This window comes from Rattus rattus, chromosome 2 (assembly GCF_011064425.1).
Source record: "Rattus rattus isolate New Zealand chromosome 2, Rrattus_CSIRO_v1, whole genome shotgun sequence".
NCBI classification, from domain to species: domain Eukaryota; kingdom Metazoa; phylum Chordata; class Mammalia; order Rodentia; family Muridae; genus Rattus; species Rattus rattus.
Genome location: NC_046155.1, coordinates 153,310,147 through 153,430,396, shown reverse-complemented (window position 1 = coordinate 153,430,396; position 120,250 = coordinate 153,310,147). Strand labels below are relative to the sequence as shown.

The window sequence follows — 120,250 nt, the reverse complement described above, 5'->3', positions numbered from 1 at the left end:
ATTAGAGGAGGGAGCTGCTCGCTTTGAGGCCACTATCCTGCTGGCCACAGCCAGAGCTGGTACCCACTTTCCATCATTCTTTCCCCCTCCGCCTTATGGCACTCTAGATGCAGTCCTTGAGTCACCCCCTGTCTCAGATGCTTGTCGCCAGCTGATCAATGATGTAGCATTGCTGAGACACCTGGTAGAGACTAGAACAGGTACAGTTACTTAAAGCCCTTCAAGATTTAGAGGCAGCATTGACAGAGCTGACACCCTCACATCGTCCCCGGCTTAAAGCCAACAGATCAGGGTAAAAATCAAGAAAAGAAGCATAAAGTTTTAGCCTTTCCTCTCTCACTACAGAGTGGGGCTAAAGTCCTTAGAGACCCCTCCACCCCAGGTACCCTGGAGGAATAGGAGGGTCGAGCTACAGACGATGATTCTAAGGAAGAGGCGGAATGTCACCCCGACTCACAGGAGCTGGGAGTCGCCCCCGCAGCAGCTAGCTCTGGGTCCTGCGCAGTTCGTGCTGTGTCAAATCCTTCACACTATCACTACCAGCCCCTAGATTTCAAAATATTAGAAAAACTCAAAGCAGCGGTATCAAATTATGGCCCTGTAGCTCCCTTTACGTTGGCACTCTTAGAATCCTCTACTGAGGGATGGCTCGCGCCAAGACAGTTTTCGTAGTTCGCCTAAGCTGTGCTCTCAGGTGGTGACTTTGTGCTTTGGAAGTCAGAAATGGCTGTGGCCGCAAAAGAAATTGAAACGAAAAATCATGCATGTCCCGATACCAGGTCATGGACAGCAAAAAAGATCCTTGGTGAACCGCTGGATTAATACTCAGATGCTATTTTCTCCTGATCTTTTGACTCAAGTCTGACAGGCATGCCTAGCAGCCTGGAAAAGACTGCCTCCCAAGTCTGGCTTCTCTTCCGAGATCACTAAGGTACTCGAGCGAGCTGACAAACCATTCATATCTTTTGTCAGCCGTTTGACCAAGACAGCAGAGCATTTATTTGGTGTCCAAGAGCATGAAAATACCTTTATTAAACAGCTAGCATTTGAAAATGCCAATTCCGCTTGCCAGGATATTCTCAAACACCACCGGTCAAAGCCTCTGGTGGAGTATGTATGCCTCTGTGCAGGGGCAGGAACAAGCCATGCGATTGGTTTAGCTATCGGAGCTGCTTTTCAAAGAGCGGGCTTAAATAATTCTCAAAAAAACCTGCTTTAGCTGCAAACAAGTTGGTCATTTCCTGTGAGAATGCCCCCACCCTCGCCAAAATAGAAGACCTCCAACTGAGGGACCACCGATTACTCCCCATCTGCTGCCTTAATTACAAAAGGAAGAAAAATGTCTAGACAATATTTTGGAAAAGACCCTGACATTATCATTGTCCCCTATACTTCAGAGCAGGTTGACTGGCGACTTCAGTCCAATGACGATTGGGCCATAGCTTGTGCCTCCTTTGCAGGGACCATAGATAATCATTATCCAAATGACACCCTTATACAACCCATAAAAATACACTTATTGACCTTTCCTAACGTTACCTCCCAAACCCCGTTATATGAAGGTACCTTGGTATTCACAGATGGTTCCTCAACCAAAGCAAAGGCGGGTAGAGCAAAAACTACAGGAATAGCAATGCACTAGGCATCTCAGAGGTCTTAAGGTCCAACGGGCTGTGTTGTGAATTAGAGAGAGCAAACTTCCTTACGTAGCCATGAAATGATTTGAAAACATGCATGGATATAACTGTAGGAAGAGCAGTGATAAAGGCACCTTGTTCCAGGTGTCGGATAATAATAAGCAGGCCTATAATAATAATAATAATAATAATAATAATAATAATAATAATAATAATAAAAATTATAACAATAACAATAACAATAATAATAATAACAATAATGCCTATCTCATGCAGCAGGAATTTAGGCCTTGAGAATTAAATAGAGGGAGAGCCTGGAAATAGGCTCATCCAGTAAGTGGACAGAGATATTAAATAAGTCACTGAGGCCTTGATCTGATGGAAGGTCGGGACAGGGGACAGTAGTAGCACCATCTTAACAAATAATATTTGTTCCTCGTGTCTTCTTCTCCCTGGTGCTAAGGTTAGAGGCCTGCATCACCTCACCTCACAGGGCACTGCTCACTAAGCAAGCACTGCCAACTGAGCTCAGTCCTCCTCGAGGTGCACAGTGCAGAGAAGGCACAGGAGTATGACGTCCAATCTTTTCCCTGAAGGCCTAAAGCTAATTCCTCATCAGACACCTTCAGAGTCCCCATCTCAAATGACAAACGACAGAGGCACATGTCCAAGCCTGCTCACATGTCTCTTCAAAGTGTCTCTTGTCTTTCTGTTTAATAAATTCATTGACTGCTTCTGAACTTGTTTTCTGTGACAGATTTCGAGGTCCAGGCGCATCTCTGTGTGACCCACCGTGCTCTAAGATGACCTCCACAGCTGCCCTGCTCAACCGGTGGAACTGCGTATCCAGCTGCTCATAACAAGATGGCTTCACAGAGCTGCCAGAGGGGCCCGGAGAATGCACACATGCACCCCAAGGGGCCATGTTGTTCTGCTCTCTGCTTTTTCTCGGAGGGCTCACGAGTGGCAGAGTGGCCCGATGGCTTGCTGAGTTTACTGTTGCTTCTGTGGTGCCTGCTGCCCTCAGCAGGTAGGATGCAGATGGAATGGGAAGGAAGAAGGACAGGCTGCTGTAGCTTCTGCCGTCCCTGGTGGGCTCTGCTGGGTTCCCACTTACTGTGGTTGTGGCTCCGTCACCCAGCCTGCACTATGAGGGCTTTTGTGCATAGAGCAGAAGACTGAGTGATGGCTCAGTCAGGCTTTGAAGACCTACTGTATGCCTTTTGCCTTGACTGTAGACCTTTCAGTGCTTTGCTTCTTCACCCATGATGTGGGAACCAGGGGGAAAGTTAGAGAAAAACTATGTCACCCAGGCATTTGTACTAATGTTTTTGCAGAGGTGGGAGGGAAGGTTTTCGTCTCATGGGAACATTCTAAGGGAATTAGTTTTGTCGCCTGGGAATCTAAGTTAAGGGTCTGTCTGTTTTAGCTCTAGGATAGTTTTCTGTTCTGTCATCATGGCAGACAGAGCTCTCTTGTAGCTTACACTCTAGTTGATGTCTCTAATCCCAGTCAGAGGGCTCCAACCTCATGCCATCATCATCCCCCAGAGTCCTCACTTCTAAACACTGACTCAGTTGGGGTTCAGCATTAACCTATGAATTTGGGAAGGATAGAACTCTATCCTCAGCACATCCCCAAACATGTTCATGGACTGAAAATGTAACAAGCTTATAATATCCCTAAATTGGTCTACAGACTCATAGGTGAGAACCTAGCAGACTTCTTTGTAGAAATTGATCATTTGGGGCTGCTGAGGTGACTTGACAAATTAAACCTAATGACCTGAGATTGATCACTGAAGCCCTAATGGTTTAAGGAAAGATCTTATTTCCACAAGTGTCCCCTGCCTCTACAGAGATGCCACAGGCCCATGTGTGTTCTCTCTCTTTCTCTCTCTCTCTCTCTCTCTCTCTCTCTCTCTCTCTCTCTCTCCTCTTTCTCTCCTTCACTCCCTCGGTCCCTCCCTCCCTCATTAATATACTCAATACATATAAATTTTTGTTAAAATTTTTATGTTATTTTAAAATGCACATAGACCCCTAACAGCTAAAGGAATTGTGTAAAGAAAAGATAGGTCTAGGGGATCTATCTGGGATAACACGGTAAGAGCTTTTCTGAGCTGTTCAAGGCTGTATAACAAGGGCTATTCATTACATTCCCAAGCCTGAGTACCATGAGCCTCCTATAACTGAGTTCTCATATTGCCATAGGTGGACTGGAATTGGAGATGGCAGGGACCACTCAGATAGTATTCCTACATGAAGATGTCACCATACCCTGCAAAATCCTTGGCTCTCCGCACCTCGACCTCAGTATTGTGGGAGTCATCTGGTCTTTGAAGAAGGACGGGGATGAATCCGAGGTCCACGTGTTTAAGTTTTATGGAGATCACTTAGAGGTAGTCCGGCCTGGAGCCAGCGTGTCCTTGTTGGGGCTAGAACATGGAGATGCCTCACTCTACCTACCCAGGTTTGAGCTATGGGAAGCAGGAGAATACCAATGCAAGGTCGTGGTGACCCCTGAAAAGAAAGAGGGGACAACCAGGCTAGAAGTCGTTGGTGAGTTCTTCATGGAAGTGCCCTGTGGTTCTGATGCTGCTGGAGTAGTGGTGGGTGTGTGGATGGACAAGCGGAGTAGAGGGTCAGAACATGGGTGACGGAATCAGGGGACACGGCTTTCAGTTTTGCCTCTTGCAACCCAAGTCCATAGGCAAATGCTGAAGAGGACGAGGCAGGGGGATCTTGAATTTAAGGCCACCTTGGGTTATACCGTTTAGGCAGGGATGTATACAGCTTAATCGTAAAGGGTTTGCCAGGCTCTGACTTCAACCCCCAGGTCTGTTCAGATTCAACGAAACTAAAACCGCTTGACAACCTTTAGCAACTTCCCTGTTTGTCTGAACTGAAGAGGGCTTTTCTGTCCACAGAGGTAAGAGTAATCTACTTAAAGACTTAGAGGAAAGAGTCTGGGAACAGCCTGCTGTAAACAAACTTAGGAATTCTCTACCCCAGCCGTCTCCACTGAAGGGGACGCGGGAAGATGTCCGGAAGAGGAGCTCAGTGTGGGCTGGGGCACCACGACCTCAACTCAGATCCATCTTTGTCTCTTCTGACCTGGGAGAGCAGACCGAACATGCTGTATCTTGGAGTGAAGTCTTCCATGTGTCGCCCAGGCCAGGGTCTCACTGAGTTGCTGAGAAGGGATTGGGCATGAGCTGAACTCTTAGCTTATTCTTCTGCTCACACCAACCTCACTGCAGTGCTGGTCTCACTTCCTTCTGCCTTCAATCCCATTGCACCTCCCTCGGGGTCCTTGGACATTCTCTGTGTAGGTTGTCATGCACTTGGTATTCGCTGGCACTCCCTGTGCTCTTTGGGGTTCCTGAACCTCTCAATTGCTGCACTTTTTTAACGTGAGTATCCTTCCCCCCTACGACTGTGTTCTTCAAGTCTTGGCTTATCTTTTTTTTTTTTTTTTCTTTTTCTTTTTTCCGGAGCTGGGGATCGAACCCAGGGCCTTGCACTTGCTAGGCAAGCGCTCTACCACTGAGCTAAATCCCCAACGCCTTGGCTTATCTTTTTACTGCGCCACTTCTACACAGAAGTGTTGATTTTTAAATTGTTTTAGCAATCCCAATGTACTGTTCTTTCCTTAATAGTTCATGGTCTTACGTTATTTCCTTATTAGGCTTTTTGGAAAATGGTTTCAGGTAGCCTAGGCTGGTTAGCACATGCTGTGTAGCTGCCGCTAGCCGCAGCGCTCTTCCTCCTGTCTCCATCTCCCGAGTGATGGTGTTGCAGTTTGTGCCTCCACAGCAGGCCTTTTGTTTTGTGTGTTGTGTCATTAGTGTCACAGCAGTTTTCCTGAAGGTTGCTTCCCGAAGGTGCTCCTGACACTTCTGAATCGACCTGGGATGGCCGCGCCTCCCTACAACATCTCTCTACAACGAACATGCTAAGCACCATATAATGGTGTCCGCTAGCGCTGTGCTCGCTCACTGCCTTTTCGGATTCTCAAAACTGCTTGATGATAATTTCATGAAGTTTGCTTGGCAAGATTGCTGTGCAGATGGGGGCCACTGCGTGTCAGCAGTCTGCTGGTGCTGCCAACATGTCCCACGCATGTTAATTAAGCCGTGTCCCAATGTGTTCACTCACCTCTCCTCAACTCTCCTCAGGGGTTAAACATGTTGAAGAGAGCTCCTTTGTCTCCTCCAGGGAGCCCCCGGTTTCCTGTGGTAAAGTAAGAGGTCTGCAAGGCTGTCGCTGAGGTAGACGCCTCTGTGCTGTGAGGAGAGAAACAGGTAGTTGGCTCTGGCTGACCTGTAGTTTTCCTTTCTGACAGCTCACCCTAACATGAGTTTGTCCGAGAAACCAGCTACAGCGAGAGATGGTAAAGAGAAACTCATCATTTGCCAGCTGGATGGATTCTACCCAGAAGCCCTTGACATAAAGTGGATGGGGTGTGCCCTGAAGGATTCCCACTTCCAAGAGATTACTGAGGGTGTAGTCACCGGTCCCACTGTGAAGAATGATGATGGCACCTTCAGTGTAACCAGCTCCTTGGCCCTGAAGCCAGCTCTGGAAGACCATATGTACCAGTGTGTGGCGTGGCACAGATCCTGGCTCATGCCCCAGAGTCTCAATGTCACCGTTTTTGAGAACAGTGAGTTTCCTCCCAGGCTCACCCTACTTGCAAACACGTGGCTGGAACGTGGGATTTTGAGAGGTTTAGGAACTTTGCTAGGGAAGGAGAGGAAATTGGGGGCTGAAGGCAAACAAGCCGGGTTCTTGTTCAGCTCACACCAGAGCCACCTCATGGCCCAGAGGCAAATGCATGTGGCGGTGTATAGGATCGTCATGGCTGTTTATCTGCTCAGAATAGCTTCAGAATGTGGAAGTTTCTGAGGCAGGGAGTAGGGAGCTTGCCAGCTCCTTGGAGCCCCAGGACTAGTACCATCCTCTGAGGATAAGAGACTGTCAGCCAGGGGCCAGCTCTGCCAGGTGAGCCAGTGCCCTTTCCAGTCAGGCAATAGCTCCTTTCAGATGGTGTTTGATGTTTAAATCCAATCAGTAGTCCTGTCTTATGGGGGTGTGGAAGCCATAGAGTGTGGTCCCAGTGTTTGTTCTGTGTGTGTGTGTGTGTGTGTGTGTGTCTGTGTGTGTATGTGTATGTATGTATGTGTGTGTGTGTGTGTGTGTCTTTATGTGTATGTGTGTGTGTATGTGTGTGTATTTTGTGTTGTGTGTGTGTGTTTGTGTGGTGTGTGTGTGTGTGTGTGTTTGTGTGTGTGTGTGTATGTGTGTGTGTATGTGTGTGTGTGTGTGTGTATGTGTGTGTGTTGTGTGTGTATTTGTGTGTGTATGTGTGTGTGTGTGTGTGTGTGTGTGTGTGTGTGTATATGTGTGTGTATGTGTGTGTGTGTGTGTGTGTGTGTGTGTGTGTGTATGTGTGTATGTGTATGTGTGTGTGTGTGTCTGTATGTGTGTTTGTCTGTGTGTGTGTGTGTGTGTGTGTGTCTGTGTGTGTGTGTGTGTGTGTGTGTGTGTGTGTGTGTGTGTCTGTGTGTGTGTGTGTGTGTGTGTGTGTGTGTGTGTGTGTGTGTGTGTGTGTGTGTGTGTGTGTGTGTGTGTGTGTGTGTGTGTGTGTGTGTGTGTTTCTGTGTGTGTGTCTCTGTGTGTGTGTTTGTGTGTGTATGTATGTGTGTGTATGTATGTGTGTGTATGTGTGTGTATATGTGTGTGTATGTGTGTGTGTATGTGTGTGTGTATGTGTGTGTGTGTGTGTGTGTGTGTGTGTGTGTGTATGTGTGTGTATGTGTGTGTGTGTGTGTGTGTGTGTGTGTGTATGTGTGTGTGTGTGTGTCTCTGTGTGTGTGTGTATGTGTGTGTGTATGTATGTGTGTGTATGTGTGTATGTATGTGTGTATGTGTGTGTGTGTGTATGTGTGTTTGTGTGGTGGTCCCAGTGTGTTTGCTGGTGTCCCAGTGTGTATGAAGTGGTCCCAGGGTGTATGGTGTATGTGTGTGTGTGTGTGTGAGTGTGTGTGTGTGTGTTGGTCCCAGTGTGTTTGCTGGTGTCACAGTGTGAGTGGTTATCCCAGTGTGTGTGAAGTAGTCCTAGTATGGGAGTGTGTGTGTGTGCGCGCGCGTGTGTGTGAGATCAGGACACAGAGGAGATTGAGTGCTCAGCTTGCTTTCTCCTTCATGTTCAGCCCGGGATGCCACTCATGGAATAGTGCCACCCACAGCTGAAGCGGGTCCTCCTGTGTCAGGTAACCTAACATAGATAATCCTTTATATATGTGTGCAGAGCACTGTCTGCCATTTGACTCTCAGTCCTGTCAGGTTGGTCAAATTGACACTATTAACCATCATTACAAACTAACACTCTCTCCCCCCCTCCCACTCTCTCTCTTTAGAGCCAAGATCCACGATGATATATGTCACCATCATAGGCCTCTGTATTCTACTGTTTTCAGTGATAGTTTGTGGCCTTTGGAAATGGAAAAGACTTGCGACATCCAACACAGGCCTGTGTCTCAGACTTGATGTCAGGTGTGTGTGATCACAGTCACCAGATAGTGTCGGGGAGTCCTGGGGATGGGTCCTGGGTGTTGAGAGTTGTTTTAGGAAAGGCTTTTCCATCTGGACTCTGTGGAGAAAGGCTGTGGACCCTCTGCCTGCCCAAGGGATCCACTTCCACTGTAAATTGCATCTGACCTTGCTGCTTGAGACCAGGTCTTCGAGCTATGACATGAGCAGCACTGTTCTGTGACACACGGAACCCTCAGCAGGGGAGTCCGTTCCCAAACTGCTCATATTTTGTTAACACCTCAGTGAGCCCGCTAACCACAGGGTTTCAGTGAGTGACCCAAATCTTCTAACTTCATCCCCCTGATGTTTGTAAGTAAAATCTTGGAGTATCACCCAAACAGTCAAAGAAAATAGTGGAGAAGAGGCCCAGGAAAGCATTGTAAATGTGTTGGTTAGAAGGTTAGAGGTCACGTGGATCTTAGCTGATTATGGGCCCACCAAGGCAGAATCTATGCGAGGATAATGTTTCTCGTTGCACTCCGTTAGGAGCACTGGGGCAGTGAAGGACATAAGGACTGCTGGGGCTGCAGAGATGGCCCAGCGGGTAAGAGCACTGGATGCTCGTGTATAGGAGTCAGGGGTTCAGTTCCCCAACATGGTAGCTCACAACCCCTTGAGACCATCTCAGACCCACAGGCCCGTGCACACTCATTTGAGCGTGCACACAAATGCATAAGGACAATATAGAGTATGCCTGTTTTTAGAAGAAAGGAAGGAGGAGGAGCAGGAGAAGGAGGAGGAGCAGGAGAAGGAGGAGGAGGAGGAGAAGAAGGAGGAGGAGGAGGAGAAGAAGGAGGAGGAGGATGAAGAGGAGGAGGAGCAGGAGCAGGAGCAGGAGAAGGAGGACAAGGACAAAGACAAGGACAAGGACTGCTGATCCAGAATAGACCAACTCATTTGTGGAAATTGTTTTCCTAGTTGGGGCTGAGACAATGTGACACCTGTGCAAAAAGTTGCGCGGAAGTGTTTTCTGTGACACTGAGGTTGGTGCTCCTTCCCGCCTTTCTCTGGCCCTGACACAGGCGCTGTTTGCCATCCTTCAGGAACACTTAACTGAGGAAGGGCAGGAAGCCTGTGGCTGGGCCTGGATTGTCAATGAGGGTGCAGAGGGTACCTGGAGGAGAAAGGCGGATAAGAGACTCGAAGAAGGACACCAAGACAAGAGTCTGATCAAGGCGACAATTTTATTTTTTCCCAAGGCTGAATTTATACCATAACAGGGGTAACAGAGAGAGGGGTGGGGGAGTGGGAAACATTTACGCAGGCCAAGGACACAGTATTCGTGGGGTCAGCTGATGTCAACAGGATGTTGGTTTTTCAGAAAGGTTACAGGTCATCACCTTGGGCATCTTGACGTCAGATGTATTTCTCAGCAAGGTCAGAGCTTTATCCTATCATTATTCATCCTGACCACCAGGTTTGTATTAGTCTCCTGCAGCTGGCTGGGGATTTTCCATGACCCCAATCATACTTAACTCTAACCATAATACTAGCATCAATAAAGGAGGGTTTTAAGGGCATCGCTCCCAACCCTGGGTCTTGGTGTGGTCGTCTCTTCTGTCTTTACTTCACCCTTCACATCTGGTCTCAGTGACTCTGTGGACTTCCAAGCTGGCCGCCCCTAGACTTGGGGCTAAACCGTTTGATATGCTCTTTGCTAAGGAAACTCACGCTGTAATTTTTCGAATTATTTTCTACATGAGATACTTAATCACGAAAGGACGTCGTGCCAAAACTTCCAGTGCAAACACTCGGCAGGAGATGTTTCCGCACTAAGTGTCTCCTGTGATAAATAACTTAATGATGTACCACAGGGCCTTGGAAAAACAAGCTCAAGTCAACCCCAAATAGATCTTTGGAAAGAACGAAGATTAGGGCAGAGATTAATCAAAGGGGGATGTAAGAACACATTAAGGATTCCAAGGAACAGAGGGTTTGTCCTTCGTAAATCAGATCTACAAGTCCTTTCCTAGATTGTCTGGCAGGAAACAATGCCTCACTTTAATAAGTCAGAGGCGAGAAAGGAGCCATCTGGAATTCGGGACGTCATTAGGATGTTCTGAAAGAAAAAAAAAAAGATATTCTCCTAATTGGAAACTTTTAAAGGATTCGATGAATTGCTTGGTATATATGATCTACCATAATTAAATCCAAATGAGATAATTTAAAGACATTTATTAGGAACAATGAGATTAGCGCAGCAGCAACAGCAATCACAAGGACAACAGCAGTGCCTCAAATGAAGTAGCACTGAGGCCCTGAGGGTGACATGGACCAGATCGTCCATCGGGTCCTAACACAGCCGTTCCGAGGAACACGGCCAATCTCTCTCCTCTACAGAACCAGCATTAGGGTCATGCCAAACCACACGAAGGCAAAACATAAAGAAAAAGACTCCTTTTTTTTGCTGTTGTCTATTTAACATACAGCGCTATCTATCTATCTATCTATCTATCTATCTATCTATCTATCTATCTATCTATCTATCTATCTATCCATCCATCCATCCATCCATCCATCCATCCATCCATCCATCTATCTATCTATCTATCTATCTATCTATCTATCTATCTATCTATCTATCACCTATCTATCTATATATTGTGTGTGAGCATACCTGTGGATGTATTGGTTAGAAAAGAAAATGATCATGTTTTCAGTAAAGTCAGGCAGGAGACAAGCATGTCTGCTTTCTCCACCCTCTTCAATAAACTTCTGGAAGTCTTAGCTAGGAGAACGTGACACGAGAAGCAAACAATTATTTATACCTCTCTGTTTATCTATTGTCCATCCATCCGTCCGTCTGCCTGTCTGTCTCTATGTGTCATCGGGGGCAAATGGAAGGTCTATCTCGACCAACTAGATGGCTCAGCCTGGGCACCTGAGTTCCATCCCCGCAAAGCAAGTGAATGTGGAAGGAGAGAGTCTACTTTGTTTTTTCTTTTTGTTGTTGTTTGTTTGCTTCTTTTTCAGACTGAGTTTCTCTATGTAACAGCTCTGGCTGTCCTGGAACCCGTAAGTCCTGTGCCACCACCACATGGATGACAGCCAACTTGGTGTAGTTGCCCTCTGACCTCCGCACCCTCCCCATGGCTTGCCCTCCTCATCACGCACATACACAGTATAGCGAGGGGTGTAGAGGATTGATAGAAAGGGAAACACCAATGTCTTTCTGGGTGCTGGGGATACACATGAGAGACTAACAATTCTACCAGCAAACTACTTGTGCTGCTGCTTTTAAAATGACCTGTGTGTAAGCAAGTGTGTTTTGAACACTACCACCCAACCACCCAAGCAACTTAGGGAGGGAAGGATTTATCTGGCTTACACTTCCACAGCACAGTTCATTATCGAAGGAAGTCAGGACCTAACTCACACAGGGCAGGAACCTGTTGGCACGAGGTGATGCAGAGGCCGTGGAGGAGTGCTGCTTCCTGGCTTGCCCCTCATGGCTTGCTCAGGTTGCTTTCTTATAGAACCCAGGATCATTTGTTCTGGGATGTCCCTGTCTACAATGGGCTGAGCCCTCCCACATTGTTGGTCTGTGTGCTCTCTGTGGGGATCCTGGCCCTGCCAGAGCCAAAAAACAGCTCTCTGAGGGGAAGCCAGAGCAAGGCAGTGTGCCGCACTTCTTCTGCAGCCACTGCTGCCCGGAGTCAGTGCAGGTGGAGAGAGGCAGCAGACAGCTAGGATGGCTGGCTTGGTTAGATGGAGATCCCAACTATGAAAGCTTCGTGGGAGCAAACTCTTCCATGGGCTGTTACAGTGCAGTAAGACAGGCGCTCTCAGACGGTCTTTGGTGAAACGACTCAAGCACCTTATTCCTTCTGGATGGAACCTTATAAACATTTGGGGAGTGGTTTGCATTCTAGAGGCAGATGCTTTCGATTGGCTTGGTCTGAGATGTAAGGGATGCCTCATCTGCATGTGGAAGGACTTCATGCTGTCCCTACTTGAATGATTGTCACAGTCCTCTCCATGGGGTGTCCTGGTCATGTATTCCAGGACAGGAACCTGGTCAGGAATAGATTAGTGCCTGCCTTTTTTCAATTATGAAAACTGCCAGGGTTCCTGAATCTGCTCAACCTTACCAAGTATTCTGTCTGGTAACACACCACATTATTCACGAATTATGAAAATGCCTCACAGACTTGCTTATGGAATCAATCCTTCCTGTCTTCCTTCCTTCCTTCCTTCCTCCCTTCTCTTCCTCCTCCTCCTCTCCTCCTCTTCTTCTTCCTCTTCTCTCTCTCTCTCTCTCTCTCTCTCTCTCTCTCTCTCTCTCTCTCTCGTTTTAAAGCTTGTATGAGGCCAGATGATGAGGGTGTTACAAACCTGGGTTATCTGTGAAGGATTTTCTTCGAGGAAGTAAAGAGGAATGAGCTACGAAGGCTTTCTTTCTATCTTGCCTTCAGTAGAACTACCAGCTCGCCGCGTAAGCATTCTGTTGACTCTTAGTTAACCATCCAAAGAGATCACCAGTCTTATCTCTGCGCGTGAATCACACTGTTGTTGCAATTTCTAGAGTGGAGGTAACAAATCTGTTCATCAAAAAATGAACTATCGTACATTTTATTAAAGCAGCAGGCACTTGGGTGAAATCAGGCGTGAGTTGGTCACCTTACAAGGTAGTGCTTGAGGACAATGTCACTGTAGCAGCACAAAGGGCCGAGATTCCATGACCAGCGTGGCTCCGAGGGTGTGCTCCCTGTGCCTTAGTCTTTAAACTCTGCTTAAATGCTATGCAGAAGATGACAAATGACAAATGATGTTTGTCATAAACATGAACCCCCTGAGAGATGCTCCGAGGGATGTGTTAAATGCTAAAATCATGACACCCCTCCCCAGGCCATTGTGGTGTGCACACCCTTCCAGCATAGCAATACCTGCCATGTCAGTGACGGCTCAGAGATCCTCCAGATCCTTGTCCCTCCCACGGGAGAAGTCAGTCCCAGCATTGAAAAGCTAGTGACGCAGTATGAAATAAATGCCCCCCAATACTCCTAATGGTGTCAATCCTCTATAAAAGACACGAGACACATTATCACCCTAGACGATGGGGTTGCATGGCCCAACACGCATAACAGTTCCCAGAACCAGGAGCATCATGGTGGACACCTGTAGTCTTTACTGTGCACTCGGGTACAAAGTCAGTATACTTCCTACGTGCAGTCTTGGGTGGGGCCACCATGTTGAGAGAGCTCACCAGTAGCTGAGATCTGTTTCCTGTCATGATGGTCTGCTGCAGAGTTCTGTGGAAGATTCTCTAACCCACAAGCACAAGACCCGACTGTGAGGAAGGAGTCACAGGCACAGGAGACCTCGCAGCTCGCAGTGGTTGGGAGTTACTGTCCTGAGCTGAAGTGGTAGGAACACGAAGAGTATCCTTTTTTATTGGACTTTCTCTCATGGTTAGGTTGGGAGTACCGCCCGCTGGGTGTTCTTTCAAAGCCTGTCCATCTTCTTGCCTTAGTGGTTTTGTGGTCTGATACTCTGTTTCTCACTGTATTGAGATTGGGATCTTGGCTGAGTGAGTCTGGTTGATGTGAACTTTTTTGGACAGGGTCTGAGGGGTGGAGGAAGGCACGGTGCTCCAGAGAGCATTTCCATAAGTGTTTCAGGTTTCGGGTGATCCAGCCTAAAAACAATGGTGTTGTCTTGTGTTTCGTCCTGATCACCATCTTCCACACCACTACGGTTAATTTATTCTTAAAATCCAACCTGGCTAGCTTGGACCAGAACAATGAGCCCATTTGGTCTCTCCTTCAAACACAAAGCTTCCTGTTGGAGTTAGGCCTGAGCTAGTCATCCCCATCTGCAGCCTTGACCACAAGCAGATCGGTTCCACACATGTCTAGCCATTTTGTCTGTATTGGGATAATCGGTTTCAGCTTGTGCTGGTATCTGACTTCCATATTCCTTCCATGACTCAGAAATAGCCATCCCTGATTTCAAGATACACTGCAGACTTGTAGTAATACAAACCACAAGGTACAGTCATAGAAACACAGGTTGATCAATGGACTTGGATTGGAGACCCTCCACATAGTCCCCACACCTGATTTTGGACAAGGGGAAGTTGAATGGATTTCCAGGTAGACTGGGGTGCATGGAGATGAAACAGGAGGGTCTAGGCTTTGGGGGTGGAGGGAGAGAGTACTGGGAGAGATGACTGGGATTGTGGGGTGTTTGGGGGGAACTCCCTGGGATCTATGAGAGTGACCCTAGTGAAGTCTCATAGTCATGGGGAGTACAGAGTTCCAAAGGGCCATCTTCTATAACCAGCAAGGCTCCCAGCTTGAGACTAGGACATCAACCCAGCCACAAACCCTTTGACTTCCAATCTGTCCTGCCTGTAGGATGGGCTGGGGTAATGGTGGCGCAGAACTTGTGGAAGTGGCCAACCAATGACTGATGTAACTTGAGGCCCACACCAGCAGAGGGAGCCACTATTGACCCTGCATGGACAGCCAGGAGCCAGAGCCTGGGCTGCCCAGAGACCCAGGGTAGAACCGCATATGATAGGAAAACAAAAAGAAAAAAGGAAAAAAGAGTCAAAGGATTCTGCTACACTCGTGGATTGGTGCTTAGCCCAATTGTCATCAGACAGGCATCATTTAGCAACTGATGTGAGCAGATGCAGGCACCAGACCCAGAGCAGAACAGCAGGCAAAACCAGGGGAACTCCCTGGAAAAGGCGAGGAAGGATTCTAAGAGCCTGAGGGGTTGAGGACTCCATGAGAACAGGAGCCACAGAATCAACTAAGCAGGGCTCATGGGAACTCACAGAGACTGAAGTGACAATCATGGACCCTGTGTGGATTTGAGTTAGGTCCCTGCATATATATATATATATGGTTGTATAGCTTGGTGTGGTTGTGGGACCTCCTAACAGTGTGAGTGCAAAGTACACACACACAAACACACACACACACACACACAGAATTTATGAGAATGTGCCCTCCCCAGAGTATTTATGAGAATGTCGACATGGGGGGCGTGGAGGGAGGGAGGGAGAGAGAGAGGGAGAGAATTCATGAGAATGCCTACACACACACAGAATTTAGGAGAATGCCTACACAGAGTGGGGACAGAGGGAGAGAGGGAGGGAGAGAGACAGAGGGTATTTATGAGAATGCCCCCCCCATATACACACACAGAGACAGAGAGATAGGGACACACACACACACACACACACACACACAGAGAGAGAGAGAGAGAGAGAGAGAGAGAGACAGACAGAGACAGACAGACAGAGACAGAGAGAGACAGACACAGAGAGACAGACAGAGAGAGAGACAGAGAGACAGAGAGAGAGACAGACAGAGAGAAACAGACAGAGAGAGAGACAGAGAGACAGAGAGAGAGAGAGAGAGAATGAGAATTTATGAGACTGCCTTACAGGCTGTGGTCCAGCTCATCAAACAATGACCACTTGTGAATAGAAGGTCCAAGAGACCAGAAGTTGTCCAGTCCACAAGGCTGGATGTCTCAGCTGCTCTTCGGTGTACTCTGGAATCTTCTATGCCAGTGAACGAGTGGACTTACTATTGAGGTCACAGCCAGCCAGCCTGGTGGGGACCATGACGAGACAAAGCGGGGTTTTTTCTCTTACAGATTTCTGAGAAGGGAGCAAGGTCCCATGTCACACAGGTAAGCCATGGGATGTCACGGCCGGTTGGTTGTCTCTGACTGCTGATTGTTGAGAGTGGACTTGTTTGATAAGTGTCCTTTGTGTGGGGTGGTTGGTTACCTGGTTGCCTGCAGCCCTTGGCCTCCGGGGAGCCTGGCATACTTCTTTGAGGAAAAAGGAACTAAGGCATCACGGCACACCACTTGTTAAATCTCTGTAGCGGGCACTGTTGGGGGCGGGGTTTATAGAGGCACGGACAAAGTTATGATGGCGGGGGATGGGAAGCTGAAATCGGCAGAGCCTGGCCCGTGGTCTAACATCCTGTTTATTACCACCAGAACTTACGAGGAATCAAGGTCAGGGGAAGGTAGAGCATCACATCCTGGACTCAGGTTGCCAAGTCTGGGTCCTCATGGTGATTCTGCTGGGCCAGCCAATAGTGGGAGTAGGACCAAGTATAGAAGAAACCCATCTCCCTTCCTGTGAGAGAATAGAATGCCCCAAGCAGGTGGGCTTGGTAGAGAGGCTGTCAGTCTAGCCTCCACCCCTGGTTTCAGTTCTGGCCTTGATCTCTGTGTTCTTCCTGTCTCGAGCTCCTCCTGAGCAGGAATAGAACAGACTTTTCAGACCAGCAGCAGTGCAAAATCCACCCTTTCCTCAGAGCCACCTCCAGACTCAAAGCTGTAAGACATTGTCACCTTGGAAGTCTGGGGACATTGAGACCTGTGTGAAGCCACCAATGCAAGTAGACCCACCTGTGATGGCCAGGGTATCGTGGACCTGAGATTGTCACTTAGCAGAGTGACCCTGCTGCCACTTTCAAATCGGGAAATTATGTGCTTCTCTGGGCATATTGTTCTCTAGTTCTTGTGTAGTGAGGCAACTGGTTATCTCCTCAGGATTGGAGTTTTCTTCTTTCTTCCTGAGCTAAACTTTAAGGCCTGGGATCTCTCTTACAGTGGGGTGGAAATTGGACCAGCAGCCCAGATTTTCTGGGCTCTTGAAGGTCTTACTGCAGCCAGCAGGTGGCGCCATTACCTCATTTCTACAGGCACCAGACACCGCCAACTGCTTCTCTGGGAGTTGGGAGGTTATTTCGATGGGATACCATGGATGAGGCCACTCAGCAAGTCTTACAAAGTGACTCTAGCTCCTCCCTGTGGCCTCAGGGAGAGCTAAAGTGAGCCCCAAGAGTGAACACTGCACCTGACTTGTTGCCCCCCAGCACTAGGGAGATTCTGAGGGCGCTAAACTGGAAGCATGCCAGTCTGCTAAGAGGGAGTCAGGACTGGGGACTATGTGTAGATGAAGGAGGGCAGGAGAGAGTAGATTAGAAGTCAGACTGGTAGCAGCAGCTTCCTGGCTCGCCCATCCCTTCTTCTGGAGCATCCCGAGACATACCTATCTGATCTAGGGGCAGCCATCCTCACGCCTCACTGCAGCCACAGCCCTGGTTTCTGCACATGCTCACAACGCACCCACCTGCCCATTCATTCTTTCATCGAGCATCCACTCAGCTCCAGAGGCATTGCTCTGGGGGAGACACGAACATAGAGATGGGGAGACAGACCCTTAAACACAGGCAAAGAAGAAGGCCCAGAGAGGAGAGAAGGGTATCTCTCTTCAGGGATGGTCCAAGGAGCATCGCTGACCTGGGCCTTTATGGATATCAATAGAGGATGCCACCCTTGACCCAGGAAATAGGGAGCTACACAATATTTCACACGGTAGAGAACGATCACAACCCTTCTTGGCCTGCCTGAGGGGCGGCGGGGCAGGCGATGGGCAGGCGGACCACAATGAGGTAGGCACATAGGAAGAGCAGCCCCTGCAGACCAGGTCTGAGCTTAGAGGGGCAGCATGCGGGGAGTAAGACCAGACATCGACACATCACCCAGAGGCAGTGTAAAAACATCTTTTTTTTTCTTTTTTTCTTTTTTTTGTCTTAGGTTTAGTTTTCCCATCACATGGCTAGCTCAGCAGCGATCACGACGGTTGACATTTATTGAGCACTTGTGTACAGACCAGGCACTTCCGAAGCAAGTATACATGTGTTTTCACCTGCTCAACCTAATGAGGTAGGGACTATTAACATGGGCGAGACAACCGGGTCACAGGGTGGTTCGGCTGGAGCCAGGATTTGAGCCAATCAGCACCCCTGAGGCCTACAGCCTCCCTCCCCCTCCCCACGGGCACCTCAGTTTTCCAGCAGAGTCAGGAGACAGCCCAGGCCCTTGACTATGATGTCTGGTGGATGTCAAATGGTCGAGTTGGCCAGACAGACTGAGAGTGGGGGGGTGGGCAGTGGTGGAACCTGAGGTGGAAGGATGACGGCCTCCTGAGGTGAGGGAAACGGAGGAGCTAGTCTAAGTAGCTTTTCTGGCCTCTTGCCTGCCGGGCCATGCTAGGTGGCAGACTCTGACAGTGCCTTTTCCCCCCAGTGGCATGCCCACTGCCTCCCCAGCAAGAAAAGCCCAGAGTTCAGGTCACAGATGGGAGGCTTTATTGACGATGGGCCAGTGGGGTTCTGGGCGAGGACACTGCACTGCTCTGAGAGTCCGGGCTCAGGTCAAGCCCAAGGGCCTTTTGCATTGGGGACCTCCCTTTCCCTCACCAGGGTGAACTTTCCATTATTTCTTTTTCTGACAACCTAGACAAGGCATTGCTACCCACCAGTGTCCCCCAAAGTGACTCAGAGCTGCCCATGGGGAGCCAAGAGCAGAGTTTTGCCTGAAGTAGATCTTGTATGGCACTCACAGGACCCTTTTCGGCCTCTCAGCCAGGTATCTCAGTGTTTGCCCAATGCCCCACTTCCCAGCCTCTCGGGGGACAAAACAGAGCAGCAGTCCTCACTCTCTCTGCAGAAGGCTGGAGTCAAGGGTAGAGGACAGGGACACACATCTGAACGGGACCATCAAGGTCTCCAATCATTTGCCTCCTTCTTGTCCCCCTTCCTCTCATAAGCCGGCCATATGGAGGCGAGCCTAGGTAAACTTATCCTGTCGTGGCTGTGTGGGCCCCTCAGCTCCCACGCTCTGACACCCACCTCCTCCCTGGCTGGCAGGATTCTTTAGCGTGGCACGAACAGGGCTGGGGCCTGGCCAGGTATTTCTTAGTGGCTACAGAAACAGCAATAGGCTCCCAACTTGGGGGCTGCTTTTGCCCAATTACCTGCCTGCTTGTGGCAGGATGAATCGTGGAGGACCAAGACTGGCTTCCTTCCAGACCTTAGCTTTAGGACCCCTGAACCTTCTATAGCCTCCCCATCGTTGGGCAGGGACACAGGCGTAAGCCAGTCCTGAGCTGAGCCCGGGAGGAGCAGGAACAAAAATAACCCGGTACAGGCTCCTGCTGGGGCCAGAAATAGCATAGTGACAAGTATCTTGTAACACCCCAGGCACATAGCGGCGGGGAGGCTGAGCCAAGGAGGGTCTTGTCCCACGCCAGACCCTCATCTGGCCGAGGGGCTCGCACCCCAGCACTCTACATACCGTACTTCACTTTCCATGTGCCCACCTAAGTGAGTGGGGGCCTGAGGGACCGCAACTCAGGACAAGGAATCCGGAGAGATGCTAAACTTGGGCTTGGCCTTCGCCACAGCCACACTGCGCTTGCGCAGGGGCCCTCGCGACGAGGCGAGGGTCAGGGCATCCAGCAGGCTGCGGTCCTCATCAAGCTGGCGGGCTGTGCAGAGTGGTGTGGGCACTTTAACGGTGTTCCCGAATTTGGAGTAGTCCACAGAATAGCGGCCATCCTCCTCGGCCACGATGGGGACAAAACGCTGCCCCCACAGAATCTCGTCAGCCAGATAGGAGGTGCGGGCCTGAGTGGTAATGCCTGTGGTTTCTACCACACCTTCCAAGATGACAATGATCTCCAGGTCCTGGTGGTGGTGCAGGTCACTAGGAGCCAGGTCGTAGAGCGGGCTGTTGGAGTCGATGACGTGGTAGATGATGAGTGGGGCCACCAGGAAGATGCTGTTACCACCCACGCCATTCTCCATGGGGATGTCCACCTGGTGGAGAGGCACAACCTCGCCCTCCGGGCTGGTGGTCTTGCGCACCACCTGCATATGGATGGTGGCGCTAATGATCATGCTTTTTCGGAGGTCCCCTACGCGAAGCATGAAGCACAGGCGGCCATGTCGCAGGGTGATCACGGCATGCTTGCTGAAGATGAGGGTTTCTGCCCGCCGATGGGCCTGTGCCGTTTTCATGAAGATGCAGCCCAGCATGATGGCGTTGATCATTAGCCCTACGATATTCTGCACGATCAGAATAAGGATGGCCAGGGGACATTCCTCTGTCACCATGCGCCCGCCGAAACCAATGGTCACCTGGACCTCGATGGAGAAAAGGAAGGCAGACGAAAAGGAGTGGATGCTTGTGACGCAGGGCACATTGGTGCCCTCTCCGGGGGCCAAGTCACCGTGGGCGAAGGCGATGAGCCACCAGACCATGGCGAAGAGCAGCCAGCTGCACAGGAAGGACATGGTGAAAATGAGCAGCGTGTGGGGCCACTTGAGGTCCACCAGCGTGGTGAACACATCTTGCAGGAAGCGGCCCTGCTCTCGGATGTTCTTGTGGGCGACGTTGCAGTTGCCTTTCTTGGACACGAAGCGGGCCCTCCTCTCCCGAGTACGGTACCTGGGCTCTGTAGGGTCCTCTGCCAGCCGGGTCAGCACATATTCCTCAGGGATAATGCCCTTTCGGGACAGCATGGCTCCGTTGGCCCCAGGAAGGGGTTTCCCCCATGGGGGGAGGCACTACACTGGCTTGGCCTAGGGCCTCTTTGTAGGGTCCCCCTCTCTGAGCCCTCTCCTCAAGCTTGCACCAACCTCTGGACTGATATGCCCCCCAGCTGGTTCTGTTTCTTTTTATACTAGCTTCAGATGCCGACGCCCCCTGCTCATTGCTTACTGAGCCCCCGACCCAGCCTGTACTCTACCTGGCCCTGGATCCTCCACTCAGCTATCCTTCACCACCCGTGGACCTCCCTCAAACTCCCTTTCCCTGGCCCAGCCTTTCCTCTCAAACCACCTCAGAACTTATTACCTCCGGGTCTTCCAACTTACCAGCCCTCACTCGACCCCCGTTCTTCTCTGGCCTCACCCACTTCTGTCCCCTGTCCCCTCCAAGCACAAGCCTTACTTCTTGACCCAGTCTCCTCTCCAGGTGTGCCCCGGATTTCCCATCCCGCCCCTGCCCTAGAGCCCTCACCGCTCTCCCGATCCTTCTCCAGCTCTCGTCCTCTTTGTCTCCTTGGGATCCCGCGCCCTTCGAGTCACCCTGCAACCGTCTACGCTCGGGATCCCCACGTCCCCCGCCGCCCAGACCCCTCTGGCTCCGTGTCGCGGCCTCCCTGCTGTCCTACCGACCGACCGCAGCCCCCGCCGCCGCTCCGTCCCCACCCCGCCTGTCGCCGCCGCACCTGCTCGTGCTGCTCAAGCTGCGGCCACCTCCCTGCCCCCTCCCACTTCGGGTGCTCACTCCCGGCCGGCTTCCCGGGCGTGTGTCTGTGAGCCGGTCCTCGGGCACCGACCCGTGCGCGGTGGGGGTGAAAAGCTGCGGGCGGGGGGCTCCTGAGAGCAAGTGCAGCCTCCGCCGCCAGAGGGCGCCAGATCGGCTCCCAAGAGGGGGTAGGGGCGGGCCTAGGCGCAAGCCCCGCCCACAGAGGATTCTCGTCCCGCCCTCGCTTGCTCACTATCCTCTCCCAGGCCACAGAGCTTTCTTTAAACCGAGGGTGGCTCTAAAGAAGTTGCTTTTGTGAAATTCTCTTAGTTTGGCTCAGCAGCCTTCATAGCCCTGACTTCTATTTCTCCCCTGTCCATAGTTGAGTCTTACCTGCCTCTCACACGGCACTTCATTCCCAGTGAAAGAAGGCAGCGAGCGGTTACATCATCAATGCCAGGGCTGGCGTGAGAGAAACATTAGCCTCAGAACTTCTCAACCGACGATCCTTCTTCCCTTTGAGGATTATTTTTTATCTTACGTTTATTTATTTATTTATTTACTTACTTATTTACGTTTTCGAGACAGGATTTCTTGTAGCCCAGGATGGCTTCAAACTTGGTATGTAGGATGACCTTGAACTTCTGATCCTCCTGCCTCCACTTTCAGAGTGCTGGGATTGCAAGTGCACAACGAGGCTCTGGCTACCGTCCCTGAGTTTTAAGAGGGTTTGTTTTGCTATCATTTGTTTTGTACTCTGAGGACCTTAAGCCTGATTTCTTCCCCTTAACCCTGGGGGGTTGTGGTGTGTGTGGGTGGGTGAGGGGCAGTTCCGGGCCTCAGCAGCTGTTGCAGGGCTAGCTTGGGTTTAGAGTAGGTGACCCAGGTTATGGTCAACAACAGGCACCATGTTTCCATTGCAGACACCACTGGAGAGTGGCTCCTGGAGGCTGCTGGAACTGTAACGGCCTGTCCTGGGGCTCAGATCCTTGAGACAGACCTCTCTACCCACTGTGTAGCTGGAGTGAAGGCTTGAGGCTGGAGCTAGAGAAATAGCGGCACTGGGACGGCGGGCCACCCTGGGACATTTTCATATTGAGCGGTGGACTTTCAGATGGCATTTTCTCCTTCTTAGAGCTACCGAGAGGTTAAGTGGACCCCGCTCCAAAGGGTGAGGGAGGGCTGGACTATGGTGACATTATGCCTGAGGCAGGGAAGATAAGATGGGTTGAGTCAAGAATAGGAAGTTTAAGGGCACAGTTACACAAGAAATCTCTGAGGCCACTTCAACCTTTAGCCATAAGAAAGAGACCCTTGGAGAGGGCTCCAGGAACTTTGGACATCTTTGCAGAAGACCCTGGGGGTAAAGGAGGAAGGACTAGTAGGTTTGCTTGGCCCAAGGGGTAATGCAAGCGTAGAGCAGAGTGGAGGCTTTGATTTACACTTGCAAGAGTCTGTTCTGATGACGGTAGCCAGAGATGGCCCTCCTAGTGGAGGGACCCAAGTCTGAATTGGTGGACCATTAATTAGATCATCATGGAGGGATTTGGGCCAGGATGACCTCGGGCATTCTTAGAAGACTTCCTTGCTCTTCCTCTGCTGCTTCCTTCCCTTGGCACGGCAGAGTACCCCAACCCTCCCCGTGTCTGCTCCTGAAGTCCAGAGTGGAAGGAACTGCGGGGCCTACATAGGCAACTTCAGGGTGAGAGGCTAGGGTCTGCCCTTTGGTCTGACCTTAGCTAGTCCCTGCCCCAGTGGAGAGGAGGCTGGGTGTCTTGCCCAAAGGGCTCAGCCTCTGTGGTGATTTGAATCGGTTTGGCCCCTGTAGGCTCATGCGTTTGAATGCTTGGCCCATGGGGAATGGCATTATTAGGAGGTGTGACCTTGTTGGAGGAAGCGGTTCACTGTGGGGATGGGCTTTGAGCTCTCCTTCTAGGTTTAAGCTCTACCCAGTGTGGAAGAGACCCTTCTGGCTGTCTGAGGAACAGTCTCTCCTGGTTGTCTTCACATCAAGATCTAGAACTCCCAGCTTCTCCAGCACTATGCCTGCCTGCATGCTGCCGTGCTTACCGCCATGATGATAATGGACCAAACCTCTAAAATTGTAAGCCAACCCCAATTAAATGTTTTCCTTTATAAGAGTTGCCTTGGTCATGGTGTCTCCTCACAGGAATGAAACCCTAACTAGACAGCCTCCTGCCCTGTTTGATTCCCCCACTGGATCATAGCCATCTCCCCAAACACTGTGTTGCGTTCTTTCCCAGAGAGGCCTATCCCACACTCACTGCCCTAGCATTAAGGGTCTGTGATACCCCGCTGCTGCTTTATCCCCTCTATGAGGAAGTGGACAAGCTCACTTCCACTCCTTCACTGTAGCGGCAGGATCCCTGCCTTCCTCCCCACCCCTCTGCCTCTCTGATTATCTAATTTCTTCCCTCCTACACCGGACACGAATCTTGCCTTTCCCAGGCAGCCTGCCAGACCTCACTGAGCTCTCCCTTGAGTTGCTCTTGCTCTTGGCATTTCAAAAACCGGCCTGTGCTGGGCTCCCTCTGGTGACTGGTGAACTTTCCTCAGGCGATAGAGCTCTGACCCTCTTGCAGTCCTGGGAGATGAAGACCTAAGACTCCCAAGTCTGCAACCCCAGAGTCTCATAAGCTAGTACTGCCGGCACTATGCAAATTATAACCAAATGGTATGCAAATGAGCACCTGCTATTTCTTGGCTGAGGAGAGGGTTATACTCCTGTCCCCTGATGCAAATGGGATTGGGATGAGCTGTTGTTTTGATATCCTAGTGTTTGATCCTTGGCATCTTCAACCAGCTACCAACTGGTTGACTTGTACAGGGACTTCAGGGACTGCCCTCCTCCCACTTCTGAACGCTCGTGAGATGGGGGAGTGAGGCAGAGGTAGTGGCATGAGATCCTGGCCTAGGCAGTAGAGTACGTGACCCTGGCCCAGGCAGCAGAGTAGCCCTGATTGCGTGGGAGTGGGCACGTGACCCGATGGTCTAGGCAGCAGAGTAGCCCTGATTGGGTGGGAGTGGGCACATGACCCTCTGGCCCAGGCAGCAGAGTAGTCCTGATTGGGTGGGAGTAGGCATGTGACCCGGTGAATCCACTGGGATTCAGTCCTAGGACTTTGCTGGAAGTATTGGAAAAGAACACCTCATTTTCCTTCTGGTCGTTTCTGGGACAGGGTGTAAGCTAAAGAAAGCTACTACCAGCTCTGCCACTGGACAGAGAGAAGGAAGCCAGACTCAGAGAAATGGAGACACCATCTGATGTCAGAAACATGAAGTAGCATTCCTGTCATAGGTGGCCTGTCACATGCCACAGTGAATCCAAATGCTTTCTTGAGCCATGTCGAGTGCCTGTTACTGGGGACCTGTGCCAGACCCCATGGTTATAACCCAGGTGAGCCCCAGATGGACAGAGACTGCTCCCTTATTCGATGGCTGTTCCTGAGCCGTTACCCTTGCTGCAGACTGAATTCCATCCCTAAATTCATAGGTTGCAGCCTCTAGTTCCATGAACCCCTGGGGAGGTTATTAAGGTTCACCGGTGTTGTGGGCAGTGGCTAATCCAATATGACTAGTGACTTAGAGGACAAACACTGAGGAGGAGTGGGGAGAGGGGAGGGAGATTGAGAGGGTGTGAAGGCACAGTGAAAAGCAAAGGAGAGAGGCCTCAGGAGAAACCAAAGCCGCCAACCAACACCGCCTGACACAGATCAGGAATATGGTTTTGCCTCTGTTGAGTTGGCCTCCTTGAGTCTGCTTGGTGCCAAGGCAGGCTGGTAGCCTGCACCCATGGGGCACCACTGCCCCTTCCACAGAGCCAGGGCCTCCAGTAGCAAAGAATTAGTTTCTTTATTTACAAGTGATTTACAGTAAGAAATCCTAGGCAAGCAGGTGAGGTGTGGGGTGGCACTTTGGCGCTGGCTGGTCATTTGTCCGCGCGGACAAAGGAGGCAAAGACACTGTCCTTCTGGCTGAGAAGCTTTTCGGGCTTGTCGAACTCCAGGATCGCGCCCCTCTTCAGGACCATCACTAGGTCTGCGCTCAGGATGGTGTGCACGCGGTGCTGTGTGGGCAGGAGGGGCTGGTTAGAGTGGTGGGCAGCGCAGCCGAGGACTGCTGTCCTCCTCCACACTGGAGGAGACCTATGGCCACCATGTCTCTTCTCCCTCCTCTTTCCCATGCCTCCTTTTTCGTGCAGCCTTGACAGACCCGAAGCTAAGTAGCCAAGGATGACCCTCTTCTTGAGACCCTCTGCTCTCCTGTCTTCTACTTCCCTGGGGCTAGGATTCCAGTGTCACCACCTCCGTTTCTGCAGTGCTGGGGATTGAAACCACGGCCTCATTCCTTCCTTGTACATAGCCCAGCTGTGTCCTCTGAGGTGGTGGCTCCAGCCTGGGGTGGCTGTGATCCAAACCCTTTGCCCTTCTCTTTCTATCAAGCGGCTGCTCCCCCTCACGGGGTCCCCCAGGCATCAAGACCTACAGACTCCTTCCCTCCACAGGCTCCCGTTCTGTATGGGAAGCAGCCCCAGCCCAGCCCAGAGGGCTTTAGGGGAGGGTGTATCTTGTATCCAGAGAATAGGGAGAAGGCCTGAGGCAAGTAAAAGTGTAAATCTCTAGACAACCCCAAATTCTGCTCTCTCCTCATGCCAGCTCTCTAGACTCCGACCTGGACGCTCTGGGATCTTCCTGACTACAGGGGTCAGTCCGCTGGCACCTTCCCAGAGGTAAGCTTTCCCTTCTGATGGCCTCCACATAGGACATCAAAGGCCCCTTACCGCGATGGTGACCACGGTGCGGTCTGCGAAGGCTGTCATCACCACCTTCTGGAGGATATTTTCCTGTCGGGTAGAGGTAGCAGCTGGTGGCTCAATTGCTCCATGGATGGGATTCTGGGGACATGGGGCCCAGGTGGCCCAGCTCCTATCTACACCCACTCCTGTCTCTACGCCCGTCTTCTCTCTGGCTCTAGTCCCAGAGAACTGACCGGGTGCCCAATCCTTGGAGGCTGGACTTGCCTTTGCCACAAAGCCCTAGAATTGAATGTCAACTTGAGGCTTAAGACCCCTCTGTGCCAACTTCTCCCTAACATGCCACCCCAGGACCAACCGTAGCCATGTCGATGGAGGCAGTTGCTTCGTCCATGATGAAGATGCTGGTCTTCCTCACAAAGGCCCGGGCCAGGCAGAACAGCTGCCTCTGGCCCTGGCTAAAATTCTCCCCTCCTTCCGTGATGATGGCATCTGGAAGCAGACATGGGAGGGTCAGGACTGAGTAAATTCTGCCTGTGAGTGGAGTAGCCCCATGGAAGGGTACACACATGTGTCTGTGTGTGCAGGGATGATGTTTCCAACACAACAGGGATTCATGTGGATACAATGTTCAGTTGTTATCCTGGTGCCATGCACTGCTGGGGCTCTGGGCAGTCCTGGTAGAGCCTTGGCCAGAGTGGTGAACCAGCTCTGTTAAAGCCTGGCTAGCCTCACAGCGCCTCCACCATGATTCTGACTGACCCTGGACTGGGGCGGAGCCTTACCAATGACCACGTTCTGTCCCAGTGTTCACTGTGACACTTGTCCGCAGGGCAAGCAGACAGGGCAAGGCAGGGCTAAAGATACACTGTGCTATGGGGGACCTGCAGTCTGTCTCTTAGGGACCCTGAATATCCCCATGTGCTAGACTGAGCTGGTTGAGTTGTGTGACCCTAGGCAAATTGTTTGACTTCTGAACCCCTGTATGGTAAAAGGTGGAACTGCATGGTCCCTGAATTCTAGCTAGACTTAGGGCTCCAAGCTCAGGGCTCATCCTAGCCATGGGTACGATGTTTCCCTTCCAAACCCATCTGTGCCAGGAGCAGTCACCCAGGCCTCCTGGCAGGGCCTTCACCACCAGCTTCAGCTGAGCGATCTCCAGAGCCTCCCACAGCGTGCTGTCTGAGCATTTCTTCTCTGGGTCCAGGTTGAATCTGAGGAGAGGCACAGAGAGCCCTCAGGGAATGGGGTTCACCTTCATCCCCAAAGCAGTGATGGAGAACCTAGTGCTGGGAGAGGCCGGTTGAGGAGGGAAGTATTTGGAAGAGGAGGTGTGGGGGACCCACAGGGGCTTGTTTAAGCCTAATGAAGAAGGCTGCGAAGGAGTCCTTCCTCTGAAGACTGCTCCCCATCTTGTGCAGAGAGCAAAGCTGGCCTGGGGCTGGGGCAGGAGGAGTTTAGGGTCTCACCTGATGGTGCCACTGAAGAGAACAGGGTCCTGTAGGATGATAGACAGGCGTGAGCGGAGCGTGTGCAGCGGCAGCTTGGCGATGTCAATGCCGTCGATGATGATGCGCCCTGTATGGAGATGATGTCATAGGTCAAGGGCCACCAGGTGGGGGTGGTGCTGGGATGGGCTCAGCCTGAGACCCGGATCCCAGTGAGGATACGGGAAAGCCTGCTGGGTCGCCCGGATCTTGCCTGGTAGCTGTGGGTGCGCATGTATGTGACAGCTAACACACAAATCACCTTCAAACATATCCACCATTCGGAAAAAGGCGAGAGAGAAGGAGGATTTTCCACTGCCTGTGCGGCCGCAGATCCCAATCTGGAAGCAGAGAAGCAGGAGCGTCGCTGTGGCCCTGCGGTGTGCGCACGCGCGGGGGTCGGGGGGTCACAGCTTCTCCTCTAGTCTTGGTTTCCCGACCAGCTCCTCTTTGGCCAGGCTGGACCAGGGTTGACCAAGGGTAGAGTGCAAGCATGGGTTGCTAGTTGCACAGGCCTTGGTCTAGATCTGCAGGGAAGACCCACATCCTGTTTGGTAGCTGTCAGGGAGCGAGGGCCCTGGTGTGCTTCTGTGCGCATGTATACGGCAGGACACGGCGGGATGGTGAGTGCGTCATGTGGGCATGCGTTTGAGTTCTCCAGCTGCAGTGGGGCCACGCGGGATCCTACTGCTTCCCGGCTCTTGAGTCCCAAGAGAAAGTTACATAGAGGACTGATACAGGGACTGAAATAGTGATGAAGGACCAGGGTGGAAAAGACAGGCAGGGGCAGATATTCCCGAGGTTGGACATAACAAGGCAACACCACCGGCAGAGAGACAAAGGCAGGGAAAGACGGACATGTCAGAGGGGCTGAATGAGGGATGTGGGGACACAGAGTGCTGGGCAGTGACCCTCTCTCCACTCGGAAGGTCAAGAGCAGACAGCAGGGAGAGCCAGGGACCCCTTGCAGGGCGGGACAGAGCCTGGCAAAGCTCTCTACCCCAAGGAAGTCCTTGATGACTCTCTGTGGTGGATGGGGCCCGAGGGTAGGAAGAGGGCCGCAGCTGACTGTTGCCCACCTTCTGTCCTGGGGAGATGAGGGCGTTGACGTGCTTCAGCACGGGCTTCAGGGAGCTGTCATAGCGCACACTCAGGTTTTGAATTTGGATCTTCCCTTGGTCTGGCCAGTTCTTGGGGATCAGCGATGGTGCTGAGGGCCAAGCTGGGGGTCAGCCACCAGATACTGGCCACCCCTAGCATCCAGAAAGGTCACCCGCCGCCCCCCATCGGGGACACCCCTGCAGGTTCTCACCCAGGAGCCCCTCATAGCTCTCTGCCTCAGTTTTCAGGAGTGTGTGGATACGCTTCACAGCTCCCAGTTGGATCTCCATGTCTGCCAGGTTCCTCACCATCCAGTTGAGGTAGTTGGAGACCTGTGGGGTTGGGGTACGGGTGCAGCCAGTCACAACTGCTTAGCGGTGCCCATTTGCCACTTAGCCTTCAGGATGGTTCTGCTAACTCTGGGATGGACTAGGGACCCCTGCGAGCCTTTTGCTGCCCACCACTGCCTGTGGACAGTGGCAGCCTGGAGCCGTGAGAGGGTTACGGTGGGTCCGTACCCATCGCCTGTTTGCTATCCATTCAGCCTAGCCTAGGTGGGGCTGCACCATCTCTCTCGTATCTCAGTTGGGGAAACTGCCCCGGATGCCCAAGAGCAGCATCTGAGTCCTCCCTGCCCCACCTGCCGCCACTCACCATCAAGGCATAGGTGAGGCCCAGGCCTACTAGGCCGGCTGAGAGCTCCCTGTGCAGGGAGTTGGAGATGGAGGTGGCGGCGGCGATGAGTACCACGCATGCTCCGATGTACTCCTGAGGAAGGACAGCAGCTGGCCCCGGGGCTGTTGTGGGTCAGAGCCACAGGTACCTCATCCTGCCTCACCCTTGGGGCAGAGAACAGCTCAGCCAGCCTGAGCCCCAGCCCCACACTTACGCAGCAGCCGCACAAGAGACTGGCAGAAGCTGAGGCCCAGGAGCTCACGTTCCCTCCAAGGTTACGTTCCCCGAGGAAAGATGCTCCACCAGCCGGCCCCGGTGAGCCCTCGTGTGTATGTCACATGGCCCACATGCTTGCCGGCTTCCTCCTCCTTATGCTGACAGGATCTCAGAGCCCAGGAGGACCTTGAACCTAGCATCTTTCTACTGCTCTCCCCAGAGTGCAGGGATTCCAGACATGATGTGGGAATCGAACCCAGTGCTTTGGGCATACCAGGCACGCACCCTCTCATCCGAGCTACCTTCCTAGTCCCGACCCCCTCCGTTCTCAATGTCTACATCCTGCAAACTCCCACTCTCCTCGTTCCCGGAACACCCCTGGGATATTTGGGGGTGAAGATGCAGGTTAGATGTGGGAAGACTAACAGGGCTGAAGAACAGGGAGGCTCTGGGTCCTCGTTATCAGCTATCCCCTCTCCTGCCCTGCATCTGTGTTTGCCCCTTGTTCCAGCTCCACACTTCTAACAGGACCCCTGCCCCAGAACCCACGGTGGGGGTGGCACTTGCCATGCGGACTTCCAGCCACCTGTTGGCTGCTGTGAGGAAGAGAGAGGCAATGTTGTTGGAGTCGGTGTACTCTAGGAGCTTCTGCTGGAACCGGGCCTCGTACCTGGAGGACGAGCGAGGTGTGGAGGGAGAGCATGGAACTTACAGAGGAGTTACAGAGAGCCCGCACAGCAGCTCCCAAACATGCCAGCTCCTTAGGCAAACGTGGTCCCTGCCTCTGTCCACCTCGCTCCTGCTTCTAGCCCACTGAGGTACCTCAGATCCCTATCTTGTCTGGTTTTCTTTCTTCTGGGTGTCAGCTTATCTTTCTTTCTACACCATTGTGTCCCCTCGGAGAATGTCAGTGGCACCCAGTGTTAAGACCCCTTCCTCAGTAGGGACCAGTTACGATCAGCTGTGTGTACACAGCAGCCTCCCCTGCCCCTTTGGGTCATGGTATCATCTCTCGGCCCCAAGCACTTGCATTATTTCCATCCCCTGGCAGCTTTCTCCCTGATCATCACAAATCTGCTCCCTTCTCAACCTCCAGGCCCAACCTTAACTGCACCTCCTCAGAAATGCCTTCCCCGCCCTCCCCTCCCCTCCAGTAGCCACCCATTATGGCTGTAATGCTCTCTCCACAGCCTGTTAGCTGCTGAGAATCTGCTCAAACGTTCACTTCTCCAGCCATTTATGATCCACCCCGATACAGAGAGGCATGAGTGAGCGTAGGAAGTGCATCTGCCGGGCTCCTAGAGCTTGTCGCCATTGCAAAAACCTTAGTAGAAGAAACACGCTAACCCTCCTAGCTTGGTCCTCTCCAAGATAGTTCTTTGTTGGACAAGGATCTCCGGGCTTTCTGTCCCACCCCTAGGCCCTTGTCACATTTCTCCTGCACTACTAAGCACAGACCTGCCTCCTCTGAGGTCAGGTCTGGGCTCCTCTGTCACCTCCTTCAGACCTTGCTGGCATCAGCCAGGCCCCGAGGTGGTGTGGAAGTACTTGCTTAATGATGAATGAACAAAGGGACCAAAGAAAAGCCATCTTGACACTAAACTGGGAAAGCCTGAATCGGGGACTCAGAGGGATCCCATGCCGTTTTGGGCATATACTTCTTACCTCTGAAGTTGTTTGCTTGAATCATTTCTGGGCAGAGGACACGCATCTGAGGATGCTAAAGAGTCCCTCCAAGGTGTGGGGGCCTGTGTGCCGCACCGGCAAGTAGTGGATGCATGTGGGTGGGTAACAGGTCTGAGGCGAGTGTGAGTCCCTACTCATGAGAATGTGTGTGAATCTCTCACATGAAAACTCGAGCACGTGCATGCTGATGTATGCGTGTGCATGCACACGTGTGTGTGAGTGCACGCGTGCCTGAGAAAAGCTGAGGAGGCATGTATGGGGGTCTGAAGGGCCTGTGTGCACCACAGCAAAGTTGAGGCAGTCAACACATGTGCCTGAGGGCTGGGAAAGAGCCCAGACTGGCATCCAAGTACCACAAGCATGTCAGGATCAAGATGGCTTCCTCAAGGGCAGAATGGGGACATTGACTTCAGCATGGCCCGAGGGCCTATGAGCCACACTGAGCCCACTACGGAAGCTGCTGTTCTGTCCGCCCTCATGCCTTCAACACGCTTCCAGGGTTAGCATTGTGCACAGGCCTAACTCCTCCGAGGGTGGGGTGGGGTGGGGAGGTGCAGGTAGCCAGGCTGAGCTTCACAGCCACTTTCCCCAGACTTGGCTCCAAGAAGTATGTGCCTCTTGGATGATGAACGAGGAAAAGCGGCCTTGACCCTATTACCCAGTGCAGAGCAGCTGGGCTTAAGCTCACACCTACGTCACGTGGCTGTTGTGAGGGTGACTGGTAATAACTCATACGTGACATTTAGCCCTCGGCCAGCGCTCCACCAGTGTAAAATCAATAAGGCTAGTTAACTTCCACCAGGGTAGACTTCGGGGCTAAAGCCAGCAAATTAGGCCCATACAGCAGTGAGTAAGAGGAGTCTTTTCAAATTTACAAATCCTTCATCGTGATGGGGGTGGGGAACTAGGCGGCAGGTCCTTGGCTGACCACAGGCTTGACCTGAGCCCTTGCCTTGGTCTGAGGCTAAGAGACCGAGCTGGAGTCTGCTCAGAAGTCTAGCCTGCTTTCGAAAGTCAGTCTGCAATGCCAGGCCTGGCCCGAGGGCCCTGGACACTGGTTTTAAAACTGAGAGCAGAGGCTGGGCCCAAAGCTGAAGCAACCTGGGGCAGCTGGGAGCAGGGCGTAGAGCCCTGTGCTGGGTTTCAGGGCTTCTGTGAGGAGGGGTTCAGGTTTGTGAGGGGTAGGGGAATATCCAGGGAGTATAACCCGGGCCAGGGCACAGCTCTGTTCTGCTTTCCTCAGATGACGTCAGGGAGGTGAATTCCCACAGGCCCACCTGCCCCAGGAGCGAGTGTGGGCTGTGCCAAAGCCCAGGGCACCTCTCCTAAGGCTGATCTTGGACTTAATGATAGGCAAGAGATGAAGGTCTTGGACCCTCAGCTGATCCCTGAGCCTTGGGTTGCTCCTGACACAGGGCTGGGCGTCACATGGTGATTGTCATGCAGCCGTGCCATTCTAAAAATAACTTGTCACTCCTTGGGCTGGGCTTTGAGATGAGAACCCAATGGCATGGGTCGGGGTCTCTGGTCTGGCAGGGAGGGGACTGAGGCTCCAGGAGATCCAACCACTTCTTGGTTGTGAGAGCAGGGCTCTTCTCTATTCCCCGTTGCCCACAGATGCTCCCAGCCCAATACCGCCACTCGAGGAGGTGACATGGTGCCAGGGGCATTGGACTTTCAGGAAACTCCTCAGGGTGAGAGAACTCTTGCCTGCCCTTTGAGTCATGGCTTCCTCTAAGAAGCCTTCCCGGACTACTTCCCTTAGATGCTTCCAAAGCCTTGTCCCCATGTCTAGTCAAGCAATGGTCACATGGCCTGTAGGGACTGAAAATGCCTCTGGAGACATGTGACACATCTTCAGTGCCTGGCACTGGTTCCATATAGGCAGAGCTCAGTGGTTGTCAGAGGGATGAATGGGCTCAAATCTGGGCTTTGCGGGGGCATTTCCCAGAGAGATTTTGTGACTGCTCAGTGCCTCAGTTTCCCTATCTGTGCAGTAGGAACAATCATGCTCAGCACCTAGAATCACAGCACAGAATGAATTGAAGTGGCCCCCTATTTGGTCTCTGGTGACATTAACCGTGGAAGGCCTCAGGGCTGGCTCCAGGAGTTAGGGCCTTTCCAGTGTGGACAGATTTGTCCCAGGCTGGTTTCTCGTCATGTCCCACCTTATGTCTGAGGCCCACAGCTTGTCTACAAGGCTAGGATTTCACGCCTGGCGTCCACATGGCCTGTCCCTTCTAGTGGACATTGCCTGGGCCTAAGGTATGGTTAAGACAGGTTATGCCCCAAGCCTTCCTAAGTAGGGCCCTTTGAAGTCACACCTGTGAGCCGGAGGCTAACATCACTCCATTCCACCCCCACCTTGGGGGACTCCGGGCTTGTACCTGAAGGCACGGATGGTGGTGAGTCCTTCCACAGTTTCAGCAAAGTGTGAGAGCAGAGGGAGCTGCGTTGTGTCGTCCAGCTGCTGCAGGTCCCTGTAGAATTGAGTGGTTAGGACAGCAGCCCGTGCTCAGCCTCAGCAGGGATGCGGGCACCACGCCAGGCTGGGTGACTTTATCTCTTTAAGCTCCAGTTCCTGCTTGCTGAGACCACAACACTGAGATGCTACTGTTGCTGTGATGCTGCTGGGGATGCCGAAGAGAATGCTTAACCTGGAACGCTTCAACAGGGCCGGCTAACCATCCTGGGCAGTGCCCACCTCACATCTGGGACTGAGATAGGGGTGGTATGTGAATGTGCATGCGTGTGTGTGTGTGTGTGTGTGTGTGTGTGTGTGTGTGTGCGTGTCCACCTCACAGGTTATAGGACAGCAGCCAAAGGAATGGACAGAAAGGCCAGATTTGACGTTCTCAGTTCCTTGTTGCCTAAGAACCACATTGGGCCTCAGGGCATCCTAGGCCAGGATCCTGGGTGGGGAGAGGAGGCTACAGGTTTCCATAGCAACAAGGGGCCCTCTTGCTCCCCACAGCCACATATCATATGCCAGGTAGGCCAGCTGGAAAAAAAGGAGCAGTATCCCTAGACACTGTTGTAAGAGCCAGCCATTGGAGGAACGGGGCGGACTTGTCCTCCCGGGCAGAGAGATGAAGTTTGCAGGACAGCTTGTACTGCTGTGTGTATGGCAGGGTATGTTTGAAAAGACGCGGCCATTTTGCTAATGCCAACGCAGAGTGTTCCCCCTGCGTGCTTGGAGATCTGGGCCATTCAAACCCAAAGCCATTCATATTAACGTCGATTCCTATGAGCAGGGGATGAGGATAAAAATGCATTTTTAAAAAATGCATAATTATTATCACTGCCAAGCAGTACTTTGTTTCTTATCAACTAACTGCGTCACTCAGGAAAGGTACTTAACTTTTATGAACATGACCAGAAGTATAAAATAACAGTACGTTTTGGACCACAAATAAGGACCCAGGCCCACGTGGCCAAAGCCTAGGTGTCGTGTTGTGAAATACAGCCTGATACTTCATGTTATAGGTCAGTAGAATGCATATACACAGATACGTATATGTGTAAGCAAACGTGTGTTCATGATGGGCAGGTGCTCTAGCCCTGAGCTATAACTCACTCCCAGTCTTGGTTCTTCCTCGCTGTTTTCAAAATGCTAATTATGAGTCAGGATACTGATTTAATGGTGGTTGTAATTGGCAGTTTGAGTAACTGTGGCCTAGAGGGCCTTTTAAGTTTTCATTCTAATTTTTTGAATCAATGAGTCTAACAGAATCACTCTTAGGAAGAACTCTCTAGAGAAAATACTAGGATGCTTTGAGTAGGAAACATGTAAAGAGTGTGTGTGTGTCTATGTGTGTGTCTGTGTGTTTGTGTGTGTGTGTCTGTGTGTGAATGTGTGTATGTGTGTCTGTGTGTCTCTGTGCGTGCATGTGTGTGTGTGTGTGTCTGTCTCTCTGTGTGTGAGTGTATGTGTGTCTCTGTTTGTGTGTGTGTGTGTCTGTGTGTGTATCTGTGTGTCTCTGTGTGTGTGTCTGTCTGTCTGTCTCTGTGTGTGAGTGTGTGTGTGTCTCTGTGTGTGTGTGTGTGTCTGTGTGTGTATCTGTGTGTCTCTGTGTGTGTGTCTGTCTGTCTGTCTCTCTGTGTGTGAGTGTCTGTGTGTGTGTGTGGGGTCTCAGTCTCACAAGGGCAAATGTGATCCATGAGAGTGCAGTCGAGGTTTCCAGTCGCACTGTGCACCCCTGTGGATTTGGAAGCGAGCTAATTCATCAGACCTCTCCTGCCTGGTGCCATCTGTCCCTCCCCAGCCCCCATTAGAGACCAGGCTGATTCCTAAGTCAGTTTGGCTCCTGGGATCATACAGTCTTCGTGGGAAGCATTTTGGAATAAATGAATGAAGGGCTCAAATACTGTTTCCCCTGCCCTAGCAATCCCGCTCCTGACCCATCTCCCAGGGAAGCAATTGGGGTATGAACTGTGGAGCATGTGGGCGTTTCCTCCATTTCTATTGGCTATTTCTTCTAATTTTTGGGAAGCATGACTATTACCTTTATGAGGATAACTCAGGCAGATGAACCAAACCGCCATTGCAAAGGACCTCCTACCCCTGCTCCCAAACATTACCCACCAGATGAGAAACGCTGCTGTCACCTGGACGCCACTCGGAAGTACTTCTGGATGAAGTAGCACACGACGGCGAGGGGTAAGAGGGCTACTAGGAACACAGGCGTGACGTAGGAGATGACAGCCAGGGCGGAGACACAGAGCAAGGTGGATCTGCTCAGGCACTCCAGCGTGGACGGGATATGCTGGGGGTGGGGGAAGAGGAGACATAGCTGAGTTAGACCCTTTGGAGTACCATCTGCCGCCATGTTTGTCTCTGACCTACCCGACTATCCTGCAAAATCTCCGGGGGCAAGAGTCCAGACTGTTTTCTCACCATCTAGTAAGATGTCGATAAAGGAGCTATAGGCTGAACCCCTGCGAATATTCGGAATATTCTGGAACCTTCCTGAATGAGGCAGTGGAATCTTCAATGGAAGCCAAAGAGGCTTCAGTCTTATGAAGCTCTCAGGGGAGGCCCTAGGCCTCAGACCTTGAGGCAGTGTCAGTCAGAGCAGAACACTGGGCACCTCACACTGGTTCCTGACACAGGGGCTTTGAACATCTACGTCGGGGACAGCATCTAAGAGGAAAAGCTTCCAGGGTTCAGGGGAAGCATGGTATAGTCAGTACCTGGTCAATGGTGTTACAGTCAGATGAAAATCTGTTCAGGATACTCCCCAGGGGCGTGGTCTCAAAGAACCTAAGAGGCAAGCAGAACCATTATTTACTGACTGATTAACTCTTCATTTGGGAAATGAGGGCAGCTATTTAAATATTTCTAGAACCATCTGTGGGTCTGGCTTCCTAGGAGCAGCTGCTTTCCTGGACCCGCGGATATCTGGCCTGTGTCCTTGAGAATTCCTATAGCTAGTCAAAAGGGTGCTGGCTTCTGCTCACCCTTCCTGACTCAGGCTCACTGTGACCACTGATACCCTCCTCGGCTTGAGTCTCTTGGCAGTTGGCCCCTCGGGACACAGAGCCCTCTCCCAGGAGAGCAGTTTCCCGGGGACAGTCTGTCAACTGGCTGACAGTGAGAAGCTATGCCAGCTGTCGGCATTCTGGCTGCGACCTGGAGTTGGCCCAACCAGCCAGAGAGCCTCTGAACTTCAGACTAGGGGCAAACAGAGGGTTCATTAACGAGGCCACCATGTCCCCCCCCCCAACTGGAGTGTGAAAGAGTAGCCGGGCAGAGGGGTAGCTGTGAGGTAGAGTTACAGAAGTCTGGTAGCTATGAGGCTGGGTAACCAGTGTGCCTATGCAGCTCCAAGTCAGTCTGACCAGCCAGCCGGGCATGATGTTAAAGCGTCTCGACACCTGGCACTATTAGGGCTCTGTTCCATCTCATTAGGGTGATTCAAACAGTTAATCCTACCCCCCAGTGTCAGAAAGCACAGTCTGCGGAGGGAGCCGGAGAGGAGGCAGTGGAACTTGTGGGCAGAGAGATTATACCTAGGGAAGGGAATTAACCTTCACCAGAAGCCCATAGAGGCTCATGTTGAAGGCTGATGTGACTGACTGATGAGCCAACCATGTAAAATGATCACAGGGGTCTTCTGAGTAAGCCAGTTCTCTTTGCTTATTGCATAAGGACAGCACGTATGCACACACGCACGCACACACACACACACACACACACACACACACACACACACACACACACACGCACACACACACACACACTCGACCCCCACAAGCCTGTGACATGGTGACCTGCCCTGCTGTGGTGGGGTCCGAGGTACCTCATGGGAGCCAGGATGATACGGTTGAGCAGACTGCGATGCAGCCTCTTGGCCACCTTCAGTCCCGTCCACTCCACAGTGACAGAGGTGACAAGGCACAGCGCGATACCCAGGCTGCAGAGCACGGTGAATACCATGGCATAGACAGATTGGTCCAGGGCACATTCCTAAGCGGGAAGAGGAGGAGTGTGTCCCGCAGCCGTGTGCGGGTTCAGCCCGCCCGCCCTCCCTCCCTCCTTCCTCTCCACCAGCCCCATTATGGGCTGCAGGTGTACCTGGCTGAGGGAACAGTTCCTGGCGGCGGGGCTCAGGACCAGGGCACTGTCCGTCCACTTGGCCAGCCAGTAGTCAATGGCCACCAAGACCATGTGCTTGAGCAGCTGGGAGAAGACAAGCAGGGACAGGAGCAGGATGCCAGCAGAGGACAAATACTTGGTGCAGGCTCGCCATGGGATCTTGGCTCGCTGATGCAGCACAGAGGATAAGTTGTCATCTTCCTCGCTCTCGGCTGCCTCCTCTGCAGGTCGCAAGAACCCACCCTGAAGCTCCACAGATCACAACCCTCTGAGGGTGAACCAGGGGACATCTTATTCCCACTTACAGATGGGAAAACATATATAGAGAAAGAAGATGCTTAAACAAGCCACACTACACGACTGTGTCCAGAACCCCCCGGGCTTCAGTTTCTCTCTATGTGATGGCTAATACTGTCAACTAGAATCCCCTATAAGACAAGCCTCTGGGCAAACAGAGAGGAGTTATCTACAATAGGTTCCTTGAGAAGGGCAGACGTGCCCACCGTGGGCGGTGCCATTCCATAAGCTGGGGTCCTAAACTGAATAAAAAGGAAGAAGTGGGCTGAATACCCATGGCTCTCTGCTTCCTGAAGACACAGTGTATCTGTCAGTCTCACTCCAGCCATCATGCTTCCCAGCCATGGTTAGACCATATCCCTAGACCTGCAAGCCCAAACAAACCTTTCCTAAGGTAGCTTCTTGTTAGTAGTTTGACATAGCAATAAGGAAAGCAACTAGCATAACATTGGTGTTAACTATGCCTCCAGGCTGGTGATCATACCTTCCTCCTCATCCTCATCCAGCAGAAGGCCATCTCTTGAGGACATGGCACGGGGCAGGCCCTGAGATGGCTCTGGGGCTTTTCTCTCCATGACTGTCTCCTGAAAGACATATGGAGCCTGGCCACTGTCTTGTTTCCACAGTATGCTGTGGGAAAGTAGAGGTTAGGATGACTACCCTAGTGGCGATTGGCTTCATGTTGCTCCTACTTTAGGAGGGGCACACATGGACACATGCTCATCTCGACAGAATTAACTTCTCTTTGTCAACTAACATCACCCCAACATCTCAGGGGAGAATGTGTGGGAAGAGGCCTAGTCTTGAACTTTCCACCCTCCTGCCTCAGCCTCTCCAGGGTGTGCACTGCCACACCCGTTTCTCCCTGTTCTTGGTCTCTGAGATTCAAGCAACTCAGACGGATGCATGGATTGGCTAACGCTCGCATTCCGCCATCCTAGCTGTAAGGATCCAATCGGGGTGAGCATGTGACCTGACTGAACTGTGAGAAGCACCCTCTGGCTGCAGAAAGGATCCCAGGGCTGCTGAGGCAGCACTGCCGCTGAGAATGGGGCTGCTTTGAGAGCAGTGGAGCAAAGCGACAGAGAGAGACAGAATCCTGGTGGTGATCTGGTGACAAATGAAGCCACCGCTCTCCTGGGACATTTTGGTTTCGTGAACTGACAATTCCTTGCCTTGTCCTTGTCCTCTGTTTAGCTAGCTTGAGCTAATTTTCTGAAGCCTTTCCTCCACACGGCATCCGAGCGTCTGTGTGCACCTGATTCTGTCCTGGGTCCCTGCACAGGGGCCAGCTTTGCCCCTTGCCCCAGTACAACTCTACGCCATCGTTTGGAGACTTCCTGGGGTAGGTGAGGGCAGGCAGGCCTGCGAGTTCAGATTCTGTTAGGACCTTCTATCCAGGGTGTCTGCGTGACCCCTATGTTCTCACCTTCTCCAGCTCTTGGTCCTGCCGGTTCATGAGGGTCTTCCAATGCTCAAAGAGCTGGCACTCAGACCTCTGGAAGTCCTTGAGTGTCCCCTCCCTCTGAATGGTGCCATCCTTCATAGCAATGATCTGCCAGGGAAGCCAGGAAACAGGTTTGGCTACCTTAGAGGAGTCCGAGACAGGGGTGCAGCATCGTTTACGCTCTATCAACAGATACCTTAACCCGCTGCCTGTGCGGTCTGGCAGCCCACTCTCGACATAACACCACCCTTAGTGGGCACCTTTGCAGAGCTAATCAGTGTACCCTGGCCAGCATGGCAGGTTGCCCCTGGGACCCCATCAACCTCAGTTTCCATATGCTGAGCAGGCCAATTGTTTGCTGTCTTGAGCAGTACCCAATGGTAGATTCCATCAGTTGGTGATAACGCGCTTGTTAATCCAAGCGGGTGTGGCTGCTACCTTCTGGAATCCAGCAAACTCTGTATTTGAAGCACCCAAATGACTCCATCATACAGGATTGCTATAAACTGGCGCCCATCCCGTCCTGGGGTCCTGTGCACCCCCATGTCTGTCTTACTGGACTACTGTCTACTGTCGTTCGTTCTGAACTAAAACCGCCTTGCTTCTGAAGCCGCTTTGCCTGCTTTAATAGCGTTCCGAACTTTCTTCTTTCGGTCTTTTTCATGGCGGGGGAGGTTCGCCTTCCACATGGAAGCCTTATTTTGAGAGAAATTAATTAACAGGCCTATTTGGCTGAGACTTAAAAATCAGACAGAGTCTCAGATTGTGGCTGCTGTCCAGGGAAATTTTGGTTTAGGAGTAGGCAGGTGTAGATTTTTGAAGGTCCATTATCTTTACCTTAGCATTATGTGGTTCCTAATGAGGTGGAGGCAAGAACAGGGTTGGGGGTGTTAGTCAGCCTGGGGCTCACAACGTCTTCTGTGGGAGCGCCATTGTCTGCAGCACCACTGCTACCGTTCCAGCATCCTCCACAGATGGAGGCTCCAACCCACTCATCCCCGAAGGCCGAAGGCCAGGGAGTCGGCTCTCCCATCTAAACAGATCATGCACAGCCAGGGGAAGCAGGCAGGACAAGGCCTTGTAGACGGTAAGAATTGTCTACTTCTCCTCAGACTGTCTGGTGCTCCCCTAGGGTACACCAGAAGGGAACCAAGGCAGGCTGGGGATGTCTGCAGGCCTGGGTGACACCAAGACTCTGGACTAAGTATTTCTTGGCCTGAACAAAATCACCCAGGGCAGCCATCAGCCATTGCTTCTGGTCATATGGCTGATTCTTTTGAAGATCTCTCTCTCTCTCTCTCTCTCTCTCTCTCTCTCTCTCTCTCTCTCTCACACTCACACACACACACACACACACACACACACACACACACACACACACACACACACACACACACACACAGCTCCATAGTCTGTCCACTGTGGCCCCTCACCCAGTCAGCATGAGGCAGGTACTGTAGCTTGTGGGTCACCAAGACCACTGTCCTCTTGTCATCCCGGAGCAGCTCGAGGATGCCAGCCTGCATTAGGTGGTCACTCAGATGGACATCCAGAGCTGAGAAAGGGTCATCCTGAGAATGATAAGGTAGAGGCAGGCGTGTAGGGAACGGCAGAGGTGAGCTGAACTCTCTAGAGTTCTAGCGAAGCCAATCTAGATATTGATAAGGGTTAGGTTCATGGCCCTGGACCACCCACCTAGCCTCTCTGGGGCTCAGATGTCTCAGTTATTTAAACAGACCTATCAAGCTTCTTGTCTCCTGAGCCATCGATGGCTACCCATCTCCCATGAAGCCTGAACTCCCCAGTACAGTCCCAGTCCCTCTCCAGTCTGCCCAGTCTTCCTTCCTAACCCCACTTCTCACCCAACCTTCCCAAGCTCCCTCTGTTCCAGGCTGCCAGTGGGCCCACCACGCTAGCCTCCGCCAGTCACTGCCAGTGAGCCTACCACGCTAGCCTGCTCATTGCTTCTGTGTGGCCTGCTGTTCTGCCTTCTGCGTAGTGACTAGTTTCCACCCACCACTCACCCAAGCACGGCTCCTTCTGTGTCTTGTCCTGACCAGCTCCTAGCTTTCCCATCCTCTCTGTCCCAGGGACAACCCTGTGCGAAGCCAGATCAGGTCATCTGCACACTCCTGCCCGGGAGGTCCCCAAGATCTCACACCCTGAACCTATGCCTGTTACCGATTAACTTAACAAACGGAGGAAAGTAGCCACTGGACTTTTATCCAACAGAGTTGTTTATATATAAGGTGGGACCTTGGATGGTCTAGAACGTCATAACTGCTGAGCGTAGACCTGGTCTAAGAATGTATAGGTGAAGTATCACTCTGGAGGAGAAGGGAGAGAGGATAAAGCTAGGGTCAGAGAGCCGAGGTTCATTGAGTCTTTGTCCAAATGCCTCCTGGTCCTTTCATTTGATTGACTCTTCAAGGTTCTCTTCTGGGAAGCTCTCCCTGGATTCTCCAGCCATCACAGCTGCCTCATGGTCTGGGCCACATGGCTTAGTTTTGAACTAGCTATATTTCCTGCACGTGTGTATGTCTGTCTCCCTAATCAAACTTCAAATCTCAGAGGTCAAGGGCTGGGTCTTAAGATTCCTTCAGTATCAACCAAGGCACCTAGCCCAGAGCTTGACATGAGGTAGTCAAGTTTTATCTCATGCTTGAAGGCTAAAGTGCTGTGTTAAGAGGGGTTCGGAGGACAACTTGAGTTCCCTGGAATCATAACTCGGCAATTAATTAGTGTCTTCCCTGAGCACAAGCTGGGAAGTGGTGCCGTACACTCCGTGTGTTTGCATTCTGATAGCTGAGCTGCATAGGTGTTGACAGCTGGGGCTGCCCTCTTGTCCTTTAGAGATGTAGTCTCTAACCACAGCTCACCTCCCCTCAAGGTTATTGAAAGGCTCAATGGGAAGCCCACAATAGGTTATCAGTACTGTACTAGCCTGCCTTAGTTTCTCTCTAAATAAGATAAAGGCAATATCTCTAGGATTTGATCCTGGTTAGGGAGGGTGTTGGATGATGATGGTGGTGGTGATGGAGATGATGATGATGTTAGGGAACCAAGATAATGTTAGGGAACTAGGCAGGCAGTCAGAAATGAGGGCTCCAGGGAAACTTCATCTGGGACACTCACCAAAAAGACAACATTGGTGTGCTGGTAGAGGGCTCGGGCTACACTGATTCGCTGACGCTGACCACCAGACAAGTTGATGCCCTGTCATCAAAAGAGAGGAAAAGATCATGCCCTCAGCCCCTCAGGCTCTCACTATGCACTTGGGGCTCTATGAAGAGATGTAGTCATCCCCCAGCTTGGAGTGGCTGACGTCTCCCATTAACCAGGATGCTGTATAAATACTCCTCCTAACTGAAGTGGTCTCTCCTGGATGAAGGAAGGAGATTTATAAGACTCAGGGAGCTAAGGAACCATATGGTATTTTGTTACTAAGGAAAACTCACAAGGTTCAGAAAGCTCCTGAAACTTAGAAGATTCATAGGGCCCTCCCCATGGTTATATCAGCAGAAACAATTGCTAAACTGCAGTGAGTTGTACAAGTTGCTGCAGTGGGCTTTGGGTGATGCAGCTGCCTTCAAGCCACTCATACTCCTATAATTAACTCATGGGTTCACTAAGACAGACTTGGGAAGAACTTTTAGTCTGTTATTGCTGCCCTATGTGGGGTAAACAGATTTCTCTATGTCTCCCCAAGAAAAGTCACACAACACAGGATAATGGTCATCACAATTCTATATCACTTGAAGCTCTTCAGCCATTTCCTTTATCCTGTCATTCATGAGGGCACAGTGGAAACATGGGTAGGGAGCAGGGGAGGCTGCCACTAACCCGTTCCCCAATCTGAGTCTGGTCTCCATGGGGCAGGATGTCTATGTCTGGCTGCAGGGAGCAGGCTTCGATGACCATCTTGTACCTGGAGAGTAAGGACAGGGGGGTCAGCTGATAGGCCTGGTCAGAGTGGGGCCTCAGTCCTTGCATGGTCATTAGTCTGTGGGTTGCTGGGCTCCGATGAATGATGGCTTTTAATGCATTTCCTGCCTTGTGCAAGCAAACACCATGAGAACAGGAAAGAGCTAAGGTCAGCGCTTACACCGCCTGGGGCAAGTTAAATATTTGAAGGATGAAATTGTATGGGAGCAAATAGGCTGAGTGAGGAATGAGAGGGGGCTTATGGTCCCCGAGCGCTGGGAAATGCAGTCAGAGCTCATGCTGGGGCACCATCTGGGAAAACCAAATGAGTGTTTGGAGGTGGTAATGATGATGGCTGATCAAATATTTGCCTAGTCTGCTCCTAACGTCTTTTGACCAGCTCTTAGCCTGAACCGGTGCCAGGCAGCATCCACGGAGAGTTCAGAGTTTCTCGGTGACACATGTCCTTAGGCAGCTGTGGGCTGGCCTTGGGTAGGTTATTTAGACTTCAGAACCTTGCTTTCCTCACACATAAAATGGGCATAAGAGTGTTACTGTGCTGGGTAAGGACACACGCACGAAGAGCCTGGTACCCTTCTTAGACAACTGCTAAGTGATCAATGGGTGCTAACTACGGCAGCCATTAGGGGAATGTGTGTGTGTGTGTGTGTGTGTGTGTGTGTGTGTGTGTGTGTGTGTGTGTGTGTGTGTGTGTGTGTGGGGACTGGAGAATCATGGTGGGGAACTGAAAGGGTTAACCATGCCTAACTCAGTCCCACTGCTATCCTAGCTGGACAAGGCTGCACACCCTCTCCCTCCTCTCACGCTGGAGAACCTGCTGGAACCTGGGGGGGCATTTAGAGTCTTTCCATACGGACTAGAAAGTTGCCAGCAACACTGCAGGATGCTCAGGTGCCCAGGACTACACCCACTCCTCCCGAGTCTCCCTCCTGGTGGCTGTTACCGTTGCTTATTGAAGGGACTCTCGAAGGTGATGTTCTCCTCCACAGTGGCATTTAGCAGCCATGGTTTCTGAGATGCGTAGGCCACAGGGCCTCTGCTCCTGGAACAGACTGGTGGTGAGCGTGAGGGTCTTTTCTGGGTCTCATGCTCAGAGCGACTGTCTGGCCAATCAGTGGCTTAGGTTGGGGCGAGACGGTGGATGTACTGAGGTAGCCAGGGCACGTGACAGGAATCCCTGGTGGATATTGGGTCACACAAGTCAAGTTCTTCCTGGTGGACCCAGACCTCCAAACAGATTTCTAGTTTTCCTCCAACACCCTTGGTGTCTCTGTAACCCCAGGGACACAGTCTGCAGCCACACACAGGGGTACAGCAGATTTAGGAACCTCACCGTTTGACCACGTGGGTTTACGAGGAGACCCAGGACTTGGCTCATTTGGAAAGGAGAGTGGGAAAGGCCCTGTGACATAGGCCTTTGCAGTAAAGTCTCCCAGGTCAGAGGAGGAGACCCTATAGAGCCTCTACCAGCACAGCTGCATCTGGGTTTGACGCAGTGTTCTGAGGCTTCAGGGCCTAAAGGACATCTTGGAAAGTCCAAGCCTCAAGTGGCTAGGTACAAGATTTTCATCCCCCCACCCCCCCTTCCCCAACCCCCGCCTTCTCCAGCCCCATCTCAACCCTGAGGCAGGGAGGAGGAGGATCCCTATGTGTCACCAAACCAAGCCGTTCCTTAGCCTGGCTTCCTTACACCCTCAGCAGCTGCTGGACTCTACACAGAAGGACATTTTTACAGAAACAGAGCCAAGGAAGTGACATTCAGTGTGTGGTAGTTCCCAAAGTCCCTCCTTCCCACTCCCGTCCCCCCAGAAGCTGCTGAGAATGAACAAGCATGGTGTTCAGAGATAGGGCAGCTCCTTGGCCAGAGAGGAGCACAGAGAGTTCTTCCTGGGGCCTGCAGCTGCTCTCAGGGCACCATGGCCCCCCACACTCAGCACAAGTACCTGGCATCCGAATCGGCTGCTGTCTCCCGCTCTGGGTTGCTGTAGTGGGAGAAAGGCACAGATCAGACTCTCCTGATGGGATGAGCTCTCCATGGAGATTTCTAGATTCTCCAAACCAGCTACCTCCTGCTTATGTGAGCCCTGGTGCTCTGTCTGCAGCCACACGTGAAGTTCTAGATGTGGCTAGCCCAGAGAGCCTCCCTGTGGGTGTGTGAAGAGACCCCGCGCTTGGTTCATTTAAGAGGAAAACAGGAGGAAAAGGCCTCATGGGGGAAACTTCTAGGGTCAGAGGGGTAGGAGGCCTGCCCAGACCTTCCAGTCTCAGCTTTTAAGCTAGGTTCAAATGAGAAGACCAAGACCTCAGGCCAACAAGGTTGCACCCAACGGGGCAGGGTACTCTGACCACAGCCAGGTTGGGCCAGGCAGTTGACAGAATCTGTACCATATGGGTGTACGCCTACAGTTGGGAAGCTGAGAGAGAGTCTAAGCATCAAATGGCCGCACACAACACAGAAGAGTCTTAGATGCTGGGGGAACCAGACAGGGAGACACACGGGCATTGGACTGTGGCCAGCTCCGAAAAGCCCAGTGTCAACTTTTCTGTTACTTCATTATCTTCCGACACATGCAGACTTTCACATGTCTAAGCTTTGGCTCAAGTTGTGCAGTCACTGAGGTTTGAGAGGCTGGGACTGTCACCACACTGGGGACAAAGTGTCAGGGGAGGCAGAAAGCACCACGAGGGAGGTGTCTCGGGCTGGAGGGTGAAGCTTCTGTCGACTGGTGATTTGCAGAGAGGAGCCACCTTCCCCAGCCTGACCACCAGCTTCTAGCTTCCCCACCGCATTCTTTGAAGAAGAAGGTTGTGCTGTCTCTTTGTCAACAATCCACTTCTTTTGGAGTTCTTAGACTTTAACTGAGCGTATTTAACACGCCTGAAGTTTCTGTGCAGGGTGAGGGATGTCCATCTTACTCCTTCCCCCTGATATCCCTGGAGCCTCGCAAGACACATTTTTCTGATTACGTGTTTCCTACTACATTTTTCTTTTTAATTTAAAGGTGGGGAGTCTCGTGTTCTAGGCTGGCCTTGAACTCTCGATCCTCCTGCATTCACCTCTAAGTACTGAGGTTCCAGGTGTACACCAGCAGTCCTCGCTCCTGACATTAATCTGGTGGTTTTCAGTTTATATTCACAAGGATACACAGCCAGCATTGCTACCAAGTTCCAGAACATGGTCACCCCCAATCAAACCTCGTGGGGTCAGCTGTCACTCTGCCTCTCCTGTGTCTCTCCAGCCTCTGGCAACCACTCATCTACTTTTTAACTCTACTCAACATGACAACTTTTTTTTTTTTTTGGTGGGTGTGGTGGTGGCAAGCAGTAGGGTCTCATGTAGCCCAGGCTAGACTCCAATTCCCTATGGAGATTGTCTGGAACTTGTGATTCTCTTGCCTCTATCTCCCAAGCAGTATGGTTACAGGTGCACAAAACCACACCTGCTTTATGCAGTGCTGGGAGCTGAACTCAGGGCTCTGCATGCTAGGCAAGCACTCTACCAACCAAGTGCATATATGTCAGGTTCTTATTATGTAGCTGCTGGCTGGCCTGGAACTCACTGTGTAGCCCTGGCTGGCCTGGAACTCACAGCAATCCCCCTATATCTGTCTCCTGAGTGCTGGGATTAAAGACATGAGTCACCATGTTCCTCTCACCATGGTATTTTAATAGCACAGATGACTGATACCTGTGTATGCGCTACGAACCTTGGGATGAGTAAAAAGCGTTATCTCATCTAAGGTTTTTTTTTTTTTTTTTTTTTTTTTTTTTTTCATTCTCCCTCTGCAAACCATATCTTGCCTTCATCAAAACTTCATGGTTTAGCCCCTGGCTCTGAGGCCATGAAACAGCACAACCTTGGATTCATGCTTAACACCCTCACTCCCAGGCCCCACCATCCCACTCATGCCAACCCTGTCCGAGGCAATACCTGGGGTCTTCTCCCTCGTTGTCTGGAAGGCTGCTGGGTCGGATAGAAAGACAAACAGCAGTTATTTCTGTTGCCATCCATCACATTAGAGCTTCGTAGAGAAGCAGTGCCTTCGCCTCCCCTCCATTGTCCCCCCACCTCCGTTTCCAGGGGTCTGGGTGCTTTCCTCGGTGCAGAATCGGCTCATCTCAATCTCAGCACCAGACAGAGGACCCTCCAAACAGCACGGGCTCAGCTGGTGCTCCCAGCATTGGCCTGGGGCAGCAGAGAGGCCGGCTCGGCACCAAGGTGGTTTCCTACCCCAGACAGCCGAGCTCAGGGAGGCAATGCGACTCTCCCACAGTTACCGTCGTTGTACAGGGTGTCTCTCAAGCTGCAAGATCTGAGAGTGGGGCAGAGATAACTGGAGCGACTTGTCTTTAAAAAGCAGGAAATGTCACTGTGCACGACCTGCGGTCTTCTTGAATCTGCCAGTGCAGGGAGGTGAATCCTCTCACAGTAAGAGGTGCCTTGGGAAAACAGGGATCTGAATCTTGGGGCCAAGTTTCTCTGTGGTCTCTCTCCTGCGCCAGCTCAACAGCTCTCAGCCTTCCAGAAACATCTTCCACCAATGAAATGTGCACCTGTGACATACATGTGGGGAACAACCCTCTCTGCACTCATGCAGGCTCTTAGGGTTCTAATCACTAAATTAGTAGAATTTTCAGACAGGGCCTCCTGTAGCTCAAACTGACCTCGAGTTTGCTCTGAAGCCAAGGATGACCTTGAACTCCTGATCTTTCTGCCCCTCAGCCACTGGGTGCTGGGACATGGACCTGAGCCACGGCACCCAGTTATCTTTTTAAATAATGGTGAAGACAGCCATCATTTATTGGGCTTTTATAAGTGCTGACAAACACTGTCATAGAATGGTCTCTTAATATTTTTAGGCTTATTTTGTTATTTATTTCTATATATAGGTATGTAGCCTTTGTGGAAGTCTGTTTACCCTGGGCGTGCCTGCTAACCTCAGAGGTCAGAAAAGGGTGTTGTATCCCCTGGTGCTGTTGTTATACATGTGGACCATCAGTGGGGCCTGGGACCCGAACCTGGGCCCTCTGAAGGAGCATCCAGTGCTCTTAGCCTCTGAGCCATCTTTCCAGCCTCAGAATGATCACTTTTAATCTATAAAATAACCACTCAGTGGTTTGTTTTGACTTCTCATTTCCATTTTGCACATATATTGTGCTCTGAGAGGCTAGCAACATGGTCAAAGTCACACAGCCAGCAAATGACAAAGGTCTGATAGGTACCCATCCTGCTCTGAGAAACCAAGTGAGGTCGTGAGGCATTAGTCATCACCAATCCCTGGCCCTTTCCTCTGGGTTTTGTGGTCCCTGACCACTCTTCCCAGCCCCTCCTAACCCAACTTCCCCAAGCACCAGATTTCCGTGGTCGACAATTCATAGGCAAACCACTAACATGAGACAGAAGAAACCAGAGCTGACAAACCCCTGCCCTGTGGCCACAGCCCAGGTGAGTTTCTCTCAGGAAACTTCCTTCATCCAGAGTAGCAAAGGATGTGGTCTGCATCTCCACGGCCTCCTGAGGACTCAGCACACCCTCATCTAGCCCTGGCTCAGCCCTGGCTCTGTTCATCTTGATGCCGGCTGCTCAATTAGCACTCCTAATGGACTGCCTTGCTCTCCGTAACTGCCTGTGCTAGCCTGGTGTGCCCTGTGGGATTTAAAGGCAGGAAGAACATCTTTTCCAGCCCCCACAGTGCTTAGCATGTGGCAGATCTGTAATAAATGGAGCTTGCTAACAGGCGTATTAATCACTGGGGAAGAGGGAAGGAGGGGTGAGTTCTTGCTAGTGGCTCTTGTCATGCACAGTGCCGAGGAGTTGGCTCTCAGTCTGGTGCTACTACTGCAGTCTGTCCCCATTTTACAGATGAGCAGACTGAGGCTCAGGGTTGGAGAGTGGGCTCTATCCGACAGAGTCGGAGAAGCTGGGGTGCTAACCTGGGTTCACTTCCTCTTTCTATTGTATCCCTAAACTTCTAGCCTTTGACCTAAAAAGTCAAGAATAGTACATTTGGCAAGCACATTCTCTCATTGGCTGCTGGAGTACACGTGTGCGTGCGTGCGTGCGTGCGTGCGTGTGTGTGTGTGTGTGTGTGTGTTTTGTATGTACTTGTTCATGTGGGGATGCAGCTCGAGGCCAGAGGTCCTCAGTTGCTCTCCATCTTGATTTTTTGAGACGGGAACTCCCATGAACCGGAGCTCACTGTCTAGCAGACTCTGGGAGCCCACGGAAGTCTGCCTCCCGACTTCCGGATCACCAAGTGTGCAGCCTTGTATGCAGCACAGCAAGACGTTGCTGCCTGAATCTGTCTAGGGCACCGCGGTTCTCCTGGCCTGCACTTTGCATGCCAAGCTACACCATGCACGAAGCCTGCCCTGCAGGGGCTGACAGTCAGATAGGTGAAGGCAGACAGAAGAGAGAGAGTTACAGATCCCAGAACAAAGTAGGAGGAACCAAAGTGTTAGAGAATTCTGAGGAAGAGGAGAACAAACGGATGAAGTGAGAAAGACAGGAAACTGGAGGAGGTGAGGCCGTACATGTTTTTTTATCTTCTTTATACTTGTGTGTCTTTCCTAGTTTATGATGCGATTGAATTTTGTTTTTAAGATGTGTTTTTGTGTGTCTGTGTGGGGATAGGCATGTGTGCGGTTACTTAGGAAGTCTAGAAGAGGGTGTCAGATAGATCCCCTAGAACTAGCGTTCCAGGCAGTGGTAAGTCTCCTGATGTGGGTGCTGGGAGCTGACCTCAGGTCCTCTGCAAGAGCAGCAGACACTTTTAACCACTGAGCGATCTCTCCAGCCCTTAATGCACCTCCTTTTGGAATTACAAAATACATATTTTTTGAGTGGTACTAGGGATTGAATCCAGGCCTCAAGATGCCAGGTAACAGCTCCATTACAGAGCTGTGGCCCCATCCTTGCTTGTATTTGGAGATGAGGTCTTACTGAATAGCCCACACTATACTTGAACTCAGGGACCTTGAAAATGAGATCTAGGCTCACACCACCAGGCCTGACAGAAAAATGTAATTTTGAGGTCATTAGGAAGAGGAAGACTCAAGGGATGTTTGATAGAAGTCAGATGAGCTGAACCTTGAGGGGTGGGAGGGATAGAGATACAGATACAGAAGGAGGGAATGGCCAGGTAGAGAGGGACACAGCACACAGAGACAGGCAGAGAGAAGAGGCGGGAAGATATGGCCTTAGGGTTTGAACCCACGACTGGGACATGTGATGCCCCTTTAATAAGGAGTCCATATTTTCTTTCCACTGTGAGTGAGGGAGGGAGGGGGGAGAGGGGAGAAGAGAGGAAGAGAGGCAGGGAGGGAGAGAGATTTAGCAGCACAGCATGTAGCTCAGCGAGGAGTGAAGAGCCTGGTGTAGGGGTGTGGGGTGAAGGGCTTGGCAGGGGGATTGCCCTTTCTGCCCCGTGCTTGTCTGACACAGTGAAGGCCGAGGGAGAACGAAGTGTGTCCGTGTGCACTGTGCTCTGAACACAAAGTGTTCCCCACAGGGGCTGGCAAGGACCTAGCTGGAAGTGGGACCTCGCTGGAGGCAGTAGGTCACTAGGGTGTGACCCTGTGGCCATCTTGTCCCTGTCTTCTCTACACTCTCTCTCCCTCTGCTTCCTGTGAACCACTAAGCTGTCTACTCTCCCATCCTTCCCCTCTGCCACGACATATGCCCCACCCAAATCAACCGGGCCAAAGGCTATGGATTTTGTTTGTTTGTTTTAAAGGCAGAGACTCACTCACTAGGTGGCCCTGGCTGACCTGGGACTCTCTGTAGACCAGGCTGGCCTCAAGCTTTCGGAGAGCTAAGCGGCTGTAACTTTGAGCTGAAACAATTTGTTTTCCTCCCTTAAATGAGTTCCTCAGTTGCTCTGGTTACAACAGTGCACAGTAACCCATGGCCCTCAGCATTCGTTCAAGATTCCGGCGATGAATTAAAGGGGGAGATGAGGTTAGGACTCACAGGGCCTCTACGGTTCACGGTTCCTCCCTCTTGCAGGCCTCTGACTGTCCTTCCTCTCACTCACGGCCCCCTGTGCAGTTGCTGCCAAGGTCAGATCTCTGAGATGCACAGGGCAGGGTATCTTTCATTGCTTAAAAGGAAGAAAGTAAGTTCCAGGAAGGCGATGCCATCACCTGCCCGAGGTCGTAGAGTAAGGAGGTGGCACAGTCAGAACTAAGGAGGCACCTAGTACCCAAGCCGGGCTGGCCCTCCCCCGGCCTCTTGTCTACTGGCCACCTCCAGGAGACTCAGGCCTGAGTCCCCAGTCTCTCCTCAGCACACTTGGGTACATCTAAGGGTGGGAGTCAGGCAACACCACAAATCAACAGGCAGACTCTGAGATAGTCCCAGAGCAAGAGGGTCCATTATTGGTTACAGACAGACACACTGACAGGTCACACGTGGGTGCCCCAATAGGTGGTAGAGAGAAGGTAGCAGGGAGTCCTGGGAAAACCAGATTTGTCCTTCCTCATGGGAACCTTTCCCCACCCTGTGCTTTCCTGAGACCTGCTTCCTGCTGGCTTTTGGGGACAGTAGAAGTCACGCCGACTGACGGCCTTATTTTTCATTTCCTGGGAAACGAATTGTACCTGAGCGTGTCTGCTAATATTGACTTTTATTAACATGTTTTCTTCTTAGAGCTTACATGGGAGTTTGCAAACTCCCAGGCTGACAGTTCACTGAGTCAGGAAGCCAGGGAAAGGCGATGACTCATGAAAGGGAACATGTGGGAGTCACGTGGCTCTGAGATCCAGAACCAGGGTCTGCTCAGGACAGCTCTCCATCCTGGGGCTCCCACATAGTCTTATCTGCCTGGAGTATCCTGAGGGCGAGAGCCAGACTCCCCTCTCCTTAGTCAAATGGAGAAGCTTTTAGAGAACAGCCTGGAACCTTCACGGGCCCAGAGCCACACAGACTGATTTGCAGCAGAATGCGGGATGCAGTCTCATGGCTGGTTCCCCCCCAAGAGTGGGTACAGAAGCTTGGGTTAGGGAGCAACTTGAGCAAAGGCTTATGGGAGAGAGACACATTAACACAGTCCCTAGCTGTCCCTGGCTCATTCATTTGTAAATGAATTCATTTTCTAAAGTGACTGTGGATTCAGAGAAAGAAAATTGTGGTTCTTGTCCCCGGGGAGCTTACCACGGTCTCTCCTGGGAGACAGGCTAGGGTACAGTATGGGAATTTTGTTCTCGGCAAGGAGGGGCACGGCTGAATAATAACCTTTGTCATAATATTCCTAGGGCTCCTGCTACATGCTAGGTTAATCCTCTCATCGCCCCCGTGGGTTAAAAGGGGAAACTGGTACAGGACGCTTATGGAATTTTCCAACACGCACAGCTCAAATCTGATCTCCGGCGGCTTGGCCCAGAGCATCTGCTCTGCCTGTTCAGCCGTGCTTAGCTCATTTGGGCCTTGCAGGAACAGATGAGCAGTTGCACCAACAATATCCCCCGAGTGTTCTCTTCGCCTCAGTCCCTTGTCTCCCAGCTTCCTGCCCTCGGCACCCCCGGAACTCTTTCTGGCCTCCTGGTCACCAGGGTTTGGCCTCTGTAAGGAAGGCCCTGATATGGCCCTTGCCTCTGGCTGTAGGCATGCACTATCGGGAGGGGTCTCCAGGTTAACGTGCACCATCTCTCAGAAGACCCGAGGTCCAGTGTCTTGGGTTCAGGTCTCCTCCCAGGAGTGAGAAGCATTCAACATTCTTAGCTCCCATTCTTAGCTCGTTGCCCCGAGATAGGTGTCCAGATGGAGACATGGCTACCCAGGGATTTTCAGGGCCAGTGGAACCAATTGAGTCACATCAGTTTAGGCTTTTCTCAGAGCCATTTTAATGAGCTCCCCATTGGGCTCCCTCCCCCCCGCAACCCGGGCCCTTCCGCCACTCCATCACCCTTTATCAGAAGCAGGCAGCCCTACAGCCTTTCAGTTCCATGGTCTTTCTCAGGCCTGTCTAATCCACGGCAGTCTCCCTTCATCCGTCCCCCACCACGGAATCCCACACACTCAGTATTCCAGGCACCCAGAGCACGCCCTTCAATACCAGCAGGCCTTTGCCTGTGCAACACCTCATGGTACCTTCCTGTCCCACCCCTGCCTTTCCCATTAGGTGAGCTCGCACTCATCTGCAAGGGGCTTCTCAGAATCCCCCAGCCCCGGACCACAGAACTCCTCGTTCTCCTCTGGTGCTCTGGTGTCACGGTTTTCTTGCCTTCTCTTTTGTTTTTTTTTTTTTTTTTTTTTTTTGAGACAGGGTTGGCTGCCCTGAGAATTGATCTGTAGACCAGGCTGGCCTCGAGATCACAGAGATCTGCCTGCCTCTGCCTCTGAGTGCTGGGACTAAGGGCCTGTGCCACCCTGCCGCCATGCCCAGTAAGAAGCCAAGCCTTGACTCTCATTGTGTTCTGTTGCCGTGCACAGTGTCTGGCGTCAATGTACTTTGGTTGAGTTAATGAATGCATTGGTACAGAGACGCCAGGACTTGAACTGATCCAGGAATGGGTTCTCACAGCCACCTGGCTACAGGTTAACCTGTTATGCCTAGGGGGAGCTAGACCAAGGATCAAGAATCCTGGCACCTCAGTCTTCTTCCTGACTTCAAATGGGCCTGAGATAGGTGAGTTTTGATTAAGCCTGAGGATTCATATAATGGCTCTGTGAAGGGTGTGTGTGTGTGTGTGTGTGTGTGTGTGTGTGTGTGTGTGTGTACGCGCGCCTATGACACAGCAGAGAGGCTGCTAACTTTTGGGTCATCAGGTGAGAAGTTACTTCTTCCTGAAGCTCTCGGGTCCTTTTAGCACACAGTGGAAGCTCACAGGTGCTCACTTGGCTGCGAATTCTACGTCTTCCATGATAGAACTGTGTAACCTGTTTCACTTCGGTTTCTCATCCCTGTTGAGCAGGGTGAGGGGACTGAAGGTCCTGGTCAATGCCTAGCACGTGAAAGGCACCCAGCTTTGGCCACTATGGAGAGGATCCTTGCATGTCATCGGCTGGGACTGGGTTTCTGAAGGGAGAGAGGCAGCAGCTAGACCCCAAGCACTGAAGCATCCTGGAGGAGAGGTAGAGGCCAAGCTGAACCAGCTGAGTCCCTGGTGTGTCACCTGCTACCTCTGGTGATCAGAGGAGCTGGTGTGGTGGTGTGGTGGTTGGGAGTGGGGTAGAGAGAAGGTGAGAAGAGGGAGGGAACAGCCAGGTTCAGAGACATTTCGGCTTGTGAGCTGTGTGGTGCGCAGTTCCAGGAACCCCAGGGGCAACCCTAGGGGCAACTCCAGGGGCAACTGCAGGATTGAACTCTGTAATCTCTTCTAGAAAAAGTTTACCCTGGGGAGAAAGTGAACCCAGACTGCTTTTAACATAGAATTTTAGAGACTAATTTTCTAGGAACAGGACCCAGGGAAGTGGCCAACTCTAGGGTCCTGCTCCAAAAGGCTGACAGAAAGTGACCCAAATTCCCTGAGCCCTAGTTGCTGCTGCTATGAAGTAGATGGCTTCGGTGAGGTCACGCTTGCTAAGGGACCCAATAAGCACTGGCTGCTTTCTGCAGCTCACAGTTCACTGAAGTGTCTGTATTGTCACAGACCCATGGCTAAAAGGCAAGGGCTCATCACCGGAAGTCTCCAGGAGCTGCTGTTACCACAGCTAGCAGCAGCGTGAGCTCAAAACAGTTCCAGGGTCTTCCCAGAGAACTGCTGGGGAACCTCGCTGCAGGATGGTGAGGGGAGGCAGGCAGGGCCATTCTACTCCCAAACAGGACCCAAAGCTTACAGGACCCAAAGCTTACAGGACCCATCCGGGAACTGGAAGGGCAAGCAGGTGCCCCTCACCCCCTGTTGAATTGGCTGTGGTCCCTGTCCTGAATAAGAGCTGTGAACTCTAGCTGGGGGTGGTGGTGGTGGTGAGAGCACCTCTTTCCCTTGGTGATGGCAGGGCTCAGAGCCAGGTTTTGTGGGGGTGGCTGTGGCTAATCTCCTATTCAGATTCTGAACACCTCTTCCCCCCTCTTCGTTTCTCAGTGTTCCCTCTCCTGCCTTTTAAGGATTCCATTTGATATCCATCTCTCTGCCGCTAATCTCACCGCCTTTTAGAAGTAGGTGGGTATAAATAATAGATCCGTGATGGATCCGCCCCCAGGCTCTGGCTCTTTAATTAAGATAGTGATCTTTGGAAACCAGGGTTTGCCTGGGTTACTTCTGGGCCCTCCACACACACACCGAATGGTCCCAGTCTGCTTCACTGATGAAAAGCCTGGAGCCAATGTCGGCTGGGAGGAAACACAGCCCAGGAAATATGAGATTTAAGAGTGAACAGAGCTGAGTTCGAATCTCCCCTCTGCCTCTTGCTAGCTGTGTGGATTAGGGCAAATACAGCTCTCATCTAGAAAGTGAGAATTGGTAGTAATACTCTGCCGGCATTCACTCCTGCCTGGGATTGAGCAAAGAACCCCACGCATCATACAGCGAGGGTTGAACGGACACTAATGGTGACACTATACGAAAAACAATGGTGTTTACCAAGTGTCCGCTCAGTGGGCAGAGGCATTCAATCAATGAATGGCACACCTTCCACAGAGAGGGATGGCTGGAGGGAGAGAAGCAAATGCTACCTGTTCCAGAAGACAGCTCCAGAGACCTTCTGCATCTCCCCCAGGGTGGCCAGAAGGAGCGAGGACTTGCCACAGCCCACCTGCCCCACGATCATGGTCAGCTGACCTAGGGCAATGGAGGGCAGTAGATGGGATGGAAGCTGATGGAGTCCGAACAGCTCTCACCAGAATAGATGGCGCTTAGCTCTGGGCCCTCCTCCCCCAGAAACCCTCAGCGGTCCCCTACTCCAGAGTTCTCCCTTCTGGAACTGACAGTGTTCTCTGGCTTCCCAGGTCCTCCCTTCACTTCCGACATCCTCTGCTTCCTCCCCTGCGGTGCTCCCTGGTACTCCTTGTAGTCCTTCCATCATGCCAGCGTGGTTCCCACCTCTGACCCTCTGCCACCGGTCTGATGGGAACACGGCTGTGTTCAGAACCTCCCTTTCCATAGTCCCCCCTAGAACACACGCACGTGACACCCGCTATCACTGGCCACAGGTGGTCTGATAGCAAGGTGTCCACGTCTTATCCTGATGGCGGCTGTTAGCTTGCTTCTGTTTAGAATTCAGACCTCAGAATGCCCAGCTAGGCAGCAGAGAGCGGGGCTCAGCAAACATTGACTCGGTGTTTCCTCTCTGCTGGAACATGAGGGCACATCTGGAAGGGCGAGGTGGTTCATACCTCGGGGGATACGGATGGTGATGTTGGACAGGGTGGGGATTCCATCAGGGGTCCAGGTGAAGAAGCCTCCGATGATCTTCATGGTCCGTCCCCACCACAGTGCAGAAGAGGAGAGAGGGGCAAGGCGGTTCAGTGTGGCGTGTCCCTTGTCCCTGCTCCCCACCCCCGTCACCCATGAAGACCAGTGAGTATGACTTCTAACTCTTGGAGTGCTTCCAGGGTGGACAGAAGGGATTCAGCCCTGTCTGAGGTACCCCAATGAGAGTGGGGAGGGAGTTCCCCTGCTGAGCGGGTGGAAATGTGTTTGACCTCAGGACTCCTCCAGGCAAGGGGGCCTTTGGATAGAGGACTCAGAACTCAGCTTCTTGGTCTTGAAGGTGTTAAGCTTCTCTTGGAAGATGGCGCTGAGGCTGGCTGTGTGGAGACAGGGCTGGGGACTCACCTGGACACAGAAGTTGTCAGCGTCTCCATCCGTGCTGGGAGTCAGCCTCTGCAGTGGGCCCAAGAGGTCCCGGACTTCTTCCCGGGCTGGGCGCTTGCGGTTTACGACCTTGAGGGGCTGTGGATGGTTAGGAGGTGAGGGCCTCTGGGCTGGGAGGCCCCTCTCTGGGGGAAATGTGAGGGCCCAGTGTGGGTGGGCACAAGCTCCAGGACTTAGATTGAAACTTGAGCGTGGCAGGGGGAGGCTGGACACTTACCACCGCCTGGTACTTGCCCGCTTGGCCTTGGGGTGCGGGCTCTCGGGGGGCACACTGTTCCTCACGGATCTCTGCACTGGACAGGAACTCACTCAGCTTTTGCACGCTGCAGAGGAAGCAAAGGGAAACCCGTCACCCCTTGGGGGGCAGAGGAGGGGGCAGGAGGAGGCCTGAGCTGAGAAAACAGTTCTCAGTGGGTGGCTGGTCCTAAGTGTGCCCTGCAAAAGCCACGCGGCAAGAGACTGCTCAGTGGGCAACTCCGTAGGTCTGGGTAACAAACGTCACCAGGAATTTTAGAAACTATGTATTCATTTGTGCAGTAGGGTTGGGGAGGTGCGCATGCTCCAGACAACTTTGAGGATTGAGTTTTCTCCAAGTGGGTCTTGGGGAATTGAACTCAGGTCGCCAGGCTTGGCAGCAAGCATCTTTTCCCAACGTGCCATCTTGACACCACTCTACCCTCTGCCCCATTTTCTTGGTATTATGCAAATGTATTGTACAAATACCATTTGTATTGTTTTGTTTCAAGGCAGGGTCCCGTGTAGCCCAGGTTAGCCTCAAACTTACTAGCGTAGCTAAGGACAGCTTCGAATTCCTTACCCTCCTGCTTCTACTTCCCGTGTTTTGGAGTTACAGATGTGCATACCACACCCAAGCTCATGTATACACTTTTAACAGTGATGGGGATCGAAATCTAGGCCTTGCCTATACTAGGCAAGTATACTACCTTGAGTTAGCACTCCACAGCCCCTACACCATTAAAAAAAAATGTTTGACCAGTCATCAGGAGTAGTGGATTGGAAGTTATCTTTGTTTAGTTTGGGTTGGTTTACTGTTAAAGATGGTTAGTTGAATGATAAGGCTGTAGGGTGGTTGATGACGGGTTTTATTAGTTAAACTAGTCAAGGTCGGCTATGTTAAGATCACTTGGGTTAAGACCGGTTGTTCACAATGGCTACTGTCCGTGGAAGCATGCACTATAAGCCACACATTGTGCTAATTGTCATATAAGCATCCTAGAGCCTTTCCCATAACAGCTGCTCAAAAGAGGTCCAGAGCACGGGATGGCGCGTCCTGTGATGGACAGCCCTTGGAATGTCCTCCCTGGGGCCCTTCTCTCACCTCACCAGGGCCTTGACAGTGGACCGAACCACACTAGACAGCAGGAACAGCGGTGTGACCAGGATGTGGAAGAGAGAGAGAGAGGCAAAGGCCACTGAGGGTGAGAAGTCCGACTCTTTGAAGAAGCTGACGTGGCCCACGAAAGTCTGTGGATAAAGCACAGAGGGGACAGGGTGACTCAGGGTCTCCTTCCCACCAAAGCCCAAGGCTCTGGAAAGGAAGTCTGAGAGCTGATTAGGACTGTGGGGAGAACCTTTCAGTGAGAGACCGCCATCTTCCTCACTCACCCCATTGAAATGTTCCCAGAAAACTCAGGACTCACGCTAGGGGTGGGGCTGCTCCCTTCTGGTCCCAACCCTCTGTGCCGGGAAGAAGCAGGGAGGAGCCCTGGGGTTGAGTCTGCCCCTGTTCCACTTAGAATTCTGGGTGCTAATTTTCCTAGTCCTCAGTCTGGTGAAAATGTAAAAATAGTGACATCGCCTCCCTGCCGGGTCTGTCCCTGGCTACCTGACTGGTTCTGTAGCACAGTTCCCAGAGCCCAGGCCAGGAATCAGCTCAATAAATCACTTTGAAAGTAAATTCCCAAGCACGGCTGGCAGCCTTACACTCCACGCTGCTCAGGGATGCTGGCCTCAGGGGAAATAACAATATCTTTTAAAAAGAGCCTGAGTCTTGGAGTAAGCACAGAGGGGAGACTGGGGGTGGGTGAGGGGGGGCTCCAGGGATCCCCCAGCCTGGCTGTAGGGCATGTCAGCTGCCTACACAGCTAGGCTTGTGCACAGCTTTGGTCAGAGGCACATCATGTCTGTCCGTGGTACAGGAGCTGTGCGTGGCGTGTTCCTAGATCTAAAAAGGCGGGTTATACAACTGTGTTTGCGACACGGTCCTATTTCTGTAGACGTGACATATCGTCTGCTTTTAAAAGGATGAGAAAGAAACACCCTGAAGACGTGGGGCATGGGGCTTTTTATAAACCTCTGTTTTGACTCTTCTTACCGAAGGTCCCATCAATTTCCACAACAGATGGGTGCCATTTATGTGTTAACTAGTATACAGTTACTTTAAAATTCCATAGACACCATACTGATCCCTTCTCTAATCCCTTTTCCTCCTACTCTTTTTTCTTTTTCCTTTTTCTTTTCTTTTCTTTCTTTCTTTCTTTTTCTTTTTTTTTTTTTTTTGAGGTAGGGTCTTAAGTAGCCCAGGCTGGTCTTGAACTTACTAAGTAGCCAAAGGGACTCTAAGCTGACACTCCTGCCAAGTGCTGGGAGTATAGAATGTGCCACTATGCTCATCTCACGGGGCTCAGGGCTTTGTGCATACTACACATGCATCCTACCAACTGCGCCACATCTCCATCCCCAGTAGCTATTTTTAAGAGAAGGTTTTATTCCTCTAAGTACAGTTCCCTATCCCCCCAGGACCTGAGACAGCGCCCCATCTGTGTGGAGAGAGGAGGGAGGACATCTGCATTCACCCTCACACCTGGACACAGCTTTCGAGATCCTCCTGCAAGAGGGTGGGACCCGGATGTCCCTCCACCTGTCCCCGCCCCAGCCCTGAGCAGAGGAGAAAGGTCCACTTACGATGAGGACAGCAGCGATGGGGATGGCTGTGTTCATGAAGACTGTGGAGGAAGCACAAGGTGAGGTTAGGGGAGGAACGAGAGGAGAACAAGGTGGCCATGACGGCCAGGGTAGAGCATCTGAGTGGAAGTAGAGGCCCAGCTCTCTGGGTGCATCAGCAGAGAGGGCACCTGCAGCTCTGTCCCATGATCCTCTGGGGCTTCTTGTTCCTCTGACTCCAGCCCTTGCTTCTGTCCCAGGAAGAGGCAGGGAAGGAAATCCCATGGAAGGTTTGGCACACGGCTGTAGGGCTGAGCCGTGAGCAGCTTTTGTCTCAGGGGCCCCACAGGCTGCTGCTTCCTCTAGTTCCAGCCCCAGCACGTCCCTGAGCAGTGCAGACGCTTTCTAGTCTGCAATGGCTCTTGGGAAGGATTTCAAACGCCTTCAGATGGAGGAGCTGGAAACTGAGAGCACAAATGGGGTCCTTCCTTAGATCTAGGGCTTGGACTCCGTGCTCAGGTTGGGTGGCTGCTATCTGGAGTAGAGGCCCCCTTCCTTGTTCTCTCAGGGGCTGGTGGGATAGCTTAGTGGGTAGTGCCACCAATCCTGACAGCCTGAGTCCAGTCACCGAAGCCCACAAGGTAGACGGGATGGATTCCCACCGTCTATCCTTTCACCCCAACATGTATGTATGCCACGGTGTGTGTGTGTGTGTGTGTGTGTGTGTGTGTGTGTGTGTGTGTGTGTGCGTGAGTGCGTACACATGTGTGCACATACACAAATTAACTAACTCAACTCAAAGTGGGGCCTCAGGCTCCTGTCCACCCTTCTCTCATTCCTTCAGGCAAGCTTGGGGAGCGGAGTGGGGGAGACTGGGTCTGCAATTACCCAGATTAAAGCCCAAAGACCAGGAGGCAGGGAGCTGTAGCCAAGCCCCCAAACTTAGCTACAGTAGATGGTCCTGTATGCTAAACAGCAAAGCCTTTGAAACCTTGAGGTGTAGACACTGCCTGGCTGTGCCCTTACTGCAAGAAGCCTGCAGCAGCTAGTTCACACAGAGATGCCGGGTGGAAGGGTGCGTGTGGTCCTTGCACTCGAGGGCTTCTCCTCAGAAGATGGAGACAAGCACTGTGCTCCCAGCCACTGATGGGAAGACAGAGAACAGGTGGTACCTGGGGTGGTTATCAGGCAGGCGGGAAAAGCATTTCTGTCTTTCCTGGGGGGATATCTAATCAGTTTGTTTGGTTTTTCAAGACAGGGTTTCTCTGTGTAGGTCCAACTATGCTCCAACTAGCTCTGTAGACCAGGCTGGCCTTGAACTCACAGAGGTTCACCTGCCTCTGCCTCCTGACTTGCATTTCTAATCTGAAAAGAGAGAAGGCAGTGCCCTGCTATAATGGCTGAAGCCCCCCAGGCAGTGGTAGCCTTTCTGTGAGACTCATGGGCATCTATACCAATACCAGTATTAATTACGACCACGTTTCAACTTCCCTTCCTGACAATGCACCCATATGGTGGCACCGCACTGCTTCATGGTTTATCTCAGGGGTAGACACATTACTAGTTACACCCGTGGTACTGAGGATATGGAATGGGACGGCAGAGCCACGACTGTCTGGGGAAGACACACACCCGTCAGGCCTGCACCCTCGCCTGCCGTCAGCCACATAGCCACACACCCGAAGTAGCATCACTCCGTCCCTCAGAGCCAAGGTACCCTCGGGACCCAGGCTTCTCTTCTGCACGTCTCTAGTCCATCAAGATAAGTGTAACGTGAAGGACTGGGTAGCGGGAACATCTGTGCCTCACCCTTCCGGCCTGCCCTGATCCTCCGTCCTCACAGCAACAGGAGCTGAAATTTAGATCAGGGATTGATACAACTCACAGAAAAAGCAATCTGGAGCTGTGCGTCCAGAGTGACACAGTAGTTCTGACCTTCTGATCCCGTGTTCCACATCCTGGGCGTTCATCAAGAGAAAGGAAGGCCATCCCATCAGCAAGAAGGCGAAGCTTAGTGTCATCGCGGCAAAACACAGCTCAGCGGTCACAAACCAGCCAGAATGAGGCAGGCTGGAAACGTCCAACGGGGGGTGGGCGCCTTAGTAAGTGACGGTAAGCACCCCTGGGGGACACTCGCAGGCAGAGAGTCTGTGATAATTGATATGTCGTTCTGATCCATGATTTCCCCTGGTCGTGATTTTTAAAATATGTATATTTTTCTGTCTTTATTGTCTTTATTTTTAGAGATGCCCAGACTCCTTTGAGGAATGAGACAAGCTATAAATAAATTAAAAATGAACATTTTGGAGCTGATGCAGCAGTGCAGAGCCTGCGTGTGACAGAATTAATTTCTGTGCTGTGCTGGCCCTTGCAGGCGAGGATTGAGAACGTGAATTTCCAGTTCCCTCTCCCTCGCCTGGAAGGATGACCGCTGCAAGAGGTTCTGAGTTCCCCGTGGTGTGGGAGCTGGGGGAGGGGAATCACCAGTTGTTGTACTTCATATGCCTCTCAGATCACCCCGTCGCCATGGGGGAGATGTGGACACCTCGTGGGTGTCAGCGATGCAGACTAGGGGGCTGGGGCTGGGACTCTGTCCTCCGCTGAGTATGGCAGACAGCTAGGGGGAGGGGAATAGGCAAGTGGACGTGCAACTGTTTTGGGTAAAGACCCGAGGTCCCATTTTCCTAGGCCACACACAGCTCTGCAGTGTTCCACAATGGTAGAAGAGGTGGGGAATCCAATGGAGAATAAATACATTTCTCTCTAACTCTGGTACAGAGGGAGTGATTCCCTCTGATCTGTTAAAAAAACCGAAAGAACCAAAACGAAACACAAAGACTGAAGAACACAACTCTAGGTTGGTGTGATTATGCAGATGAAGGCAGGTACAGGATAGAACGAGGCCTGTCATTGGACGAGAAGGAAGAATGGGCGGGAGGAAAGTTTTAGAGAGTGGAAGACCAGAGAGGGAGAGGAGAGGGAGCAGCTGAGCGAACATGGAGGCGGATGTTGAGATTCCTCTCTGCACATTTACAGGTTGTTATGACTATTCTTAAGGGATGGGTGTGTACAGGATTTTGTGTGTCTAGATGAACAAATTATATCTTATCTAGGTGAGCAATTTATATCTTTATCAATTGGTTGTGAGTTAATCGTGTGGATGTATTGTACATTGAGCGTTTAACATGTAAATCTGGTTGTTGGGTCCCAGTGTGTTGAGTCACGACCTAACTGCGATGTTGGGAGTGTGAGCAGAGTGCGTGACAAGAAGCCATACTAGGCTATAGAATGCTTGGGCTAGCGTGGTGTGGGGCCACCCTAGCACGGCCCTCGGAATGCAATGGTAACAGGAGTGGTAGCAACCTGCCAAGGGGACAGTGTGTGAGAATGGTAAACAGAGAAACAGCTAGAGCACATGGATCCGTGCGGAGTGGGAACTCGCGGGAACCAGTCGTGCGCTTTTTTAATTTTACCACAACACACAACAGCTGTCAAATTTTAGGTGTGAGAAGCGTGAACTGTGGGCTACTGATGTCATGAAGGAGAAGATAAACGGTGTATGTCCTGGTTTGCTTTTATTGTCCACTTGACACGAAGTTACCCCAGAAGACAGAGTCTCACCTGAAGAACTGTTGACCATAACTGTGGTCTTATCTGTGAGACTCTCTTTAGTGGTGTTTTAGAGGGTCCAGCCCACTGTGGGCGGCACCATCCGTAGGCAGATGTGCCCAGGCTGTTTAAGAATGCAAGCTGAGCATGAGCAGACAGCAAGCTAGGGAACAGTGCTCACCTGTGGTTCCTGCTTCAAGCTCTTGCTGGAGCTCCTGCCCTGCCTTTTGCTATGAAGAACTGTGACCTGGAAGTGTAAACAAAATACATCCTTTCTTCCCCTAACTTGCTTTTGGTCATGGTATTTATTAAAGTAGCAGAAAGCAAACCAGAACGGTGTGTTTCAGTGTGAATGTGTGTATCTGGGTGTGCCTGTGTGAGTGTGTGTGTGTGGTTCTTGGCAGAGACAGGGTCTCATGTATTTCAGGCTGACTTTGAATTCATTGTGTGACTATGACTTCGCACTCCTGGACGTTCTATTTCTACGTCCCGAGTACAAGGACTGCGGGTGAATGTCACTACGCCTAGCTTGTAAGATTGACCTTGTCGGTCCAGGTCTTAAAAGCCAATGTAAAAGCGAGGTCTGCCTGCCGTGGTACCGGGATAAGGCTATTGTGAAAAGATCTGTTAGGAGCTACTCACTCCATTCAACAATTATTTTTTAGCAGCTTCCCCCCCACTGCGGTCTTTATCCCCAGCCAAACGTTGCGTTAGCCTTCCTCACTCCCACTGCAAAGACGACAACCAATCCAAGTCAGAACAACCCATTCATGGCCCCCGGCTTTGCCCAAGGAATGCCCGTGGCCTTGTGGGCACCAGCCTGACACTGGGATACAAGAAGCTTTTCATTTCCTAAGTTACCATGAATATTTCAGGAGACATGTGCCAGGGAGGCACAGCGGCCATTTGTGCACTGGTTAACTCCGGCTTTGCAGAGGGAGGCCAGAGGGCGGGCACTCAGCCTGGTCCTAGCTGCAGGCTGTGCTGGGAGGAAGGGAAATGAGCTTTGAAGTGCGCTGGGCTATTTTCCATTCCATCTGATTGTCAGCAAAGTCAGCAGAGTGGAGAGGAAAGCAGGGCCAGGTACCCGGTGGCTGGAGCCTACAGAAGGGCACCGGCAGAATGACTTCCATTCCAGGGCTGAGGATTCTCCTTCCTCAGCCGACCTCCCTGCCAAACCAGGTCAGGGTACACATAAGTGACCCTCAGTGACCGCCCTGATTGGCAGAAGGAAGGACAGGTAATGAAGGGGAAGAGCTGAAAAGGAGGGGGACCAGGAGCTGGATGTGGGGTGCGCATCCAGGATCTGAGCACTCAGAAGGTGGAAGCAGGGGGATCAGAGTTCAAGGCCAACCTCAGCTACGTTGCAAGTTCCAGGCCAGTTGTGAGAAATGGTCTCAAAAAGACAAGGACGTAAACAAAGACAAAGCAAAAGTCTTAGGCTTCCACCTCGGAGGCCGGAGGGAAACAGGATAGTAAGACAGGCAGTGTGTGGAGTGTGGACAGCCACCATGCTGTGCACCGTGGACACTGTCCCCAGTCCTCACACACGGCTGAGTTGATTCTCTGGCCCTTTGATGTTCAAGAGACAGCCCGAGACTGTCACATTGCCTGTCTGGACCCGGGAAAGGCACAGACTGTTGGCAGAGATGGCAATCCATCTTTAGTCGACTTAAGCTCCTTCCATGGCTCGCTGCCCCAGACTTAAGCCCAGCAGCCTGCCACATGACACGGAATTTTCTATGAGTTGGTCTCCTACTGAAGGAAGGATGGTCGAGATGGAGTCCACCACTTTTTTTTTTTTTTTTTTTTTTGCTACCTCAAGGCCTTTTTGCCTGGATGTTTCCTCCTCACCTGGGTAACTCACAGTTATCCTCGGGGAAACCACTATGGGTATCACCTCCAGAAGACATTCTGACATGCACCCCCTCTAAGACTAGGGGTGGGGTCACAACTTGTAACTTTTATGGGCATCCAGAATGTCCCCTTCTGCTCTTGTCAGTGACTGCACTGTTTCACGGCGGGCTTTTCCAGTAACTGTAAACAACATCTTGCTAGGACCACTGGGTCTTCTCACCCAGTGCCAAACACAGGGCCTGACACACAGAGGAGAGCTGGTGAGTGAGACAGCCAGTAAGTGCTCGAAGGAAACAGAGCCGCAGGACCAGGCGAATGACGCAAAAGGCAGGGGCATCTGGGACTCAGCTCCTGGCTCCAGCACGTGCACTGCCTCTGCCCATAGTCACAGCCAATGTCCCCTGAGACTGTGTGGACCATGCCCATCCCTTCCTCATGCTCAGGGCTTCAGTCGAGCTCAGCACAGACGGCGCTCTGCCATGGACCTGTAGGTGGACTGGTGGCATTTTGGCTGCCTGACTCTCACTCCTCTACAAATTGCTGAATGTGGAGTTCCCCGTGCCTTAGCCCCCTCCCCTACGAGCTGCCAGGGAAGGACACCAGAAATCTTGGTGACCCTGTCAGTGAAACCATCACAAGATGTCAGAAGGAATCATGTCTACCACACAGCCTGCCTGCAGAGTGTGTATGCAACCAGACTGGAGACCCATCCAGCGTCCCCAGGACGGGCTCTATCTGGAGACAACACCAGGGTTCTTTCGTGTTGCCAGGACTCCATGGCTGGCACCACGGGTGAGAACATGAGATTCCCATTAGCTCAGCCTAATGACCTGTACCTTGATCCCCGGAAACAGAGGCCCGGGAGTCCAGGGGGAGGACAGCGAGAACCCACTTGAAGCACGAAGCACGCGTCTGCAGCTAGGAGACGCCTCTGCCCGACCACTCCCTCTCTCGGAAGAGACACCCAGCAAGGGCAAACATGCCACACAAACAGTGCCAGGCTTTCCGCATTCTGCTAAAGGGCAGGAGAGGCGCACCGAGCTGTGCTTTTATATCCATTAGGTAGCCTCCCCCGCCCTCCTATCTCCACTGTTCCCAGGCATTGTTCGCTATTGAGACTGACGTGTGTGTGTGTGTGTGTGTGTGTGTGTGTGTGTGTGTGTGTGTGTGTGAGAGAGAGAGAGAGAGAGAGAGAGAGAGAGAGAGAGAGAGAGAGAGAGAGAGGTGCAGAGGCAGACAGACAGGCAGGCAGAGACAGACAGACACCTGGGCTTGCTGTCCAGCCCACTGTTTCCCCGGGACTCATTTGCTGTTTTTTATGCGAGGACTGGGAGTCAAACTCAGGCGCTCATGCTCTTACTGCGAGTCCTTCACTAACACCCTCTCTCGCCAGCCTCACGGCTGACTTTTTAAAGCTTCTGCACGGGAGAGAACTCGCCCTCGCTGTCTTCTGCACGGGAGAGAACTCGCCCTCGCTGTCTTCTATGTGTGGCTTGCTTTTCCAGCATTCTTGTGTACAATCTTGGGTCTCTAGCTCACAATGACTTCATACATATTTTCTGAACAACTGGAGTATCCTCGAAGAATTTAATAGGGGCAGCGGTAAGGAGGCGGGCACCTTAGTGACCTGGTTTGATATATGCACGTTCTGAACACGTATCGAAACCTCGGCTGTGTCTCATAAATATGCACGATTATTTTATGTCAATCAAAATCTACACACAAAGTGCTTAAGGGATGGAAATGCTAGCGGCTCCGATTTAATCACCACACAATGTGTGCACGCATGAATTATCATGTGGTATCCCATACATAAGTACAATTACAATAATAACAATATTGCCTCCCCGTCCCCCTCCCAGGGACCAGCCTGCATTGCCCTGCTTGTCCCTTTGGGCCTCGTGGATAGGTACAGGGCTCTGGGCAGCTCCCGCTTGGCTACAGAGGCCCTTTCTCTTCTGTTCTTTCCCCGAATCCTACAGACCCTGGGTCCCAAAGCCTAGGCTGATCTCCCAAGCTCCTTACAGAATCAGATGGCTTCAGTTGCACTTACAGGAGTTGTCTTTACCTTGGTACCCACTGTGCCTGGAATCTTGGGGACCCAGACCCTGAGTTCCTCGCTGTTTCTCTTCCTACTATCTTTCAGCCATGGGGAACCTGGGCATTGCTGGGAGAGAGTGTCTCCTAGCTATGGGGAGAAGCTCCCCCACCAATCTTGTTCCTCCGCATCCGTTTCTTTATCTCTCACCAGGCTGTACTCATGGTAGACCCAACTGGAGGCCAGGCAGGCAGGCAGAGCCAATGGAGACAAGGCAGAAGGGGGCCTGCGTCTGGGACACCGGCTTCTTTATATATCTGTTCTAATGTCTCCATCTCATGGAGGATGAAGGGAAGACCAGGAACTTGACTATGCCCATGGCTCGACTCTAAGACAACTGGGTCTTAAGCCTTCCTATGTGAACACACATATGCCATTTATGGTAGATGACCTCACCACTGCTGAATGGATCAGGCTCTGAGGTATCAGATACCACAGTAGAGCCAGACGTGGTGGGGGTAGGGAGCTCAAGCTACCCACGGTGCTCAGGACCAAGCTTTCCTTGTGATGGGTGGTGGCCACCTGGACCCATCAGACCCTCCATCTGGGCAGCACAAATGGGAGAGTACATAAACAACCTGGGCGAATTTCTCCTCTCAATGAACCCTGTAAGGAGTCTGTCTAGAAGGCATTCCCACCATGCCCTCCATTACAACCCCCAACATGCCACCCCAGAGCACCCTGCAAGAAACACCTTTACTAGGGTGTGATGGTTCAAGCCTGCAGTCCCAGCATTTAGGAGGCTGAAGCAGGAGGATTCTGTGAGTTAAAGGCCAGCCTGGGCTGTACAGTGAGTTTTAGGTCAGACTGTACTAAAGAGTAAAGACCTTGATCAAAATCTCTGCCCACCCTCAAGAAAACAGAGGCATTTCCAGTGAAGGTAACATACTGACCATCTCTCTGAGTTTCTCACATCTCCTACTCCTGTTACAGCCTGTTCAAGACGGTCTCTACAGAGAACACAACCTCACGATGTCCCAACCCTTTCACTCCATGTGGCTCCCTGGCATTCTGGAAATAACGTGTGGAGACTCCACAGGGTCTGTTCTGTGCTGCTAACTGCAGTGGCCTCTGAAACACACGCCCCCACGAGCCTCAGTTTCCCATATGTGAAACAGGCACCCAACATGCAGAAAACATCTTCTTTGACCTTTCTTGCCGAATCCTATATAATTATCACAATATGGCCTCTAATTCTCCCTTCAGCTATATTAATTTGGTTAACCTGCACATTGAACTGGATCCTTCCTTCCTTCCTTCCTTTCTCCCTCCCTCCCTCCCTCCCTCCCTCCCTCTCTCCTTCCTCCCTTCCTTCCTCTTCCTCCTTCCTTCCTTCCTCCCCCCTTCTCTCTGGGGCAGAGCCGTTCTTACCAAAATGGCTGTTAACTTGGACAGGCCAGGGAAGCAGACCAGTGGCCACATGTCTACATCCCAAAAATGCACTGGGAAAGCAGCCACTATGGGGGTAGGTCCATGGAGGAATGAATTAGCATCAGCTACGAATCAAACTTGGACCAGAGCCTTCTGCTCACCTGACCTTCTTGCTAGGAGAATGTACACCGAGTACTGCCATACCTAAAACTTTAACTTCTAGAATGTTCTTTTTTGTTTTCTTTCCCCGATCTACTCTCCTTATGTAGCCTTGTGTGTGTGTGAGTGTGTGGTGTGTGTGTGTGTGTGTGTGTGTGTATGGGTGTATGGTGTAACTGTGTGTATATGTGTGTATGTATGTGTGTCAGTGTTTGTGTGCATATGTGTGTGCATGTATGTGTGTGTGAGTGTATGTTGTACATGTGTGTGTTGTATATATATATGGTGTGTGTGTTGATGTTTGTGTGCATGTGTGTGCATGTGTATTGTGTGCATGTGTTGGTGCCAGTGCACTTGAATATAAGTGCTGGTGCACACATTCCATGTGTAGAGGTCACACAGGACAGTCTCTAGCATCAGTTCTTGGCTTCTACCTTGTTCCTGACAGGGTCTCTTGCCGTCTGTCACTGCATGTGGCAGCCCAGCAGGCTCGTGAGCTCAGAGATTCTCTGGTCTCCACGTCCCAACCAACGCAGGAGCCCTGCAGTTATAGACATATGCAATTTCTTGGCTCTTTGTGGGTCCTGGTAACTCAGACGCAGATCTTAACTCTGGCTCAGCGGCCACTTCACCCTCTGAGCCATCTCCATAGCCCTCTCAGATGGTTTTGAACCTGCTGGTTCTCTCTCTGATGGTGAGTTTTCTCTTGTGGGTTTTAACGTCTCTGTTACTGTTGCTAACGCTCAGTGTTCGCCTGGTTCTTTGCACTTGACTCACGTGTGTCTCTATACATATGAGCCACGGGGGTTGTGCAGAGGAAAAGGCTAGCTTGGGCTTCTGCTCTGTGCAGATACCTCTGCATACCCCAGGGAGATGACAGCTTCCCTGGGGCAGTGGCAGGTCCTTTTGACCCTGATAACTTCATACTCGAAGGAACCAGAAAACCCTTGCTACCCTTGCTATACACGTGAATTACAAACACTGATTTCTGGGCTGGCAAGATGCCTCAATGGTTAAGGGCATATGCAGCACTTGAAGGGGATCACAGTTTGGTCCCTACATCAGGGACATCGGCCACATCAGGGAGGTCACAGCTGCCTGTAATTCCAGCTCTGGGGAGATCAATGCCACTGGTATTCAAAGGCACCCACGCTCACGTGTGCATCCCCACACACACTGATCTCTGGGAATCTGCCAACACAATCAAGGGGCCCCTGGGTTCTGTAACCTGCCCATCACCCGGGTCAGACACCCTAGGCTCGCAGGCAGGTGCACTCACTGGAGATGGAGGTGTAGACAGCGAAGGCCCTGAGGCTGGTCATTTCCTTCCTGCGTGTCTTCTCCACCCTGGAGCAGAAGATGTTCTCCCACGCATAGAGCTTGAGCAACTTGATGCCCCGCAGCATCTCATTGGTCTGCTTCAGCCTCTCATTGGAATATTCCTAGGGGCGGGAGAGGTGGTAGGAGTGGATTCAGAGTTAGAGGGGAGATGCTTGTGGCCCTAGCTTGGCTTAGAAGAAGCCACCAAATCCACATTCCCCACCATCTGCCCAGCTCCTGTCACCACAAGCATGTTCCTGGCCAGACTGTTAAGTTCATTTCACAGAAACTGAGGCCTGGACTGTGAGTGTGGAGAGGACTGTGAGTATGGGGAGGGAGGACTGTGAGTGTGGGGAGGGAGGACTGTGAGTGTGGGGAGGACTGAGGGTGAGGTGGACTGTGAGTGTGGGGAGAGAGGACTGTGAGTGTGGGGAGGACTGAGTGTGGGGAGGACTAAGAGTGTGGGGAGGACTGAGTGTGGGGAGGACTGAGTGTGGGGAGGACTGTGAGTGTGGGGAGTGAGGACTGTGAGTGTGGGGAGGACTAAGTGTGGGGAGGGAGAACTGTATGTGAGGAGGACTGAGATGTTGGGAGGACTTTGAGTGTGGGGAGGGAGGACTGTAAGTGTAGGGATGATTGTGAGTGTAGGGAGGATTGTGAATATGGGAGGAGGCTACTCAGTTGAGGACCAAGGAAGTAGATGTGGGGAATGGCAGAGACAGAACATGATTATCCTAAGACACTCACCAGGGTGCTCCGCTGTGCCTGGGACAGCTTGGTGGCCACAAAGTACTGTACAGGAGCCAGCAGAATGATGACAGCCGCTCCGATCAAGGCGCTGACCCCAAGGATGTAGTAGAGGAGGATCACGCCCACAATGATCTAGAAAAGGTGACAGGGATGAGCTCCTGCTGCCTTGCCAGAGGGCATCGGCAGTACCCTACCATCAGCTCCTCAGTGCCCGGGTAGGGCACAGGAGCAGGTGTGGGAGAGCAATATGTGGGCACACATGCAGCTGAGGCTCTGGCCTGGAACCAAGGGCGTCTACCAAAGCTAGCTGAAGGACTGACTTCCACTCTGAGTCTCCTCTTCTGAGGAGGGCCTGAGACCACACCATTTACTCTATATCTTATTTGCTGAAACTGACATCTCCCTTGAAATAAGCTACCCAGGAATGAAGGGGCAAGGCTGTGGCATCCATGTCAGGCAGAACCGCACAGGCGCAGGGAAGGTGCTGCTACCCCCACCAACCTACCCACCCACCCCAACCCAACCCACCCACCCAACCCACCCAACCCACCCCACCCACCCACCCAACCCCAACCCCAACCAACCCACCCACCCAACCCCCCCCCACCCACCCAACCCACCCAACCCACCCACCCACCCAACCAACCCACCCACCCACCCACCCAACCCACCAACCCACCCACCCACCCACCCACCCATCCACCCACCCTCCCCCCCACCCCCCCACCCCTCCACCCACCCACCCACCCACCCACCCACCCCCCCCCCCCACCCCCCCCCCCCCCCCTCCCCCCCCCCCCCCCAAACCCCCCCCCCCCCCCCCCCCCCCCTCCTCCACCACACCACCCCCCACCCCACCACCCCATCCCACCACCCACCCACCCACCACCACCCACCCACCATCACCTACTTATTCATTCATCCATCCATCCATCCATCCATCCATCCATCCATCCATCCATCCATCCCATATATCCCACAGTGGCCTTGAATAGACTGTGTAGCTGAAGACAGCCTTGAAGTTCTAATCCTCCTGCCTCCATCTGCAACACTAGGACTACGGTATGCCAGGCAAGCACTTTACCAACTGAACTATATCGCTGCCCACCACCTTTAGTGCTACTGGGGACTGCACTCAGGGCTGCTCAACACGCTAGGCAAATGCTCTACACTGACCTATACCATCCAGGCATGCTCTCCTGTACCTTTCCACTTGGCCCACTTAAAAATGTATTTTTTTTTTAGAGATAAGGTCTCACTAAGTTATCTGTGTAGACATCAGGTGCTGAATCACTCTTTAGCTCAGGCTAGCCTTCTTAGCCCATAATCCTCTTGGCTCAGTCTTCCAAGTAGCGGGGACCACAGGTCTAATTTCTGTTGTTGTTTTGAAACAGAGTCTTGTGGCATAGCCCAGGTTTAGGTGGAACTCGACCATGTCCTGCTCAGTCCCACGAATGCTGGGATTATGGTGTAAACCACCATACCTGAGTCTGGCGTCTTTCAATTTTTATTGAGCCTGACAGGCTTTCTCTGAACCAAGAATCATTCTGATTTTAGCTTTATGCAAATGCATACTTATGAATATTCATGAGCAATGTAAATCTCTCTTGCTAGTCCCCAAAGCTCCTGGATGACACTTTTCCAAGTTGTTGTCAGAGACCAGCACCTTGAATGGCGTGGCTTTCTCTGGAAGTACAGATGTGCTGACCTCCTTGGTTGAAAGAAGAGAGAAAAGAAAGTCTGCCCGGCTTGGTCCTGCATTCTGCCAGCCCTGTGCCAATATGGCACAAGGCTCCCTACCTCGGTTCAAGAATAAAGGGGGTAGGGCTCTACGCTTTCTGTTCATCACAGAAAGCCTCCTTCATTAGTTGGTAACTGAGTGGCCGTGGAATGATCCCATCACCACGCCCCTCCCTCTGTTACCTGGCATTAAAAGCTGGCACAGCGGGCAGAGGGCCATGATAAAACCCTCCTACTTGATAGCTCCACCAGCTACCTTCCCTGGAGTCCTGCCAGGCACAGCCCTTCGTTCTTACACGAGCTGTGCTCGCGTGGAGGCAGCCAGGGCTCCCTCAGCCATTGTGGTTGCGCCAGATTCTAAGAACCCTTCCAGGTACCCGGGTTCAGGTGCGCCCTCACCAACTCCCGGGCTGAGTCTGCAGCTCGGCTGTTCTGTAACGTGAGGCAGGTCCTTCTGCCTTAGCCTCCCAAGCTTGGGGGGCTCAAGTATGCACTAACTAGTACGTTCCACCAAAATGCTACCTTAAAAATGTGTGTGATTTTTAAAAAAGCTTGCAAACCAGGAAGAGTGAATTTCAAGATCACATGTGAACTGCATCACCAGGCTGGCCCCAGAACCCCAACCAGGTGGGGTTTCCTTGTCATGAAGCTAAGATTACATCATTTGTGTGCTTTTGTGTGTGAGGTGGGGTGGGGGCTGGGGTAACCTGAGCTACATCCCAGCCCTCATTTCTTTTTTTTTTTTCCTTTTCTTTTTTTCGGAGCTGGGAACCGAACCCAGGGCCTTGCGCTTGCTAGGCAAGCGCTCTACCACTGAGCTAAATCCCCAACCCCCCCAGCCCTCATTTCTTACTAGGAACTCATACTAGTAACTTGTGTATGCTGGTCAATTTTGTGAGCACGAAGGCATTGTCTCTGATGTGGTAAAAATGGACATCAGTTGGGCCTGATGCTGTGCACTGATAATCTTAGGCACTCAGGAGGCTGAGTCAGGAAATGACCTGAACTCAGGACCTTGGGGCTAGCCTGGGCAAAAGGACAAAATTCTGTTTCAAACAACTTCAACAACAGAATGGCTTTGAACTCGATCCGTAGCTGAGGATGACCCTGAATTTCTGATCCTCCTGCCTCTACAGCTGTCCCTGGTGAATGTGGTACTCGTGATGAATCCAGGTATCACACACACATTAAACAATAACGCTACCAACTGTGCTACGTTCCAAACCCCTACAATAACAGCTTTTAGTATTTACAAAACTGTTCTTTGTACAACTGTCCTACAGGTCACTTAGAGTGGGCTACACGTTTCAATGTCCTAGTGGCAGTACCTTCTCTGACCACTGAGAGATGTCCGGATGGCCCGAAATGCATGAGGCACTGGGGAAACTGTAGTACGCTACACGGATAGACCCCGGAGGGTGGAAGACACAGGCAAACACTCAGTGGACACAGTAGCTTCTGGTTTCGTGCCCCATTGCCTCCCCCAACGCCCTCCCCCGACAGGAGGCTCCCCCAGCACAGCTGTGATACCTGTACCGGCATAGCCCAGAGGTTTGGGCATAAGAAGAAAAACCACATGAGCTGGTTGGTGTCGATGGCCACCAGGTTGCAGATCTGCCCAGCAGTCATTTCCCCCATGGACAGGTTGGAAGTAGACAAGTGCATGATCTTATTGTAAATCTTGGTCTAGGAACGAGAGCAGAGAGCTTCACGTCTGTCACCACTGCCATCTCTGTCACCACCCCACATCTGGAAGGGGCCGGATGTAGGCTCCTCTGACATCCCTGCAGAGCCCTAGCGCAGCACTGTAAGGGGCTCTGCCATTCTACCGTCACAATGATCTACGCCATGGATAATAAGCCAAGAGGCAGGAATCCAAGGCCGAAGCAGCAAGCTACTTCCCCGGCAAGCGTGACCTCTCCCTCGGGGACAAGACATAATTGGCTCCTAAATCTTAAAAGCGGGTCTTCATATCTCCTTGTGTACTTGATTTACTGGGGACCGGGGCAGAGCACATTAAAGACACGAGAATGAGGAATCGAGGAGCAGCTTGTTTTAGTGCTTCACCTCCACCCTGGGGCCAAGTCACTGAGCCTTGGAACAAAGCAAGGAGCCAGCCTCAGCAGCCCTGGAGTGAGATCCAGTCACGAGGGTCAGTCGGCCTGCACCATCCCTAAGAAACACAGCCACCCTGAAAATCTCCACAGGGTAACAATGGAGGGTAATGGCTGCCTGTGGGCTCGGACCTGTAAGCTTTATGTACTGGCTGTTGGCACCCTCCAGAAAAGAATGTCTTTTCGGCTGCATGCTCTGGAACAAGTTAGAATTCAGCCTCGTCTTAAATGGCCACAGGGTGCTGGCTCTTGGACACGGTTGCTCCACACTCTGCTGCAAAGCCTTTCATCCAGCCCTCTGCTAAGCTCCGCTTGCTTTTGTTTGTGGGTCAGGTTTTCTGAGAACGTGGGTGTCCTCTGTGTCTTTTCTGAGGTTTATGTACAGCAGGGGGAACGCTGGGAATAATGGCGATATTTTTGGACAAATTTATGCACTTTCAATGGACTTCCTGACTATGTGAAATTAAGCCTCAGAGGCTAACCAGCAACTTTCACTGAAATACAGGCATGAATAACCTGTTAAATAAAGCAGCACTGGCAAACACGTGATGGTGTTGTGTGTGTGTGGGGGGGAGAGCACGTATGTATAATTTAGGAATTTTGCTTGGTAACTTACAGGTTTTCATCTACTAGAGCACACTTTCTGTAGGCAACTTTCTGGAAATCAAATGGAAAGTCTTTTAGGCCTACTTTTTCCCCATAATGTATGCTATCATTTCCTTCTTGTGGCACATGAATTAATCTCTCTGGTTAATGTAAAAGATTCAGTGTGATTAAAAAAAAAAGCAACTACAGGCCGATATATTAAAAACCCATTTGAGGACACTTTTAGCATAATTGGAAAACACTGGGCTGCTGTGTGATTTATGACACACACGTAGGAAGCAGATCTGATGACAAGACTACCCAACCACAAAATTGGTTGTGGTGGCACAAGCTTGCCTGTCACTGGGGGACTTGGAGACAACGCTGGGGTGCACACACAGTTTGCTTCTTCTTAGCTCTCCATCTCCCTTGAACCTGAGAGGGCCTTGGTTTATCACAGGCGTAATCACCCTTCCCACCTGCTGATATCCTTGAGCAAATCCCATGGAATTGTTCTCCATGGAAACCCACTGGAGCTGGGCAGCATCATTCGCCCATCTACACCACTAATACAGGCTACCAGGAGGGCCAGAGCTGAGTCTGGTATGGCCCCAGTTCACGCTGAACCTTCCTCTTCTCTTCAGCTCCTTCCCAGCGTCAGCCTGTGCTCCTGACACCTCAGAATATTTTTGTAAAAAAAAAAAAAAAAAAAAACAAAACAAAACTATATGTGGGGAAATAAAGCCCAACATCTCATCCTTCTACAGAATAGTGTTGATGGATGAGGCAGCTTTGGGACTTTGTGCAACTTTGTGAGGCTCAACAGGGATGGCAGAATAGGCCCCACTGAAACACTGACAAGCTTCTATGCCATGTGCTCCGTTCACATGTAGGGTTCTCCACGCAAGCCCCGAGTTCAAGTCCTCATGGAAGCGCTGGGGTATGGGACGGATCTCATCCGTCCCAAGGGGTTTGCCGTCCTCCACAGGGCTCTGAATCCTTTCCCGCCAATCAGTTCTACAGAGCTTGGATCTATACGTCATGAATGCCTCATCAGGGACCCCGGATTTAAGAGCTCAAATGGACCTGAGAAGTCTTGCTGATCTGCTGTGTGGATATGTTTGCACTGCTGCACCGAAACAGACTATCTGCTAGGCCTCTCCCGAATTAGGGTTGGATTCTGAGACCACAGTGTGTGCTCGGCAGGAGAGAACTCTGCAATTGACTGGTGATGCCTGCCATTTTCGAGAGTGGAGAGGAACCGACCACTGAGCTGCTGATGTCTTGTGTCAGTCTAGTCCAAGGCAGAACCAGAGCTACCAATGCTTCCAAGTCCCAACCCCCACCTCAAGATACTTCCCACTTTCCACCACACCGCGGATGGTTAGTTCTAAATATGGGGAAGAGCATCCATACCAAGCTCATAACCGAACACTTCTGATCTACAGGAAGAGAAAAGCAGGCCTGCTTCGACAGTGAAAGGGTTATGACCCCAGTACCTGGATTGCTCCTCTCAGGTTGATCCCAGTTTCAATGGCAACGTAGTACGAGGCTTGTAGAAAGGTCCTTTGCAGCAGGAGGGCAAGGAACAGAAGAACAGCCAAGACATAGGCATTGCCGAGGAACTCTTGGGATGAGACAAAGTAAACTCCAAGAAACTGTGTCTGTGGGACAGAGAAGAGCAATGGTGGCTGTTACTCCCAGGAGAGTGACTCTTGTCAAGCTGTTACAGCTGAATTTCTGCCTCCATGTTGGCAAAGCCTGTGCGATGCTTTGTAAATAAAAACCAGGAACGAGGGAGCTGGGATCAGTTGGTAGAGCACTTGCTGTGCAAGCGTGAGGATCTGAGTTCAATCCCTGGTGTCCACATGAGAAAGCTGGGTGCAGCAGTGTGTGATCCAAGGGCTGGGGAGATGGGAGGGGAGAGTTCCCAGGGGTAGCTGGCTGTCCAGTAGCTGAATCAGTGAGCCCTATGTTCAGTGTGAAATCCTCTCTCAAAAAATAAGACAGAGTTGGTAGATGGATCAACCCCCCCACACACACACATACACGCACAAACAGAGATACACACACACACACACACACACACACACACACACACACACACACACACACACACCAGACACACACACACACCAGACATACTCACACAGACAGACACATACACACACACACACACACACACAGACAGACACACACACACACACACACACACACACACACACACACACACACACACATACACACACACACACACACACACACAAATACACACACACACACAAACACACACACAGATCCACACAGACACACACACACAAAAAAACACACAAACACACACACACACACAGACACACAGACAAACACAGACACACACACACAGACACATACACACACGCACACACACACACACATACACACACACACACACACAGAGAGAGAGAGAGAGAGAGAGAGAGAGACACACATTCTCTCAGACACACAGACACAGACACACACACATAGACATACACAGACACGTGTACACACACACACACACACACACACACACACACACACACACACTCGACTGGACTGATGAATCCAACCACAGCCTCTACTTCCATCATCTTCCCACTTGAGGGACCAGAACGAGGCCCAGTCTTAACCCCGGGTAAGCGTGACTCTCAGCATCTCCCTGGACGCCCCTGGGAGTTTACTCTGAATGGAATAAGAATAAATAGAGCAGATACGGAGGAGCCCAAACAGAACAGTACCGCAAATGGCACGATGCGTTCTCTGCCTCAGACGGAACCAACAGTCAGCTGAGCAGTGACTTCTGGGCTGGGGGAGGGGAGGGACCTGGTGCGGACTGTTCCCGAGGGACATATGGGAACGAAGTGCTCACAGCAGCTGAGAAGAACACACGGGCAGCCCCGGACCCTCGGGCTCCCAAGACCTCCTTTTAAGTTTAAGTCACCCTTGTTGCACTCCAGATAATAATCGGGGGAAAAACATCTTGCCTTTGTGCTAAAGATCTCAGGAAGCGTCACATCTCTGTTTCCAAATTCAGCATCACTGGCTCCCAGGAAGGCTTTGAACTTGATGAGCCCTCACCCTCTAGCACAGCCTCACCAATCTTCCCATGAAGACAGGGCTCTCACCTTTCTGACACCACCGTGGCAGGGGACATTTGGAAGGATGTGGGAGGTGCTACAGGGCAGACAGAGATGGGAACAAAACGAGAAGAAACCCAAGACCGTGACCTTGGTAGTGACCAGGCCAACTCGGGAAGGGCTCTCATGAGTCTTTTCCAAGAATCAAGAGTTCCCGGATCTTGGCTTAGGGAACATAGTGGGAGACCTTACTCTCTAGAGCAGTGACGCTCAACCTTCCCAACGCTGCGACCTTTAACACAGTTCCTCAGGTTGTAGTGACCTCCCCAACCATATATTTTTCCATTGCTACTTCATAGCTGTAACTTTGCTACTGTTACGAACTGCAAAGTAAGTATCTGATATACAGGATATCTGACTTGAGACCCCCCAGGGGGTCTCAGCCCACGGGGTTGAGAACAAGCGCTCTAGAGTAGCACGGGTGACTTGTGTGCCAGCCTTCACAGCTCATGGAACTGCCTGGTCCACAGGTCAAACATCTCTTGATTGTGGGCAGCAAGAAATAGGCACAGGGGGACAAATGAGAGGTGCTCTGAGGAAGGTCCTGCTGGGGTCCAGAGCTGTGAGGCACATGATACTTGCCAAGCCACCAAAGAGAGGGGGTGGAAGGCTGGAGGGTAAGGACCGGTTAGAGGCAGCAGTGCCCGACCGCATGGGTGGAAGGGCTGAGAGATAAGACGTAAGAAAGCTTGGTGCTCTACTGTTCTGGCAGCCTGTGAGCGAGGTATTGTCTGGGTCTCTGCTTTACACATGAGGAAACAGTTTCATCGTGGTGAAGTGGCTAGCCTAAGGTTGTGTGCTAGTTAGAGACATGCAAACTCGGACTTCCATGATGCTAAAACGCCACCCCAGACCTGCTGCTGCCCAGATCTGATTTGGCCCTCCGACCTGGAGTCACACTCTGACGGGTGATTGTCAGGAACAGACGTGTAGCTTGTGGCAGATGGAAACGTGCCCACTTGGTTGGTGCTAGGTCAAAAAATTACAGGCACGGTGGATTCAGGGAAACCCAGTCCTGTCTAACACTCCATTTCCCAGCATCCTCTCAGAAACCTAGCTCCGGAGAAGCGAAAGCGCTATTTTAAAGCCAAGCACAGTATGAATACCATTCCTACTCATGTAACCAAGGAATGGCCGCACACACAAAGGTATCCGTTTCTGAATCACAGCATGGGGTGGGGTGCAAAAGCTGCACCATATTCGGCCACAGGGGCTGTTAGGGATGCTGGGATACTCATGGGAACATTATGTAGCCAAGATCCCTGCTCACCACGATGGAGAGCCATGACCTGCTCTGTTGGCACCACACAACCAGGCTACGGCAAGGGCAGGGCAGCCAACGGAGCGCACATGTGGGCTGCACAGGGGACTCACCTCAATGCACTGGTCCACATTTGTACATTTTTAAATACAGCGACAGAGTCCCTCCTTCATAGCTAGATGACAAATCCTCAGCCCTCCTTCCCCCAGACACACACACTCTAGGTCTACAGATCACATTGCTGGGGATAAACAAACTTGTGCCCTATTAAAAATGGAAATCCCAACCTTAAGCTGTATTACAAAGCAATAGTGATAAAAACTGCATGGTATTGGTACAGAGAAAGGCAGGTAGATCAGTCAGTGGAATAGAATTGAAGACCCAGAAATGAACCCACACACCTATGGGCACTTGATCTTTGACAAAGGAGCCAAAACCATCCAATGGAAAAAAGACAGCATTTTCAGCAAATGGTGCTGGTTCAACTGGCGATCAGCATGTAGAAGAATGCAGATCGATCCATTCTTATCACCCTCTACAAAGCTTAAGTCCAAGTGGATCAAGGACCTCCACATAAAACCAGATACACTCAAATAGAAGAGAAAGTAGGGAAGGGCCTTGAACACATAAGCACAGGGGAAAATTTCCTGAACAGAACACCAATGGCTTAAGCTCTAAAATCAAGAATCGACAAACGGGACCTCAAAAAATTGCAAATCTCTGTAAAGCAAAGGACACTGTTGTTAGGACAAAACAGCAACCAACAGATTGGGAAAAGATCTTTACCAATCCTACATCTGATAGAGGACTAATATCCAATATATACAAGGAACTCAAGAAGTTAGACTCCAAAGAGTCAACTAACCCTATTAAAAATGGGGACAGAGCTAAACAAAGAATTCTCAGCTGAGGATTATCGAATGGCTGAGAAGCATCTAAAGAAATGTTCAACATCCTTGGTCATCAGGGAAATGCAAGTCAAAACAACTCTGAGATTCCACCTCACACCAGTCAGAATTGCTAAGATCAAAAACTCAGGTAACAGCAGATGCTGGCGAGGATGTGGAGAGAGAGGAACACTCCTCCATTGTTGGTGGAATTGCAAGCTGGTACAATCACTCTGGAAATCAGTCTAGAGGTTCCTCAGAAAATTGGACATGGTATTACCTGAAGAACCAAGCTGTACCATTCCTGGGCATATACCCAAAAGATGCCCCAACATCCAACAAAGACACATGCTCCACTATGTTCATAGCAGCCTTATTTATAATAGCCAGAACCTGGAAAGAACCCAGATGTCCTTCAACAGAGGAATGGATACAGAAAATGTGGTACATCTACACAATGGAGTACTATTCAGCTATTAAAAACAATGACTTTATGAAATTCTTAGGCAAGTGGATGGAACTAGAAAATATCATCCTGAGTGAGGTAACCCAATCACAAAAGAATACACATGATATGCATTCACTGATAAGCGGATATTAGCCCCAAAGCTTGGAATATCCAAGATACAATCAACAGACCACATAAAACTCAAGAAGTTGGAAGACCAAAGAGTGGATGCTTCAGAAGAGAGAACAAAATATTCACAGGAGGAAATACAGAGACAGAGTGTGGAGCAGAGACTGAAGGAAAGGTCATTCAGAGACGGCCCCACTTGGGGATCCATCCCATATACTGTCACCAAACCTAGACAATATTGTGGATGCCAAGAAGTGCATGCTGACAGGAGCCTGATATAGCTGTCTCTTTCTTGAGAGGCTCTGCCAGAGCCTGACAAATACAGAGGCAGATGCTCGCAGCCAACCATTGGACTAAGAATGGGAGGAGTTAGAGGAAGGACTGAAGGAGCTGAAGGGGTTTTCAACCCCATAGGAAGAATAACAATACCAACCAACCAGACTCCCCAGAGCTTCCAGGGACTAAACCACTACCTAAACCACTACCCAAAGACTATACATGGAGGGACCCATGGCTCCAGCTACATGTGTAGCAGAGGAAGTCCTTATTGGACATCAATGAGAGGAGAGGCCCTTGGCCCTGGGAAGGCTCAATGTCCCCGTGTAGGGGAAAACCAGGGTGGGGAGATGGGAGGGAGTGGGTAGGTGGGGGAACACTCTCATAGAGGCAGGGGAAGGGGGTAAGGGACAGGGGGACTCTAGAGGGGAAATCGGGAAAGGGAAGAGTAAAGAAAAGGAAAAAGAATACAGAAATGCTGTCATTCCGTCTGCCACAGGGCTGTGGATAGATACCTTTTCAATGCAGTTTTAAAGGGGTGGAGCCATGGGTACACAAGCCTGGGGCACCTCTGACATCCAGGCGGGGACAAGAGGATCACACTTTGCTACATAGTGAGTCCAGCCTGTGCAACACAAATCTCTGTCCCCAGAAATGAGGACAAGAAATAACTGGGTACCAGGCCAGGCAAGAGACCTAAGAAGGGAGGCCATGGTGCTGTCTAGCCAAAAGGAGGACAGCCTGCATCCTGGGAGGGGCGAAAGTCCCATGGCAGGAGCGAAGGGACCAGAACCATAGCTTCACCTCTGAGAAAAGCCGAAAGCTTTGGAAGATCTTACGCCCTAGACTTTTGCTTTCACAAGCTCTAGGGGACGCTATTTGCAAGTTGATGCTTAATAAATATCCTTTTGAAAAACACAGTCAAATTTTAACTTATTTATTTTGTGCATGCACTGGTGCCACGGCATATGTGTGAGGTCAGTAAGCGACTGGGGGGAGTTAGTTCTTCCCTGCAGCCATGTGTGTCCCAGGGATTAGATTTAGGCTACATGGCTTGTCACCCATCATCTTTATCCACTAGCCACTTCTCTGACCCTAAATATTCTTTTAAATGAAACAGTACATGGTTCTCCATGCCCCGTGCTGTCATTAACACCAGACTCATCACCTATCAGCTGTGGGGACTCTAGAGAAGCCCCTCACCCTCTCTGAGTCTCGGCTCCCTCTTCTGTAAAACACTGGTTAAGGGTTTCTGCGGCACAGGGTCGTGGAACCATCTGCAAATGGCATCCCGATGCATTGGAAGTCAATGTGTGGTAATGGCTCTACTCAGTGTTGCAGGCTGGATCCTAGGCACATCAGCTGGATACTCTGCCCCGGCTGGCCTTGAACTTGTGGTGAGCCTCCTGCTTCTGACTCCTGAGTGCATGTGGTAACAACTTCATTCTTCACTGAAGTATCATTTCCTACAGTGGTGTGTGTGTGTGTGTACGGTATAGTGTGTATACTATGTGTGGTGTGTGTGTATAGTATATGTATGTGGTATGGTATGTGTGTGGTGTATAGTGTGTGTGGTATATATAGTGTGTGTGGTATATAGTGTGTGCAGTATGTGTGTGGTGTATAGTGTGTCTGTGGTGTGCAGTGTGTGTGTGGTGTGTGTGAGATGGGTATATGATGTATATATGTAGAGTGTGTGTGTGGTGTTTGTATGTGGTGTATGTGCATGCGTCTGTACGGTGCTGTGGCTTGAATCCAGAGCTTCATGTGTGTTAAGCAAACACTCTGCCATTGAGCTACAGCCCCACTCTACCTGGAAGGCTATCATGGTGGGAGCAGAGACAAAGGGGTGCCTGAAACAACCCGGGAGGGCTTCCTGGAGAAGGAGACACAGAGCTGAAGCATGAAAGCAGCCACTTCAGGCACTTTGTGAACACTGTCACAAAGAGGCCGCTGAGACACTGGCATCCCAACAGCACAGAAACAGCAAGACATTAATGATTATCGTGCCACCCAGAGTGAGAGCCACAAATAACCCAGTGAGGGGGGAGGGGGGAGAGGAAAAGTAGCAATAAGAATAGAAGCAGGGGTGGGAAGGAAAGAGAGGGAAAAGGGGAGCGGGAGAGAGAGGGGGAGAGGGGGAGGAGTGGGGAAGGGGAGGAAGAAGGGGAGGGGGAGAACAGAGGAGGGGATATTACACACAGAACATCAGCCATTTTGCACAGTTTGTTCGGAAACACACACAAGCCCTCATGCTCTTCCCACTGTGGCCAGAAGGGTCGAAGCTTTGGCCTTGGATTCGACCTGGGCTTGTTGTCTTTTTTGGCTCAGCTGACAGCCCAGAGTGGTGCTGCAGGTTTCGGATACCAGCCATTCCTTATGAATCCAATGCCGTTGCCCTCCAGCCAGATCAGTGGCATCCCTGGCAGGTGACAGATTGGAGAGGGGGTTGGGCGAGAGAGTGGGGCTGGAAAGAATTAGATCCTGGATAGAGCCCAGATTTCACAGGGAAGAGAGACAGTGGGGACGGGAGCTTCAGAGAGAGCATGGTTCCACGGGCTACAGACTAATATGCAAATTGAGACCGCCCATCCTTCTAGGTGCCAAAGGCGCCCTCTCTGTTCCTTGCCAATTGTGTGTCCTAGAAGGGAAGAGAGGACAGGACAGCTGCTGACGGAGTCGACAGTGGGCGCTGGCTCTGCAGCCTGAAGCAGGCTGGACATGGGCTGGGCTTCCTGGTGCCAGGCTGAAGCCCTGCAGCCTGGGGCTGGCGAGCGTCCTCTCTGCCCTATCCCTATGGCCCAACCCAATAGAACCAGCTCTTGGATAGAACTGGGAGGCGAGGGGAGGGGCAAATGACTGCGCTGCACAACCTCTCCCCACATTTATGGGCTCTGATGCCCAAGAGAATTAGACGGCAGGAAGGAGCCTTGGGCTGGAGAGCCACAGAGTGTTCCAGAGGCCAGGGCCTGTGTTTACTCTCAACTCTCGTTTCTATGTCGGAAATTTGCTGATTGTATTTGGGCTGCAGGGAACAACTATTAAATCTGATAATGCCTGCTGCCACTGAGGCAGAGCCATCTGTCCCACGGATCTGGGTGCCGATAAGAGCATTCCAACAAGAAGGTAATAAATTGTAGCCAGCACAGGGTAAACACCAAGGGCTGAGACAGGGAGGTGAGGCTCAGGCGAAGGAACCTTCCTGGGGTTGCTCTCACCAGCTCTGGGGGGATTCTTTCCTTAGGAGACTTTCCCGAGGGTTTAGGGAAACAGGAGAAGATGGCTCCCCACTTTCCCCTAACGTGCAGAATGGAGAAGGTGAGGAATTTGGGGGGCAGTCTACAGTCAGACTAAAGCCGAGATGCTACTGTAGGAGGCAAAGAGATAATGTCTCCCTCTCTCCTTTGGGGGCCTGGTAAAGACCAGAAGAGGCCAATGAGATGACTCAGAGGGGAACACACATGGTAGAAGAGAACTGATTAACATGCATGGTGTGAAACACACACCAAACACACACACAACATGCACACACACACACACACATACACACACACAGAGAGAGAGAGAGAGAGAGAGAGAGAGAGAGAGAGAGAGAGAGAGAGGAAAATATTTATAGCCAGAAAAGGCCCTCAAAGACATCCAAGGTTAAACAAGTAAAACAAACAAAATCAAACAAATGAACCAACAAACCAAGCTCCACACACATACAGGATGTCTCACTTGGCTAATCCAATTCACCCATCCAGGTCCTATTCAAAAGCCCTTCTTCTGGGGCATGGGATTTGCTATGTAGCCCAGGCTGGCTTTAAACTTGCCGACACTCTCCTGCCTCAGCTTCTTGAATGTTGGGCTTATAGGCAGGTGCCACCCCACCCGGGGGTGCCTCCTCACAGTCATATTTTATTTAGATTTCCCCATTGCTGGATTTCATGACCCATGGAGCCAGGGTGATGGTTTGGTGTTAGTGTCGTGGCTTGAGGGCCCAGACTACAGACAGAGCAGGAGAGCTGGGCTCAAATTCTAACTGTTAGCTGCTGGCTGAGAGACCTTGGGAAAGTTATTTAATCTGGCTCAGCATCAAGGTTTTCATCTGTAGATGGAAGTAAGAATATCTACAGCATGAATTATATGGCTTGGGAATTGTATCTCAATGGACCCACTGCCTGCACCCCCTCCCCCTAACTACCCTTCCTAAAGGGTTCCTTTAGGGATTACACAAGGAAAAGGGAAATGGTGCCCGCAACCAGATGTGTGTCCAGTGGTTGATAGATGGATGTTGTCGTTAATGATCCTGATCATAAAAATAAGTCTCTGTGACCACACAGTCCTGCCCAGGGCCAGTGCATGTTGGGATCGATAAACATATTCTGGGCAAGTCAGACCTATAGACCTGGCCTGTCTAGGATTTCTAACAAGTGCTTGGCTGACTAATTATGTTTGGAGAAAACTATAAAAACTTCACGAGGAGGTCAGCGCTCCGGGACAAATGAATATTGCATACAGGGCACTGCCGACTGTGGAAGCCCTAATTACCCTCAGTGTCACCAGGCCTGTGTGTGGTTGAAATGTTAGAATCCCCGTCACCGGGATTTTACAAGGCAGACTCACTGGGGATTTCTCAACGTGGCCATCTCACCCCGGTGACTGCAGAGAATCCGGTACCTTCATCCGCAGTGTGGGCGATGCTGATGTTACCCCAAGTAGAGAAGACCACACCTAGAAGAGGCTTCTGACCCCCCTTTCAGGTTTAACATTTGTGCGTGTAGAGTGTGTGTGTGTGTGTGTGTGTGTGTGTGTGTGTGTGTGTGCCCCTGGAGTTATAGGTGGCAATGAGTTACCTAACATATGTGCTGGGAACCAAACTCTGGTCTTTACAAGAGCAGCAAGCACTCTTAATGGCTGATCCATCTCTCCTGCCCCTTCAACCCTTTTTAAAATTAGTTTTTAAGTTAGTGTACAAAAGTGGGTTTCATTGTAACATTATCACTGCAACATTATCATTGTAACATTATCATTGTAACATTATTATATCGTACATATCACACATCATAGTCATTTTCTCACATTTATCCCTTTGCCTTTATCTGTCCCTGTTGCTGTGCTTATTGGTCCCCTATGCCTATGTATGGATACAGACAGACAGACAGACAGACAGACAGATTGATTTCTGGCTCTTTTGTCCAGTTGTGACATCTTCTGAGTTAAAAAGACCACTGAGCAAGTGAAAGATCTGTATGACAAGAGCTTCAAGTCTCTGAAGAAAGAAATTGAGGAAGATTTCAGAAGATGGAAAGATCTCCCATGCTCATGGATTGGCAGGATTAATATAGTAAAGATGGCCATTTTGTCAAAAGCAATCTACAGAGTCAATGCAATCCCCGTCAAAATTCCTACTCAATTCTTTATAGAGATAGAAAGCAATTTGCAAATTCATCTGGAATAACAAAAAATCCAGGATAGTGAAAACTATACTCAACAATAAAAGAACTTCTGGGGGAATCACCATCCCTGACTTCAAGCAGTATTACAGAGCAATAGTCATAAAAACTGTATGGCATTGGTACAGCGACAGGCAGATAGATCAGTGGAATAGAATTGAAGACCCAGAAATGAACCCACATACCTATCGTCACTTGATCTTTGACATAGGAGCTAAAACTATCTAATGGAAGAAAGATAGCATTTTCAACAAATGGTGCTGGTTCAACTGGTGCTCAGCATGTAGAAGAATGCAAATCAATCCATTCTTATCGCCATGTACAAAGCTTAAGTCCAAGTGGATCAAGGACCTCCACATCAAACCAGATACACTCAAACTAATAGAAGAAAAAGTGGGGAAGACTCTCGAACACATGGGCACTGGGGAAAATTTCCTGAACAAAACACCAATGGCTTATGCTCTAAGATCAAGAATTGACAAATGGGACCTCATAAAACTGCAAATCTTTTGTAAAGCAAAAGACACTGTCGTTAGGACAAGACGGCAATGAACAAACAGATTGGGAAAAGACCTTTACCAATCCAACATCTGATAGAGGGCTAATATCCAAAATATACAAAGAACTCAAGAAGTTAGACTCCAGAGAGCCAAATAACCCTATTTAAAAATGGGGTACAGAGCTAAACAAAAAATTCTCAGCTGAGGATTATTGAATGGCCAAAAAGCACCTAAAGAAACGTTCAACATCCTTAGTCATCAGGGAAATGCAAATCAAAACAACCCTGAGATTCCACCTCACACCAGTCAGAATTGCTAAGATCAAAAACTCAGGTGACAGCAGATACTGGTGAGGATGTGGAGAAAGAGGAACACTCCTCCATTGTTGGTGGGATTGCAAACTGGTACAACCATTCTGGAAATCAGTCTGGAGGTTCCTCAGAAAATTGGACATTCTACTATCTGAGGACCCAGCTATAGCTCTCTTGGGCATATACCCAAAAGATGCTCTAACATATAACAAAGACACATGCTCCACTATGTTCATAGCAGCCTTATTTATAATAGCCAGAAGCTGGAAAGAACCCAGATGCCCTTCAACAGAGGAATGGATTCAAAAAATGTACACATACACAATGGAGTACTACTCAGCTATCAAAAACAATGACTTCAAGAAATTCATAGGCAAATGGAATGAACTAGAAAATATCATCCTGAGTGAGGTTACTCAATCACAGAAAAACACACTTGGTATTCACTCACTGATAAGTGGCTATTAGCCAATAAGCTCGAATTACCCAAGATGCAATCCACAGACCACAGGAAGCTCAAGAAGAAGGATGACCAAAGTGCAGATGCTCCCATTCCTTCTTAAAAGGGGAAAAATATCCATAGGAGGGGATATGGAAGCAAAGTTTAGAGCAGCAACTCAAGGAATGACCATTCAGAGTCTGTCCCACAGGTGGCCCATATATATACAGCCACCCAAACTAGATAAGATTGATGAAGCTAGAAAATGCGTGCTCAAAGGGACCGGATATAGATCTATCCTGAGAGACACATCCAAAGCATGTTCAATACAGAGGTCAATGCTAACAGCAAATCACTGAACTGATAATAGGACCCCCCTTGCGGGGGAATTAGAGGAAGTATTGAAAGAGTTGAAGGAGCTTGCAACCCCATAAAAACAACCATGCCAACCAACCAGAGCTCCAAGAACTAAACCACTATGGAACGACTATACATGGACTGACCCAGGGCTCCAACTGCATATGTAGCAGAGAATAGCCTTGTTGGGGCACCAGTGGAAGGGGAAGCCCTTGGTCCTGCCAAGGTTGGACCCCCAATGCAGGGGAATATGGGGGGGCAATAAGGTATAGGGAGAATACCCATATTGGGGAGGGGAGGGGAGAGAATAGAGGCTATGGTCAGGAAACCGGGGAGGGGAATAACGTGTGAAATATAGGTAAAGAAATATATCTAATAAAAATAAAAGATCACTGAGCAACATCTCGTCTAGTGGGTTTTGAGTATCTGGGGGCAGTGGAGAGCCTTTGTAATAGGCTAGATATGGTGCTGCCCACCTTTAATATCAAACATAGGAGATGTGGAGGCAGGAGGATCGGGAGTTCAACAGGAGTCTCACTACATAGAGAGTTCAAGGTCAGTCTAGGCTAGATAAAACCCTGTCTCCAAGAACTGAGGTGGGGATGGGGAAACAAAGAGGGAGGAAGATCCGATGTGTTAGTAGACCTGGGGTAGAGGAATCCTGAGCAGGGAGGTAGGGCAGCCATGGGGATCTGGATGGCTTCTCCTTCACTAGCAGCCGTCCTAGATGCCTCTGCAGAACACCAAGAGCTAGGATCCCCAAACTGAAGGCAGTGGGCTAAAAGTCAGGCACCAAGAATCTCCTGGGGGCACAAGCTCTCTTCTCAGCATTTCAGCTGACAGGACACAGAGCCTCAGCACCCAGTCAGCCATTGCTAACATGGCCTCTCAAACACAGGTACACAAGAGAATTATGGGGCGGACCTTCTAGGAGCTGCCTAGCCATGCCCCAAGTGGGACCCACCTTGGGCTGGAAGACGTGGTTCTCCTTCCCGAGGTGGTCCACGATCCCAAAGATGCAGAGTGGCCCAGCAAAGCCCAGGAGGTCGGCCAGGATACGGAATGTGCTGCTGAGGACCAGCCGTCTCCCAAAGGCATGACAGAGAGCCCTCCAGATGGCCCGGGCACCCTGCTGGCTCTGTGTGTCCTTCCGCTGCCAAGAGAGACCCACAGACAGGTCAGAGTGGCTGAGAGTTCAACCACGGAGAGCCCCTCATCCCAGGTCTCTCCTGGATGCTGCTGCCTGGGGAAACCCCTGTGGCTATCCGTGGACAGGTAAGTAGGAAATCATGGTATCAAAAGATGCCTGACAGGGCAGGTCAGAGGAGGAAACTGAGGCCAGAGGCATCATCAAGTCACAGTGCTCGTAGGGGGTCACGTGATCAGTGTAGCACCATCTTGATGGATTGGCCCCTGCCATGATCACTGATTACTGTCTGTTTCAATGTTTCCCTGAGTGCCCAGCAGACACACTGAAGGACTGAATGCTGGGCAGGGCATGGAGTTGCAGGGCCTCAGCTTCCTCCTTACTGGTAAGAGCTGACCCCAGCCTGGACTAATATGCAGAGATGGTGTAAGGACCAGGCCATGCACTCCTCACCCCATCGTTACAGTCACTGTACTTCAAAACAAAGAACGTGGGGGGCACGAGAGTCCTGTAGAGCCATATCCCTTACCAAACCTCAGCTTCCCCATTTTGACTGTGAGCATTTTTGGACGTGCTGACCTGAACTGTAAGAGCCACTCCAACCATGACCTATGAATATTTGGCTTCTGTGTGACTGAGGGTGAGCCTGTTCCCTTTCCTGGGTCTCAGGGATTTGGCCTTCTGCCCTCTGAATCCCCGTCTGTGACTCCATGGAAACCCAGGTGGTGGGTGGTTGGTCTGGACTCACTGACCGCCCTGGGCATCAAAGGCCGCCAGAGTCGCTGGTAGTTGGTGAGGGCTCTCATGGCAATGGGCAGCTTCGATGGCCCGCAGGGGTCGATGGGCTTCTTGTGAGCAGTCTTGATGAAGGCATTCATCCACCAGTAGGTCCCCTTTGACAGCAGGTTAACGAAGGGCTGCAGAAAGCGCACTCCCAGGTCCTGTAGGTCCTCGGGGGGCTTTACTTCCCTTGGTGTCTTGAAGAAGACGTATCTCTGTGGGGCACATGGGTGTGGGCAGAGGTGGAGGGTGGGCAAGTCCACTATCGCTCAGCAAAGGGCTGGGTGTGATGCTCTGCCCTTGACCACCAAGAAATGCGTCCATCTATGGCCTGTAAACTGCTCCAGGAAGAGGGCCTCCTGGGCTCCAGGTCCACGGCCTCCTTGCCTTGTGCTGGCTGCTCACTGAAGCTGTGTTTGAACTGAACCAGGGAAGAACTGGGGTCACCATCGCTGCCTGTCAGCATCACCTAGGAGACAAGCCTCTGGGCATGTCTGTGAGGCACAGCCACACTGGGTTAATTAAGGAGGAAAATCCACCCTAGATGTGTGTGATGGTCTGCATATGCTCGGTCTAGCTCAGGGTGTGACGATCTCAGCAGGTCCCTGTACTCATGTACAAAATGGCCCTATCCTCAGACACACATCCATGCATGTGATATATACACATACACATGATATATATACACATATGTATATATATATATGTGTGTGTGTGTATATATCATATGAAAGAGAGAGAGAGAGAGAGAGAGAGAGAGAGAGAGAGAGAGAGTCTCTCACAGTAGCTTTGGTTGGCCTGTAACTCACTATGTAGACCTAGAATTCACAGAGATCCACCTGTCTCTGCCTCCTAAGTGCTGGGATTAAAGGTATGAGTCACTCCACCTGAATAATTAAAAAATAATTTTAAAATGTTCTTAAGAAGAGGGCAAGAAGTTGGGTGTGGTGGCACATGCCTTCAATCCCAGCACTCGGAAGGCAGAGGCAGGTAGATCTCTGTGAGTTCAGGGTTAGCCTGGTCTACAACGTGGGCCTAGGACAATCAGGGCTACACAGAGAAATCCTGTCTCAAAACACACACACACACACACACACACACACACACACACACACACACACACGAGAGAGAGAGAGAGAGAGAGAGAGAGAGAGAGAGGAGACAAGAGATCAGGCTAAGCACTGTCAGCACCTCTCTCTCTCGTGACAGTTGCTTCACCCTCCTGATCGCCAAGCCTTTCTTGTCACTTTGACCTTGCCCTTAAACAGTGAGCCATAGTAAACCCTCTCTCCCCTAAGTTGTTTTTACCAGCTACACTGTCAGGGCAACGGCCAAAGTGACTAAGACCTGCTGAGTTTGCAGAACCTGGAGTCACGTGGACCTCGTTCAAATCCACCTCATGCAATGGCTAGCAAACCTCATTTAACATGCTATCAAAGGGAGGGATCGCTGTGAGGATCAGTTGTGGGAGGGAATGTAAGGAGGTTGTCTCTCCTGGGGACCACTTGGTAAAAGCAGAAGAGCCTGACAGGCGTTCAAGAGCAGTTTACAGCCAGCCAAAGGCCCTGTCAAGAGAGAATCACCACCCCAGTGTGTGCTGGAGGGCAGGCAAAGGACTGTCTCCCTCAGTGCAGGTCGCTCGCAGCCTCCTGCCAGCAGCCGGTAACGCTGGTTTCACTTTAAAATGCAGGCACATGTCCTTTGCTTAAGCAACTCCCTTTCTGGGCATCTCTCCCACAGAACAGAGTGGCAATACACAGAGAGGTTAGCATGTTCTGTACACGGCTGTGAGAAGTCAAGAGCATGGCAGTGAAGTGAACGTGTACCCACAGAACGACGGCTGCACCAACCAGAGCTCGTTTGCCTGGTGGAATATTATACAGCCACTAAGAGACTGGACTTGCATCTCAGGCAGCTTGGAGGAGTCCTAAAAGACGCTGGCCGAGATGACCATGATTCAGAACATGGAATATAATACCATCTATTTTCATGAAACAAATATTGAAGGGAAAAGCATTTTTACTTATGTGTGTTGAGGGAAAGCCACTGGGGAAAGCCATTTGTTTAGACGGATGTGAATGATGTCATAGTAGTAAAAATAATATGGAAAGTAGGTAGGGTGTTTGAGTTACCTGGGACAGCAGGGTTAGTCAAAGGTACTTAGTCTAAGGTGGAGAAGAAAGAGAGAAGGGGAAAATAAAGGACACCGCTATGCACTCAGGAGGTGTGGTGGTTTGAATATGCTTGGCCCGGGGAGTGGCACTTTTAGGAGGTGTGGCCTTGTTGGAATAGGTGTGTCACAGTTGGGGTGGGCTTTGAGAACCTCCTCCTAGTCTCCTGAGGGTGTCAGTCTTTTGGCTGCCTTTGGAACAAGATGTAGAGCTCCTGCACCATGCCTGCCCGGATGCTGCCATTCTTCCACCATTATGATAAAGGACTGAATCTCTGAACCTGCAAGTCAGTTCCAATGAAATGTTGTCCTTTATAAGGGTTGCTTAGGTCATGGTGTCTCTTCACAACAATGGAAACCCTAAGACAGGAGGCTAAGGCAGGAGGGTAGAAAGTTCGATAGCAACCTGGGCTATATACCTTGTCTCAAAACCAAAACCAACAACAACAACAACAAGAACCCACAACCAACCAAAACAGAACATGACAGGCCCATGAGCAGTGGCCTCTGCTCACTCACAAGTGCTCCACTGAGTTCCCTGTCCCCAACAAAAGAAGCAGATGCTTCCTCTTCTCTGTGAGAGTCAATCCTTCCTCATGCTCCCCTCTTTCTCTGGGTACCTGTGGTGAAGGCCTCCCCTGAAATCTACCTATGGCCTCGGTGACCTGTCTTGGGCAGGCAACACAGCGAGGTCTCATGAGCTCTGCTGAGTGGCTGCAGCGCCCAAATGCAAAGGGTCCGTGGGTTGGAACCACACTTCCCCCTTCCCTGCTTACCCTCACACGGATGACATTGACCTCCACAAGCAGCAGCATCCCATAGAGGATCACCAGAAGCCCCGTGAGGCAGAAGCGCAGCTGAGAGAAGCCGATGGCGTGGTCGTAGAACTTGACGAACTTGATGGTCTTCGTGATGAAGGCCAGGGTCCAGTAGATGAGCAGAGCTGTGGAACAGAGGGAAGAGCAGAGGATGCTGGTCACGCACATGCACACCTCGGCAAGCATGCGAGCATGTGGCGAAAGGGAGAACACATGTTCAGGAGGCATGGGGTGGGGTGGGGGGGGATGCTCAAACACATGTTTGATGAGGGAGCGTGAATGTGTGGTTATCACGTCATCCCCTTGATCAGCCAGTGGATGGGCTGGTCGCTGTGTGGGACAGTCCCACACATGTCTGAGAATGACCTTGAGCTCCCAGTTTTCTGGCCTCTACCTCCTAAGTGCTGGGATTACCACTGTGAGCCACCACGCTTGACTCCAGTGTCCCTTTGGGATGCGAACCAGGCACCATAACACTCATGACAGACATGCTAAGAAACCTTGATGACATTCCAAGTCCGACAGGTCAGGAGATTAGCGATGCTGGTGGGGAAATGCCCCCTCGAATTCCACTAAGCTATCAGCACTGTGCTGGGAGAGCACTCTACCGTTTTCTCATTCATTCCTTACCACAACCTTGAGAGGGGAGTGGCTTGTCATCCCCATTTCAGCCAGTCAAGGGGGCCCTGGCTGAAGGTTGGGTAACCCATGCAAGGCCATGGTGTCATTAAGTGGCAGAGCTGGGCTAGCCAGGCTGTGGTGACTTCGGGTAGAATTCCCAATCCATTAATTCCCATTAAGTTGGGGACACTTTAATGACCATTCAGTCCACCCTGTTTGTTTTGGATAAGAATGCTCAGGCCACGAGAGATGAAGTGAATTAGGCATGTTCACTGACAGCTTGTGATGGCTAGAAGTTGAGGGAGGCCCTCTCCTCACAGCCCAGTGGCCACAGCACTCCAACTTGGAAGCCTGGGGCTATGGAAGGACACAGAAATAGTGGCTTCCTGCTCCATGGGGCTGTGCAGCACAGCGATTGGAGATGGAGCCCTGTGGTCAGACTTACAGGATTTACACACAAGGGCTGGATGGCTTTGGATAAACCGTGGAGGACCAAGTACATCCAACCTGTGGCCCAGGAAAGGTGTGAATGCAGCCCAACACAAAACCATAAACTTAAAACACTATCGATTCTCTTGTGTAAGGCAACATGGAGTCCTCAAGTGTAGATTTTGTACTTGGTGATGTCATGTTGTAATTAATGTCAAAAGGTCAAACACATGTGGTACTATAACCCACTTAGACCTGAATTTCCTCATCCGTCACTGGGGACAGGGACAGTACTGTCCAAAGGAAGTAATGTGTGGAAAGCATTTAGCACAGGGAGCCTGGCATGGAGCATGGCTGCTCTCTGGGTATTAGCTGTTGATGTTTTTATGAAGGCTGGATTTCAGATTTGGGGCAGTAGGCTTCAGAAGCCCTGGGTGAATTCTGCCCTAAATTCTCACCCCTCCCCCTAATCTGCCAGCTTGTCACTATCAGCTTGTGAGAGCAAACCCCAACACAGCTAGTTGAGTGGCCCTGGAGGAGGCATTGATGTGGGCCAGCTCCATCACCCCTTGTCCCAGGAGTCCTATATACATTCAGTGAGGCCAGCTTCAGCCACACCCCCGAGTCAGGCCAAAGGTGAGTAAGTGAGATTTGCACTCTGACCTCCACCCGGAGCCGTTGTTTGAGAAAAAGATGAGATCTGTTTGCCTGGCTGTGGGCTGAGAAGCAGGTCAAGACACTGGGTCTCACTGTGTGGCCAGCACTGAGTACGGGCAAGGAGAGAGGGCCACTTGAGACTGTGGTGATGGCCCCTCACTTGTGCTGGTCTCCAGGCCACTGGGGTCCACAGGTGGGATATCTTTTGCCCAGAATGAGAGGGCCGTGTGTGTACTGGGGCAGATACTCGGGCTGTGCCTCTGTGTTTGCATTCTATAACAAGTCTGTGACTTAGGCAAAGAGAACTTAGTGTTCCTCCCCAAAAGGGAAACCAAGGCTCAAAGAGCTCAAGTGTCTTCTGTAAGAGCACAGAGGAAGTTGGTGTTGGAGTCTGGGTGAGGTCCAGAGGGTCCCCTCCCATACTGCCAAGTTTCAACATGTCACTGGACACAGCAGTGCCCATTGGGATGAAAGACGCAGGAACCAGACAGTAGGGTGTGAATGGGGACATAGAGAGTTCTAGGCTCTAGACCCCCTGACCCGTCTCTCCATTAGTCTCCCACTCCCAGGTTCTGTGCATTACACCTGCACATCTGGAACCCACCCACTACTCCCCACACCCCCATGCCCTACCACATCTAGGCCACCATCATGCCCTCCTTTTACTACCTCAGGAACTTTGTCACTGGTTGGCACTTCCCTTGCCCTCCCTCTACTCCAATCTGACCTTCATAGAGCCATAGATATAATCATGTTCGAAAGCCCTCATTGCACCCGCGGTCACAACCGTTGTCCACAGAACTCAAGGACAGACATGTGGCATACTTCTGTAATCTTAGCATTTGGCAGTGAGGAGGAGGATCAGGAGTTCAAAGTCATCCTTGGCTACATAGTGAGTTTGACACTCACCCGGTCAACATGAGATCCTGCCTCAAAACAAACAAACAAACAAACAAACAAACAAACAAACAAAAAAAAAACAAGCAACCAAGCAACAATAACAACAACAACAAACAAAGCAAAGACCTCCACGATAGTGATATTGATATATAATAATAGTGAGAGAGATCCAAGTGTCCACCAATAGATGGATGGATACCAAAATATGGTCTAGCCAGATGATGGACTGCCATTCGGCCTTAAAGGAAGGAAATTTTGATGCATGCTACAACATGGACAACTTGGAATAATTATTCTAGGCAAAGTAAATAGATTACAAGAGGATTAAAAAGTCCTAATGAAGCTCTATAAAGACAGAGAGTAGAATGGCTGCCAGCTAGGGAAGGGAGAAGGAGGCATTAGTGTTTAATGAGTTGAGAGCATTTGGTTTGGGAAGGCGGAAGGTCCTGGAGACAGACAGTGGTGGTGCCTGCACAGCTGTGGAAATGTTCTTAATATCACAGGGCTGCACACATGATGGCTGGCATACATGGTCAATACCGTGTTATATACATATGAACACACGCACACACACACAGACACACTCACACATATACATATATACATACATACATACATACATACATACAGACACACACACACACACACACACACACACACACACACACACACACGAGAAGCCCCAAAAGAAGCAAGAGAACCTCAAGTTTGAGACCAGCCAGGGCTACATGGGGAGATCTTATTAGGAAAATAGGAAGAAATGAACAAGCAACAACCACAACAACAACAGCAATAACAATCACCAGCACCACCAAAACAAAAGGCAGTCAACTGCCCATCCCTGCTGGGGAGGACCAGTGCCCCATGTGGCCTTCCACCTGCCAATTCCAGCCCCTTCCTGCCTTCCTGCCTCCAGCTGTTCTTTCTCTTCCAGATCTCTTTATGTGCTCACCCTTGGCTCTCCCTGAAGGCCACCTCTCCTTTCTGTCTGTCCCCCTTCTCTTTCGTCAGTGTCCCCTGGGGCCCCAGGATCACATTTCATGGGCTACTTTCAGCCTTGGGATTCCAGGCCTGTGAGCAGAGGAAGGCATCCAAGTCCGGTGGCTTTCCCAAGAACGCCCCTCTATCCCTATAGCTTAGCACCCCACCCCCCTCTTGGCCTGATCTAGAATTTCTAGACCTATGGAACTTCTCCTGGGGGCCAAACTCCAACCAGAGGAGCTGAGGAATTCTGGGAAGGTATGGAGCCTCCCAGGGTGCTGATTCGCTCTCTCCTGGAGGACTGAATCCCTGGTGCTTGTGGGAAAACTGGAATCCTAGCTTTGTTCATAAGATTCAGTCAGGCTCTGCACACACCCTCAGCTCTCCCTTCTGGCTGCTACTCCAGACATACCCGTTCATTCACATGGGGTTCTGGGGAAGGGGCAGGGCTGGAGGGTCTCCATGGAGCCTTGCACCTACCATAGGAAGGTAGACCTGTGACTAGACAGTAGGAAAATGTCACCTGCCTCAAGGCAAGGCAGCCATGTTACTTCAGCACAGACAGTCCCCGATTCTAGTGTCTTCTATTACATGCTGTGATCCGCGAACGCCAGTGGCTTGCTGACACAGGATCAGAGGCAACTGCAAACTCTAGACTATGGCATGACAGATCTACAGACTTATGGCTTTGGTGGCAGGAACACAGCTCAGGGACCCTTAGAACCAGGTAGAAACCTGCTCAGACACCTGGTTTGGATGATGCACCTGAGTGCAAGATTAGACTAGACCAAGTCCCTCACCCCTGGGCGTAGGCTTCCTGCTCTAAAGAAGGAAGACAATGGGGCCCACCTCATAGGGCTGTGGTAAGGATTGAGTTAATGTGAGCCTGACATGTAGGAAACGCTCAACGAATGTTTGCTGGTGTTTTAAACATGTCTATTTCATATCTGTATGCCACACAGGGGAGCCACGGCTCCAACAGAGCTACTGTGGGTAATTCCTGCGATGAACCATGCAGGGAGGGTGAGGAGCACAGAGCCCAGCCCACAATACACACTCCATGGCTGCTGTTTCTGCCTGGCACCCAAAGCATTCACATTGGAAGCTGCAAGCTGAGTGTCTAAGAGTCAGCCAGCCTTAGGTTTTAGTCTTATGCCTTTCTCTGCTCTCCGTGAGACTCCATCCAGGCATCAGATGCCACCCATAAGCCCACAGCTGTTGAGCACATCTCCAGCCCTAACACCCAATTCATTTACCTTATTGTCTCCTAGACCCTGGGATTGACCATCTCTTGACATTTCAAATCCAATATGCCAGGAACTCTGATTCACATCTTTCCCTTACCTCTTACCCTGGGGCCATCTTAACGACCAGAGACACCTTTTGCCTGGTGGTCAGACTCCAGATTTCCACAGGGGCCCCTGCTCACTAGGCTGGGCTGTGTTGGTCTCACAGTCCGAAGACCTCTGCATGCTGGCTCTGCTCAGAGCCTCCCTGCTGCCCTGCACAGATAACCACACCAGCCACTCTCCTCCCTGAGCAGCATGTTTCTTCCACAGCATCCTTAGCCCCTGCTCCTTGGTCCTATCTTGGCCCATCTGTCTCCTCCTCCAGACCACAAGCTCCACGGAGACAGACACCTCTCTTCATTTCTGGTTCCTAGCCTGGATTGGTTGCCTGGAGAGGGTTCTTAGTAAACATTGGCTGGAGGAAGAGAGGCTCCCCCTCCACCCCGACCCCGTCCTTACCAATCAGCAGCTTGGGGAAGTTAGAGGTCTCAATGTTATGGTAGTAGACCACAGAGGTGATGGCAGCCATGAACGCCATCCCAGCTGGCATGTACAAGTGGAGGTGGCGGGATTCTGTCACCCTGTGATGAGAGAAGAAAGAGAAGGAATGAGAGAAGGGATGTGGACGTGGCCAGCACAGGCACAGGTCTTGCGCTTACTGTTCAACACGCAGTAGTGTTGCAGATGATCGCAGCATCCCCTCACAGGCTGGTAATTCTTCCCCGCCTGTATCCCAAACATTCTGTGCATCCCAATTCACTTAGTGCCAGCCCCATTTAACACGAGCGGCACAAGCGGCACAGGCGAGCACTGCAGTGCCTGTGGGCCCTGAACTAATGATGCTGAGTATCCGCCCTGTGCCAAACATGAGTCTAAGTACCCAGGGAGTGATAAATTGTTTAATTAATCACTCTCAGTCACACTATTCTCTAATCAAGGGAACTAGGGTACAGATTGGCAAAGCACCATGTCCAAGAGCAGGCCTTTGTTCTCCTCAGGACGGAGGGACAAAGACTACTGGATGGTGCCATCCTGTTTGACTCACAAAGGCCTCTGTGCCAGCTGGCTGTTGGCATGGTGACAATCCACACTTGGGGCCAACTCTACTCTTAGGCCTCAGCTTCCACCAACAAGTGCAGGAGGTTGCTTTAGCTTCCTTGATCATACCCTTCCTATAGACAGCAAAACACAGACCCAGGCCAGTCCAGCACTAAAGGGCCAGGCAACAGGGCCACCACCAACCTCCCTAGCACCTGTTCTTTCTGCACTAGAAATGTTGGAAACTCTCTCCATCCTCAGAGGGTCTATTTCAGCCTCAGTAATATCCTTGCTACTCCTATACTGCTATGCTACTATACAACACAATACAATACAACACAGTACTATACTATTCTAACTATACTATACTCAACTAACTATACTATACTATTCTATTCTATACTATACTATACTATACTAACTATACTATACTATACTATACTATTCTTTTCTATTCTATACTATACTATTCTATTCTACACTAACTATACTATACTATTCTATTCTATACTACACTAACTATACTATTCTATTCTATACTATACTAACTATACTATACTATACTAACTATACTATTTTATTCTATTCTATACTAACTATACTATACTATTCTATTTTATTCTATACTACACTATTCTAACTATACTATACTATTATATTCCATACTATACTAACTATACTATACTATACTATTTTATTCTATTCTATACTAACTATACTATACTATTCTATTTTATTCTATACTACACTATACTAACTATACTATACTATACTATACTATTCTATTCTATACTATACTAACTATACTATACTATACTATTTTATTCTATACTATACCGACTATACTATACTATACTATTATTCTATACTAACTATACTATACTATTCTATTCTGTACTATACTAACTATACTATACTATTCTATTCCATACTATACTAACTATACTATACTATTCTATTCCATACTATACTAACTATACTATACTAACTATACTATATTGTCTTAGCTATACTATACTATACTATACTAACTAAACTATACTATACCATACTATACTAATTATACTATACTAACTAAACTATATTATACCATACTATACTAATTATACTATACTAACTAAACTATACTATACCATACTATACTAATTATACTATACTAACTAAACTATATTATACCATACTATACTAATTATACTATACTAACTAAACTATACTATACCATACTATACTAATTATACTATACTAACTAAACTATATTATACTAATTATACTATACTAACTAAACTATACTAACTACACTATACTATCTTAACTATACTATACTATACTATACTATACTATACTATATTATACTATACTAACTATACTATACTGTACTGACTATACTACTGGATCCAGCAGCTGAGAAACCTTGCCCTGGAAAGCTAAGCATAGGCAAAGACCGAGCTTCTATCTGACTCAACCGCTCATGGTAGGGCTACTCCAGATGGACTAAAGACTGAGGGAAAGCAAAGGAGAGGGATACCAACCAGGGAAAGCTTCCCAGAAGAGGTGAAACAAGGCTGGCCTTTGAAGAATAAGTATTTGTTTAGCAGAGATGCCATGCCGTATGGAGAAGTGCACAAAGCCAGAACTCTGGGGACTCTGGAAGGCCCAAGTAGAGCTATGTACAGCATGGACTGTTCACCAAACAGCATCCCCCACTTGCTGTTTGGCAAAGAACCATAAGTTATCCAGCACCTAGGAGATAGATCGTGACTATGTCAAGCAGGCTGACAAGCCCACAGCCCTTTGCCAGGGGTTGGTTTGAGGGTGACCATGCAGTTCTGGCCACTGAGATGTAAAGCTGTGTGTATGGGGTTTGACCTCCCCTGTGAGGAAGAGGAACAGCTGGATGTGCTTCCCAAGCTTGCCCCTTCCTTCCTATGGGACACTTGCAAGAGGGTGGCCACTCTGTGGTCGTGAGGAAGGAATGGCAATCCGCAGAAAACAGTGGGGAAAGACTGGGTGCCTGGAGATACCAAACTCCAAAACCAAGCTGAAAAGGCAGTCGTCTAGACTCCTCGTTAAGGCTGACAGTCACTGATGTCCTTCAAGCCTCGATATCACGTTTCAGCAAAAGGCTTGCAACTAATGGAGGGGATGAGAAAGGGCAAAGACCTTTGAGGACAGACAACCTCTGTCAGGGACAGGGGCTTCAGAAACAATGCTGGAGTGAATTTAAGATGTATAATCAGAACAAGTATGCCACGGTCTCAGTTATAATAGATCAAGCAGGGAGGAACAGGGGTGAACGTTTCCTCTATATGAGCCCGGCACACTGCAATTCAGGAGAACACTCTCCCCATATGCTCCTCCCACCCCTCTTCTCATTCACCTGCACTCCTCTGGCCGTTCGGCATTGACGGTACCAAACACAGGCACAGGCCGCTACAGACTGAAGACACCTCTGTTAGTCACCGAATGTGGCTTAGTCCAACCACATCCCAGCTGGACATGGTTGTCTTACTAATTATACTATACTAACTAAACTATACTAACTACACTATACTATCTCTAGCCTCGCATGCCACAGGCCAGTGTGAAAATGGGGAACCTCAGGGCAGGTCTGTAGTGTAACCGGTCGGCCCCCCCTTCCACGTCCCTTCCTCACACTTGCTGACTCGGGGGTGTAGGAGCCCAGTGTCCAGCTGCAGACAAGCATCATGCCTCGGAGGGGACATACTGAGCAGGCCTGGGGTGCAGGCACAGCCACCCAGGGTCGGGGGTGTAGATAGTAGCAAAAGTGGGCTTCTGGGCTGTTCCCTGCCAGTTCCTGGTCCTCATGTCCTGAGCATAGATCCTCTGCTCCAGGCTCTGTGTCTGGGCTCTGGACCGCGTCTGTTTTCTCATTTTGCCTCCCTCAAATGGGCAAGTGAGGGCTCCAGAGCTTATTGCACAGGTAGAAAAGACACAGCACAGGAAGGTTGTGTAATATGCAGGTCCTCCAGTCGGCAGTGAACAGAAGGTTCAGCAGAAGGCCTGACGCTCCTTTCTCTCCAGTGGGGGCATTTTCCTGTCACCCAGCCATACCTAGGTGTATTGCTGGTGGCCCGAGGGCTCATGAGTCCCTTTCCTGAGTACATGGTGCCACTTTGGCAGGGTCCTGGGGAAGGAGTACACTAGTCACCCAGACTTAAGTATTGATATCCTTTCTGGTACTCTAGGAGGCTTTGATCAGCATTAGGACCTGGTGCCTTGCCGAGGCGAGGCATGGAATTAGTGCTGACGCCTGGATACTGGGGACAGCTGCAGGGTTGAGCACAGCCTAATTGCAGCTCAGAGGAGCTGGACCTCTGATGTTCCAGCCAATGTCCACCCACAACTTCGACATCCATCGCCTCCCAACACAGTCCCTGAGGCTCATTGACTCCTCCATTCCGTTCCGTATCCCCTTCCGTCCCTCTCTGAGGACACATTTCATCTCCCACCGCAGTCATCCCTCACCTAACTGCCCTCTGACGCTTCCTGCCACCCCCTGGCCTGTTCAGTACACACTTAGCCTTCCGTCCAGGAGTGCTATGCTAAAGGCAAGTTACATTCAACTCAGACAAGGCAGCCTACCACCCGGAAGCCCTCCTCTTAGCCCCAGGTCTCATGCTCAACCAGTGTCATGGCTGCCTTCCATGTGTCTACTCTTTCAGCCTTCTTCATTCCTCCATCCCCTGAAGGCTGGCCTTGTTCCCAAGATGGTCTCTGCAGACCCCTAGGCCTCAAATCACGATAGCCTAAATCATGCTCATTGCCACTGCTGCAGACCAGGCACCCCTGTTCCTCATCCCTCTCCCTCCAATGCCGTAGTCTCCCCCTGCCCTCCACACCCCTGTCCCCACTTAAGGCAGAACACTTGTCATGGTCCAGGCTCAGCGCCAAAGTCCCCTCCACCATGGAACCCATCTGACACTGCCTTCCCATCTCCTCCCAGATCATGTCCGTGTGGTATGGTTTGATTTATCAAATTTATCATTGATTCAATCAGTGTTTGCAGAGCTTTTGTGGGCTCTGCACTGGGACTACAAAGAGGGTGGACACCCCAGATCCCATGTTCTGACAGCTTCGCAAACGGAAACTTGGACATATATTCCGGTCTGTAGGAGAGGTGAGGGAAGGGTGAGTGTGGGGAGGAGAATGGGGCTAGAGGCAATGGGGCTGTATCGGGACAAAGGTGAGTGCCCAGAGATCCAGGGACTGAATCTTGTAAATGAACGGGAACCAAGGGGAGGCCTTCAGTAGGAACAAGTGACCTGCTTTCCTGTCCCTTCACCCACTTCAGGCATGTTCAGAAGAGGCCAGGTATTGCCCACAGCAGCTGGGGCTCTCTGACAGGCTCTACAGGGAATGGTAGAGAAGTCTGTCTTCCCTTTATCCCCCTGACTGAGGGTGGCCCCTGCTTCTCATATGAATGTAGGGGCTGGCACAGTTCACACCAGGTTACAGGATTCATAGCCAAGGTACTGGTTGGTGGAAGGCACGTGAGCAGGCGCAGGGAGGGCCTCCGGTGGCCCGGGAGCAGTCCACTCTCTCCTCAGCCCTCAGTTGCTCGCTTACCCGTCAGACAGGATACCCTCAGCGATCTCACACACGAGGACGAAGAGCAGTATGAAGGTCAGGATCCAGCGCAGGTTGTGCCCCGGGAAGTGGAGCCAGGTGCTGTGGTGAATGTGCACCTTGGAGCTCTGGCTGCCCCATCCTGCAGGGAGAGATGCAGAAGGTAGGAAGTCCACACGGAGGTCTAGTGTGATGATAGGGACACCATACAAACCCTTCTTCCCCAGAGCTGAACATATGAACTGAACATCCAGGCACAAAGCCCTGGACCTGCAGCCTGGTCCGAAGTCACCTGACCTCTTGTGTGACTGGCCACCCATTCTGTCTCGTTTTTGATACACACATGGGCATGCATTACTGTTTCCTCGTTATTTCTGGCTTATCATTTATCTTTGTCAGTAACTAGCAGCTTCCTTCTACAGCAGGTCTTTATTTTGAGGCAGGGTCTAATGTTGCCCACGCGAGCCTTGAACTTCCTGTGTAGCTGAAGATGACCTTAAACTTCCTGATCCTCCTGCCTCCTCCTCCCAAGAACCGGGATTTCCAGGATAGCACCGTTCAGCAACTTTTTACTAATTTAGTTCAATAGCCACCTCGCCTTTCTTCCCTAAAGAGTTTTAAAGATTTGCTATTTCTCTTAATTGAAGTAAATGAACACTCTCTTTGAACAGAACTGATTGGCCTGAGAGTTCAAGGATGTGGGAGAGGAGGGGACCAGAGTGAAGAGTATTGTCTCCGGACTGGGCGCTCAAGTTTGTAGACCACTTCCTGGCAAGCGCGCTGGGAGTTGAAGGGGGTTTGCTAAATCTGATCTGAGTTGACTCACACGGTCTTGGAGAAGTTACATGAGGAAGACTCGCGCCTTGTAGGGTGGCGGGGTACCGTCACCCAAACTCTATCTCTTCGCAGCGTGGAAAGGACCCCAGGCCGGGGAAAGGTTCTGCCTGAGGCCGGGCAGCTGGGACAGCGCGAGGCTCGCTGGCCTCCACCATCAACCCCGCTGGCTGCAGCCTGCGCTCCAGCCCCAGTCCAGCGCAGCGGTGACAGCATGGGCCTGGGAAAAGGATGGCCCGGCTCCCGCCGCAGCGCCACTCAGGGGTGAGGCTGAGTCCCTCGCGACCTTTTTTTGCTCGTGCGGAGCCCCATCCCGGGTCAGGCTCTGCGGGAGCAAAACTTGGGGATCCCTAAGATCGCTAGTGCCTATCGTGTCTGGCGCTGGTTCAGGGATGGGGGAGGGTGCGAAGGAGGAGACGCACAGCAGGAGACCCAGGAAGACCCGCCAGCCGGTGGTGCGGGACCGCGCGCCACCCCCACCGGCCACTCGTCCTTCCCCCGCGCGTCCTCCCGCCCTCCGTCGCGGCGCGCGCGCTCACCGATGAAGAGGATGGGGAAGGTGATGAAGAGCAGAAAGACATGTGGCACCACGTTGAGCGCGTCCACGAAGCAGCCGTTGTTGAGGACGCCTTGGTCCACCCGGTAGGCGGCCGAGTGGTTCTCGGTGCCGCAGAAGGCCAAAGGCATGGTGGCGCGCGCACGGGCTCGGCTCCGGCTCCGCGCGCCTCCCGCGCCTCTGTCCCTCGCAGCACCCTGGGCTCCCGCAAGGCCCGCCCCGCCCCGCCCCCACCTGCCGCTGGGCCCCGCCCTTCCAGATGCTCTTGTGGGGCGAGGGTGGGGTCTCACCCAATGCGCACGTGCGCTGTCTTGTGGGGCGAGGCGGTGTCTGAGTGGGAGTCGTAACCAAGATGATCCGGGTGAGCCCGAAGTGCGTGGATCTGGGATTCCCGAATGTAGATTCGCTGGAGCGCGGCTCAGCTGGATGTAGATCAGAGGGGTCCCCATGGGAACAGAGTGACACAAGCCCGCATCCGATTCAGTCCAAAGAAACTGTAAAGAACTTGAACTTAGGAGGGTGCTTGGGAATTTCCCAAGTGTCTCTGACTCGGGGTCACAGAGTGACCTCATAGCCCCAAAAGATTCAAGGTGTCCTTGCTAGCCAGTGGGAAGCTGGCCTGAACCCAGCTCTCTTCCCTTGTGGTGATTAGTGTGTGTGTGTGTGTGTCGGTGCGCGCGCGTGCGTGCCCGCATAGATACCAACAAAGGCCAGAAGTGGAACTTGGATCCCCTGGAGCAGGAATTATTGGTGGTGGTTGAGAGCTGCCTGGCATGGGTGCTATGGAGAACAGAACTCTGTCTCCTCAAGAGAACTCACAGGAGTACCATTAATCACGGAGACAACTCCCTAGTGCCTGATAGTTTTGAATAGTCCACTTGTCACAACCTAGAATCAATTAAGGACGTCAATTGAGCAATTGCCTAAATCAGGCTGGCCCGTGGGCATGTCTGTGGGTAATTGTCTTGACAATTAATTGGTGTGGGAAGACCTAGGCACTGTGGGCAATACTATTTCATGAACAGAGCCCTGGACTGTGCAAGAGTGGAGAGAGCTAGATGAGCAATAGGAGAGCAAGCAAGGATCAGAGAGCTAGCAAGGGAGGACCAGAGAGCAAGCAAGGGAGGACCAGAGAGCTAGCAAGGGAAGACCAGAGAGCAAGCAAGGGAGGACCAGAGAGCTAACAAAGGAGGACCAGAGAGCTAACAAGGGAGGACCAGAGAGCTAACAAGGGAGGACCAGAGAGCAAGCAAGGGAGGACTAGAGAGCAAGCAAGGGAGGACCAGAGAGCTAACAAGGGAGAACCAAAGAACAAGCAAGAGAGGACCAGAGATCTAGCAAGGGAGGACTAGAGAGGTAACAAGGGAGGACCAGAGCGCAAGCGTGATCCAGATGCGTATTCTTTCTGATTTTGCCTGTGGATGTGATACTATAAGCACCTGTATGTATCCACTCCCAATGCCCTGAATTCACTGTGTGGCCCAGACTAGCCTCAAATTCACAACCTTCCTCCCTTAGACTGGAGTTTTCTTTTATTCTATGTTTTCTCTACATTTTCTACATCATTCTTTGTGCTGTTACATGCTGGGCCACTGTCGTCTCTTTCAGTAGTTCAGTCATGAATACATAACCTTTCAGGCAACTGAGGACTAACGGGGGGGGGCGGCGGTGGTTGAGGGCACATATTAGTCTAGACTGCCTACTGCTGTCATCAGCTCTCAGGTGCCATCAGTCACCAGAGGCTCTGCTGCTGTGTGCACAGTGGCGCCACCTAGTGTCAGTTCTCGGAGCACATTCCCATCGTGAGGCAGCACAGGACCTGACGGTATTCCCTGTTCTGGCTCTGCCACAACTTCTTGTGTGGTATGGGGCCAGTCACCTTTCTGAGCTTCAATTTCCTCATTTCTGAATGGGAGGAGGAAGTCATGTAAGTTGGGATGAGATCAGGGGATCAAAGGGGCTTAGCACGCAGGGGAAGCAGGCTCTGTATGCTCATTGGAGTGTCTACAACTTCGTCCTACAACACCAAGACCCTACACTTGCCTCACCTGGGTCCTTACAGCAGACACAAGGCGTAGCTAAGTGTAAAGTTCTAGTGAAAAGAGCTGCAAGTGGATGGAGAATGTTTGGTCTGCAGTCTCAGGGACCCATTTACCTTGGGGACACATGTGTTAGACAGTATGGTATTGGCTGCCCAAACAGGCGCTCTGTAGCTGCCATGGGTGTGTGATAGGATTGCTTTGTAGCTGGGTTTAAAATCACTTCAAATGCCCATCAGTACAGGGCCACTGAAAACACAAGGAACCTGCCTGGTGAAGTCCTTCCCGGGGCTTCAGTGTGGCAAGCACAGAGAACATGGACAGGGAAACATCTCATGGACACAGGCATGGGGGAGCGTGTGCTATGTGATATCCTTTATGGACTGACTTGTACGTGTCCATACAGTGAGGGGCAGGCCTCTGGGCTTGTTAACCCTGGAGATCCTGCCACTTCTCTCACAGCAGGCCCTGGGAGAGTGCTCTAAGCAAAGGCATCCCACTTTGACAATTCTCAACTGTCCTGTGGCGGAACAATAACTGACCCTAGTTTAAGAGTCTGGATTCTCACTCCCTGGCAGGCAGGGTGGGTGTGGCTCTTCTGGGGCTGATGTTGCTCAGGCCTTTGTGTGGTTAACTGGGTAACTAGTGACCGTATCAGAGGACGTCTTCATGATGAGAAAGTCAGCAACAGAATAGGAGGCAATTTGGGCGATGACCCTTTCCAACAACCCCAACCAACAGGCTGGTTAAAAACAAAAGCAAATGAACAACAATGCCAAGCAACCAGAGCTTCCAGGGACTAAGCCACTACCTAAAGACTATACATGGACTGACCCTGGGATCCAACCTCATAGGTAGCAATGAATAGCCTAGTAAGAGCACCAGTGGAAGGGGAAGCCCTTGGTCCTGCTAAGACTGAACCCCCAGTGAACATGATTGTTGTGGAGGAGGGCGGTAATGGGTGGGGATGGGGAGGGAGAACACCCATAGAAAATGGGGAGGTAAAGGGGTTAGGGGGATGTTGGCCCGGAAACCGGGAAAGGGAATAACACTCGAAATGTAAATAAGAAATACTCAAGTTAATAAAAAAAAAATTAAAAAAAAAAAAAAACAAAAGCAAAATTCAGTGTGCATCCATCGTGTCATAGTTTACTTACTTGGCTGTGGCCAAAGTGACTTAAGGAAGGGTTGAGGGCATGGTAAACCATGGCGGGGAGGCGTGGCAGTAGGAACACAAGGCTGCTGTGCAGTTGCTTCTGTAGTCAGGCAGCAGAAGGAGTGGATGCCCCACGCTCTTTCTCTTTATCATTGGTTCCTCCAGACTCCTCGCCCGTGAGATGGAGCCGCCCACGTTCCCGATGCGTCTTCATATTCCTTGTCAGCCTGTTCTAAAACCTCCTGCACAGGTGTGCCCGGAGGCCCAGCTCCTTTTCGGGGATCCTAGATCCTATCAAGAAGATGGCGCTGAATGGTCACTCCCATGCTGTAGAACATGGTAGCAGAAGGATGGAGAACAACACGGGGACCGTTGGTACCAGTGGAGAAAGACGCTTCCTCCTGCTCCCTTCAGCCCATGGCTGTGGAGCTGTGTCTGGGTGGGAAGCAGACAGACAGTGCTTCTGTGGTCCCTCAGGGGAGCTGGGAATAGACGAGAGGACTGGGGTAGAGACATTTTGTCTGGAACTCTGGGAGCATCAGCGTCTCCCCACTCTGCCCTGGGTCAGGAGAGGAGAGAAAGTCCACATGGTGCCTGGCTATCTGCTTAATGGAGACTGGGGACTTAGATGGTGTGGGTAGATTAGATAATTCATATAGATCATGCCAGGTTCCCTTACCTCCAGGAAGAGCCACAGACTGAGGGAGGCGGGGGTTCCTCAATCCTAACATGAATGGACGCTTGGTGAGTCAGCGTGCCCCCGTCTCTTGACACCGTGAACCAGAGAAGAGGGGAGGGAACTCCGGACAACAACCAGGGCTAACATTATTTTCTGCTGGCCTGTTGCACAAGGGCTTCACATCTTTACAAATTAAAATGTTGCTCTTACTAGTTAAGAGTGTTTGTCTGTTTGAGACAGGGTATTGTGTAGTCCAGGGTAGCCTCAAACTTGCTGTCTTAGTCAGCAAGAGTTTCGCTGTGGAGAGACGCCGTGATCTTGGCAACTCTTATGAGGGAAAGCATTGAATTGAGGCTTGCTTTCAGCTCAGAGGTTTAGTCCATTGTCATGGCGGGAAGCATGGCGGCACTCAGGCGGAAGAAGTAGCTGAAAGGTCTACATCTGGATCTGCGGGCAGCAGGAAGAGAGAGACTCTGGGCTTGGAATGGGTTTTTTGAAACCTCAAAGTCCATCCCCCGGTGACACACTTCCTCTAGCAAGGCCACACCTCCTAATCCTTTCAAACAGCGCCACTCCCTGGTGACCAGTCATTCAAATCTATGAGCCTACGTGGGCCAGTCCCATTTAAACCACCACACTTGCTATGACGTCAAGGCTGGCCTTGAACTCCTGATCTTCCTACCTCAGTGTGCCTAGGGCTAGGATTACAGACATGTCACTACACCCAGTATCCCTAGTGTTTCCATCTAAGAGGCAGTCTCTCTATAGTCACCCAACCAAGATGGGCAATTCCTGTATACGATCTGTGTTATAGTTGAATGGAAAAATGCCCTCACATGCTCACATGATTTAACTTTTGGTCCCCATCTATTTTGGGAGGTTATAGAGCTGTTGGGAAGTGGGCTCTAGGTAGAAGAAGTGGGTCGCTGCAGAGTCGCTGGAGAGCAGAGACCTAGCCTTGCTTCCTGTCCCTTCCCTCTGTTTCCACACTGTTCCTATACCATGACCAGCCACCTCATGCTCCTGCCACCAAGTCCCTTGCTATGAAACACTGTAGCCCCTTAAACTGTGAGTCCAAACAACCCTTCATCCTGGTTACCTACCAGCTCGAAGACTCTTAAGGACAAGGTCACATTCTTGTTTCTTTTAGAACCTAATTTCCGAGCTAGTTCCGTGAGATCCCGGAAGGTGCCGGCTGGTCGCTCCTCAACTCCCATTCCCCAAAGCATCAGATCCCCACTGGGTGAAGCTGAAGAGGAAACCCCCCTCTGACCCCTGACAGACACCTCTGGTAGGGCCTACCACGGACTTGGCTGTCAGCCTGGAGGGATGGCCCAGAGATGGGCTGAGACCAGTGACCTGCCTCCTTCCACCACCTTCCTCCTTCCTAGAAAGTGTGCATAACCTGTGGCTTGGGGGCCACGTGAAAGCCAAGATGGCCGTGAATGAAGCACACATCTACAGAGGATAATTCATATTTCATTGACAGCTCTGCCAAAGGGACCTTAGCTCTGGTTTCCTGAGGCTGCCTGGGAGATGATTGGCTCGGGACTCACTTGCACGATGACGTTCATGCTTTTATAAGAGGCTCCAGGATGTTCATTGACATGTTCTCGATGAGCGTTCAGAGAAAGGCAGCTGTCTGAGGAGGCAGGTTTTAAGTAGTCATAGCATCTCTTCCTGGCTGTCTTAGTTGGGTTTTACTGCTGTGAAGGGACACCGTGACCAAGGCAACTCTTACAAGGAAAACATTTCATTGGGGCTGGCTTATGGGGTTCAAAGGTTCAGACCGTTATCAACAAGGCAGGAACATGGCGGTATCCAGGCAGGCATGGTGCAGGAGGAGCCGAGAGTTCTACTTCTTCAACGGAAGGCTGCTAGCAGAATACTGGCTCCCAGGCAGCCAGGACAGGGGTATTAAAGCCCATGGCCACAGTGACACATCTACTCCAACAAGGCCACACCTCCCAACAGTGCCACTTCCTGAGCCAAGCATCTACAAACCATCACACTGGCCTTGGACTTTGCAGTCACCAGAACCACGAGAAATAAGTCTGCTATTCCAGCCAATTCATGGTACCTCTGTCATAGGGGCCAGAGTAGACTCAGACGCTTGTGCCCTGACTAAGGGGGGTATAGCAGTACTGAGGCTGGGCAGCCCCTTGACTGTGATGCTGTGGGAGGAAACCCCTTCAGCGAAGACTCCTCCCTTCAAGTGGACGCACACCTTGAGGCAGACTCACAGCCTTGAGCTAACATATATCTGCTCTATAATTGTACTGTGGAAGTGCTCCCTTGTGACCTATAGCCAAATCTATTTTTAGCTGTAATGTGTACATTAAAAATTTAAACCGGCGAGTATATTTAATGTTAAGGTAAAAGCGACCCCAGTGGTTTGGAGAGAAATGTTGTCCTTTCCTCGGGAGCTTGAAAATCATAACAAATTTTTCTCTTGTCGCAGAGACCAGCTCCTGGAGGGATAGGGATTAGGGTGCTGGGGAGGGCTGGATAAGTGGAGATACTGTTTGTCCATCTAATGGGAGGAAGACCCTGGTTCAGCCAGTGGGTGCTGTGAGCCGAAAAGAGAAAGTCAGCGACAGGCATTCATTCTGTAGTTACTGTGTACAGATGGCCTTCCTCTGCCACCTACAAAGTGGGTGGTACTGTGTCCCTGAGAATCGGGCCCAGAGAGGCTAAGTGACTTGCTGTAGCTCACACAGCCCAGTAAGATACAGAACTTCTGTTAGAACCCAGTGTGGTTGGGTCTAGAATCTGTACGCTTTCTGTCCCAGTGGCTTTCAAAGTGTCCCCAGCATTCAATGGAGCTTTGTTGGGTGTGCCCATTCTCAGGACACCTCTCTACCATACCGCCTCCCATAGGGACAATAACAAGTAGCCATCCCTGCTCTCAGGACCCACGGTTTGAATAGGAATGGCCCCCAGAGACTCATGTAGTTGAATGCTTGGCCCTCAGGGAGGTGTGGCCTTGTTGGAGTAGGTGTGGCTTTGCTGGAGGAAGTGTGTCACAGTGAAGGTGGGCTTTGAGGTCTCAGAAGCTCACCTCAGTTTAATTCCTGCTGCCTGCGGAGCCAGATGTAGAACTCTCAGTTCCTTCCCCAGCGCCATGTCGGCCTGCATGCTGCCATGCTCCTCGCCATGACGGTGATGGATTAAACCTCCAAACTGTAAGCCAGCCTCAATTAAATGTTTTCCTTCATAAGAGTTCCTGCGGTCATGGTGTCTCTTCATAGCAATAAATTCCAAACTGAAACGGTCTGGTTGGGCAAAGAAGAGGAAAGGAGAAGAGAAAAGGAAGGAAAGGGAGGTAGATTGGCTGAGCTTGGGGGACACAGCTTTCTGGGAGCTTCGGGGGAGCATGGTGGTGGCATGTGCCCAGTCTGCCTAGGTGACAAAAGAGGGATGATGAGAGAATTGCTGAAGCAGGACGAGAATCTCAGAGAAAGGCCATGGAGCATGATGTAGGGGAGGAGGCTAGACGGCTTGTGCTCCATAATGTCTAAGCACGGCCTTCCCCATGTAGACACGTCCCTGAAAAATGCCCACAAGTCATTTGTGACACCAAGATGTCCTTGTAGAGGGGACAGCATCTCTGCTTTTCCTGTCATCCAATAACCAGCTTCTAAGTCCTCCTTCTATGTTCTTAACACTGGCCTCAAGTGTCCTTTCCAACTGACGACTTCTTTGCCCCGTTCCCCGCCATGGTGACTCCACCAAAAGGCCTGTCCCTTGGCCTCAGCCCTGTGTTCAGTCCCCAACATTTATCATCCAGCCTGGCCATGATTCACACGTGGGTCGGTCTCCCCTGCTGCCCTGGGAGCATAGCACTGCAGCTGAGGCTCATGACGTGTTGGCTGTGGCAGAGTTAAATAATCCCCATCAATATTTGTTAACTGGCTGGATGAATGAGTGGACAGACGAGTGACTGACTCAATCAGGGACCGTGTTTACCCTTGGGTATAGCAGCTGTTCGCTCACTCAGTGAAGTGGAAAATGGATGTTTATGAACCCGGTTCAGCTCGCTCGTTGATATACATGATGTCATTATGCTTTCTTTGCTTTTAGCAGATCGCTCCTTGCTTATTTACTGATGCATTTATACTAAGTGCTGGGCACCATGCGAATTGTTGGAGAAAAACTGGGGTGCACAGTGCATGCATCTAAGAAGCTGTTTCACCCTTGGGGTGTTCAGTACCTCACTGTCTTACTTAGGGTTTTACTGCTGTGAGGAGACACCATGACCACGGCAACTCTTATAAAAGAAAACATTTCATTGGGGCCTGGCTTACAGTTCGAGGTTTAGTCTATTATTATCAAGGCAGGCAGCATGGAGGTGTGCAGGGAGACAGAGTGCTGCAGGAGGCAAGAGTTCTACGTCTTGATCTGAAGGCTTCAGGGGACTGTATGCCACAGCGGTCACAGTTGGAGCATAGGAGACCTCGAAGTCCACCCCCACGGTGGCACGCTTCCTCTAATAAGGCCACACCTTTAATAGACCCACTCTCTATAGTCCAAGCCTGCAAACACTTGAGTCTATAGGGTTATTCCTATTCAAAGAACCACACTCACTATTCAGGCTTTTTTCTTTTTAAATAGTGCACACATGTGTGCATGTGCATGTGCGTGTGGGTGTGTCCTGTGTGCATATGTAGGTATGTGTGAATGTGGACATACATTTGCCATTGTGAACATACGGGACCAAGGACAACCTCAAGTGTCTCTTTCTATCCTGTCTGAGACAAGATATGTTTGTGTGTGTTGCTATGGATACCAGGAAGCTTCCAGGGATTCTCTTGTCTCCACCTCATATCTCACTATGCCTAAGATACAAATTCACTCCACTCCACTCCACTCCACTCCACTCCACTCCACTCCACTGTCTGCTGCTCTGGGGATCTGAACTCAGGTCCTCATGCTCACACAGCACACTCATGCTCGCACAGCATGCGCTTTGTGCCCTGAGCTGTCTGCCCAGCCCCATGCTTCAGGCTTTTGTTTATCCTGTTTTACTGTCACGGTGGATATAAGCTCTTGTGAGTGAGAGGCACTTTGGAAAATCTGATAAAAGCCTTGCAATCCCTCCTGAGATTGCAAACCTTCTCCAAACCTCTCCGCGGACTCAGACTTGGAACCAGCAGGTCTGTGGAAGCCAGGCAGTTGGGCGGTATCAACGGTTTTGCTCCGTATCAGGTAGCATTTGGCTCTGTGGTACCTGTACGCTGAACGCTGAGCCTACACAGTAGACTCTGCCTCCCCGGCCCTAGAGTTCCCCTTACCTGATAGAGAGTCCACAGTCAGAGTGGGCACCTGTGCCCTGTGCAGGCAGAGGGAGAACCTCTGCTGTGGTTGCTTTCCCAGCATGCCCGAGGACACTCTGCCAACCTCCCACCAGCCACTTTGTGTGTGTGAGCTGTGCTGAGATCAAACCTCTGGATTTCTCATGCTCATGTAGGAAGCCCTGGGGCCTCAGAGATTGGAAATCTGGTGTGAAGACACCGCTTTCACATCTCGCAGACACTTTGCCCTTTGTAGCCATGAGGATCAGACTGGAGCTGTCTGTCTAGGTGATGGTTCTGTTCCAGTGGGGTCAGACATCACGCTTCCAAGCCTGTGCCCGCCTCTGAAGCACAGTCACAAAGAGTCACGGGGCTGATGGGTAACAGCGTGAAGCGTTAGGTGAACACGGGTGGGGATTCACACTGCCCCCACAGCTGAGGGCAGGAACTGCCCAATGCCCATCGAGGATAGGTTGGTTAGATAAAAGGTGTTCTGCATACACGATGGGGTATGCAGCACCCATCTTTAAAAGGAAGGAAGGTAGAGCATTCCAGGAAGGACTGCCTAGTGTGTGAAACCCCCGAGTACCATCTCTAGCACCACAGAGAGGAAAAAGGAAAGTAGGGTGAAATCTCGACACATGGACCAATGTGTGAACCACAAGGGCATAATTGCTCTTTAAAAATTGTTTTGTAATGAGGGAGGGCGATATAGCTCAGTGAGTAAAGGGGCTTGCCACCAAGCCTTATGAGTTGGATCCCATGACACATGTGATAGAAGGAAAGAATTGGCTCCAGAAAGCTGACCTCTGACCCTCATACATGTGCTATGGTACACGGGCACCACATACATATGTGAACACTAAAGAAATTAAACTGTAAAAATTTAAATATTTTTATGAATCTATATTAACCATATAGAATAAGGGGTTTATATTTATGGACCGAATGCATCTTTGGTCACAGTCAGTCCCTCTGTCTCTTGTGTTCTCTTTGGTCTAACTCTGGGGTAGCTCAGGCTGGCCTCAATGCCTTGAGCTGTACCTCCAGAGTGCTGGGATCCTGGGTGTGATGTATGGGTGTCCTCTGTTCTCTTCACTGTCTTTCCTTCTCATTTTCCTCTCCCTTCTACCTGAGGAATTATAATAAGCAAAACAAACCAACCACCAAGAAGTAAAATGCTGTGGAAGTCCACTCATACTAGGTACCTCCAGCAGGCACATGGGAACGGAGAGTGCATGGTGGCTGCCAGAGGCTCTATGGTTCAGGATAAAGTGAATGAAGGTGAATATTTAAAACCCAGCATACATGTGTGAGCAGGAATGTAAGCACACATACTCGGCCAGTGGGAACCCTGCTCTGTAGAGAAAGGAGAGATGCGTGCATGCGTGTGTGTGTGTGTGTGTGTGTGTGTGTGTGCAGTGTGTGTGTGTGTGTGCAGTGTGTGTGCGTGCAATGTGTGTGTGCATGTGTGTGTGCATGTGTGTGTGCATGTGTGTGTGTGTGCGTGTGTGTGCACGAGTGTGAAGCATGTGTATGTGCAAGGTTCTGCACTGAGCTGTGCACGGAGAGGGGAAGGGTTCCCTCAGCTGATGTAGGTGCAAGTGAGGGCCCAGAGGGTGATAAGAGACTGACATTTGCCTAGAGCCACCTTCAGTAACTCCATTCTCAGCTGAGATGGGCCCACTCTGCCCTTTCTATGGCATGTATCCCAGGTTCTCAGGGAGTTAGTATTGATTGATGGGTCAAGAACATTCCTAAGCTTTGTTATCTCTGACTCTTTTAACCATCAGAATTCTAGGACTCGGCACTAATCTCTCCTATGACCAAAGAAACCAAGAAAGTGGGAGTGAATGTGACTTGGGTGAGGCGTCATGTCTCACTGCTAGGACATTTGAGGACCGGCTGTTGGAAAACCCAGTATCCCTGTCCTGGATCCCAAGTCACAGGGCCCACTCTTGTTTCTCCACATCTCATCCCAAGCACTGGCCACATCACCCAGAAGCTGTCGATACACACTGGGAAGATGACTCCTCCCTGGCTTGGGAGCACGGGGAAGGAAAGGGGGGAGGAAGGCCCGTATGCCAGAGAGTCCTCTGCAGATGCCCTTAGCAGCAGTTCAGGGCCACTTCCCTTCCTTCTAAACAGACCCCTCCCCCTTTATGGAGTGCATATGGCAGGGCGGGGCTGACCTCTGGCCCCATGGATGGACAGGTCACCCAAGTCCGGCCCATCAGGTCAGTCATACTCTACCTTGAGCTATAAGGACAGAGGTTTGGAATACCAGCAGCTACCTTGGCATTTGAGGATGAAGCTGGCCAGAGTGGGGCAGAGCCAAGAGATGGTATGGTGGTTAATTTCACACGTCAGCTTGGCAGGGCATGGCACCCAGACATTTGGACAAATACGTCTAGATACTTATCTATGAGGCTGTTTTTGAGGTGGGACTAACACTTACATCAGTGGACTTGGAGTGTTTGTCCATATTGCAAATCGACCTTTCTTACCTTGTTGAATCATTTCACAGTCTTAATAGATAAACCTGACAGGGGCTGGAGAGACAGCTCAGAGGGCAGGCGGGCTTGTGCAAGCCTGAGGAGCCAAGGTCAGACTCCTAGCACCATGTAAAAAGCCCCTGCACACATGTGTGTATATACTGTCATCCATGCCCACACACACTTAAAAACGTCAATGATCCCAGGGAAGAGGAAGTCTACTGATGGTCGGTCTATACGTGTGCTGAATGTACCCCAATCTGACTGTCCTGCCTCAGAGACCTTGGACTTGCTTGAGGCCATACTGTGTGAGCCTATTAACACAGCAAGGGCTGGAGAGACAGCCCAGCAGGTGAGAGCATGGACTGCTCTTGCAGAGGACCCAGGCTTGACCTCCCCAGCACCCACATAGAGGTTCTCAACCTATTTATAACTCCAGTTCCAGGGGATCTGACACCCTCTTCTGGCCTCTGAGGGTACTGCATGCACATGGTGCACAGACACTCAGGCCAAAAAAATCACCTTTACACATAAAACATTAAAAAATTAAAAAGCAACACAATGACCAATTAAAAAATCTCTATACATCTAATTATATATTTAACATACATGTATTGCTCCCTCTTCCCCAAACCAGTGTGTGTGTGTGTGTGTGTGTGTGTGTGTGTGTGTGTGTGTGTGTTCCTTATTCTTTGAGAGAACCTTGGCTAACACAGGAATCTAGAACAGAGTCCCAGTGCTTTGGTTTTAGCATTGGGTTCAGCAAAACCTCCTCAGACACTCCTGTATTCTGTCTCACTGCCTGAAGTGTCCTCTGGAGTTGGGTTTCTGTCCATTCCAGCCCTAAGAGTCAGAGGAGCGGCGAGCCCACGACTCACTGAGTTCTCAGCCATGCTAAACCCCAAGCTTCCTCGCACAGATGATCTGAGCCTTGAAGGATGCACAGGAGGTCCACGTGGGCTTGAAGCGATGTAATGAGCAGAGAAACAAGCACGAGGATCCAGAGACACAAAAGAACATGGCCAGACTGGGGACTAGAATCCAGTGTGGCCAGAGCCAAGGTCGTGACCCAGGGGAGAGAGGGCTGGAGGAGAGGGCAGGGACCAGGTGACATAGAGCTTTGACAGCCAGGTTTGGGCCCTGTCCTTAGGACAGGAGAGAGGCCTTGAAGACCTTTCAAGTGGGACAGGCACGATCTGGTTGCAGTTTCGACTCGCTCCCTCGCTTGCTTGCTTGCTCTGCAGTGGAAAGACAGATGACCCAAGGGAAACAGAAGCTGCCGGAATCTAATTCCATACGGCAGCCACATCTTTCTCACTTACATGGACTCCTGGAGCTACGGTGTCTGCATCTACATCCTAGCTCTCCGCTTACTCCCTGTGAAAGCTCGGGCTTCATACAGGGCGTCTCAGTTTCCTCCAGAAGACAAGAGAGCCATTTCCTTCCTCTGGTCCTCTGCAAGAATGGAGTACTGACTCCAGGTTTGGACTCCAGCGCAGTGCTAGATGCAAATATCTCAACCGGCCCTGCCTCTCATGTGCCACAAGTCGCATCCATGTTAGCTTTCTGTTACTGTAACAAAGTATCAAATTAAGAGGAGGGAAATTAGGGGCTGGAGATTTAGCTCAGTGGTAGAGCGCTTGCCTAGCAAGCGCAAGGCCCTGGGTTTGGTCCCCAGCTCTGGGGGAAAAAAAAAGGAGGGAAATTTTGTTTAAGGCCCACAGTTTTGGAGGCTTCTGTCCAGTGTGTGATTGGCTGCTTTCCAGCCTGTGGTGAAGTAGGATATCGTGGTGGGAACATTTGGCAGAGGGGCTGGAGTGAAAAAGAGAAGGAGAAAGTGTTGTGAACTAATTCACTTAGTGGAAACACTCCGGTGTTACTGACTGCCCACAGAGTGGGGACAAACCACACCACACCAAACCAAACCAAACCAAACCAAAAACCAACCAGAGAAAGGCCTGACAGAAGCCACTTAAAGCAGGAAGAGTTGGTTGGGGCTCTCAGCATCGGAAGGGATACAGCCCATCACGACGGGGAGGGCGTGATGGCAAGACAGGAAGTGAGACTAGGGCTATAAAGCCTTGAAGCCCGCCCGGAGTCACCCACTTCCTCCAAGAGGCTACACTTCCTAAAGATTCCACAACCTTCCAAGACAGTGCCACCCGCTGGGGGAAACCAAGTGTTCAAACCCGTAAGCCTGCGGGAGACATTTCTCTTTCTAACCTGTAAACCCTCAAAGACCTAGAAGTTCCCTGGAGGTTCCACCATTTAGTTTCTCCTCTTCCTGTTGGCACCAAACAGAGCATACAGGCCTTACGGAGACCCTGCCGGTCCAAAGGATAGCACCATGTAGGTGGAAATACTTCGACCAACATGCACTCGTAGCTGTTAACATCCACCACGGCACACAGCAGAGCCGAGCTGCTTCCCCACCCCGATCTCATGGCTGCCTTGGCTATGGCTTCTTTCCTTGCACAGCATTACCGGAGAGTGTCACATGACATACTACTCCTCTAGGCAGGGACAAGACTGAGATTGAAGTCTGGTGTCTGCATAGCCTTCTTTCCGTGGTAAAGTTGAGCGATGTAAATGGAACTTCCTTAAGATGGGGACTGTGTATAGCCAGCAGATCTCAGCTCTGCTAAAACTCGCTGTAAAACACCGCCTGGTCCAGTCCCCTTGGACTTCCAGCTTCAGCTGTCGCCTGGGATCTGCCCTAAGCCCTACTTTATACACGCCATCTATCAGGATCTTTCTGATTCTCGCAGA

At 51.0% G+C, this 120,250-nt stretch overlaps 3 protein-coding genes across 4 annotated transcripts; 1 reads left to right on the top strand and 2 right to left on the bottom strand.

The window, feature by feature from the left end:
- The first annotated feature begins 2,501 nt into the window (after positions 1–2,501).
- Positions 2,502–9,289, top strand: Ncr3lg1 (natural killer cell cytotoxicity receptor 3 ligand 1). Its single transcript, XM_032893590.1, has 6 exons — positions 2,502–2,667; positions 3,851–4,198; positions 5,985–6,305; positions 7,855–7,914; positions 8,062–8,203; positions 9,259–9,289. The coding sequence occupies exons 1-6, from the start codon at positions 2,502–2,504 to the stop codon at positions 9,287–9,289; spliced, it is 1,068 nt and encodes a 355-aa protein (XP_032749481.1).
- Positions 9,290–17,770: 8,481 nt separating this feature from the next.
- Kcnj11 (potassium inwardly rectifying channel subfamily J member 11) lies at positions 17,771–21,438 on the bottom strand. The gene is made up of 2 exons (XM_032893589.1): positions 21,300–21,438; positions 17,771–20,574 (listed from the first exon to the last, which is right to left on the bottom strand). The coding sequence occupies exon 2, from the start codon at positions 20,359–20,361 to the stop codon at positions 19,417–19,419; it is 945 nt and encodes a 314-aa protein (XP_032749480.1). The 5' UTR covers positions 20,362–20,574; positions 21,300–21,438; the 3' UTR covers positions 17,771–19,416.
- A 3,735-nt stretch (positions 21,439–25,173) lies between these two features.
- On the bottom strand, positions 25,174–105,999 carry Abcc8 (ATP binding cassette subfamily C member 8). Of its 2 annotated transcripts, none has more exons than XM_032893587.1 (39): positions 105,802–105,999; positions 104,429–104,570; positions 99,263–99,384; positions 93,885–94,051; positions 90,911–91,153; positions 89,976–90,164; positions 77,310–77,474; positions 74,642–74,797; positions 71,369–71,503; positions 70,581–70,743; positions 60,229–60,269; positions 58,643–58,788; positions 57,521–57,626; positions 57,265–57,381; positions 56,823–56,898; positions 56,163–56,268; positions 47,450–47,509; positions 45,489–45,527; positions 44,489–44,587; positions 43,444–43,528; positions 42,736–42,816; positions 41,034–41,171; positions 39,583–39,708; positions 38,638–38,737; positions 37,836–38,077; positions 37,561–37,727; positions 36,452–36,521; positions 35,867–36,024; positions 33,646–33,738; positions 30,140–30,242; positions 29,336–29,449; positions 28,893–29,013; positions 28,660–28,790; positions 27,843–27,921; positions 27,563–27,671; positions 27,204–27,307; positions 26,452–26,585; positions 26,121–26,183; positions 25,174–25,406 (listed from the first exon to the last, which is right to left on the bottom strand). In XM_032893587.1, exons 1-39 carry the CDS (start codon positions 105,947–105,949, stop codon positions 25,269–25,271), a joined length of 4,776 nt encoding a protein of 1,591 aa, XP_032749478.1. In that variant the 5' UTR covers positions 105,950–105,999; the 3' UTR covers positions 25,174–25,268. The 2 variants fall into 2 exon arrangements, with proteins under 2 accessions (XP_032749478.1, XP_032749479.1); XM_032893588.1 differs by having other exon boundaries at positions 47,477–47,509; positions 93,906–94,051.
- Between the last annotated feature and the right edge of the window lie 14,251 nt (positions 106,000–120,250).

Bases quoted from the DNA above. Each gene is read 5' to 3' on its own strand.
- Abcc8 (XM_032893587.1), bottom strand. From the start codon at position 105,949: ATGCCTTTGGCCTTCTGCGGCACCGAGAACCACTCGGCCGCCTACCGG. The intron at 36,025-36,451 runs GTACTGACTATA...CCCCACCCCCAG, and splicing joins ACTGTAACACCATTGACCAG to CATATCCCGTCCACGCTGGA. The intron at 29,450-30,139 runs GCAAGTGCCACC...GTCCTTCCTCAG, and splicing joins GGTGGCTGGAAGTCCGCATG to GAGTACATCGGAGCATGCGT.
- Kcnj11 (XM_032893589.1), bottom strand. From the start codon at position 20,361: ATGTCCTTCCTGTGCAGCTGGCTGCTCTTCGCCATGGTCTGGTGGCTC.
- Ncr3lg1 (XM_032893590.1), top strand. From the start codon at position 2,502: ATGGCTTCACAGAGCTGCCAGAGGGGCCCGGAGAATGCACACATGCAC. The intron at 6,306-7,854 runs GTGAGTTTCCTC...CTTCATGTTCAG, and splicing joins TGTCACCGTTTTTGAGAACA to CCCGGGATGCCACTCATGGA. The intron at 8,204-9,258 runs GTGATCACAGTC...GCCCTGACACAG, and splicing joins AGACTTGATGTCAGGTGTGT to GCGCTGTTTGCCATCCTTCA.